The sequence below is a fragment of the Acipenser ruthenus genome, chromosome 43 (genome assembly GCF_902713425.1).
Source record: "Acipenser ruthenus chromosome 43, fAciRut3.2 maternal haplotype, whole genome shotgun sequence".
In the NCBI taxonomy this organism is placed as follows: Eukaryota; Metazoa; Chordata; class Actinopteri; order Acipenseriformes; family Acipenseridae; genus Acipenser; species Acipenser ruthenus.
In genome coordinates, this window is record NC_081231.1 from 9,731,290 (window position 1) to 9,848,226 (window position 116,937).

The 116,937-nt window shown below is 42.8% G+C and overlaps 1 protein-coding gene, 1 long non-coding RNA gene and 1 pseudogene across 2 annotated transcripts; 1 reads left to right on the forward strand and 2 right to left on the reverse strand.

The window, feature by feature from the left end:
* Positions 1–47,097: 47,097 nt before the first annotated feature.
* Positions 47,098–82,768, reverse strand: LOC117965908 (butyrophilin subfamily 1 member A1-like). Its single transcript, XM_059011954.1, has 11 exons — positions 82,712–82,768; positions 81,593–81,713; positions 67,278–67,354; positions 66,128–66,475; positions 63,125–63,406; positions 61,461–61,568; positions 61,331–61,357; positions 54,866–54,892; positions 54,214–54,243; positions 54,047–54,073; positions 47,098–48,714 (listed from the first exon to the last, which is right to left on the reverse strand). Exons 3-11 carry the CDS (start codon positions 67,342–67,344, stop codon positions 48,185–48,187), a joined length of 1,446 nt encoding a protein of 481 aa, XP_058867937.1. The 5' UTR covers positions 67,345–67,354; positions 81,593–81,713; positions 82,712–82,768; the 3' UTR covers positions 47,098–48,184.
* Positions 82,769–92,685: 9,917 nt separating this feature from the next.
* On the forward strand, positions 92,686–101,730 carry LOC117962885 (E3 ubiquitin-protein ligase TRIM39-like; annotated as a pseudogene).
* A 6,238-nt stretch (positions 101,731–107,968) lies between these two features.
* On the reverse strand, positions 107,969–113,741 carry LOC131709426 (uncharacterized). Its single transcript, XR_009311533.1, has 3 exons — positions 113,651–113,741; positions 109,213–109,305; positions 107,969–108,457 (listed from the first exon to the last, which is right to left on the reverse strand). It is a non-coding gene; the product is annotated as an uncharacterized LOC131709426 (long non-coding RNA).
* Positions 113,742–116,937: the final 3,196 nt, after the last annotated feature.

Here is a 116,937-nt window from a genome sequence, read left to right on the forward strand (position 1 = left end):
TGTGTGTCAGTGTGTGTGTGTCAGTGTGTCTGAACTCGTTGCTGATATTTTAATTTTGAAGATAACCATATTTTAAATACTCAAATAGCACTGTATTAAAAAGCACTTTACTTCAGTTCCAGACAGTTTTACAACAAATTAATATATTTGTTATGATATTAAGACAAAACGGATGTGCTACACTTTGATGTAAGAGTGTTAATTAAACGAAGCGCCTGACGCCGCTCGGAACTTTGGCATTTTTAAATCCTAACGGTCTCTGCTCAGCGGAGTGGAATGTTCAGGAGCCGGTTGCCTAGCAGCGTCTCCGCCTCCTTCTCTGCCCCGCCCCCTCTCTCCCTCTCTCGTTGCTCCAGCTAGGAGTTCACATTCAGCTTCCTTAGATTATATAGCGCCATTCTTTACTAACTTTTACAAATGAGCTTATTGGAGGCTTCGTGTTTTTAAGATGGTTCAGGTGCAGTCCGGGCAGACTGACTGCAGCATCATTACAGTATACCGCACTGCGCTCGGCTTTGTGTGGAGGCCGATACACAAAATAATGAACGACTGGTAAAGAAATCACATGGATTGCTTTTTAATGCTAAATGTGTATCTGGTATTCTAAGTATTATCTACAATTAATAATTTTCAGCTATATTCATATTCAGAATGTAATACAGTATTAAGACAGGGTCCAGTATTAGAAATAAATAAACACGCTTTAAGAGAAACAGCAGTGATGTTTATTGACCATTCCCATCCATTCTCTAGATGTTTTGGTAAACTTGACCTTGTTATAATACAAGTTACTGCAGACAGCACAGTGAGTCTTTAGCGCAAGGGAAATTCTAGCACATCATGATAATACAATCCACACATCTGTGTTTTGTTTCCCCAGAGTTGGAGAGTAATTCATTAGTAGAAGTGAAAGATGAGAGATGCTCCAGGTTCGATAACCAGTTTAATTGAGGGAGCACACAATAAAGTAAGAGCAGGGTTTGCCATAACGCCTCCAGCATCCCATCATGCCTCTTGGTTTACCCAAAATATGCAAATGGCCTGGGAAAGAGCAGCGTGCTTCTGAGCGGCTAAACACTCTGCTTGTTCTCATCCAATTGAAATGTCCCGGCCCGAATATCATGCATGCTGTGACTTTGATGTTGTGTGTTTTTAAAATGTATTCACGATCAATGCATTGCTGAGTTTGTTGCGCTCGTGTATCAGGTGGTGTCTGGAATGATCCAAATGCAATTAAAACAGCGGGTGGAGGCGTGAAATAAATCCATCTGTAACTTCTCTTATGCAATTGTTTCAATAGCGATTAATAACCCTTTGCGGTCCGTTTATTCAGCGCGTTTCAGGCGTGTCACATCCAATTTATTTTCACACGCGCTGTTTAAAAGTATTTTCTTTCACAGTTAAACAGGTTTAAAAGTCTCTGCATATCAACAGGACTCTCAGTACTGCATCTCCAGCCCCGCCCCTTGTTCGCTGTATTCATCACATATCTCTTCATAGTCATGCATACCGATAAATCATCTCCTGATCACTCTCTTTATCACCAAACTCCTCGATCATGCGATGTTTTTTCACATCATGTAATTGTAAATACATTGTGTTGTTTATTCACTACGTTTCATTTCTTTAATTCATGAAAAAACCCTGAAGACACTGTACTACTGGCCCAGTAGTCTTACAATTTTCATGTTTTAATTGATTATTTTATGTTTTAATTTATTAATGTAACAAATAATGAATGTACACTTGCATTGCTTTTGGTAAAACCAATTATATAGTTTTTTTTCTGTGGGGACAGGGAAGTTTTATGGATCTTTAACCTAGTTTTGAGTTTAATATTAGTATTTATTTCTTAGCAGAAGCCCTTATCCAGGGCGACTTACAATTGTTACAAGATATCACATTATTTTTACATACAATTCCCCATTTATACAGTTGGGTTTTTACTGGAGCAATCTAGGTAAAGTACCTTGCTCAAGGGTACAGCAGCAGTGTCCCCCACCTGGGATTGAACCCACAACCCTCCGGTCAAGAGTCCAGAGCCCTAACCACTACTCCACACTGCTGCCCTATGATAAGGCTAATGAGTCGCTGTTTTAATACTGAGAGACATATTTTTAGGATTAACATTTACAATTCAAAGCTGTGTACATTATTTGAAATGGAATCGGACCAAGTCTGGCTGCCGAGATTGCAACAGAATCACAGCCGTAGTCGGGCCAGTATTGGACCAGAATATAAGTGTCCCTGTGGATTGCAACCACAATGTAGAAACATCTAGAGAATGGATGGGAATGGTTAATAAACATCACTGCTGTTTCTCTTAAAGCGTGTTTATTTATTTCTAATACTGGACCCTGTCTTAATACTGTATCACATTCTGAATATGAATATAGCTGAGTTATTAATTGTAGATAATACTTGGAATACCAGATACACATTTAGCATTAAAAAGCAATCCATGTGATTTCTTTACCAGTCGTTCATAATTTTGTGTATCAGCCTCCACACAAAGCCGAGCGCAGTGCGGTATACTGTAATGATGCTGCAGTCAGTCTGCCCGGACTGCACCTGAACCATCTTAAAAACACGAAGCCTCCAATAAGCTCATTTGTAAAAGTTAGTAAAGAATGGCGCTATATAATCTAAGGAAGCTGAATGTGAACTCCTAGCTGGAGCAACGAGAGAGGGAGAGAGGGGGCGGGGCAGAGAAGGAGGCGGAGACGCTGCTAGGCAACCGGCTCCTGAACATTCCACTCCGCTGAGCAGAGACCGTTAGGATTTAAAAATGCCAAAGTTCCGAGCGGCGTCAGGCGCTTCGTTTAATTAACACACCGTTGCTGATATTTTAATTTTGAAGAGAACCATATTTTAAATACTCAAATAGCACTGTATTAAAAAATACTTGCTTTGACCAACTAAAATCTATGACCAGCAATTATAAGCGAGATTTAATATAAATGCTTGACGCGCACTGACATTTAGGGACACACACACAAATAATAATAATAATAATAATAATAAACATGTCTTGCTTAAATGTATTGTTGAATGTCTACAGATATTTTTGTTCCTTCTTTCTTACATAACACGTGTGCAGTTTAATTATTTTGCATCAACACAATTAAAATGGTTAACGTTTTATTTATTTATTTATTTATTTATGTATTTATTTTAGCTGTCTGCTCGCATGTTCCTCAGAAGGCGCTGCTTGCTGTTCATGGCGGCGCGCTGAGCTGCCTCTCCGTTTTGAAGCGCTGTGTTTAAGATATTTTCATGTTTGATCTCCTGGCTCTCTGTTAAAATGCAGTTTGGTCTGCCATCAGTTCCCCTGCATCCTGATAAAACGGGAACAACATGGATTGTTTTTAACATTGTCAAACTTAACGCAGGGTTAATCTTTTAGCCACTGTTGGTTGAAGTTGTATTTTACTCGACTGTGAACACGCTGCAACTAACTCGAAGCTCCCTGTTCACTTTCAATTTCTGAAACACCTGCATTGCTCATGTCCTGTAAAGACGTCGACATATCTGAATTTGTTATTTTCCTCATCTTGGTTTGACAAACTGTCTGGAAACGAGTAGCCATCGCACTGATAAATCAGTGAAACTGGCGGGTATGGGATTTGTAGTTTTTAATGTGTGATTAACAGTGGGCAGTGGACACCAATAAACTACATTCCCAGGGTGCATTACGATTGAGCTTAGAGTTTAGATCCGAATGTGAGTTTTTTTTTGTTTTACTTTCCAGCTGAAAAAATAAATCACGTTTATTTTTTTTTATAGTCTACCTTTAGAAATTTCTAGTCGCCTACGTGCGCCTAAATTAAAATGTATTTTCTTACAAGCATTTTGTTCGTCTCATACGCAGAAACTGTTGAGATTTCATCTGTGCTACTGGACGACACAGAAGACTCTGCCCATCATCCGAAGCAAACACTGTTGTGTGAGTATATGCTGTGATTCGACCCGACATCCACCGAAAATCTCTGCGATCCACGTACCGGCCACCACTGTATTAAACTAACATGTTATTTGATCTGAACACAGCTCCGTGACAAGCGGTCGCTGCTGCCCTCTGCTGTTTACAAGGGGTAGTACAGGTAGTGAAAATCAGCAATGACATCACTACTGTTATTATAATTTATTTCTTAGCAGACATCCAGGGCTGCTTACAGTTGTTACAAGTTACCACAGTACAAAGTATCACATTATAAAACATCACATTACAGAATATTATAATACAGATGAGAGCAGATATGAAAGTACCATAAAATCAATTCAAGTAAGAGCAAAATAATAAAGCACACAGTAAATTATAAGAGTGAATTCGACTAAGAGCAGCTAAACCTGATAGTAACTATTTGCTGATATGAGTCCAGTAAGAACAGGCAGTAAGCATGATAAATACATGAGAATGATTTCAAATAAGAGCAATTACAGAAAACGTTATTATTTATACACACAGTACTCTCCTGGCTATCCTGTAAATATTCTGTTTGCTGTATTTTAAGAATGTATCTGAAATGTCTATCTTTACACAGGGGTTAAGGTTATCCGAGTCATTTCAAACAGTTCTAATAAATGGCCACACGATGGCAGCATTGGATAAGGAATAACGAGAGCTGCGTTCTGCCCGTCTCCATGACGACCAGGTTTACAGCACAGGAAGCCCCGCGACCCGACACCTCCCCATGTGAGTTTAATTATTTATTCTTAAAACCAATACTATTTTAATCCACAGCAGGGACTGATAAAACAGCCTTTGTACAGCAGTTGCCCTGCGGTGTGCAGGTCAGGGAGCGGTGTGGGTGCTGGAGTGCGCTGCAGAGCGGATTCACACTCGATCATAGAAAAACAAATAAAAATGTAACTTTAAATATGCTCGTTTACGTCAGGATTTAAAAATGCGAAAGTTCCGAGCGGCGTCAGGCGCTTCGTTTAATTAACACACCGTTGCTGACATACATTTTAATTTTGAAGATAACCATATTTTAAATACTCAAATAGCACTGTATTAAAAAACACTGCAGTTCCAGACCGTTTCCCAACAAATAAAAGAAGGTGCGTATTTATAATAAGTATATTTGTTATGATATTAAGAGTAAACGAATGTGCTACAGTTTGGTGTATCATGTATTTGTTTATAAAATGTTGTAGTATTTATTTATTTATTTAGTTATTTATTTATTAATATTGTATTGTTTTCACAAAATAACATCCATACATTATCAGTTCATCTGCTGGTGTAATCAAATCACAAATATGAGTCAGTAATTCATACATAGACACGGGGGGCGTGACTGTGACTAAAGGGGCAGTTCTGTAAAAAACAAAAAAAGCTAAATAAATGAATGTTAACAAACACATTCTTAAAAGTCGGAGTGTAAGCGCAGCTCTGCAGCATACAATGCCAAATCAAACACGTCAATGGGCTTGCAGGTTAAAAGAGCTATGCACACCGGACGCGAGCAAACATAATGAAAACTATTGATTTAAACTGAGTAATGCACAACGCAAGCGAAGCAAGCGGCATGAATGAAGCGAGCAAATCTAGAAATACATCGGTTTCATTTGTATTTTGCTACGCGCTGTTCGCATCGCAATGGACCAATCAGAAAGGTCAAAGGTAGCGGCTGTCAGTCTGCGCAGATTCTGTAAAGATTCTGAAAATTCATTGGCTACTTGCTCCGATTCTGTGCAGAATGGCGAAAGTGTGCATGGCGTGAACGCACCCTGTCTGTCTTGCTCAGGCAACATTACCACAGAAATAAAAAATCGACATCAATTTAATTATTAAAGTCAAAAAATATAATGTTCTTTATGAGCCAGTGTCTGATTGAAAATACAATGAAAAGAAGGACGCCACATGTCAAGAAATAGCAGAACAATTGAAAATTGACGGTATGTCTATCTCTCGACGTCCGAGTCCTGCCTTGTTTCTCTCTCCTGCCTTTCTTTCTGCCTCTAATCAGTTATTTACAGGTGTTTTTATACCCTACTCATCTCTCTCTCTCAATTAATCTGTGCCGAATGAGCATAACAGACACTTCACCTATAACGACGGTGCCATCTCATTATACAATTAGTCCATCACAATGCTGCAAACAAACTACAATTCCCAGAATCCCTTGCCTGTGTCTGTAGTCCCATGTGTGATGCCATAGGTCTGTCTGCCTCTGAGTTGTGATTACACAGGCATATTCTGCTGATTAGATTCCTTCTTGCTTTGACATGCTACTTTCAGTATGCAAGTGTAGGGTGAAATTATCAACACTCCTTATATATATACCCTGTTCCAGCATCACAAAAAGTGTGTAGATTTATATGGGACGAATATGTTTGTTTTTCTTTATTTTGTTCACTGCGGTTCATACGTCTCTTACTGGAAGTAGTCCCTGGTGTGAGCCCCAAGTGAGGTATTAGCAAACCGGTACTTAACAACATGTAGGCACTGGTTTCCCCTATGGGGGGATCTTTAAATCCGTGCACCAGTCGGAATCGGAAGTTACATTGTTTGGGTTGCTTGGAGAAAAAGACACGAGAAAACAGAAAGAATATAAGGTAGAGAGAGAAAGAGAGCGGTGAGTTACTGGAATTGAATTCACTACACCCTCTGGGAACCCTGTGTGTGGTACAGGGGTGTGTAATGAGTGAGTGAGTTTGATGCGAGACTCGAGCAGACACAGCAGGCGCATTCATTATTATTAAAGCTGCTCGCAGACTCTCCGGCGCTCTTTGAAACAGACTGAGTTCGGATCGGATTTATATTCATGTTGGGTTAATCAGAGATGACTATCGGCGGCCTGTCTGTAGTACTGCAGGAGATTTGTCCCGCTCTGTGCAGCGCCGGTCCGTTTGTAACGCGGTACATGAACTGCATTCTGCTAAACTGTCAGGTGTCCTCCTGTACTGTACGTGCATCGGCGTGGTTAATAATAACACAATGACCGCTGCTTTCTTACACGATCGCAATGTGCTGTGTGTCAAGAAGGGCTACCAGATTTCACTATCTCCATAGTTATACTACATTTATATTAACTCTATATTGCTATGAATTTTAATGTGTTCAAGTAAAGGATTGAGCAGTATGAATTATTTTTCGCTATATTCTGTGTCGGTTGGCAGTTCTAAGATTTGTTTTTGTTTACAATGAGAAATGGATCAATCGGAAGCAGAGATGGAGTCTCGAGGCCACATTTTAAGGTCGGGTCTTGGTCTGGGTCTTGGGCTCGGCATGTCTGGTCTGGTCTGGGTCTTGGTTTCGGCATGTCGGGTTGGGTCTGGTCTTGGTCTTGATAGCAGGCAGCACACAGATTGGTCTCATTCATAAACATTCAAGATTATTTTATTTCCTCTTTTATCATATATCCTTTTTTATCCTTCAAAATTCACTCACATGGGGCTCCCGAGTGGCGCATCCAGTAAAGGCGCTCCGCGTGGAGTGCAGGATGTGCCCTATAGTCTGGACGTCGCGAGTTCGAGTCCAGGCTATTTCTTTGCCGACCGTGGACGGAAGCTCCCAGGGGGCGGCGCTCAATTGGCCGAGCGCTGCCTGGGGGGAGGGAGGTTTTAGGGCGCCCAGGGTGTCCTCGGCTCACCGCGCACCAGCAACCCCTGTAGTCTGGCCGGGCGCCTGCGGGCTTGCCTGTAAGCTGCCCGAGAGCTGCGTTGTCCTCCGACGCTGTAGCTCTTGGGTGGCTGCATGGTGAGTCCGCAGGGTGGAAAAAAAGCGGTCGGCTGACGGCACACGCTTCGGAGGACAGCGTGTGTTCATCTTCACCCTCCCGAGTCAGCGCGAGGGTGATAGCGGTGAGCTGAGCCTAAAAATAATTGTCAATTCCAAATTGGGGAGAAAATAATAAAAAAAAAAAAAATGGCAACGACTAAATTAAAATAATAATAATAATCATAATAATAATAATAATAATAATAATTTCACTCACATGTATACATTGACAGCTATTATACAACATAATGTAGCCATTATACTGTAGAGCAGCATTCAAATTACTAAATTTAACACATCAGACTTCTACAGCGTCTCTCAGCCTCCCCCATGAAGCAAACTGTCCTCCTGCCACCAAATACATTTCCTGTGATATATTAGTTACCTTAACAAAATGGTGTGAGTAACACAAATGCAGAGAAATATGACTGTCTGTACATACCTGTCAAGTCTTCCATTTTGATCAGGACCCTCTTTAAGATGTTTCCAATTATATGTAACTATTTAATGTAAATGTTTTTCTACACCTTTTCAGGGTATGTAGTGTGTAAGTGAATTGATTGTAACTGGAAAAAGTCAATAGAACACATTTTTCAGTTGTTGCATTTTTTGTGTTTATTTGATTTATCAAAAGAAAATTTGCTTTCCAAAAATAAGTAGTTATTATCGTTGTTGTCCTTATTCTTCTAGCAAAAATTAATTTAGTTTAGTTGGTCACAACAAAAATATATGTTTATGTTTGGTCTCTGTCTTGGTACGTTTGGTCTTGGTCTCGGTCTTGGTACATTTGTTCTCAGTCTCAGTCTTGGTCTCGGTATGTTAGGTCTCGATTTTGGTCTCAGTACATTTGGTCTCGGTCTTGGTATGTTTGGTCTCGGTATGTTAATTCTCTATTTTGGTTTTGGTCTTGGTCTCGGTATGTTTGGTCTCAGTCTTGGTCTCGGTACGTTTGGTCTCGGTCTTGGTCTCAGTATGTTTGGTCTTGGTCTCAGTCTCGGTCTTGGTCTCAGTCTTGGTCTCGGTACGTTTGGTCTCGGTCTCTGTCTCAGTCTCGGTATGTTTGGTCTCAGTCTTGGTGTCGGTATGTTTGGTCTCTGTATGTTTGGTCTTGGTCTCGGTCTTTGTACGTTTGGTCTCGGTCTTGGTCTCAGTATGTTTGGTCTCGGTCTCTGTCTCAGTCTCGGTATGTTTGGTCTCAGTCTTGGTGTCGGTATGTTTGGTCTCGGTACGTTTGGTCTCGGTCTTGGTCTCGGTACGTTTGGTCTCGGTCTCTGTATGTTTGGTCTTGGTCTCGGTCTTTGTACGTTTGGTCTCGGTCTTGGTCTCAGTATGTTTGGTCTCGATCTTGGTCTTGGTCTCGGTACGTTTGGTCTCGGTCTTGGTCTTGGTCTCAGTATGTTTGGTCTCGGTCTTGGTCTCAGTATGTTTGGTCTCGGTCTTGGTCTTGGTGTGTATTATTTAAATAAATAAATAATAATAGTACAAAGTGTAGTGTTGTACTATTATTGTGTTTTTATCACTTTAAACAGTATAGCCTTTTTATTTTGTACATGATCTTTAAAATATATCAATCATATATACTGAATAAACCAATTGAAATATGAAGAACAAAGTTGCTGTCTGCAAAGTAGTATAGTTGATATCTTGCCTAGTATCTTTATAAATCCTGCAGTACCTCAGTAGGAACAGTGGGTGGCAGCATAACTCCAAACGTCTTGTGTTTAGACCAGCTCCTCTGTAACAGTGGATTATATTTCAGGATGATTAAAATGTTGTGAAGTTTTTAGTGATATAGTGATATTTGTTATATATACAGAAATCAAGAAACAAAAAGACTGATGATTCAAACAGTAAACCTTTATTAATCTTATAATCCCAAGAAATCCACACAGAAATACAGACTATAAACAGTGAGCTATGACTCACTCTATTACATGTTTCCTGTTTAGTTAAAACTGCAGCATCATATTCAAATATAACTACGATGTGCCTGTTTACTACATTCAATAGAACAGCATGAGGTGCAATCTGCTTCATCAGAAACCAGGCCTTGTTGGCTGTCCAGTTTGTTTGCATTCCCTAGAGGCAGGTCGTTTCAGCTGCAGGCAGGCAGGCACACAAGCATCCTCCCTCCTTGAAGCTTTCTGGCCACTCTTTGTGTCACTCTGATGTCACTAAACAGGCCTAACCCTAACCAGACTCACTCCTGCCACTACCTGCAGCAGCAGAGGGTATGACTGTCCGCTCTGCTGCAGCTCAGGGAAGCAACACAAAAGTGCAAACAAGGAAAATAAAAAGTTTCTCTTTTGTTTTCCAAGTGGAGTTTTTGTATACTGGTGCTGATGACCTCATACAGGGCCAGCTACAGACACACGCTCTTAAATATATAAAAACTTCTAACTATGTAAAAACTAACACAATATTGTAAAACTATTGTTATATTTAAAGACAAGAAAGTGCTTAAAAGAAACAGTAATGAGAATGGCAAGTTAACCCATCCCCCCTCTGTGCTTCTCCCCTCTATCCTATACTAAAGCACGGCTAACCAAGGTGGTCCGATTCATTTTCTGAAAGCTTACTGACCCCACAATATTATCACTGGACCCCTTTTTGTTTGATGGTGTTTTATACTTCAGTTTGGATCATGTAGATATTTCAAAAGGCAGCGTTCTTGATGATAATAACTAAAACCAAGCTGCTGCTGCGTCCTCAATCAGACCAAGTGAGCCACAGCAAAGGTACCAGGATGCAGCAGTTTATCTACGCGCTGTATTTTAAACAGCTGAGGATCCTGAACTAAAAAAAACAAGTGAAGCAGCTTCTGAAAAAGCTCCTCAAGGCTGATTGTGAGGAAGTGAGGTGGGGAAGCATATTAGCGTTGCGCAGCGCACTGAAGCCCTGAAGCATTGTACACTGAAGTATGAGCAACACTTGTATGCTTCCCCACCTCGCTTCATCACAATCAGCCTTGAGGAGTCTTTTCAGAAGCCGTGATTGCTGGAATAGTTAGTAAGCACAGATGATCATGCTCGGAGCAGAAACAATAGAGAATCAGAGCCATAGAGCTATCTTTTTAAGGCAGTAGTGAGGATTTGCTAGCTGCCTGGAAAGGAGGCTGTGTGGTCCAGTGGTTAAAAAAAGGGCTTGTAACCAGAAGGTCCCCGGTTCAAAACCCACCTCAGCCCCTGACTCATTGTGTGACCCTCAGCAAGTCACTAACCTCCTTGTGCTCCGTCTTTCGGGTGAGATGTAATTGTAAGTGACTCTGCAACTGATGCATAGTTCACACACCCTAGTCTCTGTAAGTCGCCTTGGATAAAGGCGTCTGCTAAATAAACAAATAATAATAAAAAATGGTCTTATTTAGTAGAGGTTTATTCAACTAATAATTATATATATTAAAAAAATAAAACAGCTACCGACTGTTTTAAATAGACTGAATAACCTAAACTATCACCTAGATACCTATCACCTAAAAAGAAACCTGGATAGATAAATGAATAGATAGATAAATTAATGCACCTCAATATTGTGTCCCATCTCTTATCCGTACTGATAAAGCAAGGAAGACGTTACTTGGATCATGGTAGCGTTATAGCTAGCTATCTGCTTCTGTTTTATTATATATATATATATATATATATATATATATTTTTTCATAGATATCATTTTGATAAAGTAATAATTCTCTCTCTATTATGTGTTCATTTTTCGCGTGGTTGAAACCAGGATTAACATTATAACAAGACTGGAGCCTCTATTCTCCATACAGATTAAATTAGCATTTTATAGACCCTGAATAAACTTCATATCCTGTTAGGTCACTGTCTGTTATATTATAACATTTTTATGTTTTATCAGTTATTTAATTTTACTTTTGGTCTATAAAATAAACTTTTAAATTGTAAGCACGTTGTGATTAGTGACAGTATTTATACTCCATATAATTTGCATTGTGTTCCTCGCGTGTATCTTCACCGGACGCTGTCGTGCAGAATTCTGCACTGCTTTGAGATATGCGCATGCGTGAGTGTCTCGCTGAAGTTTGTCCGTGTGGTTACTTAAGCTGTTCATTTATTCATCGGCGTGTTCACTCAGGGTCGGTCATATAAACTGCAGTGTAAGGGATCAGAAAAATGCTACTGCATGGAAAAAACTAGTAGCAAATTAAGAGTTTTGATAGCAAAATGCTTTCAAATGTACGTTAATGTCGAGCCTTGTACAGAACACACACACAATAGGATATTAAACAAGTACAGAATGGAATATCACAGTGATGTATATCATTAAAGATTGCTACAGAGGATTCTCTTTGACAGGAATGTGTAGTATTTTGTTGCACTACTCTATAGTAAAGCTCTGGGTTCTGTGGAGTCAGTGGTTCTCAAACTAGGGGTTGGGACCCCCTTGGGGTCACAGAAAGGTTTTTAACAACCACATCACAAGCAGACCTACCATCCGCGATGGCTGCAGTGCATTGCAGCAGCTCTTTATAGAGAGCAGACATGGCATTGCAAACTCTGTCAGATACGAGATTTCTTTCTGCTTTATTATTCACACATTCTATGTTCATACAATTTAGATTGAGGTATTTCTATCATTTTTTTAGTAAATAGCTTTTTTCAGACTAAACTGCCTTTAAAAGGGGTCCCAGCTGGAGATAGTTTGAGAGCCACTGCTGTAAAAGCTTTTCAGGATGTTTTTAATCTTTGAAACAGATAAAGGGGAGCTGTTCATAGCAGCACAGATCATTCCACTCAGCCCCCCCATCCTCCCGCAGCACCATCTCCCCACAGTGCTCATAGTAAGGATTGTTGGGCTCCCCGGGGGCCCAGTTAGTGTAGTTTAGACGGGCCTTCTTATCCTTACCAGCAACCCAGTACCATTTATCATACACAACGGTTCTGTGCAGTCCGATCCAGAATCGCGACGCAGTGCTGTTCCTGACGAGCTCCGACACTCTGTTCTGTGCAGCCAGGCTTGTGAGGCTCACTAGGTCAGTGTAGCGATCCCTGCAGTACTGCCAAGCCTCCGGCCAGACCATACTGTGAGAGATCAGGTGGAGCTCCTCGGGGAGTGGACTGCCTGCTGATAATAATAATAATAATAATAATAATAATAATAATAATAATAATAATAATAATAATAATAGCAATAATAATAATAATAATTTCATTTACTTTAATATGCTTTTATGTGTGTGACACTCATGTGCTATTCATGTGCCAGTCATGAGTGTTGGTTTAATGTTTGCAGTAATATTTAAAATGTGCTTCTACAGCTGCCATCAGCCTGCACTTCTTAAATGACAGCACTGTGGTTCAGATTATCCATGAGCCAGACTGCACTTGCATCTCACATGCGACAATGTAACCTGTACACACTGCAGCATAGCCTACTGATGAGAAAATCATTTGAGTGCAGGGTGACATTGTCAGGCAGTAGATTTTGTTTAAAAAGACATATTCTTTGTACTGTACAATATAATGTAACTCTGTATATTAGGATTCCAAGCCGAAAGACAGTCTTCAGCTCTCCTAGTGTTGTTGCACACACTCTCCCTCAGCTTATATAGCTCTAGTGCAGGGGTGTCCAATCACAGTGCTGGGCCATTCCAATCCAGCTTTAACAGCTGAAATGAGATCAGTAACTACTTCAGGGACTGGATGCAGCTTTAATTGGTTCAATTAAACAATTTAGAACAGGCTTGGAACAAAGACCGGGAGTGGAAGGGACCACTTTGACACCCCCACCCCCCCCCCCCCCCCCCCCCCGGTCTAGTGGATCACATGACACATGAGATGGGCTGTCAATCACACTGAACAGAAAAGTCTACAGTGAGTGGTTTAGATCAGGGCTTATTTTTGCACAGAAATCTCACATGGCTTCAATAGGTGTAGTGGTTCACATGACACATGAGAGAGCCATTCTACTGTGGTTTGTGAATCACACTGAAGTGATTACACTGCATACCTTGAGAGACCGGAGTGGAAGGGGGGCTCGAGGATTCTCCTTCTGTAAAAAGAAAAAAAGGAAGTTTATAACAAAGCCAGATTCCCGCAGTGGTTCTGAATCCACTGACATGATTACACTGCATACCTTGAGAGACCGGAGTGGAAGGGGGGCTTGTGGGGTCTGAATCTGTAAAGAAAACACACGACAACAAGATTTAGTGTTTCCTGTTTCAAGTGTATTGTTCAAATGCATTTCAATGAAACTGTGTCTATGCTGCTGTCTCCACCAGGGCAATGCTGACAATGACATGGTTTATTGTTTTCAAATAAATATAATAAATAGACAGTAAGAATGTATATCACAGCACACGTCTCTCCTGGGTATAACAATGAGGGGGAGCTGCTCCCTCTCACACTCTTAATGACCGGGCTGGTTTCTGGTTCTTCAGATCTCTAGGCTACACCCTGCCCTGCTCTGGAGGTCAGACAGCTACTGTAGGATCAGATGGACTGAGCCTCTGAGTCCCTGCTCACAGACTGGGGTACAAACACTGAGCTGAATAATTAAATAAACCCCATGTCAAACAATAAGACCCCACGTAGTCTGTAATGTGCAGCACAGAACGTGAGTTAAGTGCAGGGCTCAGGTGAGGTGCTGGTACCTAGAACACAAGAAGCAGACGTGTAGAGGTAGACTTTCAAAGATGAACTCTTGTGTTTAGATGTTTAGATGAGTGTTTAATGTTGGGGCAATTTTCAACAGATTTAAACATGTTTCCGTCAGGCACCATTTGAATGCTTGCATGCTAGTTTAGACCTCATTACCTTTCTTTTGTGTGGATTTCAATGCACTGACACGTCTAGAGTGAGTGGTTTAGATCAGGGCTTCTCAAACTCTGTCCTGGGGACCCCCTGTCTCTGCTGGTTTTCATTCCAACAGAGCTCTCAGTTACTTAACTAGACCCTTAATTGAACTGATAATTTGCTTAATTAGACATTATTACTTGTTTTCAGCTCTTAAACAGTTGCAGTTCAAGTTACTTGTCAAATGTTATAGCTAACTTGAAATATGCAACTGTTTAAGAGCTGAAAACAAGTAAAAAGGTGTAATTAAGCACATTATCAGTTCAATTAAGGGTCTAGTTAAGTAACTGAGAGCTCATTTGGAATGAAAACCAGCAGAGACAGGGGGGTCTAGTGGTTCACATGACACATGAGATTGCCATTCTACTGTGGTTTGTGAATCCACTGAAGTGATTACACTGCATACCTTGAGAGACCAGAGTGGAAGGGGGGCTTGTGGGGTCTGAATCTGTAAAGAAAACACACAACAACAAGATTTAGTGTTTCCTGTTTCAAGTGTATTGTTCAAATGCATTTCAATAAATCTGTGTCTATGCTGCTGTCTCCACCAGGACAATAAATAAATACTAATACAATCAAACAATAAGTAATTTATTACAAAGCCACATTCAAACTGAACTAGTGCACTCCATACCTTTAGAGGCTGGAGTTGAGAGAAGGCTTGAGAGGTTTGGATTTGCAGGAGTAAAAATACATCATTTGCATTTCTACATTATTGTTTAAATATATTTGAGCGACACCCTGTGTGTGTGTGTGTGTGTCAGTGTGTCTCTGTGTGTGTGTGTCAGTGTGTGTGTATCATTGTGTGTATGTGTGTGTGTCAGTGTGTGTGTGTATCATTGTGTGTGTGTATCATTGTGTGTGTGTGTGTGTGTGTGTGTGTCAGTGTGTGTGTGTGTGTCAGTGTCTGTGTGTGTGTGTGTGTGTGTGTGTGTGTGTGTGTGGTGCTGTCCTCACCAGGGCAATAAATAAATGCTAATAAATTCAAACAATAAGTCATTTATTACAAAGCCACATTCAAATTGAACTGATACAATGGTGAACTCACTGTTGAATTAGTGAGGTTGATAACAACACTGAGATTCATTTATAACTCATGGTGAGGGCTGTCAATCACACTGAACAAACTGCCATCTTCAAACTGCACTTACCTTGAGAGACCGGAGTGGAAGGGGGGCTCGAGGATTCTGCTTCTGTAAATAGAAAAAAGAGAAAAAAAGAAAGTTTATAACAAAGCCAGATTCCTGCAGTTGTTCTGAATCCACTGAAATGATTACACTGCATACCTTGAGAGACCGGAGTGGAAGGGGGGCTTGTGGGGTCTGAATCTGTAAAGAAAACACACAACAACAAGATTTAGCGTTTCCTGTTTCAAGTGTATTGTTCAAATGCATTTCAATGAAACTGTGTCTATGCTGCTGTCTCCACCAGGGCAATGCTGACAATGACATGGTTTATTTTTTTCAAATTAATATAATAAATAGACAGTAAGAATGTATATCACAGCACACGTCTCTCCTGGGTATAACAATGAGGGGGAGCTGCTCCCTCTCACACTCTTAATGACCGGGCTGGATTCTGGTTCTTCAGATCTCTAGGCTACACCCTGTCCTGCTCTGGAGGTCAGACAGCTACTGTAGGATCAGATGGACTGAGCCTCTGAGTCCCTGCTCACAGACTGGGGTGCAAACACTGAGCTGAACAAGAGCACAGACTGAACAGGGAGCCTTCAGTCACAGCAGAACAAGGGGTACTGATAGCTGCAATCCACATCACCCCATTACCTCTGGAAGGATATTGACCATCCCATCAGCCTGAGCAGGGAGCCTGTGATTGATTCTCAAAGTGGAAACTGCTAGATTTGTCACCACTAGGATTTATTGATGAGATCTAATCATGCTTCTCTCTTTGAACCTGAATGTTTACACTGAATTAAATGAGAACACAGTCTGAACAGGGTCCTCACCCTCACAGCAGAAGAAGGGCAACTGAAAGTGGCAGCTATAGTCAAACCATCCACCAGTGTTACTCATCAACACACACTTCTCATCCCCTCCCCCATTGTTTGGCTCCCAATAGTTCCAGCTGTGAAATGTGTAGTTATCCCCCTGGTGTGACCACTTCCAGGGCTCATTGAACAGGCCTATCCAGAAGGTCTTGCCCTGCGCTTTCTTCACTATTTCTTCATTTTCACTGGCGTTCTTTATACTGACGAGGTCGGTGTGGTGTTCTCTACAGTACTGCTGAGCTTCAGTCCAGGTTTTCCGTTCTTCAATCAGGGTGTATCTCTCAGTGATGTTGCTGGTCTCTGTAAACACAAACAGCAGATCAAAATCAATGTGATCTGTGGAGGTGCGCTGGCTCTCCTGTTGTATAGTGATTGAACCCGAGTCACACCCGGCTCAGCTATCAAGGTCATGAAAAGCAGCATCTCTAGCAGTGCATGGGAGTCTCTTTAGTTTATGTCTGAAAAGTATTTAATAGCAAAGTGGGGGATGGGGGAGTATTTAATGATTTAGGAATAATGACCGTTCTTTTTCAATTTATTCATATTTTCCTCACAGTCGATGCACAATCAATATGAAGCAAACAGTATCATTATAAACACATCCCCCCCATGTGCTTTCATGTCTTTCCTGTACTGGCTGCTATTTGTCTGTTTTGAAGTCAGCCTGTTCCAATGACAGTTTCAACATTCTAAACTCTGAGGGCGTTGACTGCATGATAATGAGCACTCTACCAGGAACCTGATTGGTTGAGGCAGAGTTCAGGTGGCTGTGGTATTAATTATTTATATTATTATACATGGTGAGCAATAATTTCCTATAATCGTTGCTATTGTACAGTCTTATTGTACATGGTGGTGATGCGAGACCCGTGTGTCATAAGATTGCCTGTGTATGATAAGCGGGATGATGAAACTGCTAACCTCAATCTCTAAAAACAAACTCTACCACCAGTGCATGATCACAACAACACTGTTTAGAAGAGAAAGAAAAGTTACATTTGACACGAGCAACGAGACTGGCTCATCACTGTGGAGGCTGTACCTCATGAAACATGGGGCAGCAGTGTGGAGTAGTGGTTAGGGCTCTGGACTCTTGACCGGAGGGTTGTGGGTTCATTCCCCAGTGGGGGACACTGCTGTTGTACCCTTGAGCAAGGTACTTTACCTGGATTGCTCCAGTAAAAACCCAACTGTATAAATGGTTAATTGTATGTAAAAATAATGTGATATCTGTATAATGTGAAATAATGTATAATGTGATATCTTGTAACAATTGTAAGTCGCCCTGGATAAGGGCGTCTGCTAAGAAATAAATAATAAATAATAATAATAATAATAATAATAAATGGCATTTATGTAGCCTAGTGTTGGTTAGGGAAGCACCTGCCAACCGAGCACCTGCTGTGCTATCAGCTGTGTATGAAAGTATGTTCTTTGCTCATGGTGACTGAAACTAACTTGTAACAGGGAGATGCAACTTTTATATATTGCAGAATACCTGTCAGACCTCATTTGCATAACAAACGAATCAGTCATGTGAGGTTCAGCCTTCTACACACAATACAGCAAAGCTACAACCCTCTTTATCACCTTTTATTCTAATACAAATAGTTATTTAACTGCTAAACATATTTCTTCTACATGTCTAATAAGGGCCACATATTTAAGACGAGGATTTTGCTGTCTGGAATATAAACAATCTAAACAAAACAATAAGAACATTTCTTTGAAGAATTCACATTTTCTTAAGATTCTTATGAAGGAAAAACAAACTAAGAAACTGTTATGAATAACACACCTTCTTAACATTTTTTTCTTAATAATAAACTTAGAAACATACTGTATTTGAGAAGATGTTTCTTCTTTTGAACGTTTCAAGATTATGGCCCCTGTGCAGTATCCAGGGGACCTGGCTTCATCCCCCAGTCCAGTCAGCTGTTTCCTTTACAAAGGAATTGAATCTCAACTCACCGCTGTAGCACATGAAATAGTTTCTCTGACTGCAGAGTGAATCCTCCCACTCTCCCTCCGCATTGACTGAAGCACAGAAGAGGTATGGTTCCCAGTTGGAGTAGATGACATCACCTCCACTGGACCACTGCCAGTTCTCTTTGTCATGATACAGCCCGATCCAGTACCAGTTACTAGTTGAAGGTATAAGATCTATAAGCTTATTAACCCTGGCCTGGTCTTGAATGGTGGGCAGGTCTCTGCCTTGGTTTCTGCAGTAGCTCTGAGCTTCCTGCCATGTCTTCTTAGTTTCTTCATAGAAACACTGACCAGAGGAGCCGCCTGGGGAGAGGGGACAGCACAATAAAGATGAGTGAAAACGTGTTCTTCACAGAAAAGATTTCCACTGGAAATGGAACCAACAGTCACAGATTACTGGTCTTGTAAGAATGTAGGACACTAGTAGAACTGTATGGTGATAATAAATATACTAACATGCTTGTGGTTTGTACTGTAACATGAGTATCATTCTGGCATGAGTGACGAAGGTCATGGAAACACCAGGTAGACAAAGAAATCGTTGTGAGAAAAACTCAGTTCACTGTCAATCAATGCTAATGTTATTTTAGAATGTGTAAAGGTACATGTCTTGTTATTATAGGATATTGCACAGCACAGCACAGCACCTTAAAGCCTAAAGAAATATAACTGGGGTTTTGTTTACTCTTTTAACCCCATTTAGATCCTCTGTGATTGATTCTCAAAGTGGAAACTGGTAGATTTGTCACCACCAGGACCTACTGGAGATCTAATCATGCTTCCCTCTTTGAACCTGAAGGTTTACACTGAATTAAATGAGAACACAGTCTGAACAGGGTCCTCACCCTCACAGCAGAAGAAGGAGTTCTGATCGTTGCAATCATAGTCATTCCATCCACCAGTCTTACTCATCAACACACAGTTCTGATTGCCTCCCAGATTGTTTGGTTGCCCATAGTTCCAGTTGTGAAATGTGTAGCTATCCCCCTGGCGTGACCACTTCCAGGGCTCATTGAACAGGCCTATCCAGAAGGGCTTGCCCTGCGCTTTCTTCACTATTTCTTCATTTTTACTGGCGTTCTTTATACTGACGAGGTCGGTGTGGTGTTCTCTACAGTACTGCTGAGCTTCAGGCCAGGTTTTCAGAACTTCAATCAGGGTGTATCTCTCAGTTATGTTGCTGGTCTCTGTAAACACAAACAAACAGCAGCTGAGAGGCTGGGAGGGGAGCTGGCTCTGAACCCAAAACAAACTGTGTTTTCATCAATCCTACAATTTATCACAAACTGCATCCTGTCTACAGTCAGGTACATCTGTGTGTTATTTAAAAATAAGGGGCAGCATTCTCTAATTTACTCCTGTTTCGGTGTTCTCAGTTTGGTATTGTAGATCGCATTGCAGACCGATTGGTATTCTCAGTAATAAGTTTAAGTCTGCGAATGTGTAGACACTGGCTATCACTAATTAATCAATGTAATTTACTCAGTATGCAAACGCAGAGACACGGGTTATCACCGTGTGTAATCTACTCAAAGTGTGCCCGACACAGGAGACAGTGATTGGCACCTCCACTTCAAACAGTGTCTCAGCTCTGATATGACCAGCCAATCAGAAATGATCTCTGGCCTCCCTTTGTTCTGAAAGTCCAAGTCAAAGTTGTCCCTTCAGAATGGCTGCAAAGCTGTGGAGCTGACGTACCACGTCTCTGATTCCCTCAAGACATCCTGCTTTACCTTAAACTGAACTATACCAACGGGAAGTACATGCAAGTATCAAGCTAATGGTTATCAGGGTATGATATATGTAGTAAAATTACTATCAAAAATAAAATCATACACAAACAGACACATACACGCACAGACACACAGACAGGACATAGACACACAGAGACACACACACAGACAGACACAGACAGTCAGACAGACACAGAGACAGACAGACAAACAGAGACACAGACAGATTACAGACAGTCAGACACACACAGACAGGACACAAAGACAGACAGACAGACACACACAGACAGACGCACACACACACACACACACACACACAGGACACAGACACACACACACAGAGATGATCGAAAGGGAAAGTCAATCTACTGCTGACAATGTGAGAAGAATCCAAAGATGAGATTGCATCCAGATTTGCCACTATGCTGCTGTTGGGGGCGACAGGCCCTCAAAGATGCTGAAATCCAAAAGGACACGGTCCAGAAGAAAAACTCTAAGGGCTTTATGTATGATTGATTTTTCAACCTGAACTGAGAACTAATGGTTTACACCAAGTCCACAAGTTAGCGTCAACTATCAGCAAGTTTGAACATCACCATTGAGGGACACATCAGTCATATCCAGGATATTATCGACGATTGGGAACTGACAAGTGATCTGCATGAGGCCAGACTGCTCTCTCATACTTGTAGACACAGTACAGGAGTGGACCAGGAAAAACGTTGAGAAACTATGCGCTGCCTTAACAGGGAAATGCTCCAAGTATGGTGATCCCTGCACAGCCCTGCACACAGCCTGTCTCAGACAATGTAAGAAGGATGAGGACCCGAGAGACTTCTACAAGGAACTGAAACTCCTTTACTATGCAGGTGAAGCACATCCAGGGAACAATGTAGACAAGAGCTTCCAGCTGCTGTTCATACATAACCTGTCTGCAGAGGTCAGAGCTGCCATGAGCGCAGTGGAAATGCAGACAACTCAATGCCCACCATCCTGGAAGCTAAAGGAGAGTATGGTGAAATATACAGATACCCTGCCCAATACCAGCAGCACTCGGGTACTAGGAGATGAAGCAGAGCCAGACTTTCCTGGATCTGAAAGAAATGAACTGCCACAGAACTCCCAGAGAAGATTTCAACCTTCACACAGCAAACCCCAGCCCAGAGGGGAAGGTAAACCTGACAGCCCTACACCTCACCAGAGGGGGGGAACAGTGTTATAGATCCATCCATCTATCACTAATGAAATGTAGGTATCTTTTGGAACTGCCTCTGAAACACACCAAACACATCTAATAACTGTATGTTTTTGTATCCTTTCAAGGGCAACTTGTATTCAGGGTTTTGACTGAAAATATTTGCAAGCTGAAATAGTTTTTGAGATATTAGCAGCTGTAGGAGTGGGTGGATTTGCAAACTCATACAAGCCCCCCTCACAAGGATGCTTAATAATTACAGACGTGCTCAAATTTGTTGGTACCCCTCCACAAAAATCGAAGAATGCACAATTTTCTCTGAAATAACTTGAAACTGACAAAAGTAATTTGCATCCACCATTGTTTATTCCATATTTAATAGAAATCAGACTTTGAATTTGATTTTTTAATCAACATAATATTGTAAATAATAAAACAAATGAAAATGGCATGGACAAAAATGATGGGACCCTTAACCTTATATTTTGTTGCACAACCTTTAGAGGCAATCACTGCAATCAAACGTTTTCTGTAGCTCTCAATGAGACTTCTGCACCTGTTAACAGGTAGTTTGGCCCACTCTTCCTGAGCAAACTGCTGCAGCTGTCTCAGGTTTGATGGGTGCCTTCTCCAGACTGCAAGTTTCAGCTCTTTCCATAGATGTTCGATTGGATTCAGATCAGGGCTCATAGAAGGCCACTTCAGAATAGTCCAATGTTTTGTTCTTATCCATTCTTGGGTGCTTTTAGCTGTGTGTTTTGGGTCATTATCCTGTTGGAGGACCCATGACCTGCAACTGAGACAGAGCTTTCTGACACTGGGCAGTACGTTTCGCTCCAGAATGCCTTGATAGTCTTGAGATTTCATTGTGCCCTGCACAGATTCAAGGCACCCTGTGCCAGGTGCAGCAAAGCAGCCCCAAAATATAACCGAGCCTCCTCCATGTTTCACTGTAGGTATGGTGTTCTTTTCTTTGAAAGCTTCATTTTTTCATCTGTGAACATAGAGCTGATGTGACTTGCCAAAAAGCTCCAGTTTTGACTCATCTGTCCAAAGGACATTCTCCCAGAAGGATTGTGGCTTGTCAATATGCATTTTAGCAAATTCCAGTCTGGCTTTTTTATGTTTTTCTGTCAAAAGTGGAGTCCTCCTGGGTCTTCTTCCATGGAGCCCACTTTTTGCTCAAAAAGCGACGGATGGTGTGATCAGAAACTGACGTACCTTCACCTTGGAGTTCAGCTTGTATCTCTTTGGCAGTTATCCTTGGTTCTTTTTCTACCATTCGCACTATCCTTCTGTTCAGTCTGGGGTCGATTTTCCTCTTGCGGCCGCGCCCAGGGAGGCTGGCTACAGTTCCATGGACCTTAAACTTCTTAATAATATTTGCAACTGTTGTCACAGGAACATCAAGCTGCTTGGAGATGGTCTTGCAGCCTTTACATTTACCATGCTTGTCTATTATTTTCTTTCTGATCTCCTCAGACAACTCTCTCCTTTGCTTTCTCTGGTCCATGTTCAGTGTGGTGCACACAATGATACCAAACAGCACAGTGACTACTTTTCTCCATTTAAATAGGCTGAATGACTGATTACAAGATTGGAGACATGTGTGATACTAATTAAAGAAACTAATTAGTTTGAAATATCACTATAATCCAATTATTTATTATCTTTTCTAAGGGGTACCAACAAATGTGTCCAGGCCATTTTAGAATATCTTTGTAGAATCAGCAATAATTCATCTCTTTTCATAGCTTCTTTGCTTTATTCTATGACATACCAAAGGCATGCAAGTATACATGATAAAATAGCTTTTAATTTCATCACTTTTCAGGAGGAATGAAGCATTATTTCAATGAGCTGTAAGGGTACCAACAAATTTGAGCATGTCTGTATATGAAATAAAATGAATGAATAATCAATTGCAATATAGCAACAATTACGTCTTTACCTTTGTAGCACATGAAGGCTTTCCGATGGTTGCAGGGTAAATCAGTCCACTTTCCGTCTGAATTGACTGAAGCACAGAAGAAGTCTGCCCTCCAGTTGGAGTAGATGACATCATCACTGTTAGACCACTGCCAGTTCTGTGTGTCATCACGATACAGCCCGATCCAGGAATCCCCGAGAGAAGCTCCTGTAATATTTAAGAGCTGCTCTGCTTCTTCCTGGCTGCGCACAGTGGCCAGGTCTGTGTGCTTCTCTCTACAGTAGCTCTGAGCTTCAGACCAGCTCTTCACAGTTTCCACAAACACGTGTTTTCTGATCTGGTTGTACGCAGGCACACAAAACCCTGATAAAGAAAAAAACAGCATGGTTAACACTAGAACGAGCAAGGTGGTCATTTTGATCGTTTTTTGGATTTTAATTTAAATATTAAGATACGGAGCTGTGCTTTCCTGACTTTTCCTAAATATATGTACTAATTACCTTGACAAAGAAAGAATCGCGTCGCTACAAAAATTAGTGAGATAAAATACTGTCATACCTATTCCGACCAGGAGCAGTCAAATTGACCGCTACATAGAAAACCTATTATAACAATAAGGTGTTGTGGTATTATTTGTATTCATCAGTCAGGACTTGCAGACATGTATTGAAGTTTGATTATATCAGTCTGCATTCCTCAAGTGAGCGGTCTGTTGACATTTCTATTGTTTCAATGAGCCTCCTGATAGCCCATCAATCAGCCTTGACAGCTCACGGTGCCTGGCTGTATGCGGAGTGGAGCGAGCACATTGTATATGGAGCGAGGGAGTGGAGCGGACATTTCCAGCCTGCTCTTCCACAGCACTAACAACTGAGCATGGTTTGATTTTACATGTTCTGCCAGGGAGTTTGCACAGAGAATTAAAGAAAAAAGAAGCAGTCACTATACAGTATTTTCCATCATGCCTGTGCATGATAACCATTCATTTTCCAGTTTCAAACCAAAATTAGGCTTTGCAGACTTGAGAATTGCATTTTTTAAAAAGCTTTTATATTCAATGTGATTGGCATTGCACTTTATAATTCATTATGGAGGGGAAAATATATATTTCTCCTGATTGTGGAGCAGCCATATAAAAATGTGAGAAACGTCATCAGTGTGTCCGTCTGTCAGCGGTTATTACATAGCCTGTATTGTTCTTAGAGAACACACCAATACAGAACAGACCAGTTTGCATTCAATAGGACAAAACAATGTAGTTTGACAAAAAAAGGGGGAATAACTTTTCTGTCCTTTACCCTTCTTGCCGGCTGCAGAAATCCACATTTGAATTTCTTTCAGCCTCCCGCATTGTACACGTTTACCTTTACCTGCCTTTTTTTTTCAAAGATTCCAACACCCAAATGAAAAAGTTTCTAAAATTTAAAGAGGCATACTGTGCACATCTGAGACAGGACAGGTTTTTAAATTAGCTCTAAAACTGAACTAAATGAATACTTAAATTGAGCCTGATTCATACATTTTATCCTGCAGACTGATGCCTCTGACATAGTAGGACTAGGGACGGATAGAGTGCATGGGGCATTTGATATTGTACATTAGCAGGAAGCTGCTTGCGTGAGAGACTCAGAGACCAGGGATGCTGTAATCGAGAAAGAAATGCCTAGCCATCATAAAAGAACAAAATTAACCAAAAGCAAGCTTCTGTGCGCCTCTCTTCCAGTGTGTGTGGGCCCGTCCGCCCACATGCAGAATTTACATCTCATTATAAACAGATTTGCAGAAAGTCAAGATTTAGAACTTCCTTGTGTCAAAGATAAATGAGTGGCATAGTGAAGAGACAGAAGCAGTAGCAAATATAATAGGATGGAGCTCTGGCTTCTGAGACCCTGACCTTGATGCAACTGTGGCACCGGCCAAAAAGAAAAGGAAACCACATTTCCACAAAGACGAAACGGACCTTATAATGAAATGAAAAAAATCAAGAAATATTATTTCCACTTCACAGGGCCAAAAACATTAAGAAAAGAAACATGGAAAGAAATAACTAACAACATTAATTCACCTTGACACTGTAAGCGACAGACACTTCATATTAAAAAATGGCATGAGGATTAAAAAACAGAAAGCAGCAGAAAATAAAAAAACAAACAATGTGATGCATTAAACGCAGCGCAGACCCTGAGCACAGCGAAAACAAACCAACACGTAGATCGAAAAGAAAGGGTCCCAAAAACAGAAAGCAGAAATAAAACTAAGCTTGTTTCTATATATGGAAGTTTACCATGGGAAATCTGCACGGTAATTCAGCAGTTTACCATGTTTGTACTCGTCTGTACCCTGATCATGCTTCCCTATGCTTTCAGTGCTTTATTTAACAATATCGCAGACTCTTTTGTTTGAGTCTCTGTATATTTTAGTTGTGTAAAGGAATAAAGTACAGAATGCAGGCTTCGCAAGTAAATACTTTTCATTGTAATTCAGTTGTCTATGCACTCCATAATTAATTACTGAGAAGAAAATATTTAACTTTGTGTTTAATTAAAGAACTCTGCAACGATTTTTTTCCGTGCTTCCCTTCCGTTATTAATGTAAAGTTTAAAATAAAACACCTTCAAATATAAAAGAAACCAAAACAAAATGTAGCTGAATCTGTAGCTAGTTGAATCTACGCCAGTGAGAGGCATGTGTAAAATAACAGGCACAAACCAAAGGAAAAAAAATGATACTACATCAAGGATAAGCATGAAACTGCAATATTATCATCAGATTCATTCATTTGCGTTTGAAAGTAGTTTGAAAGTAGTTTGCAGCCATGAAACTGAGTTACGGGAATGAAAATGACTTTAATACATCGCGGGTAAATCCACAAAGCCACAAAAACCTCTGAAAAGTCAAGATAAGAAAGAAAAATGAATGATACACAGAGCCCAGTGAGACTGTCAAAAAGCTATAGAATAACCTTTAAAAAATAAATAAATAAAAACACCTTTAGGGAATAAAACCAGATTTTATTTTTATTTTAAAAAGTCCCTTTCTTCTCAAGTGGACACGCGATTCTCTACACATTTGTAACAATGTAGGTGTGACAGACAGACAGACAGCCTCCATATACCTCCCACAGTACCGATCAGTAGCTTGTGCTGAGCTGAGCAGATATAACTGCAGCCAGGTCTGCTCTGTAGAAGTGGAGCAGTGCAGTAAACACACAGACACCCAGGAATCACATGTTAGTTTCACAGTGAACGTGACTGAGGGACACTGCAGCTTTGAGAACCGCATTAACTTTTCTGAGAATGTGGAAAATATCAAAGCAAATAGTGAGAAAAACAGAAATAAAGGAAACCCACCTGCAAGCAGAAGGATGAGCAGCCCTCTCTCCCCCATCACAGCAGACTCTGCATTAGAAAGAGAAGACTTTCTATTAATCACCTTCATAAGGGAAAGCTTCAAATATAAAAAACACAGCAAAACAGAACACTCAATCATATCGGAACCTCAATAGAAATGCTGTTATTAGTAGTATTTGATGACCAATAGGAGGGCTCTATCAGCTTTCACTCAGCACATGGTGTTCCAGGTGGTCTCCCCTCTAAGTACTAAACAAGCCCAACCTTGCTTAGCTTCTGAAATCAGCTGAGATGAGGCTTACTCAAGATGGTACAGCTGATGTAATAGCTGATGAAAAAAATTCTAATCAGCATCCCCTAAACAAAAAGGCAGTGCTAAAACAAACTCCCCATTAACTATCTAACAAATAGTACGGGTTCTCCTCGTTGCGGAGCGGAGGGGGGTCGAGGAGAAATCAAAGATCCTGCTCAGGTTGTTCTCGAGGGGAGGCTGAGGAGGGTCCAGCAACTTTGGTTCAATCAGCAGGACCGGCTCTCCGGTCCTAAGGACCCCCTCGAGATACCTGTTTGAGGGCCCTGAGGGGGAGATGACTCAGAGGTGTGCAGTGCTGGCGTGGATGGGTTTGCGCTCTGCTTGAGTTTAGGGCACCTTTTATTTTGGTGCCCCAGGTCTCTGCAGTGGTAGCACTGCACCTCCTCCGAGGAGAAAAAAATCACACAGTTGGCCTCCACGGTTTCCATCCCCACCAGGTGGATGGTAACATGGCGTCAGAAGGACAGGACGTGGCGGAGGGGCTGGTCTTTGCACCCTAGGGGGGTGGGGTGGATCACTGTTTTCAGCTCCCCTAGGGCCTGAAGATGGGGCTTTAGAAGGTCATCCTTTAAGAAAGGTGGGACGTTAGAAAGGACGACCCTGCTGCCCAACCCCTCCATGAGTTCTATGAAGATGTACATCCCCCCAACTGCGAGACCCCTCTCAACCCGCAGTGTGTGTCGCCACAATGGTCGACGGTCTGACCACCTTGGCCATGGCCATGGATGGGAAAATGTTAATTTGCATATAAAGAATTATATTATATTAAGTTTTAGGCTACCAATAATCAGTATAATAATTTGAATTAATAGCAGAACATGCTAAACTGTAAAATTCTGCCAATCTCACTGTTGGGTAGATTGTCTATGGAAGGTTCCCAGCCCAGAATAAAAAAGGAGACTCTAAACTAGGAGGGCTATCCTTGCCTGTTATATATTATTTGGCTGCAAGGATATATTCGGCAATATCGGATTTTCAAAAATGTTAATGCCGGTTGTGCGCACATGAAACCATTTGGAAAACAATCTGACAATTCAGATCTCCTAACTGGTCCCAAAGAAAGTGTTTAAAAAAAGAAAACAAATAAAAACAGTTATTAAATACACTAAATGTCTGGTATAATGTTTAAAACAATGTTAGGATTAGACAAGGATTATTTAAAAGCGGAGAACAAAGATATATCTTCCACAAAAAGAGAGGCAACTAACAAGGACCTGAAGTAACATGTCCACTGTAATGAGAACATCCTTCCTGCTTTCCATCATCGGTGTGTTATTGATTGATAATACTACTACTACTACTACTACTAATAATAATAATAATAACGGTCATCATAATCTGTGTTAGATAGCGTCTTTCATTATAAGGATCCCAAAGCTCTTTACAATTAAAAAGCCATAAAAAAGACCATGCAGGTCACAAATAAAAACTAAAGCTTAAAAAAATCTGATAACAACCAAACACGTGTGCCCTTTTCCATACAATATAGTATCCCAAAGCTCTTTTACAACAACAACTATAAAGACCATACAGACATCACAGAAACAAGAAACAAGCAAATAAAATTAAAAAAGAGAAAAAAAAACATTAAAATCTGACACGTCACAATTAAATATATGCAATACACAAAATGTATGCAATAAAATAAAGAACAGAAGGCTTTATATTATAGCCTAGTACAAACGAGTGTGCAGTGTCTTCATATACACACAGATAGGATATTAAATAACTTCTGCTGTATTATAAGCTTTCACAATTATTTTCAGCAAATCGAGAGATCTTGCTGGGAACGCAGGACCGATGAGGGAGGCCGTGCCTGTTGTGGAGTAAATGCTGTTTATCATCGAGTCTGTCACAGTGTTTAGTTTGTCAGTTTTGGAAGAAAAAAACAAGGTCAGCTGTTATGCTATTATTCACTTAGTTTACTTTAGAAATGTATTAAATTAATCAAAACATGTTATTATTATATGATAACATTCTTTAAAATATGTATTCCTCCATTTAAAAAACAGTTGTCACATGAATTTCAGTTTACGGTGCCGCTTATCAATTTCAGTACAAGACGCCAGTGACTGTTTAGCCAGAGAGCATGCGCAGACGCATAAAAGGAAAAGTCGCGTCAGGAACATTAAAGGATTAAGTATTGGGGAGAAATCAAATAGGCTATTCAAGACAAATAACAATGAAGAGGGGCTGTGGAAAATGCTGTTTCAGCAAAAATAGTGGGTGGACTGAGTCCACCCTTCCAAAAAAGTGAGTGGACTGCATCCACCCGCGTCCAGCCCCTAGTCTAACACTGTGCGCAGCACACCCGCGTCCAGCCCCCAGTCTAACACTGTGTGCACCACACCCGCGTCCAGACCCCAGTCTAACACTGTGTGCACCACGAGTGAACGGCCAGCCTTGTACCATCGCTGCTATCAGGTTGCGCCCTGAGTAGAATCACAGTGCCACCTTGTGGCTGAAATTAATCAAAGCACCAAGGCGCGTTTCAATTAAAGTTCTGTCTCCTGTGTGTCAGTGAGTTGTCCATCACCCTTCCACAAACTGTTTGAATTGAGGAGCTCTGAAAACGTGCCAGTAGTCATAGTAGTAGTATGATAATTGTTGTTGTTGTTGTTGTTAACATTATTTTAGTAGTAGCATTGATTATGACTACACTGTTCTTCAATATGCGGATAGATAGATAGATAGATAGATAGATAGATAGATAGATAGATTATTATTATTATTATTATTATTATTTCTTAGCAGAGGCCCTTATACACGGCGACTTACAGTCATAAACAAAAATACATTTCAAGAATCACAGTACAAGTATTAATACAATTAAGAGCAAGATAAATACAATGACTTCGATAGATAGATGATCTTTGGTGAGTTACAGGAATATAATTCCAGACAGGGTTTCTGTGACGTCATCAATTATAATCCACGGATACCCTTGTGATGCTGATATTAAGAAGACGAGGTTCATCAGTACAGTGTTTTTTTTTAAACGTCGTGTTTCAGCGCTGTACATGCGTTCTGTGTCGTTATCCGTTAGTGCTTCAGCTTCATTTGGATGATCGCCTTTACCTGGTTTTAATTTTCCACATCATGTTAAAAGCAGTGTGGACTCAAGAGTAAAACAAATAATACTGGAATCCCTTGACAGAATACAGAACACAATATACCAAAACAAAATCTTCCCAAATACAATATTCTGTTCTCAAAAGAACACAGTTAATAATACAGGGACATGGAAACGCCAATATTTCCTGCTACATAAAAAAAACCCGAACCACTTACTGTTCAACACAACTCCCCTAAATCCTGCTATGCAAATCACAAATACTAAAAAAAAATCTTAGTAATAGGCCTGTTGTATAAAATTGATAACTTTATCTGTGCCTTACAAAACATACAAGAAGCATATGATTGTGTCACTATCGTCTTACCGACAAGAACAAAAACATCTTCTATACTCCTCCTCTTCGTCGTATATTAACGGTCATAACAGTTAAATATTCTAACGTTCATAAAATACACGATGGCGGTTTTATGGTTGTTGACAAAGATAAAAAATGGACTGTTCTATTTCTTATTGGTGTGTGTGAGGGGGGGGGGGGGGGGGTTGACTTTGTCAGGACTCATACAGAAGGCAGCACGGAAAATCCATGCAATTGGAAGTTATTTATGGTGGGGGATTTACTTCATATAGTATTTTATATTTTATTCATTGATTTTTGTTTAAAAAAATCGTAATGAACAACGCAAACACCTATAAAGTCTCCCGGCTTTCACTGTACTAACAATATAATCATCTTCAGAAGCGTAGAATTGTGATTTTCGTTCCATCACTACAGAATAGGGAACATGTTTCACCCGGTTGCGTGTTTCAAAAGCATGTTTATTTGTGTGTGTTGATCGGAGACATGGAAAAGTAATATTAACATGAATACTGAATATGAATTAAATAAAAATGTAATTAAATAAAAGATTAGATGACCTAACTAAATAAAATACTATTCGCTCTGTTATCTGCATAACAATATGATTCCACACTGAGCCAAGCTGTTTGAGACACGGGATCAAGCTTTGTAAAGATCCAGTCAGATCATTACTGTGGTAATAATTGTAAGTGTTTTTACACATGACTTTCCTGGTTTGGTTTCTCCTATCGTTTAGCGGACTGTCTCGTATGAATTGTTTGAATTTCACATTTATTAGGACATGTCAATACTTTACAATGTTTTCGTATTTAAAATGGCAAATATGATTTTAAAGAGTAGGGGGTTACTTAACTCGTTGAGTTTGAGTTTTTTAAAGACGAGTCGAGTTTGTTATAGGCGTTGTTCAAGTCTAACTCCACAGATTTGCAGCTCCAGAACACCGCTGCTAAGCTGCTATCATGCCGCCCGCACTGTGACAACCAGGCGCTTTACACATCGGTCACTAACTCGATGAAAATTAAACTCTTAAAAAACGTTTGCCTGCAACATACATTCATATATTAATATACCGAATCCACTCCCGGTGAATCACTTTTACTCGGAGTACATGTTTTAACCAAACGTGGTGGCAACAGACAGAATAGTGCGATTTTTCATTACGATTTTTTAAAAACAAAATTAATGAATAAAATATAAAATACTATATTAGTAATTTGTGATTTGCATAGCAGGATTCAGGGGAGTTGTGTTTTACGGAAGAGGTTTTTTTTTTATGTAGCACGAAATCTGCTTACATCTCCTCTCACTTTACAGTTAACTTGTGTGACATTCTTACCAAACCAAACACTATGGAACATTTTTAACGTTTAAACAGTTGCATAGTAATCGTTATTGTTCAGATTGTTCCATGTTGGTGTATTGGATCAGATATAGCTTGCATTTTTAAAATTGATTAATTTTGTTGACAAAATAGGACTTTGTCACCTGGATGAGCGGGTCCTTGGGATGCTTATCCTGCTTCGTACTTTACAGTCCACTCACTGTTTTCTGTAAGAGTCTAACGCTGGTTGTTATGCGATGGAAATTAAAACGTACATGTACTATTGCATGAAGCAAACAATACTATATGGAATACACATCATCAGTTAGACTGATTTCGTTTCACTATGTTTGCATAAAGACCCAATATTGCACTTTGAAGTATTGAAAACATCTGATTTGAATGTTTTCTTGGCAGGTTTGAGTCGGGTAAGCAAGGCTATGCAAAGCACAGCACATCCCATCGACCAAATGACTTTTTATGCTGCTACAGATTGAATATATTTCTACACTTTATATATTTTTAGAAGAATTCCTGCTCAAATGACTCCCGCATTTTAACCAATCAGAACAGACTTAAACAGAATAGGGCTGTATAAGAAAAACATATGCATCTGCAGTAAAACAATACAAAATAAAAATATTAAAAAGCAATACATCTCAATATAATGATAATAGTAATAATAATATTTTTGTTGAGTTTATTTCCTATAGAGTAGTAAACTCCTTCTGCAAGAAGCAGCTATAAATGTAAAATGTTTAACATGGGCTATTGAGGAAACTGCCTCCTTAAAATCTATATTTAAACCCTATTGGGACACTGGACTTTCTCATATAAACATGCTGATGTTTTTAATGGATGTTAGTAATCTACATACAGACAAACACATCTAGATAATGTTTTTGGAAAGTCTTACCTTAGACACAAAGCAGTGTCAAAGTGTTCTCCCTGGTCTGAAACGCGCTGACACTGTGACAGCTCAGCTTAGACATGCTGTGATATACTGAGCATGATGGGTGGAGACAAACAGCACAGCCAGTGACGTCATTCAGTAAGCAGTGATAGTCACGCCCATTTAAAAAAGGTACACGTTTTATATATATTAAAATATACAACAGCACCAAACATGATGAAGACAATTACCCCAAGTTTTACTATCCCTGCTTCAATACATTATAAAATGGCACACAACGTGATTCAGACAACAATGTAGATATGAAATAGAAATGTGAAACTATATAAGGAACAAACAAAATGATAATCTGCAAAAAATAAAGCCTCTGAGTTTATAGCTTCATCCGATGTACTTCAATCCAAATAGATCAGCTGAAGAGGCATCTGCTTTATACCCATGTGAGGCTCACTGCACTGTACCCATGTGAGGCTCGCTGCAGTGTACTTGCGTGAGGCTCGCTGCAGTGTACTTGCGTGAGGCTCGCTGCAGTGTACTTTCATGCCAGTTGTCGTGTTTTCTATTTGAGCGAGATAGAGGTATCAGGACGCGAGTCCCATCACTGTGAACAGCAGCTCATTAATTACACACAGTACAGAGGTGTGCTTATTTAGTTTTTTTTATAACCTTTCCACAATTATGTAAAAAAAAGAAAGTGATTTCCTGTATGATTCTTGTATCTTTCTATGTTGTGTTGAGGGCTCTATGTGTGAAGCGCAGGTTTATTTAACTCCAGCGAGCGCTGTGACGGCGCAGCCTATCAGAGTGGCTGCCTGTGCTGTTGCTAGGTAAAGTGGAAATTTGGGTTCTAGTTTAGTGAACGAGACGGGGGAGAGGAGACAAGCAGGCTTTAGCAGCTGAATTCTTCGAGTTAACTGGCTGAGTGAGATTTTAAAACGTTAGAGAACACAGGTTTTTATGAATAAACGAGTTTTTACAATTCTCACTATTACAGGTTAGCTTCACCAGAACGCTGTCGGGAGATACGTCTTTAAAATAAATTGCTTTACATGATCAGTCACTCATTCAAATACATTTTCAGTTTAAATTTTTTTTTGCATGAAGCAAATATAGATTGAAATGACACAATCAATTATAATTTAGTTTGCATAAAGACCCAGCATTTACCTTTTTGACCAGCATCGTGTGTTGCAGTGTTGAAAACATCTGATTTGAATGTTTCCTGAGCTCGTTTGAACAAGGATAAGCAAGGCTGTGCAAAGAGCTAGATGCAATGCAATACAACCTATAGTTACATAAAGCCTTTCTGTACTGTTCTATAATTCATCTTATTTAATTATATATTTTGTTTCAGAAAATGAACTGCACAAAGGACCAAAGATATTCAAAACCATTAACGTGGCACCAAACCAGACTCAACCAGTTCCCCTATGGTTTAATAGCCACAGCTGTTTATATGATACAGTGGCAGCACACATTGTTCAGACAGTTCCTATGCATTTCAGTATCCTTGTTTTTTTATATATAGTCTGTTATGTTTAGTGTTGCATTACAGCAGTGATTCTGAACTGCTATCACTTTGAGAACTGTCGCAACATGAGCAGGAGCTCCATGTGATTCTCTGCAGATGTTGACCTGCAGATGCTCCCATGGCCCAGCCTGCCACTCTACTGGGAACAAGGTTGCTGGTGTTGGCTGGCTGGCCTTACCGCTAAGGAGGCATGCCGTGCAGTCCTTCACTAATAGCTCCACATCCTGGTCAAGGTTAGGCCACCAAACGGTATCCCTACAGCATTGTTTCAGCTTTACAATGCCCAAGTGTCCTTCGTGTGCCATGCGCATCACCCGGGCTCTCAGTGTCTCTGGGATCAGTGTGCGATGGCTCCTTGCGATGCATACATCCTCCCAGCAGGACCGTTCATCATGAACTCTGTAGAATGGGAGCAGCTTCCCGTCCACCCTGGGTGGCCATCCTTCTGTGATGTAAGTGCGGAGGAGTCCAAACAGCTCATCGTCCTGGAATGCTTGCTGCAGCTCTGGCATGGAGACGACTGTCTTCAGTGGGCCTTGCAGCAGTTGTACAAAATCCTGATCCCCGTCTGTGACATGACTTGCTGGGGGTGTAGACACCACAGCTTGCGACAGGAGATCAGCCACGATGTTGTGGCATCCTGGGGTGAACTCCAGCCTGAAGTGGTACTGGTTGAGGCGGTCGGCCCATCTGAAGAGCCGAAGTGGTTTGTGTCCTGACCCCTGCATGTCCAGCAATGTTGTGAGAGCCTGATGATCTGATCATAGAGGTACGGGTGCCATCGCTCACATGCCCATATGCACATCAAAGCCTCCCTCTCCCATAGGGAATACTTCTGTTCTGCCGGTGTGAGGGCACGAGAAGCGAAGGCCACAGGACGTTCCATGCCGTTGTGTAGCTGGGACAGGACTGCGCCAAGCGCCACGGCCGACACATCTCAGGTGACCACCGTGGACACTGACAGACTGAAATGCGCCAGGGTGGGGGGGGGGGGGGTGGTAAGGTACCGTTTGGTGATGAGCACAGCATGGTGACAGGCCGGAGTCCAGGCCCACAGTGTGTCCTTCTTCAGCAGTTGATGAAGTGGTGCAGTGGTGGAGGCATATTGTGGAAGGAAACAGAGATAGTAGGTGGCTATACCCAGGAAGGACGCGAGCTGGGAAACTGACTGAGGACCAGGAAGGGTCAGAATGGCCTCCACATGAGACAAGATTGGTGTGATGCCCTGACCGGAGAGATTGTACCCCACAAACTCAACCTGTGGAACCCCAAACACACATTTCTCCTCATTAAGCGTGACATGATGCAGGGACAGCTGGAGAAAAACTTGCTTCAAACGGTCATCATGCAGAGGCTGGGCAGCGCCATGCACCACAATGTCATCCAGGTAGGTGGAGACACCTGGGATGCCTGCCAACAGGAGCGTCATCATTTTTTGGCCCCAGCTGGGCGCAGAGCAGAGACTGAAAGGGATGCGTTTGTACCGAAAGACCCCCATGTGGATGACGAACGCTGTGTGGTCCCAGCTGGTGGGTGCCAGGGGCACCTGGAGACAGCCTTGGCGCAGGTCAAGTTTGCTGAAGACTGTAGATCCATGGAGCCTTGCACATGAAAAGGGGGCGGGGCTAAGCCCAGCCATAAATGTATTGTTTATTTTAGAACGGGGTACCCCTCTGACCCTGTGCAATTTATTATTTTGTATTTGTTTTGTTGTTGTTTTATTATTATTATTATTATTATTATTATTATTATTATTATTATTATTATTATTATTATTATTATTATTGATATGATTTATTTATTTATAAATGTGACAGCAGAGCCATATATTTTGCATTGTTTGGCAGCGTGGATGAGAAGCCCCATCCACATTAAAAACCTTGTGGCTGTCGGCTAGTGTGTTGTTAAACTAGTCGGCAGTCACACGTAATTAATAAACTCATGCAGATTGTGGCTGAGGGGTAATAGAATAATTACTAGCCAGTTAATCCCCCCGGCCATGGTATATAAACCTGCAGCACTCTCAGTTCAGTGTGGGTGTTCGGAGGAGTGAACGAGAGCGACAGCGAGATCAACGGTGATTAAAAAAAAAAAAAAAAAAAAAAACACAACAAACAACAACAACACAAAACACAAACAACAACAACAACAACAACACACAAACACCAACCAAACAAAACCAAAAACCAAAAACCAAAACACACCACACTTTTGGAACACGTTTTGTGTTCAAGATTTGTGTTTTGTTTAAACTTTTTTATTGTCGCTCTGTGAGCAGTGTGTTTTTGTTAAAATATTTTCTTTTCTTTTGGTTAAACAGCATTCTGTCCTGACGTCACCACTCGGTATTCTGTCACACGTGGAAATGGGTAGTGAGCTCCTCAGCCGTCGGATATTGATGAGACCAAGGAGCTGAGACATGAAAAACATCCAAACCGGCCAAGTCAGCGAGCTTAAAATCCAGAGCCTGAACCAAGTCTAGTCCCATCAGGTTGGCAGCAGCAGCTGAGACATAGAAGAGGGCAGAGGGTGCATCACACATCCTGTAACGCACTGGCAGACAAAAAGTCCCTATAACAGCGATGGGAGTGTGACCATACCCAGAGAGTGAGAGGGTAGGTTTCTGCAGAGCCACATGAGAAATAAATCTCTCAGAAGAGGATTGTTCAGCACATACAGCGCCTGTGTCAGCAGCAGTGGAAGCAGCACATCTCCACACAGCACCACACCGTGTGAACACTGTGGATTTCTGCAGCATGGCATTAATAGAAACGGGTGCAGGGCGTTCTGAGCCAGGCGGTGGAGAAGGAGGTGGAGCCTGCCCTGAGCGGCACCAGAGGGCAAAATGGTTGTGTTTCCTACAATGCTGACCCTGTGCTGGGCAAGAGACAACACGAGTTTAGACAGTTTCATGTCTGGTATACTGTCATATACAAGACTGAATAATTCAAGCCTGAATTCTTGTGTTTAACATTCAGATCAACATGTCTGTTCAATCATTTACGACTGCGGTAAAACTGTTGCTGTCTGTTTACGATTACCATGGCGACGGTTCTCAAAGTAATAGCAGTTCGGCACCACTGCTGTAATGCGACACTAAACATAACACAGGCACTCTTGTACCTGACCACCCCTGCTGGTTTGTGCTGCTTGGGGTGGCATTCGTGTCCCATGTTACCTGATCCAGACTGCCTGCTTCCTTACTGGAATCCCTGAGTGGATAAGCATCACCTCTAACAAAACAGTCAATAGATTTTAATAAGGAAGCCGCCCCATAAGTGCAATGGCCCTGCAGTCCTTATCCATGTATAATGCACAGTGACTGGGTGGGATATCTGCTCTTCACTGTACCCCTTCAGTGGGTTTCTGCAATGGTGACTGTCCAGACAGGGATCACACTGAATGCTGTACCAGTCTTGGCACTCGCGATGATCTATTCAGGTTAAGAACATGGTTTAAAATCCCCCTGCCCCCATTGTAGAGTCACTGGAGTTCGACTCTGGGGCTCTATTTGGACCTATTTGTGCCCTGCATCAGTATTGCTAATTCTGTAGAAACCAACTTGCTCAACACATGACCTGTACTGGAACCCTGTTGTCATGGAGACATTCAAATCTCTCTGCTTTGCATATGCAGTAACAACAGGTGTGTGCTGCAGCCCTGCTAATCAAATCAGATGTTTTAACTACTGCAATGTGAGCAGCTGAGTTAAAGAAAAGAAAAAAACAAAACCACAGCAAAGTCTATTTTGTGGCTTGGTTATACAAACACAGCATGATCGCTGCACTTCATATATTTATACAAACACAGCATGATCACTGCACTTCATATATTTTCTTTACTTTGAAACTTTGCAACTCCCATCCAGCATCGCGCTCCCCCATGCTGGTCTGCAGGTGTGAGAGTCACTCTGGGCTCTCTGTGCTGGACACATTGTTCTTTCAGATGTGAGAGTCACTCGGGGCTCTCTGTGCTGGACAAGGTGTTCTTTCAGGTGTGAGAGTCACTCAGGGCTCTCTGTGCTGGACACAGTGTTCTTTCAGGTGTGAGAGTCACTCGGGGCTCTCTGTGCTGGACACGGTGTTCTTTCAGGTGTGAGAGTCACTCGGGGCTCTCTGTGCTGGACACGGTGTTCTTTCAGGTGTGAGAGTCACTCGGGGCTCTCTGTGCTGGACACGGTGTTCTTTCAGGTGTGAGAGTCACTCGGGGCTCTCTGTGCTGGACACGGTGTTCTTTCAGGTGTGAGAGTCACTCGGGGCTCTCTGTGCTGGACACGGTGTTCTTTCAGGTGTGAGAGTCACTCGGGGCTCTCTGTGCTGGACACGGTGTTCTTTCAGGTGTGAGAGTCACTCGGGGCTCTCTGTGCTGGACACAGTGTTCTTTCAGGTGTGAGAGTCACTCGGTGCTCTCTGTGCTGGACAAGGTGTTCTTTCAGGTGTGAGAGTCACTCGGGGCTCTCTGTGCTGGACACAGTGTTCTTTCAGGTGTGAGAGTCACTCGGGGCTCTCTGCTGGACACAGTGTTCTTTCAGGTGTGAGAGTCACTCGGGGCTCTCTGTGCTGGACAAGGTGTTCTTTCAGGTGTGAGAGTCACTCGGGGCTCTCTGTGCTGGACACAGTGTTCTTTCAGGTGTGAGAGTCACTCAGGGCTCTCTGTGCTGGACACAGTGTTCTTTCAGGTGTGAGAGTCACTCGGGGCTCTCTGTGCTGGACAAGGTGTTCTTTCAGGTGTGAGAGTCACTCAGGGCTCTCTGGGCTGGACAAGGTGTTCTTTCAGGTGTGAGAGTCACTCAGGGCTCTCTGTGCTGGACACAGTGTTTCTTTCTTTCTTTCTTTCTTTCTTTCTTTCTTTCTTTCTTTCTTTCTTTCTTTCTAACTTATTATCGTCATCCTTTTAAAAAAGGGGTGTCAAACACAGTTCCTGGAGGGCCGCAGTGTCTTCTTGTTTTCGTTCCTCCTCAGCTCTCAATTACTTAATTGGTTTAATTATTTGATTAACTGGACACATTTAACGCTTCTGTTCAGCCCTCAAAATGTTTCATAGGTCGTGTACCTTGAATCAAGTACATGTTTAAAACCATCAACTGTAAAAGACCTTGAAAAATATTAAATATGTCAAATTGAACAAATAATTAGATCAGTTATGTTAATTGAGAGTTTAAGTTGGAATGAAAACCAGAAGACCCTGCGTCCCTCGAGGACTGGAGTTTGACACCCCTGCTTTAGACTGTTAAAAAGCAAAACATACCAATTTAATGGTAACTAAGCAGTTAAAATACACTGGGTGACAAAGAATCAATATGAAGCAAGAGAGATTATTATTATTATTATTATTATTATTATTGAGATGTATTGCTTTTTTTTTTTTTAATTTAGTCGTTGCCAATTAGTTTTTTTATTATTTTCTCCTCAATTTGAAATGCCCAATTATTTTTAGGCTCAGCTCACCGCTACCACCCTCGCGCTGGCGAAGATGAACACACGCTGTCCTCCGAAGCGTGTGCCGTCAGCCGCCCGCTTCTTTACACTCTGCAGACTCACCGTGCAGCCGCCTCAGAGCTACAGCGTCGGAGGACAACGCAGCTCTGGGCAGCTTACAGGCAAGCCGCAGGCACCCGGCCAGACTACAGGGGTTGCTGGTGCGCGGTGAGCCGAGAACACCCTGGCCGACCTAACCCTCCCTCCCCCCGGACGACGCTCGGCCAATTGAGCGCCGCCCCCTGGGAGCTCCCGTCCTCGGTCGGCTGTGGAATAGCCTGGACTCGAACTGGCGACATCCAGGCTATAGAGCGCATCCTGCACTCTAGCGAGTGCTTTTACTGGATGCGCCACTCGGGAGCCCCGAGATGTATTGCCTTTTAATGTTATTTTTTGTTGTTGTTATTATTGTTTTACTGCAATTGATTGCATTCATATATTTTATTCTTATACTGCCTGTGACAGAGAACGAGCCCTGCCTGTAAATACTGTCTCTGCTTGTATGTGCTTTGGTGGTGGTTGGCAGGGACGGGGTTAATTCCTGTCCCTGCCAAAAACATGTGAGAATGTGGCTGTTTCCAATTGGAATAACGGGGGCTAATTGGGAACAGCCACATCCTATACAAAGAGAATCCAAAGCTCCATTAGAGAGAGGCTGTCAGGGAGCTGGTTCAAAGGGAAGGGGCAGGGTTTGATCCACCTGTAACGTCACACGGATGGCTCTGTGGTGACGTCAGGCCAGATGCAGGAACATAAACAGACGAGGCAGTACTGCAGCGCCGTGTTTATTTAAACACAAAAACAAAATAAAAGGTTGTAACAAAAACAATGTTCACAGAGTATAAATAATAAAAAAAACAAGTAATCTTAATACAAAGTAATCTTAACTAAACAAACACGGTGCTGGAGCTTCCACACTCGTAGCAGTATTTTTACTTTCGTTTTGCTTTGCTTTGTTTTGCTTTCCTTCTACCGTCTCTCACTCTCTCACTCGCTCACGCTGACGCTCACACACACACTGACATGCACACACACACGCACACACACATGCACACACACACACTCACACACACACACAGACACACTGACATGCACACACACATGCACACACACACACACACACACAGACACACTGACATGCACACACACACACACTGACACACGCTCACACACACAGACACACTGACATGCACACACGCGCACACACACTGACACACATACTGACGCACGCACACAGACACACACACACACACACTGACAAACACAATGACGCACACGCACTGACGCACACACACAGACGCACACACACACATGCAAACACACACACGCACACTGACACACAGACACTGACGCACGCACACAGACAGACACACAGAGACAGACACACACACACACACACACACACACACACACACATGCACACAGACATACAGACAGACAGACAGACTGACTGACTGACTGACTGACTGACTGACAGACTGACACACAGACACACGCACGCACGCACCCAGAGAGACAGCTGCAGGCTTTTATACAGGTGACCATCTCCTGATTAGCAAAAATTAATCAATTAAATAACTCGGGAGATGGTCACCTTCTGCACGAGGTTTTTGTGTGGATGGGGCTTCCCTTCCACGCTGCTAAACAATAGCAAACATACAGCTTTGCCATCCTATAAATAAATATACATACAAAATACACAGGGGCGGGGGTGCCCCGTGCTGAAGTAAACACACGTTTTCTTAAAATGATAAACAATCCATTTTAAATGAAACAATGAAACGCAGCTCATTTAAACAGCATGGCTTTGCCCTGCCCCCTTTTCATGTGCAGGGCTCCTCACCCTGTCAGAGTGCTGTTCCTTTATACACAGAAAGAAGTGAAGACGGCCCTGCTTGTGGCACGCGCTCCCTTGTTTGTCACACAGCCCTTTTCTGTTTAAGTCTCTTTTCATGGTTAAATGCTGGGTTCATTTGACAAGGAATTATTCTACAAATACATATAAACTGTAGAATTTAATTACATTCAATGTACCAGCATAGAAAGTCCTTCAGTTGATGGAATTGGCCTGGTTGTGCTTTGCTTCCAAATAGTTTGGCTAGAGAGGAATCTGCAGTATACTTCTGTGAGGCTCACTGCAGTGTACTTGTGTGAGGCTCACTGCAGTGTACTTGTGTGAGGCTCGCTGCAGTGTACTTGTGTGAGGCTCGCTGCAGTGTGCTTGTGTGAGGCTCACTGCAGTGTACTTGTGTGAGGCTCACTGCAGTGTACTTCTGTGAGGCTCGCTGCAGTGTACTTGCATGAGGCTCACTGCAGTGTACTTGCATGAGGCTCACTGCAGTGTATTTTTAAGCCAGTTGTCGTCTTTTCTATTTGAGAGAGATAGAGGTATCAGGACGCGAGTCCCGTCACTGTGAACAGCAGTTCATTAATGACATACAGTGCAGTGGTATATTGTTTTGCATTTGCACACTTATGTAATAATTTGTATGATTGTTGTATTGAGGGGTCTCTGGTTTATTTAACTCCAGCGAGCGCTGTGACGGTGCAGCCTATCAGAGTGGCTGCCTGTGCTGTTGCTAGGTAAAAGTGAAAGGTCAGCCGGGGCCTAAATTTAAAACCCTGACATTTTTGCAGTCCCGACCCGACCATCTCCACAAATCCATACCAATGGCACTCCAGTCCTTATCCATGTATAATGCACAGTGACTGGGTGGTATATCTGCTCTTCATTGTACCCCTTCAGTGGGTTTCTGCAATGGTGACTGTCCAGACAGGGATCACACTGAATGCTGTACCAGTCTTGGCACTCACGATGATCTATTCAGGTTAAGAACATGGTTTAAAATCCCCCTGCCCCCATTGTAGAGTCAGTGGAGTTCGACTCTGGGGCCCTATTTGGACCTATTTGTGCCCAGCATCAGTATTGCTAATTCTGTAGAAACCAACTTGCTCAACACATGACCTGTACTGGAACCCTGTTGTCATGGAGACATTCAAATCTCCCTGCTTTGTATCTGCAGTAACAACAGGTGTGCTGCAGCCCTGCTAATCAAATCAGATGTTTTAACTACTGCAATGTGAGCAGCTCAGTTAAAGAAATGAAAAAACAAAACCACAGCAAAGTCTATTTTGTGGCTTAGTTATACAAACACAGCATGATCGCTGCACTTCATATATTTATACAAACACAGCATGATCGCTGCACTTCATATATTTATACAAACACAGCATGATCGCTGCACTGCATATATTTATACAAACACAGCATGATCGCTGCACTGCATATATTTATACAAACACAGCATGATCGCTTCACTTCATATATTTTCTTTTCTTTGAAACTTTGCAACTCCATCCAGCACCGCGCTCCCCCATGCTGGTCTGCAGGTGTGAGAGTCACTCAGGGCTCTCTGTGCTGGACACAGCGTTCTTTCAGGTGTGAGAGTCACTCAGGGCTATCTGTGCTGGACACAGTGTTCTTTCAGGTGTGAGAGTCACTCAGGGCTCTCTGTGCTAGACACAGCGTTCTTTCAGGTGTGAGAGTCACTCGGGGCTCTCTGTGCTGGACACAGCGTTCTTTCAGGTGTGAGAGTCACTCGGGGCTCTCTGTGCTGGACACAGCGTTCTTTCAGGTGTGAGAGTCACTCGGGGCTCTCTGTGCTGGACACAGCGTTCTTTCAGGTGTGAGAGTCACTCGGGGCTCTCTGTGCTGGACACAGCGTTCTTTCAGGTGTGAGAGTCACTCGGGGCTCTCTGTGCTGGACACAGTGTTCTTTCAGGTGTGAGAGTCACTCGGGGCTCTCTGTGCTGGACACAGTGTTCTTTCAGGTGTGAGAGTCACTCGGGGCTCTCTGTGCTGGACACAGTGTTGTTTCTTTCTTTCTAACTTATTGTAGTCATCCTTTTAGTCTTTTAAAAAGCAAAACATAAGAATTTAATGGTAACTAAGGACAGTGCTGCCAGAACTAAAATAATCAATATGAAGATAGAGAGCTGTATTATTATTATTATTATTATTGAGATGAATTGCTTTTTAATGTTTTTGTGTTCACTGTTATTGTAGCGTTCGAGCCAATGAATAAACTTACTGACAGCATAAAACAAAAACAAAGTCAGCCAGGCTTGCGAGGTGAACTCAACGATGGAGAAACTCTTTTTATTCTTTTTCGCGGGGTCACATGACTCGCAGCTTTCGCCTCCCATCACACTTAATACATAACACTATTACTCCACTAGATGGCAGCATAAGACCACAAATAGCTAGAGGAATCCTTATTTACCAGAACAGTTTTAGACGGCTACATAATTCCTCTGCTCTCTTAAGAAACGTCCTCTTTTCTAATATTCATTTTAATCAGAAAGAACACTAACAAATAAACATGAACTGAAGCATTTCCAGTGTAAACGTGAATTTAGTTTCCTTTCCACAGTATTTTTTTTTAAATCAGTTATAAATCAAAGCCTGTGAGCTAATCCAACAAAATCTGAAAAATGGAAAGAAAACATTAAACCGTGACAGATGGCAATGCAAAGCATACATGTATACAAAGAGTATGGAACAGTTTACACAAAGAAAACACTTCAACCCTGCCGACGCAGTGAGACACACACACACACACACACACACACCCACACACACAGTGAGAGTCTGGAGCAGCTACACAAGGTACCCTGAACACAATAAACAGACACTGCTACAAACCCACACTAATGTCAGGGTTTATGTAGTTACATTTAAACACTAATAATTGTATTTTATTTTGAGGGATGTTTTTGCTTTTATTGGCCAATTTAAAAAAAAAAAAGTGTTGAAGGGGCCAATAGTATTATCAAGGAGTCAAAGATGAATTAGAAATAATAAATTATAAAACTATAGTAAGGTTTCAGCTCAACCACTGTGTCGTTTCCTTGTGTTGAGGGGTGAAGAGGTAACAGAGTTGCCATAACTACATTAATACATACATTAACATTTTATATATACACACACACACACACACACACACACACACACATATGCATCTCAGATAGGACAAATGTACAGACAAGGATAGTTCAATCAATTATATCTTTAATAAGAAATATACAATTTAAAAAAACGGAAGGAATGGAGAAAGAGAGGATACAATGTCAAAATTCTAAAACGACACTTCACTTAACACATCAATACAATATATAACAAAAATAATAAGGACACAACCCAATAGACTCAATTACACACTTTCCCCAATAGTATCACAACACAGTGTAAGCAAAATAAAAAATAACCATTTAACAGATCAAAACAAAGAAATCCCATATAACACCATGAACACAATATATAAAATCAACAATTTGCAAAAAGAAAATCATTAACACCGCAAGGCAAAATGATTGAGAATGAAAAGGATCACAATTTACAAAAAGACTAAATACAAAATGACAGCACCGTTAAGAATAACTATAAGATAAATCCTATAGACAAAGCTCACACTCCATTAACCCCCAGACAAGACATATGATTTAAAATCCACCAACACAATTAATACAATAATTAAAATAGAATGACCGGTATCAATTCTAAAATGGATACATCATAAAATCAATTAGCCCATAAACAATAAATAGTGGCCCAACGCGAGGGAAAAACAGAGAGCCAGTATATTACACAAGTCGATTTAACCATATACTTTCTCAACTACACAAACGTGCTTTGTTGACACCACATACAGCAAGCATTAACAGATCACGACTCTTCCGTGGATCAACTCATTCGTGGGCAGAACATTTCATTTTCCAATCAAACTGGAATAAACGCTAAAAACAAAACTTAACTAAAATTAACAAACACAAGGCGCTCTGTCTTTTCCTGGCGTTCACAAACACGATTTCTATCGGTTAAGAGCACACCGCGTCACCATCCAGCAGCCGGCTTTAAAAGACAGCTCCTTTATCCAATAGACTCCGAACTCGTTGACTTCAATGAAGTCGTCATGGTAACAGGACCAACAGGAAGAATCCCAAACTAGTTAGATACAAACAAAACAATTCGTACAAAAAAACAAGAGAAAGAGCAAAGTCAAACACTGCTGTAATCCAATACAACAGAAAAAATACGAAACATTAAAATCACGTGTGTATTCATTTAACTACAATTCACAATAGTGATAATTTAATACTATTATTAATAAGTAAGCACCGTTTACATATGAATCTAATATTATATTACAGTAAATATTGGAATATACATTTCAGTGGAATGTGATTAATGAGATATGACAAGATTGTAATTAATTCCTCATCAATCTGTCGTTAATTATATTTCTTTTAATTAGAATCCACGGTACATAAACTTAACCCCCACTTCACTTGTTCTTATTCATTCCAGCCCCTTCACTCAGTCTCTTAAATTGCTATTGATCCTCCCTCTGTATACTTGTTAAATCACTCCCATACAATATTATTCCAGCCCCTTCACTCAGTCTCTTAGATTGCTATTGATCCACCCTCTGTATACTTGTTAAATCACTCCCATACAATATTATTCCAGCCCCTTCACTCAGTCTCTTAGATTGCTATTGATCCACCCTCTGTATACTTGTTAAATCACTCCCATACAATATTATTCCAGCCCCTTCACTCAGTCTCTTAGATTGCTATTGATCCATCCTCTGTATACTTGTTAAATCACTCCCATACAATGTTATTGCAGCCCCTTTGTTAATTGAAACAATGTGCTAGATATTGTACACCTCTTTATATTTCACAAGCACCAGCCTTTCTGCAAACATGTATTTATTCCATTCCCCAAGTATCTCTTCAGTGAGTCTTTTCTATTCTTCTAGTTTCATCTTGAATACTCAATTTGATTCACAGCGTTGATCCCTGGGGTGATGACTTTGGCTGTTGTCATGTTCAGGTCTTTGTTCAATAAGAAAAATCCTCTTCACATTGAGATGTCCTTTCCTGGTCAGACAACTCAGCTCATCATTAACTCATCGATTGTTATCTTCCTTTTCAAGTCCTACAGCAATATTTCAGTTTTCTTCCAAGTGTATTGATTTATTGGGGTGTTTTTGCTAGTTTAATTGGAGATGGTGTTTTCAACTTCTTCTTCTGTGCTCCTCTCTCTCAGTCTGTGAGTCAATTTGACGCTCTCCCCCGTGACCTTGAGATTGTTTTTACAAACTTACAGACATATTAGTATCGTGTTGCTTCAAAACAAGATTGGGTTCCCATATATCTTGAGATTCGAGGGAGGCACCTGGTTAAGCAGTGGGCCTTCGTTTTATCACCTGTCTCCATGGATACCTGTGACAGTCTGGCTGAGTGGTGTCGTCAGAACCAGGAAATGAACACATAGCACTGCGAGTGAAATAGTGAATGAAAGCGCTGTTGCGCGGTTTATTAATTACGGAAAAATAAAAGGTTTGAACAAACACAAAAACACTTTCTAAAATAAAACGGCTCAGTAGCCAAAATGAACAGACAATAAACAGACAGACAAACAAGTGAAACCAGACACAAACAAGTACCATGCTAGTTCTCCAGCATGTAGTAGCAATTATTTTCTCTTTAGTTTTTTACCTCCTCTCCACACCCGTTCTCCACTCACGAACACACAACAACACTGAGTGAATAAAACGTGCATCTATATATACTGTTGTGCCGGGATTCAATTACTAATTAATTATTCACTTAAATCCTAGCACGTGAACTAATTATGTGCAACCTCGTGCTCACATATTAAATACTTTAAATGCACGTGAAAGTGAAGTGCAATCCCCGTGCCTAAATACAATTATACATTTTAAACACTCGTGCTCATTACCCACATTATATCCCGTGTACCAACTACAATACACCAACATTTACACACTACATGCAACATATAACACACAAATGCACACAGGTGCGGGGCACATTGCCACAATACCACACTAGTTCAACTCTCTAAATCAATTTCTTGTTACAATTCAAAGGTGCTGGTGCCATTTAACATATGTTTAAGTCTTTAAATACTCTTATGGTAGGTTCCCAGGTCTGCTAGATTCCCCGGCTAAATGACCATATTAAAGAAGAGGGGAGAGTAGAGAGGGCAGGGGAAGAGACAGTACAGAGGGGAGAGGGGGAGTAGAGAGGGCAGGGAGGAAGAGAGTGACAGTAGTGGCCATGGTTGTGAGAGGGAGAGGAGAGCAGAAGAGAAGGAGAGTGATCTGGAGATGGAGAGAGGTGGAGGGGAAAGGAGGACAGAAACAGGGCAGGAGTAGTATAGGGGGTGTAGAGAAATAGAGTAGGGGCTTAGAGTAAGAGGGTGGAAGAGAGGGGATTTTTTTATCATCAGCCCAGAAGAGTGCAGAGAGAACATCGGTGAAAGTGAAGAGGATATTGTCTGAGCTGTTTGAATAGTTTCCTGGTTCAGACAGCAATGTGTGTTTAATCTGCAGCGCTGACAGGGTCAGGGTCAGGGGACTTCCAGCACAAGGTCTGTTTCACTGTAAGTATAAAAGAGTGGATAGAGTTTCTCATTGGGATTGAACTCCATATCAGTGAAAGTGTAGATGTGAGATCTGGTCTCCACATTGTAAAAGGAGAGCCGCCTTTCTTCATAATCCAGATAAACCCCCAGTTTCTGGGGCTTCAGGCTCATGGGGAGGGGGGTCCGGGGGTCAGTGAGAGCACTGAACTCATCTCTATCTCCACTCCCCCACCACACAGCCCAGTAACCCTGCTGGGGGGTTGTGCTGAACTCCCCCTTCCTCGGGGCAGACTCTTGGCTGACTCCTAATCTCCACCATTTATTTCCCTTCACCTGCACCTGCCAGTAGCATCTCCCCGAGGTGAAGCCCTCCCTGCCCAGCACACAGGACCAGTAATCAAATCTCTCCTCATTATGAGGGAGATCCTGCCGTGTCTTTCCCACTCTCACTCGTTTCCCATCCGCAGACAGGGTGAGCTCGGGCTGCGCTGTATCAGGGTCCAGAGTTACATCAACTGTGGAGCAGAGAGGGAGAGAGGAGTGAGAGTCAGGGCTGTGCTGTATCAGGGTCCAGAGTCACAGAAATAGGAAAGAAGATGAAGAAAAGAACAGAGCTAGAGAGCAACATGATCTGGACAGAATAGCTGCTATTGGGGAAGAGGGGGAGAGGAGGGCAGGGGGTGGCTATGAGAGAGGGATAAAGATGGGGAGGGGGGGTTATGAAGGGGACAGAGGGATAGAGATGGGCAGGGGAGGCTATGAGAGAGGGATAAAGATGGGGAGGGGTAGGCTATGAGAGAGGGATAGAGATCGGGATGGGGGAGGTTATGAGGGGGAGAGGGATAGAGATGGCGAGGGGGAGGCTATAAGAGAGGGATAGAGATGTGGAGGGGAAGGCTATGAGAGAGGGAAAGAGATGGGGTGGTGGAAGGCTATGAGGGTGAGAGGGATAGATATGTGGAGAGGGAGGCTATTAGAGGGATAGAGATGGGGAGGTGGAAGGCTATGAGGGGGAGAGAGGGATAGAGATGTTGAAGGGGAGACTATGAGAGGGGGAGAGGGATAGATGTGGGGAGGAAAGGGGTATAAAGGGAAAGGCAGAGGAAAGGAGATGGATAAGAATAAAGGGTAGGGGGAGTGTGGAAAGAGGGGAGGAGAAGAGATGGGGAATGTGAGAGAAAGAGATGGAGAGGGCAAAGAAGAGAAGGAGGGATGAAAACAGAGTAAATGGGGAAGCAATGACATGGAGATGAGAGGGAGAGGTGAGATAGAGGGAAAAGAGGAATAGAGTGAGAGGGTGAGAAGAGAGACAGGAAGACAGGCTGATACTCTTAATAATTAGTGTTAAAGTATACCTGAGGAAAACTGAGGACTGGAGGTGGGGGAGGCATGTAAGAGAGAGAGGGAGGTGTATCTACACATAGATTCCAGACAAAATTTGTATTCAACAATGTCAATAGGGGAGAGAGCGAGAGAGAGGGAAGTGAGAGAAAATGGGGGAAGAGAGAAGAAAAGATGGAGAGGTCATGGGAGAATATTTAAAGAAAGAGGTAAGGGAGAAGCCTTGTGGGGGTGCCTGACCTATAAAAAACTGTGCTTTGTTATTCCTCAGTGTCCCCCCCCTCCATCTAGGAACAATAACAATGACAGTCCTGGTCTTGAGGATCTGGAGAAACCACGAAGGGACAGGCCAACGAGGAGAAGAAAATAAATAAAATAATCTGTATTCACATACCTGAATCAGGACGTGTGTAGATTAGCGGGGAAACCCTGGGCAACCCCATATAGTATAGTAGGGGAATAGCAAAGTGCAGGCTGAAGACCCGAGCCGTGCGGGTAGCGATGGTGGGGGAACGCTGCAAGAGCAGCACCTTTTATTTTGTAGTTTTGTTACAGTGTTTTATTTTCTTTTTTACTTTCACCCTTTTGTTTGTACTATTATTTTGAGCACCTGCGTGTGCACTGCTAGTGAACGGCCAACCTTTTACCATTGCTGGTATTGGGTTGTGCTCTGGAGTCAGTGCTACAGTGCCACCTCATGGCATAAATAAATCTGTGCCAAGTGGCGTTTTCAACTACAGTTCTGTCCTGTGTCCAGTGAATTCCCACACCCTCCCACAGGGAGTATTTACCTGTGGCCTGAGAGAGGAAGAGAGAAAGATGGGACAGTGGAGAACGGGAGGCAGAAGAAAGAAGAGTATAGGAGAGAGAGAGAGGGGAGAGGAGAGGAGAACAGAGGAAAGGCAGGGAGGGCCAGACAGGCTCCAGATTCTATAACAAATTTCATTATAATCAGAGAGTGAGGGAAAAAGAGGGAGGTGCAGGGGAACATGGATGAAAGGGAGAGAGAGAAGGGAGGAAGAGTGAGGGGAAGAGATGGAGAGATATACAGGTGATAAAGAGAGAAGAGAAGGGGGGTGGCACATGTACAGACACACAGGCTTCAGATTTGAATACTCTCTCTCTATATGTGAAGTGCAGCTCAGAGGCACCTTTAGTACAGACCTGTCTCTATATGTGAAGTGCAGCTCAGAGACACCTCTAGTATAGACCTGTCTCTATGTGAAGTGCAGCTCAGAGGCACCTCTAGTATAGACCTGTCTCTATATGTGAAGTGCAGCTCAGAGACACCTCTAGTACAGACCTGTCTCTATGTGAAGTGCAGCTCAGAGGCACCTCTAGTATAGACCTGTCTCTATATGTGAAGTGCAGCTCAGAGGCACCTCTAGTATATACCTGTCTCTATATGTGAAGTGCAGCTCAGAGGCACCTCTAGTATAGACCTGTCTCTATATGTGAAGTGCAGCTCAGAGGCACCTCTAGTATAGACCTGTCTCTATATGTGAAGTGCAGCTCAGAGACACCTCTAGTGTAGACCTGTCTATATGTGAAGTGCAGCTCAGAAACACCTTTAGTGTAGACTTGTCTCTATATGTGAAGTGCAGCTCAGAGGCACCTCTAGTATAGACCTGTCTCTATATGTGAAGTGCAGCTCAGAGGCACCTCTAGTATAGACCTGTCTCTATATGTGAAGTGCAGCTCAGAGGCACCTCTAGTATAGACCTGTCTCTATATGTGAAGTGCAGCTCAGAGGCACCTCTAGTATAGACCTGTCTCTATATGTGAAGTGCAGCTCAGAGGCACCTCTAGTATAGACCTGTCTCTATATGTGAAGTGCAGCTCAGAGACACCTCTAGTGTAGACCTGTCTATATGTGAAGTGCAGCGCAGAAACACCTCTAGTATAGACCTGTCTCTATGCATCCTCACTGACAATACAATCAGAGGGGAGGGGCAGGGGGAGAGTGGACCTGTAGTGTATACTGTGCATGTCACCTGGGATATGCATCCTCACTGAGAATACAATCAGAGGAGAGGGGCAGGGGGAAGGAGAGGGAAGAGGGGGAGAAGGGGAAAGAAGAGACAGGATGGGAAGAGAAGAGAGAGGGGAATGGGGAGAATGAAAGGGAGGAAGAAGGAAGGGGGAGGGAGGAGTGCATCTACATACAGACAGACAGACTCCAGATTCTGATACTGATGATTTGTGTTAAAGAATGCTTGTACCAAGTTTCATCAATCAGGTAAGTAGTGTAACATAAAACACCAATATTATTACACATGTCAGCAGGGATAATAGGAGAGGAGAAAAGAGAAGAAAACTGCAGAGGGAGAGAGAGAGAAGCAGAGAGAGGGCGGGGAGGAAGAGGGAGAGGAGAGAGGGGCGTATGAACATATATATACATACATATACATTGCTTATAGAAAGTCTACACCCCCTTGAACGTTTTTCACATTTTGTTGTGTCATTGCCTCAGAGTTTCATGCATTTAAATGAGGATTTTTTTCCACTTATCTACACACCATACTCCACACTGTTAACTGGGTAAAAGTTTTTATTGAGAAAAAAATGATTGAATGATCATAATTGGATAAGTCTCCCCCCCCCCGAGTTAATACTTGGTGGAAGCACCTTTGGCAGCAATTACAGCTGTGAGTCTGTTGGGATAGGTCTCTACCAATTTTTCACACCTAGATTTGGCAACATTTTACCATTCTTCTTTACAAAACTGTTCAAACTCTGTCATGTTCCTTGGGAGTGTTGATGGACAGCAATCTTCAAGTCATGCCACAAATTTTCGATTGGATTTAGGTCGGGGCTCTGACTGGGCCACTCAAGGACATTTATTTTTTGGTTCTTAGTCACTCCAGTGTAGGTTTGGCTGTGTGCTTTGGGTTGTTGTCATGCTGAAAGGTGAACATCCTTCCCAGTTTCAGCTTTCTTGCAGAGGGCAGGTTTTCCTCAAGGACTCCTCTGTACTTTGCTCCATTCATTTACCCTTTTATCCTGACAAGTGCCCCAGTCCCTGCTGATGAGAAACAACCCCATAACATGATGATGTCACCACCATGCTTCACAGTAGGAATGGTGTTCTTTGAGTAATGCGCTGGGATATGCACCCCCACTGAGTAATTGTGTTGGGTTTGTGCCAAACATAATGTTTGGCATTTAGGCCAAAAAGTTCCATTTGAGTTTCATCAGACCACAAAACTTTTTGCCACATGGCTACAGAATCTCCTTAGTATTCTTTTGCATAGGTCAAACTGGATTCAAGGTGGGCTTTCTTGAGTAATGGCTTCCTTCTTGCCATCCTACCATACAGGCCAGATTTGTGGAGTGCTTGGGATATTGTTGTCACATGCACACTTTGACCAGTCTTGGCTGTAAAAGCCTGTAGCTCTTGAAAAGTTGCCATTGACCTCTTGGTAGCCTCTCTGATCAGTCTCCTTCTTGCTCGGTCATTCAGTTTGGAGGGACCGCGTGATCTAGGCAGGGTCTTGGTGGTGCCATACACCTTCAACTTCTTAATAATCATCTTGACCGTGCTCCAAGGGATATTCAAGGTCTTTGATATTTTTTTACCCATCCTCTGATCTGTGCCTTTCAACAACTCTGTCCTGGATTTCTTTTGAAAGCTCCTTGGTGCTCATGGTTGAGTCTTTGCTTTGAAATGTACTACCCAGCACAGGGAACCTACAGGAACTGCTAAATTTATCCTGAAATCATGTGAATCACTACAATTTAACACAGGTGGAGGCCACTTAACTTGGTGTGTGATTTTGAAGGCGATTAGTTACACCTGAGTTAATTTAGGATTGCTATTACAAGGGGGATGGACACTTATTCAACCAAGCTATTTCAGTTTTTATGTTTAATTAATTTTCTACAAATTTCTAGAATATTTTCTTCACTTGGAAGTTGTGGGGTAGGATGTGTAGATCAATGAAAAAAAACTATTTTAATGCATTTTAATTCCAGGCTATAAGGCAACAAAAGGTGAACATTTTGAAAGGGGGTGTAGACTTTCTATAGGCACTGTATATATATATCTATATCTATCTATCTATATATATATATATATATATATATATCTATGTATATATATATATATATATATACCTAAAGAGATGGATAGAGGGGGATTGTGGGGGGCTAAACTTATGAAAAATGTGTATAAAGAATGTCTGTACCAAGTTTCATCACAGTCAGATCAGCAGTTCTCTAGATGCATGTCAAAGTGTAACATATGGACCCCTGCAGTGTCTACATGTGATCTTCCCTTCACAGTGAGTTCACAATCTGGGACATTATAACTAAACACACTTTCTCCTCTCCTTTTCAGTGTTTCCTTTGGGAGGCACACGAGGCTGGCGTTAGCTGAGCTGGGAGTGCACAGAGGTTTAAATGGGGCACAATGTAAATATAGATGTAAACACAGTGAGTGAGACGGGGCTCCTCGCTGTTCTTTTACCCTCCACTGTGAAAGGAATCCATTGAAGAGACACATACCTGCTGAGCTGAGGATCCACTTCCATTCTAGAACACAGAAATAAAGAGAGCATTATTTTACAATCACTCCTCCTGTACTTTACAGTTCAGAAGATGTGCAGCACACACTAACCGGCAGGGCTGTGCTGGGGTGAGTCAGGCTGTGGATTTCCACACACTCTACATACCTGATTTAAGGACCTCTCGCTTTACAGACTCTGTGAAAGAAGAGAGCTGGATTACATTCTGAACAATAAGGTGTAACATCATCTATTGAATAACATTGAATAACAGATCACACTCTGTATTAAACAGCTAGTCTAACTGTGACTGACAGGAGATATCCTTGAGCAGGTCCAGCAAAGAAATGGTCCATATTGTACAGCTATGGGGATGTTTACTATAATGGAAATAAAGAAAGCGTACTGTAATATGATTGACAATCCCAGGAAACGCTTGTTTTCCACATTAAAGGGGAAGTCAGTTTCTCTTGATTTAAAAGGGGAGGTCAGTCTCTCTTGATTTGCTAACCCTTTCCATGGACTGGCCAGTGGTAACCAGACCAGATTTGCACATTGAATCAGGATTAGGTCCCTGCAGTGGGGTTACCTGTCTATGAACACACTGCTATGCTCTGCTCTTAACCACTGAGGCGCTGGATACAATGTTATCATGTGTAGCATAAACACACAGGCAAGTGAACTCACACTAAAGTACAATCAGCATAGCAAAATAACATACCCCACCCCCAGCTTCCTCATGCTGACAAGACAAAGACAGATAGAAGGATAGAAAGTTTTCTGGTAATTCTGAAAATAAAGTTACACAAACAGTTCTTACCAAGTTCCTTGCGAAGGCGCTGAGCAGCTAAAAAAATGAATCAGACAGAACAGTGTGTGGTTATTTCAGCTCCAGTGCAGATTAAAATGAATCAGACAGAACAGGGTGTGGTTATTTCAGCTCCAGTACAGATTAAAATGAATCAGACAGAACAGGGTGTGGTTATTTCAGCTCCAGTACAGATTGAAATGAATCAGACAAAACAGTGTGTGGTTATTTCAACTTGTGACAGGCTAGCTGCAGGGATGATGTCAGGCCAGAAATAATCACACAGACAGACAGTACTGGGGTTGAAACTGAAAACGCAATGGCTGCGCTCAGTAGGTTTAATGAAACAAATACAAGTTTTAAACAGAAAAACAGGACACGGCACTTGAGGACAAAATAAATAGACAAACAAAACACTAAACAAACACTGGACAGACAGACAAACAAGCATGGTGAGTCTAAACACTTATTATTATTATTATTATTATTTTTGTTTATTTTACCTCCTCTCCACACCCGTTCTCCACTCACCGAATACACAACCCTGAGTGAGTAAAACGTGCATCTATATATACTGTTGTGCCGGGATTCAATTACTAATTAATTATTCACTTGAATCCCAGCATGTGAACTAATTATGTGCAACCCCGTGCTCACATATTAAATACTTTAAATGCATATGAAGTGCAATCCCTGTGCCTGAATACAATTATACATTTTAAACACTCGTGCTCATTACCCACATTATATCCCGTGTACCAACTACAATACACCAACATTTACACACTACATGCAACATATAACACACAAATGCACACAGGTGCGGGGCACATTGCCACATATACCCCCCCTTGTGCGCAGCACACATGGCCTCAACGGCCACCTCCTCCCTTGAAAGCCCAAAACTCCAGCACAAAGTCCCGGGCCAAGAAAAGGTACTTTAAGGGGTTCAAGGGCAGCAATGTTGCCAGTAGCCAGGTTGCTACTGGCAATGCTGTCAGCATAACTGCTGACAGCTCCCAGGTTGACTCCTTCAGCCGGGTCAGTCCTGGCAGCGGAAAAGCTGCGTGGGAAGGTGGTCCCCGGACCTCCCCCTTCTTCATCATAGCCGACAGCTCCCTTTTGTGACAGTGAAAGTGCTGCAGTGGGAGCAGGTCTCTTGACCTCCCCCACGATCTCCGGCAGCAAAACTGCTGCTGGGTTTGGTGGTCTCCGGACCTCCTCCTCCTTCTTCGTGGCCAGCAGCTCCCATTGGTGGGGTTCTGGCCACAGTACATCCTGCTGCAATGCGGAGCAACAGGCAGCCCCAGGTGATGCGGTGCAACAGGTAGCCCCAGGCGAAGCGGTGCACTAGGCAGCCCCAGGCGATGCCAGGCAGGCATCCTTGGGTGAAGCAAGCCAGGTATCCTTGGGTGAAGCAAGGCAGGCATCCTTGGGTGAAGCAAGGCAGGCATCCTTGGGTGAAGCAAGGCAGGCATCCTTGGCAGAAGCAAGGCAGGCATCCTTGGGCGGTGCCAAACTCAACTGCAGCTCCTCTGGTGGTGGCAGTTGGAGCGGCAAGCAATCTTCTCACAGCGGTGAAGGCGGAACCAGCAGGTATTCACCCTCTGCTGGTGGAGGAGGCAGAGGCCCCGGAGAAGGCGAAGGGACTGGGGGGAAGGGGTAGACAGGTATTTGGACGGGGGGTGTCAGCGGGAGCTCCCGGCCCGGGAACTGGGGCAGGGTGGGGTTACCCACGGGCTGCCGCGGTGTCGGACCGGGGTCTCACGCAGCCACCTTACCGTCGAGCCCCTTTGATGGCTCCAGTGTTTCCACCCCTTGTTGAAGCGCCGGGACGAGAAACCAGCCCACCAAGGTGTTAGACGTGCAGGGAGGTGGGCCACATCACGCGGGACTGCCCCGTGATGGAATGTGACCTCAGCCGACCAGGTAAGCATGTTCAATTACCTCAGTCACTCCAGCAGACGGGTTTTGTTATTCCTGTAACCGTGGATGGTACACAAACCCAGGCGCTCCTGGATTCAGGGTGTGGTCAGTCCCTAATACAGGATAGCCTAATCTCACCGGGGCATAAACAAATATTGGGTCGGGTGCATATTAAATGTATTCATGGGGATGTACGCTCTTATCCTAAGGTTAGCATAACGATGAAAATTGGCCAGCAGATGACACAGGTGCAGGTGGGGTTGTGTCCTCGATTGCCGGTCCCGGTAGTTCTGGGACGGGACTGTGGGCAATTCAAAAGTTGGTTGGCTGCCCTGACGGCCCCGTCCTCCCTATTGGCTAAGAAAGAGGAAGTAATTGGAGAGATCTTTCCCTTTCGCGACCCGGAGTGGTTTTGTCATAAATTTAAACCCCGTAAAACTAAACGGGAGCGCCGGGCTGCTAAAAATGAGGGCTGGCAGTGGAAGGGGTTTGAGAAGTTTCAGGTGGGGGCGATTGGTGAAGAGTCTGGGGGGGAGACCGCGGAGCCAGCGCAGGGGTCTGGTTCGGCTGCCTCCGTTCAGGACCGACCTGATCCCGAGCTGGAAGCCATGGGAGCTGATTTTTTAGCTCGTTCCCGTGACTTCCGACTCGAGCAAGGGCGTGACGACGTGCTGGGCAGGCTCTTTGACCAAGCAGCGGTGGTTAATGGTCGGGTGGTCGAGCCCAGGCGCGCCGCCACGTACCCTCACTTTGAAATCGCTCGAGACCTCCTGTACCGTGTTGACAAATTGCCCAAGACCAGGGAAGTGCGTCACCAGTTGCTGATTCCTCATCCCTTTAAGGAGGATTTACTGCGGCTGGCTCACGCTATTCCTTTGTCTGGTCATTTGGGTAGGGATAAGACTAAAGCAAGGCTTGTGTCACGGTTCTACTGGATGGGGCTGGATGGTGACGTCAGACGTTTTTGCGAACGTTGTGGGGAGTGTCAGAAGGCTAGTCCTAGAGCCGTCCCACGAGCCCCACTGGTGCCGTTGCCCCTAGTGGAAGCTCCGTTTGAGCGTATTGGAATGGATTTGGTTGGGCCGCTGGAGAAGAGTGCGGCGGGATACACACACCTATTGGTCATTCTGGATTACGCCACGCGTTATCCCGAGGCCATTCCCCTTCGCTCTGCCTCAGCCAAATTGTTGCCAACGAGCTTGTGAAGGTCTTTTCCCGAGTGGGGATTCCCAAAGAAATATTAACCGACCAAGGCACCAACTTTATGTCCCGACTAATCCGCGGAACATGTAAACTTTTGGGGATTAAGACCATTAGGACCTCGGTGTTTCATCCTCAGACCGATGGTCTTGTGGAGCGCTTTAATAAAACCCTTAAGAACATGTTGCGCAGATTTATTAATAGTGATGTGCGTTACTGGGACCAGCTGATTCCTCCCCTTCTCTTTGCGATCAGAGAGGTACCCCAGGCTTCCACGGGTTTTTCGCCATTCGAGCTGCTGTATGGGCGAAGACCCCGGGGTGTGCTCGATCTGGTCCGAGAGATGTGGGAGGAACAGCAGGACAATTCGACTAATACAGTCCGGTATGTGTTGGACCTGCGCAAACGTCTTGAGTCTGTGGGAAAATGGGCGCATGACAATTTGCAGCAGGCTCAGCACAGACAGGAGATGCAATACAACCGAGGAGCCCGGTTGCGCACATTTCAGCCGGGGGATAAAGTACTTCTATTATTACCCAGTTCTGAGTCGAAACTTCTGGCTAAGTGGCAAGGACCCTTTGAGGTTACACGCCGGGTTGGGAAGGTGGACTATGAGATCTGCCAGCCGGAGCGACGGAGAGAGAAACACATTTATCATATAAACCTCTTGAAGCCCTGGCTGCAACCGGAGGCATTGGTAGTGGCGCAGGCAGATGACGTCACAGACCTGGGACCTGATCTTTCTGTGGTGGCGAAAACAGGGTCGGTACAGATTGCAGAAAATCTGACACCAACACAGAAATGTCAGGCTCGGGCCCTTGTGACGGAATTTCGTGATGTGTTTTCTCCCGTCCCGGGGCAGACTCGAGTAGCCCACCATCACATTGAGACTGAGCCGGGGGCGCTAGTTCGCCAGAGGCCGTACCGCATACCTGAGCGCAAAAGACAGGTAATAAAAACGGAAATTGACGAAATGCTCAGACTGGGGGTAATAGAGGAGTCCCAAAGTGACTGGAACAGTCCGATTGTTTTAGTGGATAAGCCAGACGGGTCCACACGATTTTGTATTGACTTTAGGCGAGTTAATGAAAAATCGAGGTTTGACGCTTATCCTATGCCCCGGGTAGATGAATTGCTGGAGCGTCTAGGCACGGCTCATTTTATGACGACACTGGATTTAACGAAGGGGTACTGGCAGATACCCCTGACCCCGGAATCCAGAGAGAGGACGGCGTTTTCGACTCCCTTCGGGTTATACCAATTTAGGACCATGCCCTTTGGGTTGCACGGAGCACCAGCCACTTTCCAGCGGATGATGGATCGCATTTTGCGGCCCCATCAGCAGTACGCCGCTGCTTACATAGATGACGTGGTTATCCACAGTGAGGATTGGCCGAGTCATCTGTGTAAGGTAGCGGCGGTATTGCAATCCTTGCGGGAGGCTGGGCTCACTGCTAACCCAAAGAAATGTGCCATTGGGAAGAGTGAGTCGGAGTATTTGGGGTATCGAGTAGGGGGCGGCCAGATCAGACCGCTGATTGCTAAGGTGAAAGCCTTGGCTGACTGGCCGGTCCCTACGACCAAAACCCAGGTACGCTCTTTCTTGGGACTAGCGGGCTATTATAGGAAGTTCATTCCGAACTTCGCCACGCTCGCTACGCCCTTGACAGACCTCACCCGGAAGGCTGCCCCAAATACGGTTCAGTGGACGGAGCCGTGCCAGAGGGCCTTTCTCGCTCTGAAGCGAAGGCTGTGTAGCAAGCCAGTGCTGTGCAGTCCTGATTTCAGCAAGAGGTTCACCCTGCAGACGGATGCGTCAGAGACAGGTCTCGGGGCAGTGTTGTCTCAGGAGGTGCGGGGAAGCGAGCACCCGGTCCTGTATATCAGCAGGAAGCTCCTTTCCCGTGAAAAGAACTATAGTACCATCGAGAAGGAGTGTCTCGCGGTAAAATGGGCAGTCGAGTCACTCCGGTACTACCTCCTGGGGCGACACTTCACCCTGGTGACAGATCATGCCCCCTTGGCATGGCTTCACCGGATGAAAAATAACAATGCCAGAATCACGCGGTGGTACTTGGCCCTGCAGCCCTATGCCTTCAGGGTTGTCCACCGAGCAGGTAAGCTCCATCTAAATGCTGATTTTTTCTCTCGGGAAGGCATGGGGGTGTAGGATTTCGAATGGACCGGGGGTGCCATTCTGAGGGAGAGGATGTGTAACAGGGAGAGACCTGGACTGGCCGTCTGACGCATGCGCAATGCTGCAGGAAGGGGGCGGCAGTCCCGTTGGGTCTGCCTGCCAGTCATGGCGGTGACACGGAGAGGTGGGGAAGAGGGTGTGTGTGCTTTTCCCCTCTCTGAGTGGCTGGGAGGCGGACTTTAATGGGATTGCTAACCTATAAAGTAACACTCTGTTGTTTCCTCAGATCTGCCCCTTTAAACTGGAACAGCGAGCAAGGCGGTCTCGCTTTGCCTACCAACAGACGGGAGGATAACAAACGCCCGGAAAGAAAAATCAAAGAAAATAATTTTAAAGAAAGAAAGGGAAAAGTGGGGAATCGTTGGGCAGCCCCAGTATTGTTGTTCAGTGAGACAGCAGAGTGTAGGACGGAGTCCCGGGTCGTACGGGTAGCGGCGACTGGGGAGATTCACGCTGCGAAGTGCAGCACATTTATTTTGTAGTTTTTCCTTACTGTGTTTTATTTTCCCTGTTTCTTTTTGCCTTTTTCGTTTTTATAATTTGTGAGCACCTGCGAGTGCGGGACTGCAGCTGAGTACCCTGCCGTGGTATTCCCCGTTGGTTCTGGATACCATAGCTGGTAGCCAGACCACGGACCACAAGCGCCCTCTACGGGCTCAACGAAATCAGTACACCTCACCAGAGTACAAAAAGAAAATAATAAAACTGAGCACCTGTGTGGTGTTGTCAACTACCATTTCTGTCTCCCGTGTCAGTGAATACCCGCACCCTCCCACAGAAGTATATGAAACATACAAACTAAAATTGCTACCATTTTCAACATTCCTCCATAAGGAATTTTTGGACACAAAGGCTTAGGAAAAAAAACAAAAAACTTTTTTTTAATTTAAATTTGAATAGATTCATTTATTTAACCAGGATATTTAATTTATTAATTTATTTAACCAGGTCTCATTTACAAGAGGGTCCTGGAAACAATAAAATAACAATTGCAATGTATAAAAACAATTATATTTATTATTATTTATAATCATTTCTAGTGAGTTGGATTTCCGGTCCAGGGATGCCTTTATTTATGGGTGTGGTAGTTTAAGATACTGCTGCAGAAACCTGGAATGGGTTTTCAGCATCTCTTCATTAAGTGCTTTACTTACCCATAGGCTCAAGCTTTCTCTCCATGGCTAGAAGAAAAACAGAACAGTCCATATTATTGTAAACCTGTTTGACATGTTTAAAATGCACAGAGCTATATGAAATGCCTCATGATAATGATAAAGTTCATACCATCCATTCTTCTCCATTGGATCACCAGCAGAGGAATGGCTCCAATACTGAGAGCTAAAGTCAAGAAGAAAGCCACCATCCATCCAGAGACTCCTGGGAAAAAATCACCTGGAAAACAACACAGCAGCTCAACACACTGGAACACACACACCCCTCCCAACACTGACCACACCCCTCATAGTGAGCATTCCACACACCTCTCCCAACACTGAACCACACTCCTCATAGTGAGCATTCCACACACCCCTCCCAACACTGACCACACCCCTCATAGTGAGCATTCCACACACCGCTCCCAACACTGACCACACCCCTCATAGTGAGCATTCCACACACCTCTCCCAACACTGACCACACCCCCTCATAGTGAGCATCCCACACACCCCTCCCAACACTGACAACACCCCCTCATAGTGAGCATTCAACACACCCCTCCCAAAACTGACAACACCCCTCATAGTGAGCATTCCACACACCCCTCCCAACACTGACAACACCCCTCATAGTGAGCATTCAACACACCCCTCCCAACACTGACAACACCCCTCATAGTGAGCATTCAACACACCCCTCCCAACACTGACCACACCCCTCAGAGTGAGCATTCCACACACCCCTCCCAACACTGACCACAACCCTCAGAGTGAGCATTCCACACACCCCTCCCAACACTGAGCCACACCCCTCAGAGTGAGCATTCCACACACCCCTCCCAAAACTGAGCCACAAAACTAAGCAGAGAGAACAGAGTCATTTGGACGGGCTGGCCTGACAGTTCTTTCCCAGGGTCAGGAAGTTGGCCAGTCTGGATGAAGGCGAGACTCTGCTGCAATAACGCATTGACCCAGAAGGGAAACGACGTGGCAGCCGCAGATTGGAGAGGTGGTTGCACTCGTTTACCAAGGGGTCATGTGTGACAGCATAAAAGGGGACAGAGAATTGCAATCTGTTCCTTCACTTATAGTTTGTGTAAGTAAACTGAGAAGGACTGTGAGAGACCCTGTTCCTAGTCAGAAAAGCACAGCGAGTGTTTTGTTTGTTTTGTCTTGTAATTGTCTTGTAATTGTCTTGTCTTGCACATTACCAGACAACTAGCACAGTTCCGGAGCTGTCGCCGAGGGCCAGCGCTAAGCCGGAACATAACTTCACCAATAGTCACTAAATAAACTGTATCACCCACCATGAGCACTACTGCACACACCCAGGACTCGTGAGTATGTATTATTGTGGATCAGATATTGTGTTTATTAGTTGAGACTGCAATCCCGTTATTGTTTACCTCATGCAGTACACATTGTTGTGTATTGATGGGGGAGTTATTGTTTTGGTCACCAGACCTGGAATAAAAATAAACCCCACTTTTACAAACTGGGTTACAAGGCTGTCTGTTTAATTACCACACTGCATCACTCCTGCACCTGTTCTCACTCAGCCACTTTACCACACTGGTCCACTAGTTCATGTGTTTGATTCAGATATTGACTGGTCCACTAGTTCATGTGTTTGATTCAGATATTGACTGGTCCACTAGTTCATGTGTTTGATTCAGATATTGACTGGTCCACTATTTCATGTGTTTGATTCAGATGTTGATGCCCCATCATGATGACTGTAATCTATGGTCAGTGTCAGTCAGGCTCAATCCACAAACATGTGATACTCACTGGATATGTGGAGTTTGGATTCCCAGTCTGGCTTGGGTGTTTTACTTCTAACCAGACAAGAGAACACGTTGGATTGCTGTTTGATTTTGATGTAGCTGCTGACACTGAGGAGCCCCTGACTGACTCTCAGCAGTGTTGTGTTGGACAGTGATGTCACATTGTTTCCATCCCTGTCTCTCCAGATCACTTCAGGTTCAGGGTCCCACCCCTCTGATCTGCACACCAGCCGGGTCTGCTCTCCTTGTGTAGAGTCCATAGAGATTGAGGGCTGGGTCCCCAGAGCTGTCAGGGAATAGAGACAGTGAGACACACACAGATAGACTGTCAGGGAATAGAGACAGTGAGACTCACACACATAGACTGTAAGGGAATAGAGACAGTGAGACACACACAGATAGACACACCAGCCGGGTCTGCGCTGCTTGTGTAGAGTCCATAGAGACAGATTACACACACAGAGATTACACACCGGGGAATTACGCAATTACGCACCCATGTAATTTTACGATTAAAAAGTATCACCACGCATAGTTGTGTAATATTAAATAATATCGCCATTAACAGAGAAGGACAGGGAAACATGTTGGATCACACTGAGGATAAAGGTAACATTGGTTGATTTTGCCAGAAAATGACACTTTTAGAAATTCAGATACATCAATGCAGTAAGGAATGCAGCTGATGCTGAGCACAGCACCTCGCTGTGTAATCTTGTCCTGTCCGATCGGAGGCGTTCTCTTTCGGGAAGACAAACTGAAGAAGCTGGTGTTCCTTTATTACAATCTTGGAATTTAGAAAGACTTTGTGTTAAGAAACAAATCCATTGTATTCTACTATTATTTTGATATCCAGTATGAGAGAAGAACCCAATTCAACTGCACACTTTTTAGTGTTATAAATCAAACCCTGACTTTGACATTGATTATCATGCAAATTCTAAACGACGATTATCGATCATTAGAGTTCAAATGCTTTAAATAATAATAATAAAAGAATTATCACAGTAACAGTTTAACGAAACAATAAGTCCTCTTATAGAGCATGGTATAAAGAACTCATTCAAACAAATCCCGATGTTTTAAGACACGTTTGATAAATACATTGGCATTTACAGATAGCACTCCAATTGTCATATTCCTGCCATCACTTAGCCTTGTTTTGTGTAAAATCTAATTAATTTTCAGTGTAAAACCAAAAAAAAAAACTGTCCAAAGGAAAAAAAAACTACATTAACACTAGTGAATGCAACAATCCCTGTCCAGTGTGCCGTGGCTGCAGAGATGCATTTCAATTTTTGCTGCCATTAAAACTTTATATGACTTTGCATAGCCACTATAGCGTCATTTTTCCAAACAGTACATTAGAGGTAACCTACCCTTTCCTGCAACTGAACTTTCAACAGCAACACATTCTCCGGCTGATCATTTTCGGTTTGCGTCTCCATATTTGAATATGTAGAATATTTCCTATATGTATGTGGATTCATTATTAACTGACTTACTGCCCACATCGCATCCAAGACATGTAGAATCTCTCTTTCATACATGATGTACAGGCCTGTGACAGGATGGCTGGTGGTGACGTCAAGGCAGAAGCAGGAACGTAAACACACTGACACCAAATACTGCAGTTCAAAAATAAAGACGCAGGGTGCCGTTTATTTAAATACAAAAATAAATTAAAAGTTCAAGCACAAAACACTTGCTCACAGAGCAAAATAAAAATGTTAAACAAAAATAATCATGTACACAAAACAACATAGATCAGGCTGGGCAATAGCCTTCACTGATCCTTTGGGTTACTTTTTAAGTTTATTTTTAAGTTTCGTTTTCTGTCTCTCCTCTCGTTCCTCTCGCTCATCTCGCTCTCTCCGGTCTCGCTCCTGACACACACCCACCTAGTGCAGAGAGCTGTAGCCTTTTATATCGTGGCCGAGGGGTTTAACTGGCCAGTAATTATTCCATTACCCCTCAGCCACAATCTGCACAAGTTTATTAATTACTGTGGATGGGGTTTCCAATCCACGCTACTAAACAAAATACACAGCTACACCGTCACATTTATAAACAACAAAACAATAACAAAACCTGCAACGCTTCGCCATCATATAAATACAATAATAAATAAATACAAAACCACACGGCGCTTCACCGTCATAAATACAAATAAATCATAAAACAAACAAACAAACACAAAATAACAGTCTGCACGGGGGCGGAGGGGGAAACCCCGTTCTAAAACTAAATAAACAAAACACTGTACAGGGCTCCTCACCCTGTTACAAGGCCTAATCAGTCTACAGAGCATGCTGTAGAGAGCCACGTGCCTGACAAGCAGGTTGCGTTCTGGTATTTAACCAGAAACAAAAACAAACTTTCCGAAACAGCGGCACGTGACAGCGCAGTAATGTTAAATATTATTAGTTTCACTCGAGACAGACGGCTGCAGTTGGGACTGATTTTAAACAAAATAATATGTATAAAATAAATTAATAAAAGCAGGTTACTCTTGATCTCTGCAGCATCACCCTGTATTTGTTTACAGACGCATATTCTCAATAGCTTTTAGAAGCAACAACACAGATTACGTTCTTGACAATAAGTTAATATATACAAGACACGTTTTTTATTTCATGGAATATTCAATTTCATTAAAATATTATCGATTTGTTATTGTGGGGTCCCAAATGATAAATAATTTGATTATTATCGTTATCGTTACAAGCCTAATACTTTTGTTACTTTGCATATACCTGTACAGATACTGCATAATTTTGCATAATTTTAATTTTTTTCTGTGCATAATTCCCTGGAGTGTAACAGATAGACACTCCAGCCAGGTCTGCTCTCCTTCTGTAGAGTGCATAGAGATTGAGGGTTGGGTCCCCAGAGCTCTCAGGGAATAGAGACAGTGAGACACACACAGATAGACACTCCAGCCAGGTCTGCTCCAGGATATGGAGGTGTTATTTCAGATGAAAACACATTGCAATTCAGCACTGACCTCTGACTATCAGTTCAGTCTTTCCTTGTCCATACCAGACTCCATCAGTGGCAGAGCAGTAATAGACCCCGCTATCAGTGTGACGGAGGTTTCTCAGGTACAGAGAAAGAATGCCTTCCTCCACCCTCAATATCGAGAGAGCAGTGCGGCCCCGATAGTCACTGTCCTGAACATCTGTCTGGTCCCTTCGATCTGAATATAAATGAACTGGAACCCTGATGTTCTCTCTGAACCACCTCACTTCCATGTCCACAGCACTAAGACTGGGGGTGATGTGACAGGGCAGGATGACATCTTCACCAGGAGAGGCAATGTGGGGCAGATCAGAGCCAATAACAGAGCTGCCATCTGAAAAACAAAACACTGGCAATTAGAAACAAACAAGCATTTACTCAAACAGTACCCTAGTAGAAGAAGCAGCAGCACACAGCTATGAGATATGAACTATAAGCTGTGACCCTGGGACTTCTACACTAAACATCCAGCTATGAGATATGAGCTATAAGCTGCGAGTCTTGGGAGCTCTACACTAAACATCCAGCTATGAGATATGAGCTATAAGCTGCGAGTCTTGGGAGCTCTACACTAAACATCCAGCTATGAGATATGAGGTATAAGCTGTGACCCTGGGAGCTCTACACTAAACATCCAGCTATGAGATATGAGCTATAAGCTGTGACCCTGGGACTTCTACACTAAACATCCAGCTATGAGATATGAGCTATAAGCTGTGACCCTGGGAATTCTACACTAAACATCCAGCTATGAGATATGAGCAATAAGCTGTGACCCTGGGAGCTCTACACTAAACATCCAGCTATGAGATATGACCTATAAGCTGTGACCCTGGGACTTCTACACTAATCATCCAGCTATGAGATAGGAGCTATAAGCTGTGAACCTGGAACTTCTACACTAAACATCCAGTTATGAACGCTAGTGCACCTACTGGTCCAGAACTCAACCAAAGAACCAGTGCAATAAGATGTGACTGAACAGGCAAATTGAACTACAATTCCCCTTCCTATAAAAACAGGACATCTCTGAACTTGTGATCTTGCATCTCAGTGAATCTGTCCTGTTGAAAGATCTTCAAGGTAGCATTAGTGATGTGTCTCTTCATCAGTTTCATTTCTACAGTCCCTCTCACCTCTCTGTGTAGAAACAGCTGGTAGCAAACTCAAGACAATGAGACAGGTCCTCCCCAGGAATCGCATCTTCTTTTCCCTGGAAAACAACACAAGTGTTTGAGTGACAGTGACTGCTTTACGGTATCCTCAGTAAGGAAAGAGAAAGGGGGGTTGGTGCTACACTGGGATAGATGTTATGGTATCAGTAAGGAAAGAGAAAGGGGGGTTGGTGCTACACTAGGATAGATGTTATGGTATCCTCAGTAAGGAAAGAGAAAGGGGGTTGGTGCTACACTGGGATAGATGTTATGGTATCAGTAAGGAAAGAGAAAGGGGGGTTGGTGCTACACTGGGATAGATGTTATGGTATCAGTAAGGAAAGAGAAACGGGGGTTGGTGCTACACTGGGATAGATGTTATGGTATTCTCAGTAAGGAAAGAGAAAGGGGGGTTGGTGCTACACTGGGGTAGATGTTATGGTATTCTCAGTAAGGAAAGAGAAAGGGGGGTTGGTGCTACATTGGGATAGATGTTATGGTATCCTCAGTAAAGAAAGAGAAAGGGGGGTTGGTGCTACACTGGGATAGATGTTATGGTATCCTCGGTAAGGATAGAGAAAGGGGGGTTGGTGCTACACTGGGATAGATGTTATGGTATCAGTAAGGAAAGAGAAAGGGGGGTTGGTGCTACACTAGGATAGATGTTATGGTATCCTCAGTAAGGAAAGAGAAAGGGGGTTGGTGCTACACTGGGATAGATGTTATGGTATCAGTAAGGAAAGAGAGAGGGGGGTTGGTGCTACACTGGGATAGATGTTATGGTATCAGTAAGGAAAGAGAAAGGGGGGTTGGTGCTACACTGGGATAGATGTTATGGTATCCTCAGTAAGGAAAGATTAAGGGGGGTTGGTGCTACACTAGGATAGATGTTATGGTATCCTCAGTAAGGAAAGAGAAAGGGGGGTTGGTGCTACACTGGGATCGATGTTATGGTATCCTCAGTAAGGAAAGAGAAAGGGGGGTTGGTGCTACACTGGGATAGATGTTATGGTATCCTCAGTAAGGAAAGAGAAAGGGGGGTTGGTGCTACACTGGGATAGATGTTATGGTATCCTCAGTAAGGAAAGAGAAAGGGGGGTTGGTGCTACACTGGGATAGATGTTATGGTATCCTCAGTAAGGAAAGAGAAAGGGGGGTTGGTGCTACACTGGGATAGATGTTATGGTATCCTCAGTAAGGAAAGAGAAAGGGGGGTTGGTGCTACACTGGGATAGATGTTATGGTATCCTCAGTAAGGAAAGAGAAAGGGGGGTTGGTGCTACACTGGGATAGATGTTATGGTATCCTCAGTAAGGAAAGAGAAAGGGGGGTTGGTGCTACACTGGGATAGATGTTATGGTATCCTCAGTAAGGATAGAGAAAGGGGGGTTGGTGCTACACTGGGATAGATGTTATGGTATCCTCAGTAAGGATAGTGAAAGGGGGGTTGGTGCTACACTGGGATAGATGTTATGGTATCAGTAAGGAAAGAGAAAGGGGGGTTGGTGCTACACTGGGATAGATGTTATGGTATCAGTAAGGAAAGAGAAAGGGGGGTTGGTGCTACACTGTGATAGATGTTATGGTATCCTCAGTAAGGAAAGAGAAAGGGGGGTTGGTGCTACACTGTGATAGATGTTATGGTATCCTCAGTAAGGAAAGAGAAAGGGGGGTTGGTGCTACACTGGGATAGATGTTATGGTATCCTCAGTAAAGAAAGAGAAAGGGGGGTTGGTGCTACACTGGGATAGATGTTATGGTATCCTCGGTTAGGATAGAGAAAGGGGGGTTGGTGCTACACTGGGATAGATGTTATGGTATCAGTAAGGAAAGAGAAAGGGGGGTTGGTGCTACACTGGGATAGATGTTATGGTATCAGTAAGGAAAGAGAAACGGGGGTTGGTGCTACACTGGGATAGATGTTATGGTATCAGTAAGGAATGAGATAGGGGGGTTGGTGCTACACTGTGATAGATGTTATGGTATCCTCAGTAAGGAAAGAGAAAGGGGGGTTGGTGCTACACTGTGATAGATGTTATGGTATCCTCAGTAAGGAAAGAGAAAGGGGGGTTGGTGCTACACTGGGATAGATGTTATGGTATCCTCAGTAAGGAAAGAGAAAGGGGGGTTGGTGCTACACTGGCATAGATGTTATGGTATCCTCAGTAAGGAAAGAGAAAGGGGGGTTGGTGCTACACTGGGATAGATGTTATGGTATCCTCAGTAAGGAAAGAGAAAGGGAGGTTGGTGCTACACTGGGATAGATGTTATGGTATCCTCAGTAAGGAAAGAGAAAGGGGGGTTGGTGCTACACTGGGATAGATGTTATGGTATCCTCAGTAAGGAAAGAGAAAGGGGGGTTGGTGCTACACTGGGATAGATGTTATGGTATCCTCAGTAAGGAAAGAGAAAGGGGGGTTGGTGCTACACTGTGATAGATGTTATGGTATCCTCAGTAAGGAAAGAGAAAGGGGGGTTGGTGCTACACTGGGATAGATGTTATGGTATCCTCAGTAAGGAAAGAGAAAGGGGGGTTGGTGCTACACTGGGATAGATGTTACGGTATCCTCAGTAAGGAAGTAGAAAGGGGGGTTGGTGCTACACTGGGATAGATGTTATGGTATCCTCAGTAAGGATAGTGAAAGGGGGGTTGGTGCTACACTGGGATAGATGTTATGGTATCCTCAGTAAGGAAAGAGAAAGGAGGGTTGGTTCTACACTGGGATAGATGTTATGGTAAACTGCAGATCTTGTTTGATGATTCATCTGTTACTGTTTGTGTTGCTAACCTTAACCAAATGGTTTACTAAAATACCATTTAGATATGTGGTCTATAGGATTGCTGTTATATTGTATGATAACTGCCTTGGCAATTAATTGTGAATATTTATATACATGATATTGGTGCTATAGAGGTTTGTGTCTTCTCTATTAATTGAGCCTTTAGCAGCTATTACAAAACTACTGATCTGGGTATTTTAGGGTGTATTCACACTGGGTTCATTTCAGACGTCCTCAGTTCGGTTCGTTTGCTTTGAAACAATGTATCACCGTGCTAGCTGTTCACACTTGCCTTGTGTACAAGGCAAGAGTTATTTTGGAAATTAACTGGGGGTCGTTTTTGTGGTTCACTTTCGTGTTTTCCCAGGACTCAGTTCACTTGAAATAATCAAGTGAACTCGTTTTTTTTATTAATAAAAGACCATCGGATGTTTACATTTTCTGGCATTGCTTCTTCACACTATGTAAATATTCAAATACAATAGTAGTACAGTAGCCTACTGTATATATTGTTTAATGTTTTGCTTTTTTCATTTGTATAAAATCCTTGTTTATTGAAAAAAAAGAACTACGGTATTGTAATAATGACAACTGTAACAGGGGGAGACCTGTACTGACTCTTCTGATGTGTTCATAGTGCTGCAGGAAGAGGGCAGCAGCCCGTCAATACCCGCCTGTCAGTCATGGCAGTGACACGGAGAGGTGGGAGAGTGGGTGTGCGGGCTTTCCTTCTCTCTGAGTGGCTGAGAGGCAGGTCTTGAGGGGATTGCTAGCCCTATAAAATAACATTCAGCTGTTCCCTCAGGTCTGCCCTTTTGAGAGATCGAAAAGAAGGACGTGCGGACGCTGTGGTCCAGGTCCAAGACACGGCCTGGGAGAAAACCCCAAAAGAAACAAAAGACACAAAGAAAGAAAACAGGGTTAGCGGGGAAAACCGTGGGCAGACCCCATCAGTATTTGTTTTAGCAGCCTGAGGGAGCGGTGAGAGTAGGACGGAGACCCAGACCGTGCGGGTAGCGACGGTCGGAGTTAAGCTGCCGAGAGCAGCACCTTTAATTTGTAGTTTTTGATTACTGTGTTTTATTTTCCTGGTTCTTTTTCCCTTTTGCTTATTTTTTGTTTGAGCACCTGCGAGTGCGCCTATAACCTACTACGGTACCACCCCTGGTATCTCTGTGGCTCTGACTATCATTGTTGATAGGTAGACCACAGACAACAGCGCCCTCTGCGGGCCAAAACGTGGAACTGCCCCACTGAATAAAACTGGGCACCTGTGCCGTGCTGTCAAAAATATCTGTGTCTCCCGTTTGTCAGTGAATTACCAGCCACCCTTCCACAACAACATATATAAAGGAATGTATTTTTTAGGGATATAGCTCCTTGTGTAAAACATTAGCATAGAGTGTGTACAGCAAAGAATAAATAAATAATGTTTTGTTTCATTTATGAAAGACAACAGCGAACACGTAATTCATACCTGGGAACTATTTGGCAAACTCTGAGACTGACATCCTGCTGTATAGCATTGTTTTCTTTCTTTAAGTTTACTAAACCAAAATCAGGAACATATAACCTCCCTCCAGAGCTACCGTCCTGTCTCCCTCCTACCCTTCCTCTCCAAAACCCTTGAGCGGACTGTACACCGCCAGCTCCCTGCTTTCCTGTCCAACCACTCTCTGCTCAACCCTCTCCAATCTGGCTTCTGCTCTGCTCACTCCACTGAAACCACCCTCCTGTCTGTCACCAACTCACTTAAGTGTGCCCGAGCTGCCTCTCTCTCCTCTGTCCTAATTCTCCTCGACCTCTCTGCTGCCTTTGACACTGTTGATCATTCTATTCTACTATCATCTCTTGCTGACCTGGGGATCTCTGGCACTGCTCTGGCCTGGTTCTCCTCCTACCTCTCCAACCGCACTTACCAGGTAACCTGGCGTGGAGCAACCTCCACACCTCACCCTCTCTTAACTGGAGTCCCCCAAGGGTCAGTCTTGGGTCCTCTCCTGTTCTCTCTCTACACCCGCTCCCTGGGCCCCCTCATCGCATCCTATGGTTTCTCATACCATTTCTATGCTGATGATGCTCAGATTTTCCTCTCCTTCCCCACCTCTGACTCCACCATCTCCTCCCGCATCTCTACCTGTCTGTCTGCTTTTTCCTCCTGGATGCACTCGCATCACCTCAAACTCAACCTCTCTAAATCTGACCTCCTTTTCTTTCCCTCCTCCTCCCCCTCCTCTGATCTCTCTATCTCTGTTCCTCTGGAATCTACCACACTCTCTCCCTCTTCCTCAGCTAAGAACCTTGGAGTCACCCTGGACCCCTGCCTCTCTTATTCCCAGCACATCTCCACTCTGGCACGCACTTGCCGATTCTTCCTGAGCAACATCCGAAGAATCCGACCCTTCCTCACCAACTATGCTACCCAGCTCCTGGTCCAGGCCCTGGTACGCCTGGCTGGCCTCCCTGCGTCCGCCACCCGTCCGCTCCAGCTCATCCAGAACTCTGCTGCCCGCCTGGTGTTCTCTCTGCCTCGCTTCGCCCACGCTACTCCACTACTCCGCTCGCTCCACTGGCTCCCGATCACCGCTCGCATCCAGTTCAAGACTCTTGTACTAGCCTATAGATGCCTTGACCAGACTGCACCCAGCTACCTCCAGACCCTCATCTCTCCCTACACCCCCACTCGACCTCTCCGCTCCGCCTGCACTAGAAGACTGGCTCTACCTCCGCTACGCTCCCCTGCCTCCAGAGCCCGCTCCTTCTCCACCCTTGCTCCGCAGTGGTGGAATGACCTTCCTACAGATGTCAGGACTGCCCAGTCCCTGACCACATTCCGGCGCCTCCTTAAGACTCACCTCTTCAAAGAGCACCTGTAGAACTCCTCTGTTTGTATCCTGGGACACTATCACCCTTCATGTAAATGTGCTTTATTTTGCTCTTATCTGCCCCTATTTTACTGCATTTAATCCTGTACTTCAGAATACTGTAATCTGCCAAGTGTTTAACCTGTAGTACTTTGTATTTAATCATATCCTGATGTAACTATCTCTATTTAATCCTGATGTAACTATCACTATTATCTGCTGTATTATTGAATTGTGGTTTGTCACACTTGAACAAAAGTTATTGTATTTCTTGCTCTTATTGTATTACTTGTATTGTAACACTTGAAATGTATTTGCTTACGATTGTAAGTCGCCCTGGATAAGGGCGTCTGCTAAGAAATAAATAATAATAATAATAATAATAATAATAATAATAATAATAATAATAATAATAATAATAATAAATAAATAAGGTCCTTTTTTAATACAATATTTTGTATTTTTTTTTTCCAGCACTGGTAAACATATTTATGTACACACCAAGCATAACTTTAACAAACAGACGTTTGTTAAAAACTGGCCAACTAGCCAAAAACGAAATATTTAACTTATATACTGTACTATATTGTATAATAAAGTTGGTACTTGCACACTCCCTCGCACAACATCGTATACAGTAATCAACATGTAGTGGGTGTTTAGGTAGGGCTGTGTATTTTCACATTCATTAAAATCGCTGTTTCCATAGGTATAATTAAGAGGCCAATTGGCATGGTAGGCTTGTGTTTTTTTCTTTACTTCTCTTACAGTCATTCAGGTGCTGACATTATGGATTTCTGCAGTGTTGTCCTGTCTCTAACCCAGCCTTGCAATCTGCTTTCATGCTGCCTGCCTGTGCTTGATTAGTCTGAGTACATGTTACCTTGACAACCGCTGATGCTGTTCTGCTATTGGCTAATTTCAGGAAGCTTTTACTCACCCGTGGCATTTAAAAATGGGGAAGGAAACGAGCAGAGAGAAGGGGAACACATTGTGAAAGCGTTGGGCAGAGCTGAGAGCTGAGAGCTGAGAGCTGAGAGCTGAGAGCTGAGAGCTGAGAGCTGAGAGCTGAGAGCTGAGAGCTGAGAGCTGAGAGCTGAGAGCTGAGAGCTGAGAACTGAGAACTGAGAACGAGCATCGTATTTGTTTTTGTCGTTTTTCCTATTGATCTTTTTTGTGCTGAAAGAAAGCTATTCTAACTAAGCTGGCATCCAGCTAAGTAGCGTCCTGTGAGCTGCAGCACTGCATCTGAGTTTTCGCTGTTTGATTTCCGGTAGCGGTAAGCCTTGTCTTGCGAGGCGAGTGTTGAATGTTTTGTTTATTTGTTATATAGTACTGCTCGCTCTCCGCTCTGTGAAGCGCTTACTAGTGATTGCATTGCACTGTATGCTATGGTTTGCTTTTATTTTATTTATTTTTTATTTTGTTTGAATTGTTTTAGTCTGTATGGTAGATGGGCTGTAGCGAGCTTGGAGATAGTGTGAGGCGAGAATGAGAAAGATGCGGCTGCAAGTTTGCCATGGCGGGAGGAGCTGGCCTGTGCATGGTCAGCCTTGCCACTGCCAGCAGGAGCACTGACTGCCTTGCCAGTCATAGGCCCATTGAAGCCTCCCTTCCTGGCCCAAGACTGTGACCTGGACTGCTCGGTTTTTAAGGGGGGAGGTGGCCGAAAAGAGGGGGCGTGTGTGACGAGGTGTTCGCCCCTTATTAATTTATATATATTATTTTGCTGTTATGATCTATTATCATTTTTATGTATATATGTATTTGTTCCTTTGATTTATTAATATGATTTTGCATTTGTGTGTTTTGGATCGGCAGGGAGGGGGTTAAGTTCCTCCATGCCAAAATACATGTGAGAATGTGGCTGGAGCCTTAATTGAGTAATTGCTAATTATTGATTAATTGGGCTCCAGCCACAAACTCAAAGTCAGGAGAGATCCTTTAAAAGTCTGGGGAGAGAGATAAGAGGAGGAGTGTAAAACAATACTGTGAGTATAAGAAAAGATGATTGCTTCCAACTGTGAGACCTTTAGGTACTCATTCTAGTTTAAAGATTACTTGTTTTGTTCTGCTTTACTTCGGCCCATTTTTTGTTGTTAAATAAATACACTGCACTGCCACACAGTTTCAGCCCCATACCTCTGTTTCCTGAACATTGCTTCCTGGCCCACAAACGCCACTCAACCCTAACTTGTGACATAAACGTTTCCACTAGAAATCTTTCTCGGTGTCTTCAATGTAAATTCAATGACAGCCGCAGGCTAGAGATGGCAGCAAGTCTTCCAGCAGTCCTTTCCTCTCCTGCACAGACAGAGATAACAATGAAAGCCCTCCAGGAACGCTCTGTGAGCATTAGGACATAAGAACATAAGAAAGTTTACAAATGAGAGGAGGACATGGTTTATTTAGATTTCCAGAAAGCTTTTGACAAAGTCCTGCATAAAAGATTAATTCTCAAACTGAACGCAGTAGGGATTCAAGGAAATGCATACACATGGATTAGGGAGTGGTTAACATGTAGAAAACAGAAAGTACTGATTAGAGGAGAAACCTCAAAATGGAGCGAGGTAACCAGTGGTGTACCACAGGGATCAGTATTAGGTCCTCTGCTATTCCTAATCTACATTAATGATTTAGATTCTGGTATAGTAAGCAAACTCGTTAAATTTGCAGACGACACAAAAATAGGAGGAGTGGCAAACACTGTTGCAGCAGCAAAGGTCATTCAATATGATCTAGACAGCATTCAGAACTGGGCAGACACATGGCAAATGACATTTAATAGAGAAAAATGTAAAGTATTGCATGCAGGCAATAAAAATATGCATTATAAATATCATATGGGAGATACTAAAATTGAAGAAGGAATCTATGAAAAGGACCTAGGCGTTTATGTTGACTCAGAAATGTCTTCATCTAGACAATGTGGAGAAGCTATAAAAAGGTCAACAAGATGCTCGGATATATTGTGAGAAGTGTTGAATTTAAATCAAGGGAAGTAATGTTAAAACTTTACAATGCATTAGTAAGACCTCACCTAGAATATTGTGTTCAGTTCTGGTCAGTCGTTACAAAAAGGATATTGCTGCTCTAGAAAGAGTGCAAAGAAGAGCAACCAGAATTATCCCGGGTTTAAAAGGCATATCGTATGCAGACAGGCTAAAAGAATTTAATCTGTTCAGTCTTGAACAAAGAAGACGATCTGATTCAAGCATTCAGAATCATAAAAGGTATTGACAATGTCGACCCAAGGGACTTTTTCGACCTGAAAAAAGAACCAAGGACCAGGGGTCACAAATGGAGATTAGATAAAGGGGCATTCAGAACAGAAAATAGGAGGCACTTTTTTACACAGAGAATTGTGAGGGTCTGGAACCAACTCCCCAGTAATGTTGTTGAAGCTGACACCCTGGGATCCTTCAAGAAGCTGCTTGATGAGATTCTGGGATCAATAAGCTACAAACAACCACACGAGCAAGATGGGCTGAATGGCCTCCTCTCGTTTGTAAACTTTCTTATGTTCTTATGTTCAAAATCCTGTGAGTGTGCAATCCTCCCCATCTAACTGTAATATAGCTTTGAATCCCTCGAGCAAGAACAATCCTGCATATCTAATTGTAATCTCTTTTTAAATCTCGCCAGCGTATGCATTCCTCCCTGTCTGCAGAGTCTCCAGTAGAAATGTAGGAATTTGCTCCCACTCAGTAGTTGGGGTGGGTCAAAAGCACAGAAGTCCTGGCTAAGACAACACCCCTCGGGAAGCAAGTGAAGTCTTCTCTTAGCCCAAGTCTTCTCTTAGACAGAGTTGACCACCGGACACAATATGCCAAGTCCAATCACGATATGAATCAATAAATACAAATGTATTTATTACTTATGTCATGACACATGTGCATCAACCTATGAAATTAACAGAATAAGTAAGAGAAAATCAATAGGCAAGCATATGTTAATAAACTATAATAATAATAATAAATTAACTGACAAACTCTTGTTAATGATTTCCATTACACGAGAGTAGATGTTAAAACTTCATGCTGATTTGAACTCGGCTCTCGCTAAGATAAGCACCAACTAAGACGTAGCTTTACAGTAAACTAATGTGATCCATATGTGTCTCCATCCATTTACATTTCCTTCCATATGATGATGTAGATATCCTTCTGTCTGGTGTTGATGGCTGAAGTGTAATGCTGGCTCCAGGGATCGGCTTATTGCCTCCCTAACGCATCAGCACACACAACAGCTGCGATGCTGGCTCCGGGGATCAACCACAGTGCTGCCTCCCCAGCGCATCAGCATGACAACCGTCTGGATTGAGCTAAGTAGGGTACATCTCTGGGGTTTTCAAGTGGGCCCCTTCCATCCTCAGTGTTTCGTCGACTAGCCCACGACCCCTCAAGAGGGCTCGATGGTGATTCTGGCGTCCCAGCATCACCCCCCTCCGTCCCCCACTCAACTCAGCCCAGCTTACTTACCTGTACATCAGCGTTTCTTTCTTTCTATTGTGCTTGAGATCCCCAGCCAGAATCTTTCCGTCTCAACCACAGCCAGTTGCTGCTCCTCTCTGCTGCTTCAGATAAGTTCTTCACTGTGCGACGCAACTCTTGGCCACTGAATCTGACGTCTCTGAGAAACCGGGTTGTAGAGTGTGCCACAAATCCTCGACAACCCACTTCCACTGGGTAAACCCGAACTCTCCATCCTCGCTGTTCCGCTTCTGTGGCTAGTTGAGCATACCGCAGTTTCTTCCTCTCATACGCCTCATCTACAGCATCCTCCCATGGCACTGTTAACTCTACCAGGTGAACAAGGCGTGCTGATCCAGACCACAAGACAATATCTGGTCGAAGGTTAGTGGTGGCAATCTCAGGTGGAAAAATAAGCCGTTGACCAACATCTGCCAGCATTTTCCAGTCTCTAGCAGCTTCCAGTTGTCCTGGGCGAGGATTGGTTTTAACACCTTTTCTTGGTGGTTGCTCTCCTGGGCGGAGGAATGTTGTCTTTTGTGTGTAATGTTTTGATGGAACAGGTGACAACTTATTGGTCATGTTACGCTTGTCTTCCAATGCTAAGGCCAAACATCGCAGCACCTGATCATGGCACCAAGTAAACCGTCCATGGCTAAGAGCCACCTTACATCCTGTCAAAATGTGCCTTAATGTTGCAGGTGATGAACACAAAGGACATGAGGGATCCTCTCCTACCCAGAGGTTTAGGTTCTGTGGTGATGGGAGAACATCATATGTTGACCTGATGAGGAAACTGATCCTGCTCTGTTCCATTGACCATAGGTCTTGCCAGCCAATCTTGCGTTGTTCCACACTTTCCCATCTCATCCATTCTCCCTGCTTGGCCTGGGAAATGGCCTTTATACACCTCATCCTCTCCTCCTGCTTTTGCACCTCGTTGACTACCAGCTTCCTCCTTTGAGCTGGGGCTGCCTTGTGCCATGTAGGAGGAGCTGAACTGAAACCAATAAAATAACTGACACACTCAATTCACAAACACCCCTACATATGGTAAAAATGCGGCAGCGGCTCTAACAGTAATTATAAATATGAGAATTAATTTTAACACAATGGTTATTAACACAGCACCGTCCTGTACACACGTTAACAAATAAGATTACTCTTGTGATGAAAAGTCAGTTTTGAAACGATTGACTAAACCATTTGAATTTGAGTTTGTTACAAAGCAGTACCGTATCACTTTTGAATCGGTCGCAACAAATCGCTAGCGGTGCCAAAAAGGTGTTATTTTACGTGGAGTTCCTGTTCCTTTAGGCGGAGCATTTCCAATGGGAAAATTCCATGTGAAAATGCAGTGTTCTCTGAAGCAAAGTGTACTCTTAGGAGGTGTTCCTATATGTGGAGATGACTGTATTCAGAACAAATCAATGCCAGATACAAATCAAGAAGCAGGGGCATTGCATAAGTGACTGCACTGGGAAAAGGGTTAAATCAACGTGAATTGAGTATCCATTACATCCATAGTACACCCTTGCTATAACGAACCTGTCGGGGTCCAAGCCTTTTGTTTGTTATATCGAGGGGTTCGTTATAGCAAAAGGACAATCAAAATGAACAAACACTGTTGGAGTAAGTGAAGGAGATGAGATTGTGAATGAAAGTAGAATTACATGTACCTGTCCGTTTCATGTATGCAGTACTCTGCCTTTGCTTTAATCTATTCGTTAATCAATTAAAACGCAGTACAAAAAAGCACAAATACCGAATTGAAGCTGAACTTTTATTCAAAATCAATCTGACACGAATCGTTTCAAAGTACATCAAATCTCAATCCAGCATGCAAGAATCACGAACTGAGCTTTTATTCCAAATTAACCCGACATGAAAAGTTCATCACATCCTCGTTTTTTTTCTTTAATCAATTATGGTTTACCGCATGGTTGCTGAACAAGCCCAAAAAAGGTCTTTTTGACAGCCTACATTCACAACAGAAATATGCCTGCGTTACTTCTTCTTTAAAGCGATCAATATACTGTAGTTTCCAGGTTTACAACAAGGGATCGGGCAATACCTGAATATATATTTAAGAGTATTGTTACCTAGCCTGGAATTAGTTTCGTTTCGGAGGCATAGTAACACAGCGCGTGCTTTTTTTATAAAGACACACGAGCTGACTTCACTGCGGAGGTGCGTCCCGTGCGTACAGACCGGGATGTTGACAGTGTGTGTTTATATGATGCTGACTTCACTGCGGAGGTGCGTCCCGTGCGTACAGACCGGGATGTTGACAGTGTGTGTTTATATGATGCTGACTTCACTGCGGAGGTGCGTCCCGTGCGTACAGACCGGGATGTGACAGTGTGTGTTTATATGATGCTGACTTCACTGCGGAGGTGCGTCCCGTGCGTACAGACCGGGATGTGACAGTGTGTGTTTATATGATGCTGACTTCACTGCGGAGGTGCGTCCCGTGCGTACAGACCGGGATGTTGAAGTGTGTGTTTATATGATGCTGACTTCACTGCGGAGGTGCGTCCCGTGCGTACAGACCGGGATGTTGACAGTGTGTGTTTATATGATGCTGACTTCACTGCGGAGGTGCGTCCCGTGCGTACAGACCGGGATGTGACAGTGTGTGTTTATATGATGCTGACTTCACTGCGGAGGTGCGTCCCGTGCGTACAGACCGGGATGTTGACAGTGTGTGTTTATATGATGCTGACTTCACTGCGGAGGTGCGTCCCGTGCGTACAGACCGGGATGTTGACAGTGTGTGTTTATATTATCTTTTTTATATATTTTATTTGGGGTCCAGGGGCCAGGTTTGTTATAGCCGAATGTTCATTATAATGAAGGCGTTACAGAGAGGGTGTGCTGTAACTAGAGAAAATGGTCAATTTTTAATGTGACAGCACCTTTTTTTTTGTTTTAATACATAGTATGTTTAATTGTGAAATATCTTGAAATACCTATTTTTAGACAATGAAATGTTGTGAAATAGAAACAAAAAATGTACCTCCATATTCAGAAATATCTGACTGATTCTATAGATCTTTAAAAAATTGTAAGTAACTTTTGTGTTGCCAGTGACACTCCATAAGTTTTTAAAAATATCTGAAAACGTACAATCTAGTGTTGTCTACTCTTTGTAACCCTGCTGTCAGCTTGAATAAAACTGTTACTTGTTACTTCAGAAACGCCAACATGGAATTCTTACCACTCTTAATGGGAGCTGACATAATTAAACCAAACCAATACTTTAAACACAGCACAGAAACCAGAGAGAGGAGGGAGGAGAAGAGAGAGGTGAAAGAGAGGGAGGGGAGGAGAGGTGAAAGAGAGGGAGGGGAGGAGAGGGAAGGATATATCAGTAAGACTTTGTGTTGTTCTCTTGTTAAGTGCCTTCATTTTATTGTATTTTTATATCAATGCAGATTTCACTGGTAGTTGGGTTGTTTTATTATCTATTATTAAAGGATCTGAACTCCAAACTAAAATAGGATTACTAAACGTTCTAATTGTTCTTTCTTTGTCTGATGCTGAGTTAATTCATGCTTTCTTCTAGACTTGACTCTTGCCATGCTGTATTTGCTGGGCTTCCCCATCACACCTCATCACGTCTGCAGCTTGTTCAGAATGCAGCTGCTGGGGTTCTCATATCACTCCTGTGCTGGCCTCACTGCACTGGCTCCCAGTGTGTTTTAGAATTGACATATACAGCACTAGATGCGCATTTTAAGTTTAGGTAACACTGACATTTTGTGCCTCCCAAAGGTCAAAGTGAACAGGAGAGGAGAAAGGAAGTGCATTTTAATGTCAATAAATACTTACTTTTATAGATTAGGTTTTTTAACTTGACCTACAAATATAATTGTTTTTATATCTCTGTTATTTGCTTATTTTTGTAATTTTGTCTTATCGATCTTTCTTACTCATTTTCTGTTTTCTTCAATAGTTTTCTTTTGATTTTGTATTATTATTTATTGATATTATTATTATTATTAGTAGTAGTAGTAGTAGTGTTATTTAATGTTACTTTGCAAATTTTACTACTTGATATTGCGTATTTCTTTTTGTTTTAACCAAGCGCTTTGAGAATCTGTGGTATGAAAGGCACTATATAAATAAAATCCAAAAATTAAAAAAATAAGTTTATTAAAGGCTGTCTGTCACTTACCATTCAGCACTTTCATAGAGACGCTGGGTGAATTTCTGAACCAGAGATTCGTTTTTATTTTTTATCGCCTTGTTTGTATTTTGCAGACAGGAAGTGAGTGCCGACCACAGCGAGCAACATCCTGAGAGAGAGAGAGAGAGAGAGAGAGAGAGAGAGAGAGAGAGAGAGAGAGAGAGAGAGAGAGAGAGAGAGAGAGAGAGAGAGAGAGAGAGAGAGAGAGAGAGAGAGAGAGAGAGAGAGAGAGAGAGAGAGAGAGAGAGAGAGAGAGAGAGAGAGAGAGAGAGAGAGAGAGGTATTTTGGCTACTATTTGACATTCGAATCATATTACAATGATCCATATATATAGCCATATATCATTTAAATGATTTTAACACAATGTTTTCAACTCATATCAAGGAAGGAAGAAGCCATTTCCAGAGAGAAACGTGCTGTTCAATTCCCAGTGTGCACTGTGTTATTGTATCAATACATTTTATTAACATGTAGGCAGAAGAGCAAGACAAACAGAAAGTCAGGACCTGTATAATCGAGTGTAAGTGTTGCGCAGTTACACCAGACTGAGGGACTGCAGTGAGATTTCTAAACTGCATGCTCTGCATTGTGCTTCAAACTCCGTTCACATGACTGAATCACTGAGAGGACAGTCTTACTCACATTACTAACAGATCAACAGAAAGTCAGGACCTGTATAATCGAGTGTAAGTGTTGCACAGTTACACCAGACTGAGGGACTGCAGTGAGATCTCTAAACTGCATGCTCTGCATTCTGCTCCACACCCCGTTCACATGACTGAATCACTGAGAGGACAGTCTTACTCACATTACTAACAGATCAACAGAAAGTCAGGACCTGTATAACCGAGTGTAAGTGTTGTGCAGTTACACCAGACTGAGGGACTGCAGTGAGATCTCTAAACTACATGCTCTGCATTCTGCTCCACACCCCGTTCACATGACTGAATCACTGAGAGGACAGTCTTACTCACATTACTAACCCATCAACAGCGATAGATTTCCATCACATATTTTATGACATTTTTACTGAAAAAAAACTATGAATACCTTTAACTTAATATAAATCTGTGTATATAAAGAGTGAAACCGTTTTAGATCTCTACCTTGTTGTCTTGTCGACAAGGCCACACTGCGCACCAGGGAATCAACTTCCTCCCCACGCTGACAGGAAATGATGATGCACAGGAACTGCAAGCCCCAGCGCGGCAACCAAACCACCACCCCCGCCTCCCCTGAACTGAAACAGTTCAACTAACCACTGGTCCCTCCCTTTAAAGGGTAGCTAACCATCTTTAAAATCCATTCTTTCACCTCTTATTAGCTTTATTATCATTATCACTGGTCCCTCCCTTTAAAGGAGGGCTGATCATCTTTAAAATCCATTCTCTCACCTCTTATTAGCTTTATTAATATGATCACTGGTCCTCCTTCCTTTAAAGAAACAGCTTTGATAGAAATGCTCAGGTAATTCAGGATAAGAGATATATCCCATTTGGTAATGGTTACATTTTTATTTTAGCGAACCAGGTTTATGATAATAACCAAACAATCCTCTCTTCTCCACAGTGGATGTAACTCTGGACCCTGATACAGCACACCCTGTCTGCAGATGGGAAGTGAGTGAGACTGGGAGAGACAAGGCAGGATCTCCCTGACAATCCAGAGAGATTTGGTCGCTTGTCCTGTGTGCTGGGCAGGGAGGGCTTCACCTCGGGGAGACAATACTGGCAGGTGCAGGTGGGGGAGATTAAGGGCCAGCAGAGAGTCTGTCCAGAGGAAGGGGGGGTTCAGCATGACACCCCAGCGGGGTTACTGGACTGTGTGGAGGTGGAGTGGAGATGGGTTCACTGCTCTCACTGACCCCCAGACCCCCCCTCCCCCAGAGCCTGAAGCCCCAGAAGCTGGGGGTGCATCTGGATTATGAGGAAGGGCAGTTCTCCTTTTACAATGTGGAGACCAGATCTCACATCTACACCTTCAATGACATGGAGTTCAATCCCAATGAGAAGCTCTATCCACTCTTCTGTACTTACAGTAATACAGACCTTGTGCTGGAGTCCCCTGACCCTGTCAGCGCTGCAGATTAAACACACATTGCTGTCTGAACCAGGAACCTATTCAAACAGCTCAGACAATCTCCTCTTCACTTCCACTGACACTCTGTGCTCTTTGGGCTGATGATAGTGAAGACCTTGTCATTGTCAACACTAGCCATGCTTACAGGCAAGAGTGGCAAGTCCTTTGCCTCGCCATTCCAGATTTATACGTGGAACAGGTGAAGGAAATGGCATCAAACAAAGCAATGACAAGGGCAGTGTGACTGATTTTAGTATCAGAATCCCTCTTCCTCCTTCCTTCCAATCCCCTCTCCCTTTACCACTCGTCCTCTCTAACCTTCCCCCCTCTCTCCATCTCCAATCGTGACATCATTAAAATCCTGAGAATCTGCAGCCTGTATGTAACTGTGTTCCAACTGGAATGAAAGCTGGTTTGAACATTCCTTACCACAGAATCAGGATCGCGCTCCTCTTTCTAGCACTTGATATATTCAACTGCATTTTACAGGCTAGCATTACCAATCTCATTGTGGTTGATGAGAAAAATATACTGATGCACAATGAAAATGCAAGAGTCTAAGTTTTACATCAATAGCTCACTGGGCACATACACAATGTTATTTACATTTTACATAGTGAGAAGGTAGGTTTGTTGATTGTTTGAGTAGTATTGTTCTTAGGATAACAAAATACTGAGCTCAAGTCATGTGATTTCATAAAAATGCCAGGTGCTCAGTGTTTGGTATTTGAGTTGAGTTAAAATCGCCCAAATAAGTTGAAAATCTGTATAACTAGCCATTTGAAAAGACATGATTTTAGTTAACACTAGAACCGCTGAGATTTCAGACTACATACAACCACCACACCCTCAAAATGTGCGGCTCTATTTTAAAACAGCTTCGATATGAAAATGAAAAACAATCGAATACAACTTAATATTTTTATTTCTGAACATCATACATATCATTTTCAGAGCAGAAACACAGTATTTACATTGAAAATTAAACTTTTTTTTCAAAAAAAGCACATACAAATAAACATGAATAACTGTAATTAAATAAACTTTACGCAATAGACTTCTGTGTGAACAGGTATAGAAAGCTGCATGCATATGTAAAATTATAAAACACAAATAACTAGTTATAAAAGTAGCATAAAAGCGCTTTGAGTGAAACAGAGTTTAAAGGCTCTGCCTGTCTGTTCACAGTTCTATTACAGCTTTCTCAGTACAATCTATGCAGAAAACACGCTTTTCAACTGTACCAGTGCATTTGCCACAAATTTGCCTTTTCACAACGGGCACAGACAACCATGGGAGGATGCTGTAGATGAGGCATATGAGAGGAAGAAACTGCGGTATGCTCAACTAGCCACTGAAGCGGAACACCGAGGATGGAGAGTCCGGGTTTACCCAGTGGAGGTGGGTTGTCGAGGATTTGTGGCACACTCTACAACCCGGTTTCTCAGAGACGTCGGAGTCAGTGGCCAAGAGTTGCGTCGCACAGTGAAGAACTTATCTGAAGCAGCAGAGAGGAGCAGCAACTGGCTGTGGTTGAGACGGAAAGATTCTGGCTGGGGATCTTAAGCACAATAGAAAGAAATAAACGCTGATGTACAGGTAAGTAAGCTGGGCTGAGTTGAGTGGGGGACGGAGGGGGGTGATGCTGGGACGCCAGAATCACCGTCGAGCCCTCTTGAGGTGTCGTGGGCTAGTCGACGAAACACTGAGGATGGAAGGTGCCCACTTGAAGACCCCACAGATGTACCCTACTTAGCTCAATCCAGATGGTTGTCATGCTGATGCGCTGGGGAGGCCGCACTGTGGTTGATCCCCAGAGCCAGCATCACAGCCGTTGTGTGTGCTGATGTGCCGGGGAGGCAAAATAAGCTGATCCCAGGAGATTGCATGACACTTCAGCCATTAATACCAGACAGAAGGATATCTACATCATCATATGGAAGGAAACGTAAATGGATGGAGACACATATGTTAGCTAAATCTTAGTTGGTGCTTATCTTGGCGAGAGCCGAGTTCAAATCAGCATGAAGTTTTAACATCTATTCTTGTGTAATGGAAATCATGAAGATCTGGATACGTCCAGTGACTGCTGTGAATAGTGCAGCTGGCAACAAGGGAAAGACCTTGTGACAGCCTGGAGAGGCATCTGACAGGAGGAAAGAGACCCCATTGGGGCTGGTAAGGGTTAGCTACCCTTGTCTGCAGTACCCAGCTCTGTGTTTACAGGATGCTGGAGACACCCGCCCAAGGCTTCTAAGAAATTAAAGAGAAAAATACCCCTAGAGTCTGCGAGAGCGGGGGCGGAAGATGACTCAACGTTGGACAACACGGTTAACGACTTAGGAACGGAAACGGATATGAGTATGGAGAGTACTTCACAAAAGACTAGATCAAGATCTGCAGTTAGCAAAGACATGGAACTCCAGGTTTGTGTCTGCGGCTGGAGCAAGGCGACAATGGTCAGGGGTTTGAAGATTCATCAAGGGAGAATGAAATGCTTGAGGGAGAATGAAATGCTTGAGGGAGAAGGGACAAGGGCCTCGCATTGATCAGTACTTCTTACGAAGTCAGTCAAGTCAGTCGAATGAAATCCAGCGACAGGAAGCAAACCACAGTTCGCAGGATATCAGCACCCCTGTCATAGACGTGAGGAGGACTTGCATGGACACAGTTAGTGATGAACCTAATGATCCTTGTGAACCCAGTCAGACAAACCAGCATAAGAGAGAAAAGAACCTCAACGGGCACAAGCCTGGAGTTAAATGGCCAAGAGCTTGTGAGAAAACTGCATGGGACACAGTAAACACAGATATCTGCTTTGCATTGGAAAGATTAAGTGGAACAGTTGAAAAGAAGCTGGATAAATTTGGGGATATCATCTACACATATGGAAGTGATTTGATTTCCATTACACGAGAGTAGATGTTAAAACTTCATGCTGATTTGAACTCGGCTCTCGCCAAGATAAGCACCAACTAAGACGTAGCTTTACAGTAAACTAATGTGATCCATATGCGTCTCCATCCATTTATGTTTCCTTCCATATGATGATGTAGATATCCTTCTGTCTGGTGTTAATGGCTGAAGTGTAATGCTGGCTCCAGGGATCAGCTTATTTTGCCTCCCTGGCGCATCAGCACACACAACGGCTGCGATGCTGGCTCCGGGGATCAACCAAAGTGCGGCCTCCCCAGCGCATCAGCATGACAACCGTCTGGATTGAGCTAAGTAGGGTACATCTCTGGGGTTTTCAAGTGGGCACCTTCCATCCTCAGTGTTTCGTCGACTAGCCCACGACACCTCAAGAGGGCTCGACGGTGATTCTGGCGTCCCAGCATCACCCCCCTCCGTCCCCCACTCAACTCAGCCCAGCTTACTTACCTGTCCCCAGCCAGAATCTTTCCGTCTCAACCACAGCCAGTTGCTGCTCCTCTCTGCTGCTTCAGATAAGTTCTTCACTGTGCGACGCAACTCTTGGCCACTGAATCCGACGTCTCTGAGAAACCGGGTTGTAGAGTGTGCCACAAATCCTCGACAACCCACTTCCACTGGGTAAACCTGAACTCTCCATCCTCGCTGTTCCGCTTCAGTGGCTAGTTGAGCATACCGCAGTTTCTTCCTCTCATACGCCTCATCTACAGCGTCCTCCCATGGCACTGTTAACTCTACCAGGTGAACAAGGCGTGCTGATCCAGACCACAAGACAATATCTGGTCGAAGGTTAGTGGTGGCAATCTCGGGTGGAAAAATAAGCCGTTGACCAACATCTGCCAGCATATTCCAGTCTCTAGCAGCTTCCAGTTGTCCTGGGCGAGGATTGGTTTTAACACCTTTTCTTGGTGGTTGCTCTCCTGGGCGGAGGAATGTTGTCTTTTGTGTGTAATGTTTTGATGGAACAGGTGGCAACTTATTGGTCATGTTACGCTTGTCTTCCAATGCTAAGGCCAAACATCGCAGCACCTGGTCATGGCGCCAAGTAAACCGTCCTTGGCTAAGAGCCACCTTACATCCTGTCAAAATGTGCCTTAATGTTGCAGGTGATGAACACAAAGGACATGAGGGATCCTCTCCTACCCAGAGGTTTAGGTTCTGTGGTGATGGGAGAACATCATATGTTGACCTGATGAGGAAACTGATCCTGCTCTGTTCCATTGACCATAGGTCTTGCCAGCCAATCTTGCGTTGTTCCACACTCTCCCATCTCATCCATTCTCCCTGTTTGGCCTGGGAAATGGCCTTTATACACCTCATCCTCTCCTCCTGCTTTTGCACCTCGTTGACTACCAGCTTCCTTCTTTGAGCTGGGGCCGCCTTGTGCCATGTAGGAGGAGTTGAACTGAAACCAAGACCCCCTCTTCCATGCTGAACTTGCCCCATGATATCACCAATTCGAAGGGCAGCCTTTGCATCTTCCACAGCTTTCTTTGCCGCCCACTTTCTTCCAGTTTTCAACACAGGTGCTGCCTCCCTTACGCATTTATCGCGTGACACTACTAATGTCATTTCCAGTCTGACCTTGGCGCACTTAAACTCCTCGGTTAGAGCAGAGACTGGTAGCTGCAGTATTCCTTTACCATAAAGTCCCACTCTGCTGAGGCAGCGTGGAACTCCCAACCATTTCCTGATGTATGAACTGATTAAAGCTTCCAGCTTCTCTACTGTTGTCAAAGAAACCTCGTACACAGTCAGTGGCCACAGCAACCTCGGCAGTAGACCAAACTGAAAGCACCAGAGTTTTAGTTTACCTGGTAGAGCGCAGCTGTCTATGCTCTTCAACCCTTCCACTGCTTGTTGTCTAACTTCTCCCACACGAACTGTGTCCTTTAGATCCCCGTCGTACCATCTCCCAAGACTCTTCACTGGCTTCTCAGACACTGTTGGTATTGCCTCACCATTAATGAAGAATGTTTTATCTACTACTTTGCCTTTAATTATAGAGATGCTCCTTGATTTAGTGGGCTTGAATTGCATTCGTGCCCATTCAATGTTATTGGTTAATTTGCCCAATAATCGATTAGTGCAGGCTACTGTTGTAGTCATGGTTGTCATGTCATCCATGTATGCTCGAATTGGTGGTAGTCGCATTCCAGAAGCCAAGCGCTCTCCTCCTACTACCCATTTTGATGCCCTAATGATTACTTCCATTGCCATGGTAAAAGCCAGTGGAGAAATGGTGCATCCTGCCATTATTCCAACCTCTAGGCATTGCCATGTAGTGCTGAATTCTGAAGTTGAAAAACTGAATTGCAAATCTCCAAAATAGGCTTTCACTAAATTTGTTATTGTCATCGGTACACTGAAAAAATCAAATGCTGCCCAAAGTAGTTCATGTGGCACTGAACCATATGCATTAGCCAAATCCAGGAATGTCACATGGAGCTCCTTCCTCTCCTTTTTAGCTGATTGAATTTGTTGCCAGATCACATTGATGTGTTCTAAGCAACCTGGGAAACCTGGAATGCCCGCTTTTTGTATTGAAGTGTCAATGAAGCAGTTCTTTAATAGGTAAGCTGACAATCTCTGAGCAATAATGCTGAAGAAAATCTTGCCTTCTACGTTTAATAGGGAAATGGGACGAAACTGACTGATGCTTGTAGAATCTTTTTCTTTAGGTATAAAGACTCCACCTGCTCGGCGCCATGCTCTTGGTACAACCTGTTTTTCCCATGCCACTTTCATCAATTTCCACAGAATTCGTAGAACTCCTGAAGCACTTTTGTACACTCTGTACGGAACTCCATTAGGCCCTGGAGATGATGAAGCCCTTGCTTTTTTCACAGCTTGCTCTATTTCTTTCCACTTAGGTGCACAGTCCTCCATTTGGTATTCTGGTGGATTGATAGGTGGGATGTCTGACGGAATTGACATAGGCTCCTGCCTTTTTGAATCTGTATGTGTTTCCTCCAAATATCTCTCCAGCTCAATCTTAGATGCTTTTAGTGTGCCATTCTTCTCACTGGTGAATAACTTCTTTACAAATTTGAATGGGTCTTTATAAAAGTTAGCTCTCGCACGCTCCTTCTTTTTGTAGCGTTTCCGTAGGCGCTCAGCTCTGCGCAATGTTGCAAGCTTATCTTTTATGACCCTTTGTAAGAGATTGAGTCCCTCCTTCTGACTTTGTTCTGCTCTTCTCCATTGGTTCCTCAGCTGTCTCCTTTCTCTAACTAAGCGTTCAATCTCCTGCTGCCGTCTAGACTTTCCAGGAATAGTTTGTACTTTTTCCTTCCTTTTTTCAACTCCAAACCTCTCACTTCCATATGCGTAGATGATGTCCCCAAATTTATCCAGCTTCTTTTCAACTGTTCCACTTAATCTTTCCAATGCAACGCAGAGATCTGTGTTTACTGTGTCCCATGCAGTTTTCTCACAAGCTCTTGGCCATTTAACTCCAGGCTTGGGCCCGTTGAGGTTCTTTTCTCTCTTATGCTGGTTTGTCTGACCGGGTTCACAAGGATCATTAGGTTCATCACTAACTGTGTCCATGCAAGTCCTCCTCACATCTATGACAGGGGTGCTGATATCCTGCGAACTGTGGTTTGCTTCCTGTCGCTGGATTTCATTCGACTGACTTGACTGACTTCGTAAGAAGTACTGATCAATGCGAGGCCCTTGTCCCTTCTCCCTCAAGCATTTCATTCTCCCTTGATGAATCTTCAAACCCCTGACCGTTGTCGCCTTGCTCCAGCCGCAGACACAAACCTGGAGTTCCATGTCTTTGTTAACTGCAGATCTTGAACTAGTCTTTTGTGAAGTACTCTCCATACTCATATCCGTTTCCGTTCCTAAGTCGTTAACCGTGTTGTCCAACGTTGAGTCATCTTCCGCCCCCGCTCTCGCAGACTCTAGGGGTATTTTTCTCTTTAATTTCATAGAAGCCTTGGGCGGGTGTCTCCAGCATCCTGTAAACACAGAGCTGGATACTGCCGACAAGGGTAGCTAACCCTTACCAGCCCCAATGGGGTCTCTTTCCTCCTGTCAGCTGTCTCTCCAGGCTGTCACAAGGTCTTTCCCTTGTTGCCAGCTGCACTATTCACAGCAGTCACTGGACGTATCCAGATCTTCATGATTTCCATTACACGAGAGTAGATGTTAAAACTTCATGCTGATTTGAACTCGGCTCTCGCCAAGATAAGCACCAACTAAGACGTAGCTTTACAGTAAACTAATGTGATCCATATGCGTCTCCATCCATTTATGTTTCCTTCCATATGATGATGTAGATATCCTTCTGTCTGGTGTTAATGGCTGAAGTGTAATGCTGGCTCCAGGGATCAGCTTATTTTGCCTCCCTGGCGCATCAGCACACACAACGGCTGCGATGCTGGCTCCGGGGATCAACCAAAGTGCGGCCTCCCCAGCGCATCAGCATGACAACCGTCTGGATTGAGCTAAGTAGGGTACATCTCTGGGGTTTTCAAGTGGGCACCTTCCATCCTCAGTGTTTCGTCGACTAGCCCACGACACCTCAAGAGGGCTCGACGGTGATTCTGGCATCCCAGCATCACCCCCCTCCGTCCCCCACTCAACTCAGCCCAGCTTACTTACCTGTCCCCAGCCAGAATCTTTCCGTCTCAACCACAGCCAGTTGCTGCTCCTCTCTGCTGCTTCAGATAAGTTCTTCACTGTGCGACGCAACTCTTGGCCACTGAATCCGACGTCTCTGAGAAACCGGGTTGTAGAGTGTGCCACAAATCCTCGACAACCCACTTCCACTGGGTAAACCTGAACTCTCCATCCTCGCTGTTCCGCTTCAGTGGCTAGTTGAGCATACCGCAGTTTCTTCCTCTCATACGCCTCATCTACAGCGTCCTCCCATGGCACTGTTAACTCTACCAGGTGAACAAGGCGTGCTGATCCAGACCACAAGACAATATCTGGTCGAAGGTTAGTGGTGGCAATCTCGGGTGGAAAAATAAGCCGTTGACCAACATCTGCCAGCATATTCCAGTCTCTAGCAGCTTCCAGTTGTCCTGGGCGAGGATTGGTTTTAACACCTTTTCTTGGTGGTTGCTCTCCTGGGCGGAGGAATGTTGTCTTTTGTGTGTAATGTTTTGATGGAACAGGTGGCAACTTATTGGTCATGTTACGCTTGTCTTCCAATGCTAAGGCCAAACATCGCAGCACCTGGTCATGGCGCCAAGTAAACCGTCCTTGGCTAAGAGCCACCTTACATCCTGTCAAAATGTGCCTTAATGTTGCAGGTGATGAACACAAAGGACATGAGGGATCCTCTCCTACCCAGAGGTTTAGGTTCTGTGGTGATGGGAGAACATCATATGTTGACCTGATGAGGAAACTGATCCTGCTCTGTTCCGGAGAGGTTTGGAGTTGAAAAAGGAAGGAAAAAGTACAAACTATCCCTGGAAAGTCTAGACGGCAGCAGGAGATTGAACGCTTAGTTAGAGAAAGGAGACAGCTGAGGAAGCAATGGAGAAGAGCAGAACAAAGTCAGAAGGAGGGATTCAATCTCTTACAAAGGGTCATAAAAGATAAGCTTGCAACATTGCGCAGAGCTGAGCGCCTACGGAAACGCTACAAAAAAGGAGTTATTCACCAGTGAGAAGAATGGCACACTAAAAGCATCTAAGGTTGAGCTGGAGAGATATTTGGAGGAAACACATACAGATTAAAAAAGGCAGGAGCCTATGTCAATTCCGTCAGACATCCCACCTATTAATCCACCAGAATACCAAATGGAGGACTGTGCACCTAAGTGGAAAGAAGTAGAGCAAGCTGTGAAAAAAGCAAGGGCTTCATCATCTCCAGGGCCTAATGGAGTTCCGTACAGAGTGTACAAGAGTGCTTCAGGAGTTCTACGAATTCTGTGGAAATTGATGAAAGTGGCATGGGAAAAACAGGTTGTACCAAGAGCATGGTGCCGAGCAGGTGGAGTCTTTATACCTAAAGAAAAAGATTCTACAAGCATCAGTCTGTTTCGTCCTATTTCCCTATTAAACGTAGAAGGCAAGATGCAAAGGCTGCCCTTCGAATTGATGATATCATGGGGTAAGTTCAGCATGGAAGAGGGGGTCTTGGTCTCAGTTCAGCTCCTCCTACATGGCACAAGGCAGCCCCAGCTCAAAGGAGGAAGCTGGTAGTCAATGAGGTGCAAAAGCAGGAGGAGAGGATGAGGTGTATAAAGGCCGTTTCCCAGGCCAAGCAGGGAGAATGGATGAGATGGGAGAGTGTGGAACAACGCAAGATTGGCTGGCAAGACCTATGGTCAATGGAACAGAGCAGGATCAGTTTCCTCATCATGTCAACATATGATGTTCTCCCATCACCACAGAACCTAAACCTCTGGGTAGGAGAGGATCCCTCATGTCCTTTGTGTTCATCACCTGCAGCATGAAGTTTTAACATCTACTCTCGTGTAATGGAAATCAATCTGTTTTTATTGCATTTAGCAACCTGGCACTCTCTTTTATTCCATTTGCCAGTCGACTTTCGTGTCTCTTATCAAAACGTTTCTGCCGTAGCTCCAGGGCTAGCTGCAAAATGAAGTCCCTCCAAGTGCTTGTGTTGCCGGTGCCCTCCTTGTACAAAACCAAAGCGTTGATGTCTGCCTGGTCCAAAACATTATAAAAAACAGCCACAGGTCACCTGCGAGTACCAACTTTGACAGAATACAGCCGTGCCATTTGATCCAGTACATCTACACCGTACTTCGTTGTGTTGTAAAATGCAACAGTCTCTGGCTTTCGTTTAGCATCAGTCCCGATGGTCACTGATCTGTGCAGACCTCAGAATACGCTTTTTTTTTTTTGCACCGTCACAATCATAGTGGCACAGTCGTTCTGCCTGAGAAATGTAGTGTAAATAATAATAATAATAATAATAATAATAATAATAATAATAATAATAATAATAATATATGATGTGTAGAATGACTTTCATCAGTGTTTCAAGCACTCAGCAGGATTATAATACGTTATTTCACAATGACTTTGATTTTATTACAAAGCCCAGACTAAATTGTCGGCTGTATTGTATTGATTTCAATATGCCGCATAAACTGCGGAACTGGCGGTTGAAGAAGCAAGTGCTTATATCCTATTCATTTTTACAATTCTGCATGTTTACGATTATGCTTTACCAGACCTCTTTGTGCTTTACCGTGCTTCACTACGCTTCACCATACCTCTGTGTACTTTACAATGCTTCCCCATGCTTTATTACACTTTGCTGTAGACAGCTTAATACATTTTAGAAAGTTGTGTAACTCTGTATTGTATATGAAATTAATGACTCGGTTAAATTATAAGTTGTTTTTTTTTATTATTATTATTTGTGTTTACTATCAAAATAGAAATAAAAAAAAAAACATTTGCAATGAAAGAAAGTGTGTTTTATTATTTAACCGGCAACAATAACATAAATACAAAAGACAGTGAACTCAGTCTTGTATGAGTCGAAGAATGAAAGCAGTTTGTTGTTCAATATTTTTGTTTTTAATTCACTGCTATAATACCGTATTTACCTTACGTCCTCCTCCTCTCCCCCCCCTCTCTCTCTCTCTCTCTCTCTCTCTCTCAAGCTTCCAGTTGTCAGCAAAGGCGTCTGGGACTTCGAGGAGCAAACAGCCGACCGCAGTGCCTCTGGGAGTTGTAGTTGTTAAGCGAATCGTAGCGTTGGTGTGATTGAAAGGTAGTAAAGACGTAGAAAAACAAAACTGACGCTTGTCAGGAGATATGGAGAAGCAACATAATAATAATAGAACATAATAATAATAATAGAACATAATAATAATAAAGCAGGTACATCGGGACAGAGAGAGAAACACAAAGTCAGAGCCTCATGTTAACGTCATTTTGTAAATGTATGTTCTGTATTTATTACATCATGACAGTTTAATGTACCCGGTTGCACTTTGTGAAAATAAATAACACTTGAGTGTATAATCGCTGTGCATCTCATTTCATATTGTACTTTTAGTAAACTATTTAATTATGAATCCTGCATTGTAACACCTGTAAATCGCCTTGGATAAAGGCGCGGCTGTGATTGATTCTGGCAACACGACACGGTTGTTGTTGTTCTTTCTTTCTTTCTTTCTTTCTTTCTTTCTTTCTTTCTTTCTTTCTTAGCAGACGCCCTTATCCTTATTTTTGTTCTGTTGCCAAACCCCGCCTCGCTGCGCAGTGATGGTGAACTCATTTCATAACTCCGCTAGTCTGACTTCCTGCAGTTTTCAGTTTCGTTTCTCTTCCTTTCTCCCTGACGGACAGCAGCGATGGCGACAGCGGTGTCTCCAGAGGAGAAGTTCCATCCAAAGTTCCATCCAAACTGCAGCCGAGGGGGAAATACCTTTTTAAACTTCTATTACAGCCTAGTTGTCTATAAAGCTCTGGTATTTACATACTTTTCCAGTATTTGTTTATGAATGTCTGCATTTCGTTTCTGTTCTACGTTTTAAAGCAGTATATTTAGTTGGTCTTTTCTTTGCTAACCGTTTGTCAGATTGAGTCGACTATACCCTCTGTTTGGGTTGCCTGTGACATTTTGATGCGTGTTTTTGTTTGTTGTGTGTGTGTGTGTGGGGGGGGGGGTAATATATAAATATGTAACAAGCCATCGTCGGGGTGCCTCCTCTGCGACCAGGATCACCTGTTCGCCCACTGTCCCTTCCGCAGTTATGGGGAGGAGCCTGAGCGTCCACAGCCCAAGCGGGAGGAGCCTGAGCATCCACAGCCCAAGCGGGAGGAGCCTGAGCGTCCACAGCCCAAGCGGGAGGAGCCTGAGCGTCCACAGCCCAAATGGGAGGAGCCTGAGCGTCCACAGCCCAAATGGGAGGAGCCTGAGCGTCCACAGCCCAAATGGGAGGAGCCTGAGCGTCCACAGCCCAAGCGGGAGGAGCCCGAACGTCCTACGCCTGAGTGGGAGGAGCCCGAACGTCCTACGCCTGAGTGGGAGGAGCCCGAACGTCCTACGCCTGAGTGGGAGGAGCCCGAACGTCCTACGCCTGAGTGGGGGGAGCCCGAACGTCCACAGCCCAAAAGGGAGGAGTCGGTGCATCCACAGCCCAAAAGGGAGGAGTCGGTGCGTCCACAGCCCAAAAGGGAGGAGTCGGTGCGTCCACAGCCCAAAAGGGAGGAGTCGGTGCGTCCACAGCCCAAAAAGAGGGAAGTCGGGGCTTCCACAGCCGTAGGACCCAAGCTGCCAGCAGAGGGAGAATGCCTGCTGGTCCCACCTCCACCAGCAGAGGGTGAATACCTGCTGGTGCCGTCCCAAGAGCCAGAAGGGGAGGAGTTACAGGCTCAACCCCCTGAAAATTTTTGGGGGGGAGAAGGGCAGGATGCTGGTGTCCCCCAGCAGCCTCTAGCTATGCTGCTGAAGGCAGCATGGCGTGCACATGCCCAGCCGCCACAGCAGAGGGAGCCAGCACCGCCACAGCCTCCCTCTGAGTGGCCAGCATCAGCCCCATCGCCTCTACCTCCGCCACCTCCACCGCAGTGGGAGGACTGCTTGCCCCTCCCACCTCCACCAGCAGAGGGTGAATGCCTGCTGGTTCCACCTCCACCAGCAGAGGGTGAATGCCTGCTGGTTCCACTACCGCCAGGAGCAGAGGAGCTGGAGCTGCCTCTGCCTCCACCACCGCCAGGAGCAGAGGAGCTGGAGCTGCCTCTGCCTCCGCCACCGCCCGGAGCAGAGGAGCAGGAGCTGCCTCTGCTGCCCGTACCTCCGCAGGGAGTACGGTGGCCGGAGCCCCAGAAAGGGGAGCTGCCGGCCACGAAGGGGGAGGAGGTCTGGAGACCACCAACCCCAGCAGCAGTTTCGCTGCCGGAGATCGTGGGGGAGGTCCGGAGACCTGCTCCCACTGCAGCTTCTTCGCTGCCGGCAGTACTGTGGTCGGAGCCCCACCAAAGGGAGCTACCGGCTACAAAGAAGGGGGACGAGGTCTGGAGACCACTTTCCCCAGCAGCAGTTTCGCTGCAGGAGTTCTTGTGGCCGGAGCCCCACAGGAGGGAGCTGCCGGCTACGAAGAAGGGGGAGGTCGGGGGACCACCTGCCCCCGCAGCTTTTTCGCTGCAGGACGGGACCAACAGGCTGTCAGCCGTACCACTACCGGCAGGGGTGCTGACAGCATGGCCAGCCATGGGCCCACTGAAGCCTCCCTTCCCAGCCCGAGACTTTGTCCTGGACTGCTGGGTTTTTAAGGGGGGAGGTGGCTTGGTAGGATTTTAAATCATTAAAAAAGCTCCAGAAAAAACTCTTCAAATCCATGTTTACCTTTAAAAAAATGTAATGAGGAAGTAAGCTAGAATGTTTTTTTTTCATTCAAAACTTGTCATTCTTTATTCAATTGAGTCTTTTTTTCATTTAGTCGTTGCCAATTATTTTTTATTGTTTTCTCCCAGTTTGGCATATCCAATTATTTTTAGGCTCAGCTCACCGCTACCACCCCTGTGCTGACTCGGGAGGGCGAAGACGAACACACACTGTCCTCCGAAGCGTGTGCCGTCAGCTGACCGCTTTTTTTCACACTGCGGACTCACCATGCAGCCACCCAAGAGCTACAGCGTCGGAGGACAACGCAGCTCTCGGGCAGCTTACAGGCAAGCCCGCAGGTGCCCGGCCAGACTACAGGGGTCGCTGGTGCGCGGTGAGCCGAGGACACCCTGGCCGAGCTAAACCCTTCCCCAATTCCTGTATTTGTAAATTTAAAATTGTTTTTATGCAAAATGCCCCGTCTGTTTTCTCTCTACATTTCTGCATTTGTTGGAAAAAATGCGTGACTTTTGTTGAATTGCTTTCTGATTTTGTTTTAAATTAGAACCCAGTTTTGTTTTTCAAAAGCATAACCTGTTTTTGGACTCGTTTTGCCATACTTACTGGTCTGGATTTTGCAATAATTTACATGCATTTTTGGTTTTAATTGTATTTTATTTAATTAGTTTAACAGCAGTGTTCCATGAACAGTAATTGGTTGAACTCGAGCCCCTCCTCCTTCCCTGTGTGTCTTCTCAGCCAGCGATCGAGGCTTGTTTATTTATTTATTTTTAAAGACCCGCTTACATTTTTTTGTAACTTGAAGTCCTCTTCGTTCATTTTAAAATACAGAATAACATACCCTTGTGTATGGGCTGCATTGTTTACAAATCAGGATGTAGGCTTACTGAAATCTGTGATAGAAATCAGGCACATCCATCACATTGGTAGGTAAGCATTTAAAAAAATATATATATATTTTCAATTAACATCAGGAAGTACTTAAGCCTAATAATTAAAAAATACCATTTATTTTCTGTTTTCATAGGTATATTATGACCCTGTCTCAGATGGGGGTATGCGGTAGACTAGATTTTTTGGAAAGGGGTACAGAGCCTAAAAAGTTTGAAAACCACTGGCATGATACATTAAATACAAGGTTAGGATGTGAAAAGAAAACTCATTGGATGCGTAAAAGTAAAATAGTAGCAGCAACACAGCAGCTAATAGCAGATATCAGGCTTAAAGAGCATGGAAAGCAAGAGAGAACAGGTGGGTCTTGAGAGCTGATTTAAAATGAGCGACTGTGGGAGCATCATGCACCAAAGCCGGAAGTACCATTGGCATTTAAAAATGTAAGGATTTTTACCAAGTTGTTTTACTAAAGAATCCCCCTATAATATGCAGTGCATGCCTAAAATATCAAGAAAACTCACACAGCCGATTTGTACAGGAAATGGTATATACTACATTATATGTACTGCCTTATCAATAATCTGCTTTATCAATATGAAGTCCTGTTGGTATTTTAAAATGCTTGAACGGTTTATTTTCCATGTTATTTTATGAAGGGAACCCCCAGCTCCCGCTCCTGTCTCTGCTGAGCTCGGAGACATGCCTTGTGATTTCTGCCCCAGCGAGAAAGCGCGGAGCGGTCAGGTCGTGTTTGACGTGCCGGGGCTCGTACTGCGAAGAGCACCTGCAGCCACACTACGAGACCGCAGGGTTGAAGAGGCACGCGCTGGTCCAGCCTCTCAGAGATTTGGAGCAGAAGCGTTGCAAACAGCACCAGAGATTGCTGGAGCTTTACTGTTGAACCGATCAGAGCTGTATCTGCATGACGTGTGCTCTCAAAGATCATCAGAATCACGCTGCTATCCTAGCAGAGGAGGGGAGAGTGGAGAAACAGGTATGCATTAGAAACAGGACTGTATTTCTTTTTATGGTAAAAACATATATTATTTATAAACATAATATCCATTAAAGCAGAAAAATAGGCATTCACATTCAATCAAAATTGATAATTCTCTAGTTAGTATGCAAATAATGTTTCTATTATTATTATTTATTTCTTAGCAGACACCCTTATCCAGGGCGACTTACAATTGTTACAAGGTATCACATTATGCATTATTTCACATATCACATTATTTTTACATACAATTACCCATTTATACAGTTGGGTTTTTACTGGAGGAATCTAGGTAAAGTACCTTGCTCAAGGGTACAACAGCAGTGTCCCCCACTGGGGATTGAACCCACGACCCTCTGGTCAAGAGTCCAGAGCCCTAACCACTACTCCACACTAAATATTTAAATGCTTACCTGACCAACAGTAAATGCTAACTTGCAGAATAATATATATATTTTTTTTACTCTGTTATATTAGCAGAGAGAGAGAGAGAGGGCTGAGATAGGTAGGTGTTATGTATGTGTTTTATTTAGAATACATTGATGTTTGTATTATAATGGCCACTCATACAGCTTCATCTGTTATAGCTTGTTAACTATAACGCTGTCCAACAGGTGCTTCGGACTTTGAGTCAGTCCATTCAATAGGGGCAGCCAGACTGGCAGCCTGACAGTACAGATTGACAACATTGTAATGCATTTGGCGGTTATCTCTTGACTATTTATTTAAATGATGTTCTATCCCCTCAATCTGCTTTGAAATGGACTCACCCCAAACTTGATGTTACCACTATAACTTGACTATCTTCAGTGAATTAACAAACTATTTACTGTCAAAGAGCAGCAAACAGACATTTTTATTTATACTTTGTATCCACATTATTATTATTATTATTATTATTATTATTATTATACAGTTCACATGGCTGTGTTGTGTGTGGTAGAATACTGACGAATGACACTTCAATAGCACTAAAAAGAAAAGAAATTCACTTTGTGTTGGAGCTGGAGAGACTGAATCAGGCTGTGGAGTCTCTCAAGGTGAGTGCGAGAACAGTCTAACAAAGACATGGTATTGTCGGAGTGCGTGTCACTGATCCCCTCCCTCCTCTAACTAGCTCTCGGCACACAAGGAAAGGGCTAAAAGCGAGCAGGTCCTGTCTGAGCTGATCCGCTCCATTGAGAGAATCAGGACGGAGGTGGGAGAGCTGATTGGAGCTAAAGAGAAGGCTGCAGTGAGTCGGGCCGACGAGCAAAGGGAACAACTGGAGCAGGAGATCCAGGAGCTGAGAAAGAGGAAGGCTGAGATGGAGCAGCTTTCTGAGACAGAGGATCACATCCACTTTCTGCAGGTCAGACCACGTTTCAATGCACATGCACTGAATGGGGGTTCAGTATCAGGAATTTTAAACACACTGCTGTTGGTTTTTACAATGGGGTTTATTTAGCTCAAAGCAGTCAATGCTTGTGTTCAGTTTGGTTGCTGGTCTTTCTGTAAGATTCTGGGGTCTCCCTGATTATTTCCTGTACACACTGAAAGACCTCCCCAGTTGCTCAGTCCAGTGGTGCAGCCCCTGTGCTGCTTGGCTGACGAATCCTTTTCTCCACACTCCCCCTGTAGAGTTTCCAGTCTGTCTGTGCCCCTCCTGCTGCTCAGCAGCTCTTTGATAACATAGACGACTCTTTCTGGACTCTGAGGAAAGCTGTGTCACGACTCAAAGACCACCTCGAGGGATTCTGGGAAGTGGAGTTGATGAAAGCAACTATCGCAGGTTGGTGCAAACAATATGTGAGCCGTCAGTACAAAATCACTGGCATAGTAGCAGATGCAATAGCAGAATTCTCTACAATGAGCTTGAATAAGACTGAATAATTATAACTCTGATTATGAAGAAAAAACACGAGAGGTGCTTTGAGTTCTCCAGTTTGGAAAAAATAATTCAAACCAGCAGGGGGCGTGTTTCTAGTATTGCACAGGTTTCTGTCATACAGTAACACACTTCTGTGTTCCACTGTCAAACACCTAATCAGAAGACTAGGCTTATCATGAGGGATGAGTTTTTCATCTGCGTCCAGAATACACGTCTAACTTATAAATGGAGAATCGCCTCTCCAGTCCTGTGAAAACTTGACAAGGAATATTTTCAGTTTTTCCAAGTGTTCTATTTCATAATACTGATGGGTCTGATTTTGTATGTGCATCTATGGAGCAAGATTGTTTGTATCTGACATGTTTAGTGTGTTATTTTAGATGTTTTACCTCCACTTTCTTTTTCACAGTTGATGTGACTCTGGACCCTGATACAGCACACCCCGCGCTCATCCTCACTGAGGATGGGAAGGAAGCCAGACCTGGAGATAAACGACAGTCTCTCCCTGACAATCGAAAGAGATTTGATCAGCCAATCTTTGTCCTGGGCAAGGGGGGGTTCAGCTCAGGGAGACACTACTGGGAGGTGGAGGTGGGGGAGAAGATAAGCTGGAGATTTGGAGTCACCAGAGAGTCTTCTCAGAGGAAGGGGGATATCACTGTGAACCCCCAGAAGGGATTCTGGACTGTTAGGTGGGATGGTGAGGGCAATCAGTTCTATGCTGCGACTGAACCTGTGACCCCCCTCCCCCTGAGCCTGAAGCCTCAGAAGCTGGGGGTGTATCTGGATTATGAGGAAGGGCAGCTCTCCTTTTACAATGTGGAGACCAGATCTCACATCTACACTTTCACTGACACCTTCACTGAGAAGCTCCATCCTTTGTTTTGTCCTGGTATTTATTACTCTGGAAAAAATGCCGCTCCACTGATCATCTGCCCGCACACATACACAGATTAAATTCACAAACTTCAAATTCATTTCTCCGTATTATGTGAAATGGAAACAAATATAACACTGATGTAACAAAACTCTGAATTAAGAACTGAAGAATTTAATTCAAGTGGTTTTAATGTGTTCTTTTCATCTTAGAACTTAACCTGAGGATCCATTTAGTTCTGTATAGAACACATAAAAAGTAATACTGTGGGGCAAAACTGCTTGCTATCTTCTTAGTTACTTGCTTCAAATTATTTTTTATTTCTCACTGTACCCTTACCTTTGTCTGATGTTTGAAATAATTTGGAATGGTTCTTATTACAATTTCCCCTCAGACTATGACAGGCGCTTATTACAATTTCTAAATATATATTTTTTGATATAAGGTCCTCAGACTATGACAGGGGTGTTCAATCATGGTCCTGGAGGGCCATTCCACTCCAGGTGGAATTAGACAATGAACGACTTCGGGAACTGGATGGAGGTTTAATTGGTTCAATTAAACAATTTAGAACAGGGTTGGAACAAAGACCAGGAGTGGAAGGGTCAGCTTTGTCCTCCGTGGCTATGAGTTCAGGAGCTGCTTTTCAGTTCCAGTTGCCTGTCGTAGTCCTATCTAACACAAGCTCGATCAGTGTTTCCCAAACTTTTTGATTGGCACCCAAATGAACACAGGAATAATGAAACCACGACCCAAAATTATTCACTATTTGGTATTTTAACTGAAATACTTCTTAACCAATCAAAAAGTGACGTTTAATTTATTTGACACTATACTGCACTATATAAACATTCAGGGTGATAGCTTTACAGCTTGGTAAAATGTTTGCTTTTATCAAATTACTTGTTATATAAAAAAAAAAAAAAAGGTATTAAACTAACATATTGTAACGACGAGGCAGACGAACCTGGGGGGGTGGGGTGAGGGTGCCACTTCTAGAAACATTCTCTCACACGACAGCCAGCTTAGGATTTAGAGTTAAGGGTCCCCTTCGCATGGACAACGGGACTGCAGGCGATTGCAAACATGAATTTACAGGAGAGCCCTTTTTGTGGGGATTAATGGACTATGTGGGTGCATTGAGATAACGGCGTGGTGGGACAGGAATGCGTGCCTGTGATTGGGGGAGTGCGCACGACGGAGCGAAATGGAAGAGGGAGGGGCTGGGTGAAGTGTGAGTTTTGGGGCTGTGGGAGAGAACCTGCTTTTTTTAATTACTGAGTCAGACACGCAGAAACTGTTTATTAAACCCTTTTATTTATCCTGTGTTCGTTATTGTTTACTGCATTAATCAGTGGCGGCTCGTGACTTTTTTGACAGGTGGGGCACAAATCACAAAATAGTTATTCGGTGCTGGAGAAAGCGAGCTGAGACTTTTAAATAATGTCACTAGCGCTTCTGTGGACTTAAATGTATTTAATATGCTTACATATGTTTATATTTTTCAATTAAATAATACGAATATGCAAAGTGTTTTTTTTAGCCTTTGGGAATTATTGGTGAGGTCGTGCCCCGCTTGCCTCGGCTGACCAGCCTCCACTGTTGCATTTATTTGAATTCTCATTCTTGCAAAATAAACCGTGCATTTGAGACCAGAATACCTGCCTGGATTGCTTCCTTTACCTCCACGTTACAATATCAATTTAAAATTGTGTTGCCTACATACTGAATACCAGTTTTAATTTTCAATTCAACATCAAGCATTGCAAACATACCGACAACAGTCAGTTGTGCAGTTTTTTTTTTTTTTTGCAATATGCATTGTAACCAGGTAGGATACATTTATCTCCTTCTCTGAGACGGTGACTGTTTTTTTTAAGAACGTCTTGCTGTTTAGCTAATTGATCAGCTTTCTTCTGAAAAAAAACTAGTTTCCCAACGCAATCAGGATGCCGTGTCTCAAGATGACGAAGGCTTAAGGCTTTTGTGAGTCAGTACTTCACAACAAATGGCACATGAGGACGCACATCATCCTCGTCAACAATGTAAGAAAAACTGAAGTTGATGGTAATTGTGAGTTTTTTTTTGTTTTTTTTAGCTACAAGTAGGATAGACATTTTTTCGTTTTGCATCCATTATAACAACTGTTATAATGGTTGCAAAATCCCAAGTAACCGCACATAAAATGTCATCCTATACTTAATTTTTTTGGTTCATATTTAAAGCAGAAGACTGGTGCTAAAACAATTCACTGTTTACATAATTACTGCTAATGATTTGTATGCAAATTGTATTTATTTTGAATATAAGCATAAGAAGTTGTATAGTGAAAATAAATCTTAACAGTGTGCACTGAACTTCATATTTTTTAGATTGTTTTGGCGACTCGTCAGAAACCTTGCCGGGACCCATATTTGGGTCGCGACCCCCACTTTGGGAAACGTTGAGCTTGATCATTGTCTTCTACATCTCAGTAACCCGAGATGTTGTTTGTGATAACTGGGGCACAGACAGACACACTGACTGAAGCAGCTCTCCAGATCACTCAGCACTCTTAGAAAGAAGAATAAGTGGTCTTTCTGCACATGTTTGCAGTGCGGTCACTCCAGTCTCTAGTAGAAACATTCAGACTAAGAACCATAAATGTGCACGCTAAGCATCTGATACACTGGTTTATTTTCAGTTCTTGGATCAATATCTCACGTTCCAAATCAGGTTTCTGGTTTCCTGCGTTTTACCCGCTGCTTCTCTACTCTCCTTTACAAATGCAATTGATCCATTCGTTTATCTCAATCACAACTGAGAAACGAATTACTAGATAAAATTGGTTTAATTTACAGGTTTATGCTTTGAAACTAATGACATGATTTAAAAGCCAACTTAGTTAGAAAAAAACAAACTGTAGGTGCAGTAGCAGTAGATATCCACCAGGTGGGGGTGGACACGCATACATTCATTGAGTAACAAAGTAACAAGCAACTTGAGGGGAGTGCTTAAAGAAATGCTAACCAGCTGTAAAAGCAGCCAACTCTTATTAACTTCATCAGTTTGATTCATTGTACATTTCAAATGCTTAGGAAATGGAAACAAATTATTCTGGAGAGATTTTCTTTTCAGTTTTTGCTCCAGTTCCATTCCTCGGCGATTTTATTATCACAAAACTAATATCGCTGCTTGTATAGTTACTTTACCAGCTGTCGCACAGTTGTAATACCAGGAATTCCCAGCAGAGGGGAGACTTGGTGAGTGCCCATTAGGCCAGTTTACATGTGTGATTATTTCACGTGGATCAACAATACATGTGAAACTTGGCTGGGAAAGCTCGTGAAAGTGTCCCAAAAAACGGTCACAGTATTTCACCGTGAAAGTCTCCATTTCTTGTGAGATTCCGGAAAAAGCTTGTGAAATCAACGCCCAGTAACCATGTGAACACGAGTTTCTGGTGGAAATGTTAATTAGCTAGTTCAAGTCCTTTCCTAAAGCTGCTTTAAAAGTCATATGGGAATACGTAAGATGACAGAAGGGAAATTAATGTTTTGTTTGCAGTATTTCCTTTCTCAGATTGATGTTGCTGATAACCCCACTTTTTTCTCCTTCTTCTCTAGAACTTAATCATACCCGTATCTAAATGTGTTTGTAAAGTATAATACAGATTGTATTTACCAAGTTACTGTTTAAAACTATTACTAAACATGTTTGATAAACTGCATGGTGGGCTTGTGAATTCAGGTGGTTTCAGCTACTGTACAGTACTTCAGAATACACTTGCAAATAGCTTTGCAAACAACTGTCAAAACGACTTTATTGTAAAGTACTACTGAGTACTATGTTTAAATGTGTGTAACTCCCATGCAATTTCTCCGAGTTACTTACAGTATGTCTGAGCAAAATCCGTGTCCATCCTCCACTTCCGTCCATTGGAGCGATGAAGAGGCTCGGGTGTTTAATATCCATAAGGGAAGAGGATATGATGAGGAAGCTTGATACAATGCACCACACGAACATTGTTTAACCCACTCTCAAAATAAAATGTGATGTGGAATTGTCGATACTTTTTTCTTGGGAATCAACAATACTGCTCAATATTCCAATTCTTTATCAAGAAGCAGTCATTACAAGTACAGCGCAAATGAGGATGCTATATTTGTTATAAAGAGATACATCAGAAAAAATTGAGGGAGCACAAAGAATCATTTAAACAAATCAGGTTCTTTATTATTTTAAATCCATGATGTCAAATCCGAGACGCATCGAGACCTCTGAATAATATATCAACCTTTCGGCGTTTAGCCTTTATCAAGACAATTAAGGCGATTCAAAACACAGCTGCATTTTATACTATATTTTTTAAATGGTAATTGAGACACTCCCCAATTGACCATTACATTTTTTTACGCATCCTAAATGCAAAACAGTTCAAGTCAATATACAAGAAAATTAATTCAATTAAAAAAAACATTCACAAAGTCAAGACATTTCATTTTCAAATCAATAGATCTGCACAATTAAACAATTATCCATTTAATTATATTGTATACTTTTTATTTTGTACAGAATTTTTATTTTAAGTGAAAATTCAAAGCAACAGTATTATAAGACAGGGATAGAAAAACATCATATTACTTCAAATAACTATAAGAAAGACTTACAATCTAATTAATCGTTGAAGCCTTTTGGTTTCAAAGTCTCCAGAGTATAAATCCATTATGTCTCTCTTTTTAGTCATTTTTTATCCAGATTACCTCCCCTTGTGGAAACAGTTACCTTCTCTATTCTCCTAAATTGAAACGAGGAGACAGGATGGGCAGATTCGGCAAAATGTAAAGCTACAGGATAATCTTTCCTTCTGATAGAACTCTGATGTTCTGAAATTCTCGTGCGGAGTTGAAGCACAGGCATTTCAGAATATGGATTACATGGGTGGTACTACAGTTGATAAATTGAAGGATGGCGTATTTCTTTCCTGCGTATGGGTGATGAAAACAATCTATTTTATGAGTATTTTTAGATTGAGCACACATCCCACCTGTACAGTTACCAGCTGGGGGAGGAGCAATGTAAAAGACAACACTAGCTCCTTTTCTACAGTATGCATACGTCACACGCGTGACTACTGCGCACTGGATTATTTTGCTTCATTAACTGTGTGTTTATATTAAGATTTTGAGTTGTATTTATTTACTTTTTGTTTTGGTTGTATTTAAATATTCACTTATGGTTTTCTTTTTGTATTGCATGTTATTGACACATTGTATGTTTGTGTGTAATTGCACTTTATCAGAGTTGGGCACGAGAGTTTGATTTACAGGACACTGCATTTCGGGAGGAGAGCGTCCCTGTCGGTCAATTGCAATGAACTTGCAGAGTTAGTATGGAGCTGCGTACTAAATTGCGTACCAGCTAGTACGGTACTATCTCGGGATCATCCCCAGCTGCGTACTAAGTTAGTACCAATTGCATCGAAAAAACAAGCGGAACAAAGTTGGAGACTAGCTGATCCCCAGCTTTAGTACGGTACTGAGGATCAAGCATTGTTGTTGTTACCAAACAGGAACTGAAGGGGGCTCTAAATCATTCATTCATATCAGAACCGCTTCATCCTTTTACAGGGAGCCAGACACGGCGCAATGCGGGGTGGCTCTGAATCAGAACATTTGAAATATTTGTAACAGTAATGTATGTAGTTTACGATATTATGAGCTGATAATCATTTTTACAATGTTACAAATAGGCCGACATTTATACATAAATATTAATTAGTCTCTAACATATATTTATATGTGTGCATGTAGTAATTAATTTATTTATTTAAGATATATAAGCATGGTAAAATACTCCATATCAGGGCACATGGACTGCCTATACAATACTCAACCAAGTGCAATGCCATGAAATAAACTAGCAAACCTGGTTCTGTTTTTGATTACAACATTAGCTTTATACATGATACAGACAGTTTCAGCTCGTGCGGTGCGGCCCAGGCTGTTTTAAAGAGAGTAAAGGATAACCGTGGTCAAAACACACGGGCTGTTTCAACACCGTTCTTATTGGACCACAACAAGTACAAAACAGGGAAGGGGTGGTATTCCGAAGAAGTATCATAGATAATCACTTCTAAAAACACCTTGAGAAGAGCACTGATTATTTTATTTTTCAATGTGCTCCCAGGTCCTACTCCGTAAAATAACACTGAACTCACATTTCTACCCACTAGCGATAACCCCTTTCACTGTGCTGCAGTGCGCTGTACTGGGAATAATATTGGGCTGCATTACCAATGTGCACCACTCGGGGGCAGCAGTGTGTTGTGTGCTGTTCTCCCCCCCCCTCACTTTCCCAATTCTATTCGCCAGAACACCATTCATTTTCATTACATTACTAGATTACATTACACTTATTCAAGACTGCACCCTCTGCTGAACTAATACCCAACCTAATAGGACCATTGTTTCAAAACACACCACTCCAAAAGAAGGCAACTTATTTTATTGAAATATTCTCTAAACACGTCACATAAGTACAGACATTGCATATTGTGTTCATATATTAGGACATGGGTGTGGTGTGAGGAGAAGAAAGTGGGAGTGTGGGGTCACCCTCCTCTCACAGCGTTGTGCTCCCCTCTCCCTTAACCTCTCTTCTTAGTCCTTATTCTTTAGTACATCATCAAGGGCCGCTGCCCCGACTGTGGCTAACACCCCACCAGCCGGCCCCCCAGCCAGCACCCCCGACTACCGCGATGCCACTCCTGGCCACCTCCGGCCCGTCTCCCTTCGCGGCGTACACGGCGCTGCGGGTGGCGTTGTAAGCCAAGTTGACTCCTGGGATGAAGTTGATGATCTTTTGCGCCTCCTGCTCACGGCGGTCCGATTCTGCGTTGCCCATCGCCGCGTTATTCTTTTTTTCTAAAAACAAAAGTTAACTTGAGCTTATTTTTGTGATTTGATTTGATTTGATTTATTTGCGTCTGCCGGTTAAATTTTCCTTGCAATGCCACTGAAACTATCTGGCAAATAAATCAATATTTTTTAAAACGTGCTTTAAGGAGGGGTTGTATGATAACTGTACAAGTGGCAGCCCAGCCCAGAACAGAAACAGCAAATTACATAAGAACATAAGAAAGTTTACAAACGAGAGGAGGCCATTCGGCCCAACTTGCTCGTTTGGTTATTAGTAGCTTATTGATCCCAGAATCTCATCAAGCAGCTTCTTGAAGGATCCCAGTGTGTCCGCTTCAACAACATTAGTGTGAGTGTTAGTGATTGCAGAAAAAGAAATTCATACAAAAAGACTTCAAATACACTAATAGGTCAAAAACACAGAAGCATTTATCATTATTAGTATTAGAATTCAAAGTGTTTGCATGGTAACTAAGCACCAATACTACATCACTTATTCATGTCAATTTCTTTCATTTTCAGGGGAAGTTATGCACAGAGCTCACAATTGAAGTGATTTTAGTAAATGTACCAAAATCAATGGTTTAAGTAATATTTAAGATTATTATATGAGTAACGTTTAATGGACCATTTTCTTTCATTTTTTATGAGATATAATAATTAGGCTACAAATATAACATTGTGTTTTTTTTTCTTAAGTTCTCCTATTTGGTTAAACAAATGAAAGGATTTATATATAAAAATGTATTTGACCTTTTTACCTGGAATTTACACTGTAGCCCGGAGCAGGTGTAGGTTCGGTTCTGAGCTGGTTCGGTTCAGTGACCCAAGAGAAGAGATCTGTCTGCTGGCTGCTGCAAGGACTCGACTCACTTTTATAGCAATCTAATGCTACTTTCACTTTCACCTTGACGACCTTATTTCTTAAACAGTCGCATATTTCAAGTTAATTATACAATGACCCACTGCACTACAGTATTAGATACACTGGTTGAAATGTACTGAATTGAATTACTGTTTGAAATGTGCATTTATATGGAAAGAAATTAAAGCAATGTTATACATGAAAATCTATGGATTTCTTTTTCTAACATATTGTCGCCGTCTGCAAATGCTGGTATTCGTTTGGCAAATGAGAGGTTCTTTTCTTGCACGAAACGGCTCGAAATATACCTGCCTATACGCTACTGGGGATGAGAGATTGAACGGGCTTGTTGCGAGCTATCCCGACAAGAAAAAACATCAGATTTACAAATCCAAGCTGGTGTCGACAAATGTGTCGAGTTATGTTAGTTTATTCGTGATTATCCGTGTAAACGTGATATTTAAAACTTTCTTTCGGCATTCACAGGAATCTGATGCTTGTTTAGCAGTTTGTGTTCATTGGTTTATATTTGATACAAAGTGTCATTCTTTGTGGAAAGCAGGTGAAATGCATCAAACCGTACTCGAGATTCTAAGTGTATCAAGTGAGATGCATTCGAATGGACACTCTAGTCTACAATAAAGAGTTAAACTGCGTTCTTACACCGTCTCCATTGTAAAGCCCAAGCATGTTTTTTTTTTTCAATGATCTGAGAGTAGTCTCACGTCCATTGCTGCTACTGTAAAACCATTCAGAATATGCTGCACCGCTATTTGATGAATGCATCAGCAGCAGTATGGAACTGTGACGTGTTTACTTAACTGGGATATCGAAAGCTGGTAACAGAGCAATTCAGTTAACGTTAAAACCTTTACCCACTATAAAAACACCACCCGATACGCATGCCAGCGTCAGTGACACACTGTCGCTGGAGGTGAAAAGCGCTCAGTGCCTACTGGCGCTGGTGTGTAACACCTGTAACATGTTAAACCAGCGCTCAGTGCCGCACCGCCGCGGACCAGCAGCCAATTGTAAGCTAGCAAGCTAATATAGAAAGTGTCACATGACAAGTGTTCGTGTGGTGTTTTAGCTTGCTGAAAACATTTTCTGTAGAAACTTTATTTTTATTTTTGATGGCGCACATTATAATTGATATTCTGGAAGACGAGACCCCCTTTTCAAAGCGCGTAGAAACAAGCAATCAGCAGCGACAGTGCTTCCCGGCAGCTTTTGTCGAAATTCTCTTTTTATATTTATATTCTGTTAACATTAGTTTATGGATAATCTTGTTTGCTTTTAAACCACTTAAATTGCTACAAAAAAGACTATTCTATAGTCCATTTTAATTCCGTACATGGTCTTGTTGTACTAGTGCTCAAATATACACTCCCTTTTTTCTTTCTATATTTACCCCAAACCTCGCTTAATATAATTTTAGGAAATGACATGTCAGCACTGTGTTTGCATCCAGAGCGCGTTTACATGCGCAGTATCTGACTAATTTACATGCAATACCGTGCACACCACAAGCACTCTGTAATTTAATTAAGATAGAAAGTATTTGTGCATCTGTTTATTAGATTTGTAAAGTTGTTTTACATTCATTTAAAACACCGTTATTGTCTTTGTTCTTTCTCTCCTGCATGCACTTGCTTGTTTGAAATTGCACGAGAGATTTTTCTATATTTTATTTGTCTTTTCTTTTTAAACACTTGTTTTATTTATATTTTAGTTTTACCATAAAGGTATTAGTTTGTAGTTTTATAGATTTTATTTTAAAACACAACACTGTTCTAAGTGTTTATTTAAAATATATTACCTGGCATCGCTATCTTACCGCACTGGTGTTTTTGCTTCTAATTAGTCAGTAAACAGGGTGACACCATTTCAGTGTCCCTCCCGCAATTCTGTGCGAATTACTGCTGCTTAGCAAATGAGGCCCTTCGAATGAGCAGCATGGTCTCACACTGAGTCAGTGCAGGTCCCACGCGCCCCAGCTGATGAAAGCAAAACATTCAATATGTAGTCCTACACAAAATGATGTTTCCTTTGACAAACCACCAAATTATGAGCAGACACCAAATTAATTATCAGAATACCGTTATGTGTATAAAACAATTCACAAAAGCTGCACTTGTGCCTCTAGAGTATTTGTTAGCAATGTATTTTAAAGCATGTTGTGTTCTCATTGCTGTCTGCCACTGGATCCTGCTTGCAGACCTGCACCGGGCACTCTTATGATATTAAAACCAGAAGCTGTAGCTGCTGCCTGTGCAACGATAGTAATATAAGTGTTAGAGTTCATAACTAAAGCATTTTCATTAGTAATTACTATGTACAATATATATAAAAAAAAAACATTTGCATTGTATCATTGCAGACACGATAAAAGTGAAACTAAAAAACTTGGAAATAAGTTGTAAACAGTAACATCATAATGAAACTGATAAACACGTTTCTGGGAAATGGCTCATTTGAAATAAGTTGAATATAGCATAGGCTGTGTTGTTTTTTTAAGTGTGTAAAGGATTGTATATTTGTTTTACATGCCTTAGAGAAATCAGAAAGACAAACCATACCCTGTAGTGAAAGCTTTGTAAGCTGGGTTCCTAAATCACAATGTTAAGAACAAAGGTAGAATAACCCTAGCTGAATAGTATTTACTGATTCGGGTAACTGATGGTAGGTAGGTGTGGACCGTATAGTTCCAGTCCACAGCATTGGTTTTGTCAAATATTATGCATAGATTTGTCAAGGCTTGATAGAGTGTCCGTGCCCTCACAGGGTTTATTGGTAGAGCCAGGGGCCCAAAGTGAGTCAGGCTCCGACAGCGAGGCCACAAGGTGTTCAGCTCTCCCTCCTCGTGTGTCTGTACCGCCGACACAGGATGGAGAAAGCTCAGAGTAAGAGAGCGATGGCATTGTACACGTGCACCTTCTCACGTGTCCAAAAGACACTTAACCAGACCACTCTCGGGACACGTTTAACTTTCAGATAACTAAGGGTTTGCTTTTCTGGGGTTGTACTGTATTATTAAATGAATGTCCAGTCAAATATCGAATGAAAAACACAAATATTGATTATGCGTTTCGGCCTGATTAACTGTACTGAAAAACTCCTGAACTGCATTTCCAGCGTGGCTGACATTTAACTAGTTCAATGAAATGTATTAGAGCTGTGCTGAGCGACGATCAGCATGGCAGATATGCTGAGTACGAGTTATATACGAGGAATTGCGCTGTTACTCATTATTCAGAGAAAATAAACCATGCATGAAGAAAAGCAAAGGTTCACAACGACTTGTATTATACACCATTTACCATGCCTTTATTTGTAAAGCACGCCACTGGTTTATAACAAACTCGAAAATGCTGTTCCACTATAAGTCTCATTGTTTGTAATAAAGCGTGTGACGTCATGCTCTCGTTTTCACTGAAACCTTAGTGTTTTTATAGTGGGTAAAGGTTTTAACGTTAACTGAATTGCTCTGTTACCAGCTTTCGATATCCCAGTTAAGTAAACATGTCACAGTTCCATACTGCTGCTGATGCATTCATCAAATAGCGGTGCAGCATATTCTGAATGGTTTTACAGTAGCAGCAAGGGACGTGAGGCTACTCTCAGATCATTGAAAAAAGAGTCATGCTTGGGCTTTACAGTGGAGACGGTGTAAGAATGCAGTTTAACTCTTTATTGTAGACTAGAGCGTCCATTCGAATGCATCTCACTTGATATACTTGGAATCTCGAGTTCAGTTTGATGCATTTCACCTGCTTTGCTTTCATTTCAAACAGTAATTCAATTCAAACAGTACATTTCAACCAGTGTATCTAATACTATAGTGCAGTGGGTCATTGTATAAGTAACTTGAAATATGCGACTGTTTAAGAAATAAGGTCGTCAAGGTGAAAGTGACGATGGTAAGTGCGGTTGGAGAGGTAGGAGGAGAACCAGGACAGAGCAGTGCCAGAGATCCCCAGGTCAGCGAGAGATGAGAATTGCGAGAATTGTAAGTTGCCCTGGATAAGGGTGTCTGCTAAGAAATAAATAAAAACATGCAGAAAACGTTTAAAAATGGCAATTTGACATCAGAAATGCCTATGAACAGCTATCAGCACAATGGGCTCAGCAACTAGAATTAAGAACATTAGAGCGCACTAATGAGAGAAACTTCTCCGCTCTAAAGTTTGTGTAAAATCATCTAAGAACAATGATGACACAACATCGCTTGAATGACCTAATTGTAATTGCAGCTGAAGCAGAGAGAAGTCAGTCAGTAGACCTGGAGCGTAATTACCATGTACATGTGTCTTTTAAATACATTAAATACTCACCATTGATAACAGAAGTACTTGCTTTTTGACTGTGCCCCCCAACAATTGTAGCTGCATGACGCCGCTGATCATCACCGCTTTCATGTGTGTCTTCTCTCTGTACACACACAGGGCGCGCTTGTTTACATGAATATCGGTTATACACTGCATTTGTAAGCGACGTTTTTCAGACCTTACACTAACTGAGAAATTCAGAAGCGGTGGTTGGAACACCGAAGATAAATAAAACGAAAGGCGTTTTTTTTGTTTTGTTTTGTTTGTAAACCATTTAAATAAACAAACTACAACAGGGCGCTACGCGAGAAGAAACAGCCCAAACAGCGCTGTTTAAATTAGCGTGCCTGCCTATTTATTTGCAGTATATTAGAAAGCATGTAAGTCAGCCGTTTACGCGGGTCTTGCGTTTTAAAAAAGTATCTCAGAATATATTCAGAAACCAAATATGTTTAGAGGCGATAAAGACTTACGGTGAAAAGGACTACAGCAACAGAGCAGCGCTGCTACCGCGCCAAATACAGAGGGCATGAACTCGCTGTAAGGGACCGTCGCCAAATTACCCGGTATAGAGGAAAATCATCTCCAAACGGTAAATAATATTCATAATCCAAAAAATAGGGCGGCATTAACATTGTTTATCCACTCATTAAGTATCCATTGTTATTGTGTAGCTCTCCCCTTTGCTCTCAGGACGTGCAGAAGAGAAATCAAAATACATCAAACCATCCTCGAGACAAATATCATATAAAACACACATGCACCATAATAATAATAATAATAATAATAATAATAATAATAATAATAATAATAATAATAATAATAATAATAATAATAATGATGACCCTACTACACACGTGCGTACCGTTTTAAATATGTAAATAATAAAAATGAATAATACTTAAAATAACAACAAAACCTTTTTGTATTTGATTTGTTTTTCGTTTCCACGTGTCTGCAGTTCTCCCGCGCCGTTATGGTGCAGGCTGACTATGACCCTTTCATTGCACAAATAGAAACTATTTTCAAGTTACACCGTTGATTCGTTTTCCTTTTTTTAACGAGTTAAAAAAGGTGTAATTTTGACTAATTATTTTGTTTGTTTTATGTTTTAATACACCAAAAAACAAAGTTATGGAAATTTTCACCAAAACACGATTTTTTCAGTTTTCTAATTGTGAACGGAAAAATGAAAACATGAGACCATATCTGATTTTTTTTTTAAGTTTTCAGCAACTGTTCTACAACACCCTTCATTGTCATTACATTACACTTATTCACCAAGACGGAACCCTCTGCTGAACTAATACCCAACCTAATCAGACCATTGTTTCAAAACACACCACTCCAAAAGAAGGCGCTGTGACAGAAACTCATTTTATTGAAATATTCTCTAAACACATCACATAGGTACAGACATTGCATATTGTGTTCATATATTAGGAAATGAGTGTGGTGTGTGCATAGAAGAAAGTGGGAGTGTGGGGTCACCCTCCTCTCCCTTAACCGCTCTTCTTAATCCTTATTCTTTAGTGCATCATCAAGGGCCGCTGCCCCGACTGTGGCTAACACCCCGCCAGCCGGCCCCCCAGCCAGCCCCCCGACTACCGCGATGCCACTCTTGGCCACCTCTGGCCCGTCTCCCTTCGCGGCGTACACGGCGCTGCGGGTGGCGTTGTAAACCAAGTTGACTCCTGGGATGAAGTTGATGATCTTTTGCGCCTCCTGCTCACTGCGGTCCGATTCTGCGTTGCCCATCGCCGCGTTATTCTTTATCTAGAAACACAAGTTAACTTGAACTTATTTTTGTGATTTCATTTCATTTGATTTATTTGCGTCTGCCGGTTACATTTTCCTTGCAATGCCACTGAAACTATCTGGCAAATAAATAAATATTTTTTTTTAAAACGTGCTTAAGGAGGGTTATATGATAACTGTACAAGTGGCAGCCCAGCCCAGAACAGAAACAGCAAATTAGTGAGCGTGTTAGGGATTGCAGAAAATAAAAATAAATTCATACAAAAAGACTTCAAATACACTAATAGGTCAAAAACACAGAAGCATTTATCATTATTAGTATTAGAATTCAAAGTGTTTGCATGGTAATTAAACACCAATATTACATCGCATATTCACATCAATTTATTATTAGTTATGCAGAGAGCTCACACTTGAAGTGATCTTAGTAAATGTACCAAAATGGTTTAAGTAATATTTAACATTATTATATGAGTAACGTTTACTGGAACATTTTCTTTATTTTTTTATGAGATGTAATAATTAGGCTACAAATATAACATGCGTTTTTTTTTTCTTAAGTTCTCCTATTTGCTTAAACAAATGAGAGAAGATTATATATATATATATATATATATAAAAATGAGAGGATATATCTATCTATCTATCTATCTATCTATCTATCTATCTATCTATCTATCTATATTACCTTTTTAACTGGAATTTACACTGTAGCCCGGATCAGGTGTGGGTTCGGTTCTGAGCTGGTTCGGTTCAATGACCCAAGAGAAGAGATCTGGCTGCTGGCTGCTGCAAGGACTCGACTCACTTTAAAGCAATCTGACGCTACTTTCACTTTCACCTTGACGACCTTATTTCTTAAACAGTCGCATATTTCAAGTTACTTATACAATGACCCACTGCACTACAGTATTAGATACACTGGTTGAAATGTTCTGAATTGAATTACTGTTTGAAATGTGCATTTATATGGAAAGAAATGAAAGCAATGTTATACATGAAAATCTATGGATTTCTTTTTCTAACATATAGTCGCCGTCTGCAAATGCTGGTATTCGTTTGGCAAATGAAAGGTTCTTTTCTTGCACGAAACGGCTCGAAATATACCTGCCTATACGCTACTGGGGATGGGAGATTGAGCGGGCTTTTGTTTATTGCGAGCTATCCCGACAAGAAAAAACATCAGATTTACAAATCCAAGCTGGTGTCGACAAATGTGTCGAGTTATGTTAGTTTATTCGTGATTATCCGTGTAAACGTGACATTTAAAACTTTCTTTCAGCATTCACAGGAATCTGATGCTTGTTTAGCAGTTTGTGTTCATTGGTTTATATTTGATACAAAGTGTCATTCTTTGTGGAAAGCATGTGAAATGCATTAAACCGAACTCGAGATTCTAAGTGTATCAAGTGAGATGCATTCGAATGGACGCTCTAGTCTACAATAAAGAGTTTAACTGCGTTCTTACACCGTCTCCACTGTAAAGCCCAAGCATGACTTTTTTTTTCAATGATCTGAGAGTAGTCTCACGTCCA

Coding starts and splice junctions, on each gene's coding strand:
- LOC117965908 (XM_059011954.1), bottom strand. CDS start 67,344: ATGCGATTCCTGGGGAGGACCTGTCTCATTGTCTTGAGTTTGCTACCA. Junction 61,569..63,124: donor ATCCAAACTCCACATATCCA/GTGAGTATCACA, acceptor GTTGTTTTCCAG/GTGATTTTTTCCCAGGAGTC. Junction 48,715..54,046: donor GTGGATCCTCAGCTCAGCAG/GTATGTGTCTCT, acceptor TCTGCTCCACAG/TTGATGTAACTCTGGACCCT.